Source organism: Castanea sativa, chromosome 4, assembly GCF_040712315.1.
Source record: "Castanea sativa cultivar Marrone di Chiusa Pesio chromosome 4, ASM4071231v1".
Classification (NCBI taxonomy): domain Eukaryota; kingdom Viridiplantae; phylum Streptophyta; class Magnoliopsida; order Fagales; family Fagaceae; genus Castanea; species Castanea sativa.
Window position 1 is genome coordinate 44,283,750 of NC_134016.1, and position 144,179 is coordinate 44,427,928.

The 144,179-nt window shown below is 34.4% G+C and overlaps 8 protein-coding genes and 1 long non-coding RNA gene across 13 annotated transcripts; 2 read left to right on the forward strand and 7 right to left on the reverse strand.

The window, feature by feature from the left end:
* The first annotated feature begins 6,169 nt into the window (after window positions 1-6,169).
* LOC142630760 (uncharacterized) lies at window positions 6,170-8,130 on the forward strand. Its single transcript, XM_075804801.1, has 3 exons — window positions 6,170-6,708; window positions 6,819-6,948; window positions 7,074-8,130. The coding sequence occupies exons 1-3, from the start codon at window positions 6,576-6,578 to the stop codon at window positions 7,927-7,929; spliced, it is 1,119 nt and encodes a 372-aa protein (XP_075660916.1). The 5' UTR covers window positions 6,170-6,575; the 3' UTR covers window positions 7,930-8,130.
* Window positions 8,131-17,694: 9,564 nt separating this feature from the next.
* Window positions 17,695-19,978, reverse strand: LOC142630202 (uncharacterized). The gene has a single exon (XM_075804163.1). The coding sequence runs from the start codon at window positions 19,833-19,835 to the stop codon at window positions 17,934-17,936; it is 1,902 nt and encodes a 633-aa protein (XP_075660278.1). The 5' UTR covers window positions 19,836-19,978; the 3' UTR covers window positions 17,695-17,933.
* A 2,788-nt stretch (window positions 19,979-22,766) lies between these two features.
* LOC142630624 (amine oxidase [copper-containing] zeta, peroxisomal-like) lies at window positions 22,767-73,145 on the reverse strand. Of its 5 annotated transcripts, XR_012843359.1 has the most exons (13): window positions 72,577-73,144; window positions 71,720-71,829; window positions 71,324-71,629; window positions 70,327-70,439; window positions 69,888-70,218; window positions 69,580-69,795; window positions 69,255-69,491; window positions 68,758-68,943; window positions 67,890-68,030; window positions 67,385-67,504; window positions 66,673-66,941; window positions 66,117-66,198; window positions 65,250-65,672 (listed from the first exon to the last, which is right to left on the reverse strand). XR_012843359.1 is itself a non-coding variant. In XM_075804649.1 (12 exons), exons 1-12 carry the CDS (start codon window positions 40,480-40,482, stop codon window positions 23,097-23,099), a joined length of 2,361 nt encoding a protein of 786 aa, XP_075660764.1. In that variant the 3' UTR covers window positions 22,767-23,096. The 5 variants fall into 5 exon arrangements, 2 of the variants coding, with proteins under 2 accessions (XP_075660764.1, XP_075660763.1); XM_075804649.1 differs by lacking the exons at window positions 65,250-65,672; window positions 66,117-66,198; window positions 66,673-66,941; ... (8 more) ...; window positions 71,720-71,829; window positions 72,577-73,144 and adding exons at window positions 22,767-23,231; window positions 23,689-23,770; window positions 24,198-24,466; ... (7 more) ...; window positions 36,698-36,807; window positions 40,248-40,482; XM_075804648.1 differs by lacking the exon at window positions 67,385-67,504 and having other exon boundaries at window positions 72,577-73,145.
* On the reverse strand, window positions 59,845-61,684 carry LOC142630727 (uncharacterized). Its single transcript, XR_012843427.1, has 2 exons — window positions 61,518-61,684; window positions 59,845-60,329 (listed from the first exon to the last, which is right to left on the reverse strand). It is a non-coding gene; the product is annotated as an uncharacterized LOC142630727 (long non-coding RNA).
* A 23,899-nt stretch (window positions 73,146-97,044) lies between the features above and the next one.
* On the reverse strand, window positions 97,045-97,751 carry LOC142631105 (large ribosomal subunit protein uL15x-like). Its single transcript, XM_075805185.1, has one exon. It carries the CDS (start codon window positions 97,645-97,647, stop codon window positions 97,207-97,209), a length of 441 nt encoding a protein of 146 aa, XP_075661300.1. The 5' UTR covers window positions 97,648-97,751; the 3' UTR covers window positions 97,045-97,206.
* Window positions 97,752-105,478: 7,727 nt separating this feature from the next.
* On the reverse strand, window positions 105,479-110,192 carry LOC142631426 (DEAD-box ATP-dependent RNA helicase 30). Its single transcript, XM_075805591.1, has 10 exons — window positions 109,957-110,192; window positions 109,137-109,828; window positions 108,856-109,035; window positions 108,599-108,760; window positions 108,349-108,503; window positions 107,825-107,917; window positions 107,591-107,676; window positions 107,283-107,509; window positions 105,937-106,170; window positions 105,479-105,844 (listed from the first exon to the last, which is right to left on the reverse strand). The coding sequence occupies exons 1-10, from the start codon at window positions 110,010-110,012 to the stop codon at window positions 105,744-105,746; spliced, it is 1,986 nt and encodes a 661-aa protein (XP_075661706.1). The 5' UTR covers window positions 110,013-110,192; the 3' UTR covers window positions 105,479-105,743.
* A 1,175-nt stretch (window positions 110,193-111,367) lies between these two features.
* LOC142631427 (U-box domain-containing protein 33-like) lies at window positions 111,368-113,874 on the reverse strand. The gene is made up of 4 exons (XM_075805592.1): window positions 113,324-113,874; window positions 112,384-112,502; window positions 112,168-112,286; window positions 111,368-111,889 (listed from the first exon to the last, which is right to left on the reverse strand). Exons 1-4 carry the CDS (start codon window positions 113,595-113,597, stop codon window positions 111,670-111,672), a joined length of 732 nt encoding a protein of 243 aa, XP_075661707.1. The 5' UTR covers window positions 113,598-113,874; the 3' UTR covers window positions 111,368-111,669.
* A 10,086-nt stretch (window positions 113,875-123,960) lies between these two features.
* On the forward strand, window positions 123,961-127,411 carry LOC142630509 (ferric reduction oxidase 8, mitochondrial). Its single transcript, XM_075804504.1, has 8 exons — window positions 123,961-124,216; window positions 124,395-124,488; window positions 124,570-124,764; window positions 124,848-125,085; window positions 125,231-125,558; window positions 125,649-125,907; window positions 126,024-126,700; window positions 126,905-127,411. The coding sequence occupies exons 1-8, from the start codon at window positions 124,060-124,062 to the stop codon at window positions 127,072-127,074; spliced, it is 2,118 nt and encodes a 705-aa protein (XP_075660619.1). The 5' UTR covers window positions 123,961-124,059; the 3' UTR covers window positions 127,075-127,411.
* Window positions 127,412-129,405: 1,994 nt separating this feature from the next.
* Window positions 129,406-131,962, reverse strand: LOC142630477 (L-type lectin-domain containing receptor kinase S.1). Its single transcript, XM_075804478.1, has one exon. It carries the CDS (start codon window positions 131,600-131,602, stop codon window positions 129,611-129,613), a length of 1,992 nt encoding a protein of 663 aa, XP_075660593.1. The 5' UTR covers window positions 131,603-131,962; the 3' UTR covers window positions 129,406-129,610.
* Between the last annotated feature and the right edge of the window lie 12,217 nt (window positions 131,963-144,179).

Consider the following 144,179-nt stretch of genomic DNA (forward strand, 5'->3'; position numbering starts at 1 on the left):
AATACTGAAAGTTATTTTCGTAGTTTCTCCAAACGAAATTTGGAAGAAACTGGTGCTGAATTACTATCAAATTGAATGATTATGCTTGGTCATTTTCTACCTTTTTGACTTATTTGTTTGTGACTATAACTTCTTCCCTAGTGCTTTAAATACAGAAATTACATAGCTATAGCTATAAACGTATGAAGAAAAATCCAACTCATCACCATCTTTAGAAATATCACTATCTAAGTTTTTTTTTTTTTTTTTTTTCTTGAAAATGTGTTCATCCTAATATACATCATATCGATCTCACTATTCCATAGGTATGGCAAAAGTGGTACATGATAATTAATTAGAAATTAGTACAAAATTATTAAACAATATAGAAAAAGAATGAGAAATGTATCAAACAAAGGGCTAAACAAGTCAAATGCTACCCTTAGTCTTAATTTGTAAGCACCCCTTGTTGATAGCATATTGCTTTCATAGTGAGTACTAGCAGACAATTTGAAATCTAACAAATCAGAGAGAAAACTTCTACATCACAATCAATTGCCAAAAAGGCCAAAAAAATTGAATGGAATAATATTGTGACACACATGTATCTTCTTGAAACAAATTAAGATTGTGAATGAGAACAAGAGAAAAAAAAGTAAAATGATACATCATACATACACACTCATCATATTCTAGAATACAACTTTGAAAAAAATGACGAACTTTTGGACAAGGAAAAGTCAAATCCGAACTATATCTTCATGTCTTAAATGTTACAAAAAAAATAATGTCATTCGGAAAGTTCATTAGAGAAAATTAAATCCCATGTGCTTTTTTTAAACATAAACTATGGTGTTTGATTAGACTAATTTACATACTTATTTAACAGATCAAGTAGCTTAATTATTTGGCTTTTGATACTTTTCCTTCAATCATATACGAATTTTTTAATTTATGATTAAACAACATGATGTTTCTAGACTTGATAATTATTTTATTTTTTTAAGCCAACGCCGACGATATGATGTTTTCTTTCACATCCCGACAAGTTATTTTTTCACGTGCGATCCAAGATCTCCATGGCCCAATAGACCAAATATTATTACTCTAATTTTGTGTAAATAAATATAATCCTTATTAGGTCCATTGCTTCTTAATATTCTAAAAAATAAACAATCTTAGGCCCTGTTTGATACAATAGTTTAACAACATGTTTTCAGTTTTTAAACAACATTACACGCATTTTTACACATTTTTTTTTCACACATATTTCAAAAAAATACAAATAACGTTACCAAATGGCCCCCCCTAACTGTGTTATATAGTCCAACTCAATTATTCTGTAATCTTTGCCAAAATGGTAGACTTTTTGTTTTTTAAGATTGTTTTTAATTTATAGCGTCCGATCTTAATAATTGTTCTTTGCTAATAAACCAAGATATCAATTAGTGCTCTTTATCATCAGATCATGACCGTGCAAACAGGAATCGAACCTTTAATATTTTATTATCAGACTAAGACATCAATTAATGCTTTTTATCATTAAACCACGACTATGTAAGTAGGAATTAAAACCTAGATCTCTTATTCGAAAATAAAATATTTTACTAGTTGAGCTAATTAAAACTCACTATAAGCATTATATATTGATTAAGAGCAAATAAATTGAGTAAAATTAAGATGAATGATGCAGAAGATCCATAAAAGTTTGGTGGTGTAGCGAAACATGTTATCATCTTGTAATTATATATAAATAAAATATAATAAAATAAATGAACAACGACAGACAAAAATTGTAGGCCAAGAACACTGTAACGATTGGTCGTATTGTGGGTCTATTCAAAGCTGGCTATGTATTTTTTTCCTAAAGATTTTTAATTGCAATTATATCGGCTTACGTGTATTTGTCGGTCATGGTTACGTCCGTCAAAAGCTCCAATCATTGAGAGTTCATTTAAAAGTATAGCCTGGATTATTAATTTTTCTTGATCAAAATTGAGTAATCTGTGACTTTTTGGTGCTACCTGGCAGTTGATTTAATGGGCAAAATTGTTTGATGTAATTTTATAAATTTGGGAGACAAAGGATTAATTTTGTGCGTTGTTTTGTCCAATCGTTTGGCCAAAAAAGAAACCTAATTTTGATAAATTGTGATAAATATGTTAAGTAATATGAATATAAAGAAGTTGATACTTGATAGAGATATTAGCCTTGGTTGATGATTAATAGAGAGGCTTTGTGCTTCATTTGAGACTTAAGATTTTTTTTTGGTAAATTAAATTTTGAACCCTTAAACTCTTATATTTTCCAAATTAATCAAACACTTAAAAAAAACATTTCAATTCAAATTATATACCCAATTATTTAAATTAATATCGTTAGTGAAAAGTGTTTTAAAAAAAATAATGTTATTTGAATATTTCAACATGTATGTTGAATCATCAAAATAATATATTTAAATAAATATTGTATTATTTGATTATTTCCTCATCGTTATAACCATCGAATTATAAAAGATAAATAATAAAATATGTTTATATTATACATGGACATTATTTTACTAAAAGCCATATAGGGTTGTTTTTTTAAAAGCATTTTTCATTAATGGCTTCATACATAATGAGTTTAAGGTTTGGATTAAAATGTTATTGAAATTATAAGGCTTAATTTAAAAATTCTAAAACTATGTAATTTAATTTGAAAACATCCTTAAATTATGTGTTAATTTTAAAATAATAATAATATTATTACTATTATTGTTATTTGTTTAGTATATAAACTAAAGGGCAGTGAATGGGACATTGGGACCATACCATTATGTTTGGCTGCATGCACTTTGGAACAAAAAAAAAAGAAAAGAAAAGGAAAGACAAGAGAATAGAAAAACAAAATTCAAAAGTTTCCTACACTTTTCTGCCGTATTGGACGGGAAAGCAAAAAGGTAGCAAGTAAAAACATGTGAGTTCATTTTCTTCTTTTGCCTCCTTTCCTTCCTCTTTGCTTCTTTTCTTTCTTCCTTTAACTGAAGGAAAGACTTCATTTTCTTTTATTGCTTTACTTTTTCTACCCCTTCATTTTAAATAAAAAATCCTATTAATGGGTTCTCTTAATATATTTATTAGTTGATCATTTTAAGAAATTTTTGATACAATTTTTATGAGAAATATAAAAAATTGTCAAAAATAATCAATTACTTTTTTTCACATAAAAAGTTTTTATAAATATTTATTGAACAAATACTTTTAGAGTATCTGTTAAATTTTTCTTTAAACAAAGGGCAGCTAGAGTATTTACCGTTGATAAAAAGGATCTGGATTAGCACAGTGCTCTTGGTTAACCTAGTCTCAATGTGGATCCGGTTTATCAGTCTAATTATATTAATAAGGGCAAGAGGTCAAAAAAGTAAAAGGAAGATCAACCATTACTTATGAATTATTATGATTAATACGTATCAACTTTTCACTTATACAAAAGTTAAAAATGTGTTATTCAATATAATAAGCAAGAGTAGTGTTGTCTCATCAATAAGGAAATTGGGGCAAAAAAATGAATAGAAAAGATATAAAGTTGACATCTAGTTTGTTATACACGATTAACCTTCACATTATGAGTCTTATCACATAATTGAAAAGAGGAAGTTTTAGGTGTTCTATTTAATTAATCCACAAGTCAGTTATATTCATAAGACTTTTATCCTTTGATTTGATTTTAGATTAATGATTGAAAAATCAAAGTAAACTAATTAATTTGGAATAAGAAGATTTTTCAAATAGTCCAATTTGATTTTTGGTATCAATTAACCTTCGCAATGCTCAAATGCCAAGATTTACAAAGAACTTGACAAATAAATGTAAAATTATGGGGATAAGTTTCTTTAAAGATGAATTATACCGAGGATTTTAACTGAGCAAATTGATAAGTGGATTGAAGTTCACCAAATCTAAACCCTTAAAAATGAAACAACCTACTTTCTTGACTTTTGATCAAGGATTGTTCCCTCAACACCTTTGGCAAAACCCTTTTACCTAAATATTCTGGATCAAGGTAGGGTTGACATCCGAAGCATGTTGATCTAAAAGACGAGGTAGGGCTACCACATAGGTGTGCCTTTTAGACCTAACAAGTGATAGTAAGGCTGTTCAAGAATCGATTCGGACTAATGAATTGAATCAAAGCCATGTCGATTGAACTACAAATAAGGCTATCAATGGTGAGTGGGGCAAAGTTCAAAGGCATTTTTGGGGTTCCAATGTTGGTTGGTACAATTGTCTGCAACGCATTTCAACAATATCAAATCGACCCGTGTGTGTGTGTATATATATTCCTCTCTCATTTTGGTCAGATCTCTCTCTCTCTCTCTCAGGGTACCTACTTGGATGTCGATTCACCGATTTTCACCAATACTTCTACCATTTAGGATTAGGTAATGTCACTATCACCCTTTGTCTTTTTGTCTTTGCTCGAATTGACTGAACCAAGCCCATAAGGACTGACTGCATACGGCTTGAACTCCCACCATTCATGGCACGACTCGGTCTTGGTGTTGAGAAGCCGATCCTTATAGTTAGGCTCAAACCCCCCCCCCCCCCCAACCCTAATCGGACCAACCGATGTACAACCCTAGGTGTGAACTTGGGCCTCAAGGACTTTTTACCCTATAAAAAATATTGCCTATGTAAGCCAATATTCATTTTTTGTTAAAAAAAAAAAAAAAAAATTTGATCTCACATTCGAGAATGCAAGATGCTCTTTTTTGGAACACTAGGAAATCCTTGGCAAGATACATTTTTTACTTCAAAAATGCACTTTATTCTTCTACTTCTTAATTCCCATTTAGTGTTTTAGTTTACTTATAAGTACAACAACGGAAGAACCTATGTTCAATGCAGCGGCAATAACCTATGTACGTAGTGAAATGTTATGGGCAGAACTATGCAGAGAAAGGTTCTATGCAATTCATCCTTAGTGAAAAGCTAAAGAACAAAACTCTGTTTTACTCAATACAAAGAAATGTACGTATTCGGAATAATGTAATCCTATCTTTTTGTATTACCTATTGATAAATTATATATACTTCAATCCATAAATCTCATCTACCTAACTGTACCAGTTTGTAAATTGTGTTTGCAGATTAAGTATGATCATTGCCCATCATTATATGACATATTGAGCTTGTTACTTGTTATAGTAATTAAAACTTAGTTAGCTATAATAGAATTCCGTTACAATACAAAGCTTATTATGGTAAACCCAAAAGGAAAGGTACTAAAAACAGAAAACAATGACTATTAAAACTTTTCAGTCCTCCTAACCAAAATTAAAAATAAAAAAAAAACTTTCCGGTCCTCTTTATTTATTTATTTATTTTTGGAAAGTTTTTTTTTTAAATTTTTTTTTATTGGTTCATACTATTTTGTATCTTTCGATACAACCTCGACGCAGCCCTTACCTTACAAGAGTCAAACATTTGCATGGAGCCCACGCATACTAGCGCACAGTGTCGGTCGACGTTGAAATACTCATTACAGGGAAATCTGTAGCACAAAAATTTTACATGTCCTCGAACTCAAATTATTATTGATTTTTACATTAATCCATCACTTACAACACTTCGATATATTATCATAATTTACCGGTTCAATAATTGTGAAAAATGTTGTTTACAAATTACGAGTATTGATTAGTGCAATGTGAAAATAGTTTTTTTCCTAAACTTAAAGTCAATCAGAATGCATTGCATTGCAGCATGGAAGGTTGCTTCCAAGAAGGGTAACTTTAAAGCATGAAAACACATATACTAAAAGGCCATAGGGAACATGAGGGAAATTATAAAAATGTCATTCAAGCTCTGATTTTTGTTATAAAAATTGAAGACATTGACCAGAGATTTGTATTTCAGCGTTAATAACATCCCAATTATTTCTCTAATCAAATATATTAGCCCCAAAAATCATATTGAATATTCATGGTGGTTAGGACTCATTTAAGTTGGAGGTTCTAAACAATTAGTAGCATGCACCGCAAATATGATTAAATTAATGTGTTCATATAATTTTTACTCAGTAATAAATGGACACAGAAAGAGAGGAAAAAAAAAAATACTATCTGCTATGAGGTTTAAGCTTTTGGACACAAGGAACTTAGTGTACTTGTTACTGTTATAAATGTAAACATAAACATATTGTATTCTAACTCACAATTACACGTTTATGGAATGGTTCTCGTTGGTATTACTTTTTTTTAATTTTTCTACAGAGAGATATCTTAAAAACCAATCCAGTCCAATGCAAAAGCAGAGCACCGGATTTGCGTAAAACCCACTTGATTGCTTCACCTTCCTCAAGCCTCTCTCTCTCTCTCTCTCTCTCTCTCTCTTCATAACTTGAACTCTAAGTATGATTTATGCCTCTTCCCTTTAAATCATCAGATTTTATTCTTGATTTTTCCACTCTTGCAACATAAACATATATTAATTCCCACACCTCTCAAAACATTTCCCATGTCCAAGAAGTGATCATATATATATATATATACTTGCAAACTGCCTTACATAACATTGTACACAATCCTTGCAATAGTCTTTAGCTGCTAGCAGAATGGGGCGCCATTCTTGCTGCTTGAAACAAAAGTTAAGGAAAGGTTTATGGTCTCCTGAAGAAGATGAGAAACTGTTCAATCACATAACAAGATTTGGTATTGGTTGCTGGAGTTCAGTCCCTAAACAAGCTGGTAATATTTTGATTCTCCATCAACTTTGTAACATCTTTTTCAAATGGTACCTAAATAGCTACTAAGCCTTTTGGTATTCAAACAATCTTAACTGTTTTGGTTTCTTGCAGGATTGCAAAGGTGTGGAAAGAGTTGCAGGTTGCGATGGATAAACTACTTGAGACCTGATTTGAAGAGAGGAATGTTTTCACAGCAAGAGGAGGATCTCATTATGAGTCTACATGAAGTCCTTGGCAACAGGTATATATATACATATATAAGACTATTCTCATTCAAAAAGGCATCAGATTTTTATTCTTTGAGACAAAAATGGAAATGGGTGTTCAATAATTTGAGTTTTAATAAACTATTTTGGTGAATTTCAGGTGGGCTCAAATTGCAGCACAGCTACCTGGACGAACAGACAATGAGATAAAAAACTTCTGGAATTCATGTTTGAAGAAGAAGCTAATGAAGCAAGGGATTGATCCATCCACTCACAAGCCACTAAGCAAAGTTGAACCAAAGGATGAGAAAAAATGTACAGAAACAACATGCTTTCAGTCTCGAGGACTTCCAAGTACTACTGTATCAACTATGGCTTCACAGGGTGGTCCAGCATTTCTAGTTGATGACTCAAATTACTATGATCATAATGGACTAACAGAAGCTTCAAGAGAGCTTTTCATGTACAAGCCTAGCTTTGATCCAATGTCCTGCTTTGAGTTCCAAGCGGGTGTCGATTCAAATGGATATACTTCAACTTTTGTACCTGATCAGAATCATCACACAAATATCAAACCCGACATTGACCAAAGCCAATTTGAAACAAATTCCAACTATGGTTTCACTTCAATGCCAGGTCTGACCAATTCTGATCATGGAAACTTATCCGGCGCAGAGTTTTCTGATAATTCAGGTTCAAAAATGAGCTCCTTTTTCATGAACAATGAGGTGAAAGAAAGCTCTAGCAACAGCTCAAACATGAGCAGCTATGCAGGGTTCCCAGTGAACGATATTATGTTAGAAAATGCAGCCTATTCATCATGGGACTCAGATACCAAGTTGGAGTCTTTGTTTCAGTTTCAGGTCAATGAGATAAAAACTGAGGAATTGAAGGCAGGTTCTTGGCAAGAAGGTCAGCTTCAAGCTCACAATTCAGTAGATTTCGGTAGCTATCCATTAACGTCACTTTCAGAAGATCTAACAGGAGCACATTTTGATGTTTTCCAGCAGATATGAACTGTAAATTCTTTGTTTTATTTTAATTTTTTTTGTCACTTTTTTTTTCCCTACATAAACCACAATACACAAACATGTTGATAGTACAGGGAATTTCAACTTAAAGTTTGAGATGAAGTCTTTGTTTGTTTGTTTTTTTTTTTTTTTTGGTTTCGAAGTAGGTTATAATAATAATCCAGCTGATATTTCTTTGAGCTTTGATTTGTATTTGTTTTCAGCAAGTTGAAATAATGTCCTTGCAGATTATGGTTTTGTGGTCCTAATCTTTCCACCGTCTTAACTAATAATTATCGTTGGTATTTACAGTTATATAGTGCTTTTTCATGCCTTTCATTTTACTACTGTTTAACCTAAACCACTTTTTAGTCCCCGGCAAAACTTATCTGTGCCCACAAACAGAAGCAAAGGCTTGCATTCTTTTATTGTCTCTCTCTTTTGGGTATTTGAATTTGACCCTAAACCCATATGAAGTTAATCATTGTTATTTTGTACAAACATATATTATATGTTGAATGTACATATATAAGATAGGTGGGGTAGGTTCAGATTGTGATATATTGAACCGCTGGCAGAGCTTAAATAATAAGATTATCCGGGCCTATTGTATATAAGTTTATGCTGATTTTCTAGCATATGATCCAACTGCGGGCTCCAGATTCATCCATGCATTAGAGAGTCCTGTCCTTTGTATTATTGGAGAGAGAGCAAAGTGGGGTCTAAAAACAGTAAATATGGAATAGTCCCAATTGGATTAATCATCTTTGGTTTCAATTGTATTTGGATGCTTTTCACACAGGGCTTGCAAAATGGTCCTAAACTCAATATAGAAATAGTCAGCGCCATAACTTCAAAGTCTATATAGCTTTTCCAAAACTTTAATGTCCTTTGTTTCCTTTCGCAAAAAGATATCTAAACAGAAAAGAGGACCAAGACTTCTCAGAACTAAAACGATGTATCACACTTTAGATCACTATTCCCTATTCACTAGTTGTGAATCATTGCGAATATATCACAAAAGGCTGCATCAAATTTGGTCCCAAAAGACAGCACAAAAAAAAAAAAAAAGACCTATCTGATCTAAAGCATAAACTTGAAAAAAACATGTTAAATTGTGACAAATTATCATTTATCCTACAAGTTTAAATTATTAGAAAACATAAATTTAATTATTTAACTATTATTCTAACATTCGGTAGAATATTCGATAGATCCAGATGTTATATACGTACTTGACCTAATCTTCCAATTAATACTCCTAACCATATGCTTAGGAAGGACCAATGATGTGGTTCTAATTCAATATGTATTCCAAAGAGGTCCATATTATGGTCATTATCATCTGATCAATTTAGAGACATATCTAAGGTCATTGTTGGATGCAACATTACAACTTTTTAGTTCTTGTGAACTAATATATAATACCTAACAAAATTAACAATCTTTGATCTCTATTGGTACCACTGCTTCTTATGAAGCTTGCATGTTGTTTTGGAATTATGACGAGTCAGCCAAAAAAGGTTTTCAGGCTTCCCAAGTTGGAATACGATATGATGGACAATAACAAGTAACAACAAACAAATCACACAAACTCAAAAACGTGTTCATGTATTTTGACACCGAATTAATGGTCCTGCACAGCGACTATAATAGACCTCCATTGAAGCAATCAAGAGGTTCACAGTAATTGTGGTGGTACTAGTTTGTTTGATGCTGAAAACACCATGTTTTAAGAACCATTCTAGTCACTTTTTTCTAAAAAAATTTTGGTCTATTTTGCTTACAAGAACATCTTAACGACTGCAAATGATGCTTGCAAGTTGCATATAGTCCAAAACAAATGTGCTTAAATAGAAATTTATAGGAAACTTCTTTTAAGAACTGGAACATCAAAGAAAAATCCGTAGTTGCACTTTATTTGTAACCATTTCTACATATATAAGAAATACAGAACTTGAAGTGTGCCGACATTGCTATAAAGCAAAGGTTGTTTATAATACCATTTGAGGTTTTGAACTTGGAAAAAGGGTGTTGTCTGCCAAATTATACTTCAACTTTAAAAGTGAAAGGTTTTATAAAGAGAACCAGATTGTGGTGCATGATTTACTCCTTGGTCAAATTAATAACGGTGCCCGACAAATGCATGATTTTTCCATGGTTTTCCTAATGATAGCTATTTGAGATTTTTCTTACCATCTTCATCACCGACAGCATGACTGAGTTTTTCTCTTTTTTATTATTATTATTATTTTTTTGTGTGTAAAAGATCCAAAATATTGAGTTCATCCCTCAAATAAGGTTCAAGTTTAGTAAATCTGCACAGAAATGTCTATTACACACACTGCCCGTTAGGCCGTTACACACAAAATTGTGTGTAAATTTTTTTCTAAACTGAAATCATGACTTCAGCTTAATGTTTCATTATCTAAGATAAAGCTAGCATTAATTTTAAAATTATTCCATGAATACACACTTTGTCATCACTTACATATTCGTTAATTTGTGATTGAATTATAATTATTACACATAAACCACCATTAGTACGTGGTGATAATAAATTTGATGGTTTCGCTTTAACATTATAATAAATAAATATCTTCATTGCATTATTTTTGAGGCACCAATTTAAAATTTATCACATCTCTAATATTACTGCCAGAAAAAAACTAAAACAAAATAAAAAGATTAAAAAAAGCAGTGATGATGAGGTGCACCGTACATGTTGACATTCATCTTGATTGGCCCACATTGTTTTTTTTAAAGAAGAATTTGGCCCACATGGTACAAATAATTTCCTTGGCCAACATCTAAGGGCCAATGAACCTGCTTTAAAAATAAAAAAAAAAGGGCCAATGAACCTAGCATACAAAATTTGAGTACAAAATCATTTCAATTCTATTCGTTGATATACCTGCTGTCCAAGTTAGGTCTGTCAGTTATACTTAAAATCTGGCGAAGACACATTCACCATTGACTCTTTGTGCAAAATTTACACAGATCCGAGGGCCAACTCCTTCCAAAGCTTGTGAAAACAAAAGAGAATTCTATCAATTCCCCATTATAGTTGCAAAACACTAACATTGGAATGAACAAAGAGTGTGAATTTAAACTTTAAAACAATGAGATACTAACAAACACCCCTAATGATGAAGCTAACAGGTAATAAATTCTGTGGCATAAAAAGTCAGAAGGAAAAAAAAGTTTTTCCACTCATTTGTTGAACTTAAGATCACATGTGGACCTGATTCTGAGAAATAATAGGCCAAAAAAATAATTGGTACTATAATTGCTTGTAGGACATGAATATATTTGTACAATTGTACCGATATATATTGAGGTTCATATAAACAAAGGGATTGTTACTTATGTCAATTGCTTTTTTTAGTACATTCTGGGCCTGTATAGCATAATGAACCTTGGGAGCTCAGTCAAAGGGAATCAATCATATGGGTCATTAGAAATGAACAAAAATATAACTTTTTACAGAAAACAAAGACTTCAAGAAGAATTATAATCCAAACCTAAGAGTAGTAATAAATTCTATAATGAAAGGAATACAAACATGTTTAAGGTTTTTAATAATGGGTTGTTAGTAATGATTTTGTTCAATACAGTTTTACAATTTCTAACCTATGAAGGATTGCATGGACATACATACATGATTCTTAAGGCCTCTACGAAAGCATTTCTCAACCAGATTTTGCAGTTTGGCAGTGTGGCTTAATAATAATAATGACCCTAAACGTGTAAGGGTGAAAGGGAAGAGAAACTTAAGAGTACATAAAGCTGTTTCTTAATTTGAAAGTTTTTATTATAGCTTCTCATCAAAGATAGATAAGCTACCTACTGACAACTCAAGGAAAGTGTTTTCACATCCCAATTGATTGATTGCCCCATTCGTCAATCGAATAAATATATCTTATTAATTACACGTTTAATGATTGTGTGCTTCCCATTGTGATGAATTAAGACATGGAAATCGGTTTCTGCTCCATTACACATCTAGTTTAATACTTTGGTTTAACTAAGTTAGGTGGAATTGGTATTTCTTAGGTTTTTTTAGTAACTGTGTTCCCACGTCCCAGTCTCTTGCTTATATTTTAGGCATCAAAGCAAGGCAAAACACTGAGAAGAATCCAAATAAGCAAAACAGAAATTAAACTAACAACATCTAGTTGTATTGTATGTATTTCACCGGTTTCTCTAACTTGAATGTTTCCAACAATGGAACATGGTTGGAGATACTAACTGAAAATGGAAAAATGATTAACATTTTGATAGGACTGTGTTTATTGAAAAGTTAAGTAGCAGCCTCAACAGCAAACTTCTTTGGCTCTATGCTGCATCTGGAAAGCAAAGGTCCTTTCTTGTTTTGACTCACTAATGACATAACATCACTACTTTCAGCCACAAAATCCTAGGAAGTACACAAAATGCGAAGTACCAATAGCATAACAAATTGGGCTCAAGGGAAATTTGCCAAGAGTTTTTTTTACTACTTTTAGTCCTCAAACATTTCCCATAGTGGCTGCAATTAGTCTGCGACTCACATCAGCTTTACTTAAAAATAGATTCCAATCTACAACTTGCACCTACAATGCAAGCCTTTGTAACAATAATTGTCAAAACTTGAATCATATCATGAATCTTTTTTTTTTTTTTTTTAATGTATTGTGTATCTTACATTACGCATACACTAATAAAATTTATGAAAAAATTGTAGATACGCATATATAAATGAAATACTTATTATGAATTTGAAACACATACAACTAATGACTAATTTAATTATCACCATCAATATTTTGTAAATCTTCTTCTTGAAGGCATTCAACATCAAAATCATTATCAAGCTGCTCATTTATTTTCTTAACTTTTTCCAAAAGTTTGGAAAATTAATTTTTAATATCATCTGACACTTTCAAGCATGGTTTAACATCCTTCCAAGTTTGTGCTAGGGGGTTCTTCATTCGTGTAACTCAACTCTAATATTTGTTTCACGAATAGTTACATTTAAGTTTTAGCCTACTTGTCTTGTCATCAGTAGTACGGATACAATGATCACAAGTGAGATCCTTTTCCCAACAGATGGCTTAATAATATTGTGCAAGCCTTAGTAACCATAATTGTCAAAACTTGAATCATATCGTGAATCTTTTTTTAATTTATTGTGTATCTTACGTTACGCATACATTAATGAAATTTATGAAAAAATTGTAGATATGCATATATAAATGAAATACTTATTATGAATTTGAAACGCATACAACTAATGACTAATCTAATTATCACCATCAAGATTCTGTAAATCTTCTTCTTGAAGGCATTCAACATCAAAATCATTATCAAGCTGCTCATTTATTTTCTTGACTTTTTCCAATAGTTTGGCAAATTAATTTTTAATATCATCTAACACTTTCAAGCATGGTTTAACATCCTTCCAAATTTGTGCTAGGGGGTTATTCATTCGTGTAACTCAACTCTAATATTTGTTTCACGAATAGTTACATTTAAGTTTTAGCCTACTTGTCTTGTCAGCAATAGTTCAGATACAATGATCACAAGTGAGATCCTTTTCCCAACAGATAGCTTAATAATTTTGTTTAAAAACAAGCAGAACAACTTTTGGGCTCAAGCTAAAGCCCAATTTTTAGTAAAAACCCAATTCAAACCTATATGTTTATATCGTCTCATATATATGATTCTCACGACATAATACTTGAGACTCATTCACTCATTACACTTAAATACGTGAAAATTTTCACTCTCTACAAATACAATTCATATCATAAGATTTATAAGCACTACTAATACAAACTTACAAGACATAATTTTTTGGCTACAATACAAAATTGATCGTGTATCATACTATATTAACAACTACGTTAGTTACCAATTACAAATAGAAGCTAGCTTATCAATCAATTAACATCAGGTTTGGAGTCGGGCCATCATGGATAAAAAACTATAAAATTGAAGTTCAAAATCATTGTAATCTCTCTATCTTCAGTTTACAGAATTTGAGAATCACCAAGGTCTTCAAGAGTATAAAGTGTGTTTCCCTAGTCATAGGCAAATTCACCAAACTATTGCATATGGCATGAACCACATGAATCAACTTGCCCAAAAATAATAATATGAATCAGGGAACTCCAATGTGAACCACATGGAACCCTCTTCATTAGCCATGAATGAAACTGTGTACCCCTCTAATGCAGCAAACTGAACTGCCTATTAAAAATGCATATAACATTTCCGCCACTCATTTTGGTTTTAAGCTTCTGCACACCGCTCACTCTATGCCAAGACAAATGAACTTTAAACTGTTCTTGAGATATTTCAGGAAAAGCCATGACCCAAAGTTTCTCAAATCAGCCTTCCTCAATCTGGTCAGTGCCAGTGAATTTACAAGATCAAGAGAAAGCAACCTTTGATAGATGATTATGAGAGTATTAGAAGTACAGAATGAAAAGATCCAAGACCAAAAAGAGTAGGCTGCAACAGTGCACAAAGTATTATCAAAGCATCGACTTTAGTTATACAATGTTCAACATAGGCAGACCACTAAAGGTGAAAGTAGAAAAATAGCCAGTGGCAAAGGCAACACACTGAGCACTGTAAACAAAGAATCAGCATGCAACATGATCCCTACAAACTGGAGATTGATAGCATACTATTGATAGAATTCTAGTCAGATATGTGGAGGCAAGTTTTGGAAGTGCAAGCATATATGAAATAATATATTGTTCCACATTGAAAATAGGCTGGTTCATTTCTTGGCCAAATTCGAATGACATTGTAGTTACCAGGGAAAAGCATCATTCGCATAGTAAACTAAACCTTTATGACACTAACTACATTAGTAACCACAATTGATACAGGTTGAAGAAATGCAACCAATTGCACATTATATTAATAAGATAAGTAGAGAAATTACCAGAACTATGCCTATCTAAAATATCAAGCTTTGCAGTAGTATCATGCTTAAATGCTTGATGGCATCTGAATAGAACAAAACAGAATACCAACACTTGAGGCCTCAGTCACATGAAATTAACATAAGATAAGCTTCAAAATTCTACATGACCATGACAAACAATCAGCAAGCTTGCATTGAACATTGCTCAAAAGATGCAAGAGAGATTGTTATCTGAGAGCAGCCCATTCAAGTCAGTCTGCAAAGAGCACATAATAGAACCAGATCCATAATAACAAAATTAATCACTTATAACCTCACTTTGAAAAAGTTTCTAGCCACTACATAAGATCATTTTCATTGCCTGAGAACAAACGCATATCAAGGTTTAGAAAACAGTGGAGGAAAAAATGTGGAAATTCTTTAAGAATTCAATAGCTAAATTCGTCAAATTATCCACAAACAATTACATGTACATTCGAAAACATCAACTCATATAATGAAACTCAACCAGTTAACACGGTTAAATGGGGATGATGGTTTAATACCGTGAATCATGAACCACCTCTTACATAGTCAAAATGTCAAATTTTGTTTTTCTTAATTTCACATTGTAATAAAGCATCGTTCATATGTTACAACTTACAACTTACAATGTAGGACACACTTTCATTGAGCAATTGTTCCTGTAGCAAACACACTGACATTCACAGTGAATAAGGCTGCCTATGGGGGATGAGGAGATCCAGGCTGAAAAAGCCTGAGGTGGTTTATTTCCTTCACAATCAATTCCCTCAATCTGGTCAGTGCCAGTGAATTTACAACATCACAAGAAAGTAACTTTTGATTGGTGTTTATGAGATTAGTACAGAGTGAAAAAGAAGATCCCTGGCCAATAAGAGTTGGCTCCGACAGTGCAAAAAGTATGATTAAAGCATCAACTTTAGTTGTACAGTATTCAACCCAAGGTGGTCGATACCGAACCGGTACCGGCAGTGCACCGGTACCAGTACACTTCTATATTGTACCGGAAAAAATATCGGCCGTACCGGCTGCATACCAGCTAATTTCGGGCAATACCGGCTGGTACAGAAAAAAGCTTTTATTTTTTTATTTTTTTTAGTTTTGTAATTTTTGAATTTTTGTAAGGGCATAATGGTAACTTATTTACATTAACTTATTAATATTATTTGTTTTCTTAATATGCATTGAACAACTAAGCTTTCTATTTTTTATAGTGTTTTTTTTTCTTTTAATTGATACTAAAGTCTAAAACTATGAATAATTTGTTCTGAATTGAGCTAATATTTTATGATAAACTTTTATATTTACTATAATATAAGTGAAATATTATATGTTTATAAACATGGTTCTAGAGATTTTGGTGTGTATGTGTGTGTGTGTGTGTGTATATATATATATATATATATATATGTAAAATAGCGGTAAACCCAAAATGGTACACCGGTATTGACCGGTATCCAAAATATATTGTACCGGTGGCCAAACCGGTACAACCTCCGGTACGGTATTGACTTCCTTGGTTCAACATGGGCAGCCCACTAAATATTAGAGTACGTTTGGTACACTGTAATAGACTCTGTAATGTAATAGTTATTCCTATAGTTAGCTATTTGGTACTTTGGTTATGTTTTTATTAAAGGAAATAGGCATTTCTTATGAATAACTATTCTTTAAAATGAGGAATAACTATTCATCTCTAAAAGGGTTGTAATAGTTATTCCTTAGTAAGTGTATTAATTTCTAAAATTAATATATTTCCAAATAAACAAACTTTCCATATACACATAACAATTATGAAAATAAAAAATCATAAAAAATAACTATTCTCTCTTTCAAATTAAAAAAAAAAAAATTAGGATATATAATTATATGAGTAAGATATTTCCTGAAATATATCTTAAGTTTGATTTAAAATATTTTCATTTCATTGTCTTCAAAGCTCTATTATTGTATTGCTACCAAACATATGAATAGTAATAAGTATTACATTACAGTATCTTGTATTTTTTGTAATACCTATTTCTATTTTTATGTAATTATCGTTACAATCTACCAAACGTGTCCTTAATACAAAATTAGCTACCGGCAAAGATGACACAATGAGCATGATAAACAAAGAATTAGCACACAACATGATCCATACAAACCAGAGATATATAGGCATAACACAAGAATAATATTGATAGAATCTCTATCATGAAATACAAAATACTTGGAAGCTATGGAAGTACAAGCACATATGCCAAAAATATTGTAGCTCATTGAAAAACAGCTGGCTCATTTCTTGCCCAACTCCAAATGACATTATAGTGGAACGTCATTTGCATATTAAACCAAGCCATGATGAATCTAACTTCATAAGTAACCACAATTTATACTAGTTGAAGAAATGCAAACAATTGCTCATTATATCAATAAGAGGAGAGGAACAATTATCAGAACTATGCCTAACGAAAATATCAAGCTTGGCAGTAGTACTATGCTTTAAGGATTGATGGCAGCTTAACAGAGCAAAATAGAATAACAACAATTGTTGCCTTGGTCACATGCAATAACATAAGATAAGCTTCAAACTTTCTACATGACCCTGATACAAACAATTCGCAAGCTTGCAATGAACATTGCTCAAAAGATGCAACATAGATTATTATCTGTGATCAGCCCATCCAAGTCAGTCTGCAAAGTGCACAAAATAGAACAAGAACTGTAAAATAAAGGTTCTCTTGTTGAAAAAATTTCCAGCCACTAAATAAAAACCGTTGTTATTGCAAGAGAACAAACACATATCAGGGGTGAAAAAGCAGAGGAGAAGCAAAAGCTGGCAATTCTTTTAGAATTCAATTGCTAGATTCCTTCAATAGCTAATTACATGTACATTAAAAAAATCCATTCACATATGATGCACAGTTACTTGGGGATGATAATTCATATTGTGAACAACCACCTCTTACATAGTCAAATTTTGTTTTTCATATGTTCACATTGTAAAAAACAGTCATTGGTATGTTACAACTTACAATCTAAGACACACATGGGCTCATTGTTCTCACAGGAAACTCTGCTGCATTTACAGTAGATGAGGCTGCATATGGGGATGAGGAACTCCAGGCTGATAAAGAGTGAGATGATCCATGGCTTGAACAATCAAGTCCCTCAAACCAGGATTTTGAGTCACAACAGAACGGGCAGCCCCTTCAAGTGCATTCAATGCCCGCGCTTGTTCAAGAGCCTTACTATTACCAACATTCAATGCAAGATAACACAACAACACAACTGAGTGCATTTGAGCCCAATCATTGGCCTTCAAAAGCTTCATCAGCGGTGGAACCCCATTGAACTCCAAAATCGCCTTGGAATGCTCCAAGCAATTAAAATTCTCGGGACACACAAACTTCCCCAATGCAATAGCAGCCTCTGTCGCCACATCCACATTCTTATTCCCAAGCTGCAAAACCAAAGGACCAATAATCCTCGTCTCCCTAGCCGGAAAAGTCCTCGCCAAACACCCAATAGCTTTGATCGCCGGAATTTGCAATGTCCAACTACCACCTTCTTGAATCACTCTCAACAGTTGATCCAACACCGCCTTAGCAGGCGGAGAACTAGGCTTAAACGCGGAACGCCTAAGTTCAGTATTATTTTCTGCCACAGCAGCTATTTCCATAATTGTCATCAAACAATTCAACTGCAACTCATCCTTCTCAAACTCAATCATTTTCGCCAAACATAACAGCCCTTTTGTCTCCGTGATCTTTCGACTATTCACTAAACTATCTTTGGATAACTTCCATAAAGCCTTGGCACAACTAACTTTGACTTCTTGTTTGACTTCAGGTGTCTCATTATCCCTCTCTTTCCTAATATGATTACTATTATAATGATAATGTGAATTAGTAGTAGAACTACCACCACCACCACTACCACTACCACTACCACTACCACCTCTACTACTTCCATCTGAATTATACGAAAACGACCCCGTGTGATTGGGCTGTGTTGTTTTCCCAGCTAATTGAACTAAAGAGTGAATGGTAGTCTTACCCGACTGGAGAAAATTCGGGTCGTCGAGAATCGTATCCATTGCCAGCGAGGACACGAGGGGTCTGGTAACGTTTTCTCTAGCGAACTCTTGTTGAGCCAAAGGGTCGAGCTCAGCCATTCGAGCTACTAAATTCGCAACTGGGATTTGAACTCTGATTGTCGACTCAGTCAAAACGTGAACAATCGTCGGAATCCCATGCGTGTCCACCACGTGTCGGACACGGTCCCGGTTCGTAGCGATATTGAAAAGCGCAGTGGCGGCGGCAATTTGAGCTTCAACGGAAATCGACGAGTTGGGTTCGTTGCTGTTGCTGTTGCTGAGCAGCTTGAGAAGCGGCGGGACCCCACCTTCGTCGACGATGATCTTCTTGTTCCGATCGTTGTCTTTGGCCAGAGAAGCGAGCTCGAGAGCCGCGTCGGTTCGATCCTTCGGCTGACCCATGTGGACCATAGCAGTGTGGGCCCAAACCCACGACAGAATCGGGTCGTTGCTCGCTATAGGAGGCAGAGAGAGGTTGGTTCCGTTCTCGGAATCGTAGATCGAGAGCAGCCACTTCATGTCGCCAATGGAAGACTCGAGAAGGTTCGAGACCTTGCGAAAGTCGGCCGTGGTGGTAATCGAGAACACCTGTCGAAGCACGCCACTGTGCTTGCATTTTCGAACCAAAGTCAAAGCTCGATCGAGATTCTTCGCCACGTCGGCCACGATTCGACGGATGGGCTGCTCGTACAGAGTTTGATGAGACACTACAACTGTCGAGGGGAGTCGAACTAAGGATCGAAGCATCTGGGAGAGCCGGTCGACTTGCTTTGCCAAGTCGAGACACTCGAGTTTTGAGGACTCGGCTTCTCGAGCTGACTTGCTTACTCGATCAGCTAGTAGGATTGGCAGTGAGAGTACCTCTTGCATACTCTTTTCCTCAGCCATTAGATAAGTGTTTTTGTTTTTTCGACAGATCGAGAAAGCTGAAGTGTTTCAGTGACAGACTTTGCTGGATAAAGAAACCAGGTTTTTTTTTTTTTTGGTGTGGTGTGTGAATAATAAATAGTAAACTAATAAATTAATAGTACTCTGTTTAATTTATGGGGATGTTTGGTGTGGGTTTATTAAAAAATTTGTGAACAATGAGTGACAACTAGTCAATTATTACTAGTTTCCACGAAGTAAAGTGATCTAAAATTCAGGGCGAAGATTCTGGGGTTTCTTAAATTTTACTATTTTTTTTTTGTTTTGGAAAGTATACTTTATATAATGGAACATCCTCGTGAGCTGGAGAGAATGAATAAATAAAATAAATAATTCTACTCCACGTAGTGCTAAACATCATTTTGCACGTTTAATTTTTAGAAAATTGTTAGATATTTTTGGGATACAGTGAAGTTGTGCTGTGATTTATCATATTTATAGTGAGTCCATCATAAATATGAGAAAAGAAAGTATCATTTTCTACACTTTAGAAGTATTTAAGAATTAATTAAATTAGTCGCGGATCTACGCGATGCGTGGGAACATATTATTACTTTGAAATTATGGTACGATGTATAATATGTTTCCTTTAAAAATAAAATAAAAAATTCTAAAATTATTTTTTATTTATCCATCTTAACATATGTATATATATCATTTCAATACTTTAGGTGTGTTTGATTAAAATTATTTCTTTTTGAGGTCGTCTTTGTTTTTCTAAATTATATTATGGTACGTTGTCTTTTCCTTTTTTTTTTTTTCTTAAAACTAAATTCTTTAAGTTTTTTACTCAAAAAAAAATCTTTAAGTTTCAAATATATTATTTAAATTTCTCATTTCTTAAATAAGATATCATGATAATCAAAACTCATCACAACATTACATTTGATATTACTCAAATAGTTGAGACATACACAGCGAGATTGTATTTTAATATAAATTCTAATTTTTACTTTCAAAATAACTAAGTATTATGTCAAACAAAAATCAAACAAAAGCTATGAGAGGGAGAGAGAAGGCTTGTGATGGAGAACTCAAAAACACATCTAAAATTGTATATTAACCCAAAATAGTGTTATAGAAAAAATATAATGATTCATCAACCTAATGTTAAGTTGGAAGAAAAAATAAATAATCGAGAAAGAGAATAATCACATTTTTTCGGAAGAGAACTAAATTAGATAAATTTATAAAAAATAAGATGAGAAGAAGAATAGTCAAAATAAAAGATATAGTCCCACCAAATTATCCAAGTCATGTTATGTAATTGAATAACATTATATTCTTATATTCTATCTTTATAATGCAATATGATAGCAGTTGAAAATAATAATAAAAAAAAGGAAAAAATTACTTGAAAACACAAAACCAAAAAATTTGGAGCATGAAATTCAATTCAATCCTATTTATTTTTTGTAGTGGTATGCATCAACTTAAAGTAGAGTTTTAAAAAACACACAAATTCATCAACCTAAAGTAAAGATATAAAACATTAAAAAAAAATCCACACAAAAAAGAAAAAAATATATATGAGAGAGAGAGAGATAGGGAGAATAATAGTAGCATTCTAAAGAACATGGAAATTCATCAATATAAAGTAAAGATACAAAAAAATATTTTTTTAAAAAAACTACCAAAATAAAAAGAAAAACACAAGAAAGAGAGAGTGTAATAACCTTTTTGTGTGATAAAATATGTATGGAGTGAAAGAGATTAGCTAATTTATAGTAAGAAGATGAGAATAAAAATAGTCAAAATAAAAGGAAGATGAAGGGATAAAGAAAAAGTGATATTAATGTTAATAGTAGTGGAGAGATAAAAAGGTAAAAGGGAAGGGAAAAAGTTGGAGAAAACAATAAATACTACATTTCAGGTTTTTTTTTTTATTTTTTTTGAAAAACACACACACATATATATATAGGAGAAGATGAATAAAATAAGAGAATACACTCATACGCCAACACCAAAACTACATGCGGTAGTTAGTGTTACGGAGTAAGTGATAAACCCCTTCTCAGTATCACACCTTACTGATGTAAGACGACTCAATAACACTAAGTATTTTTTTTTTTTTGTTGAGAAACACACACACACACATATATGCATATAGAGAAAGGAGAATGAGATAAAAGAATACACTCACACGCCAACGCCAAAACTGCATGCAACAGTTAGTATCGCAGAGCAAGTGATAAACTCCTTCTCAATATCACATTTTACCGATGTAGAACGACTCAACAACTGAGTATTTTTTTTTTTTTTTTAAGAAACACACACATATCCTTTAGATATATATAGATTAGCCTTAATTTTTATAATTTTTAATGACACAAGGTGTCAGCATCTATGAACGGTAATCCTTGAAAAGCAAACAGATTAAAAAAAAAAAAAAACTTACGACAAGGATCTAACACGCATAGGAATCTTCGTGTTAAGGAAAATATTATAGAAAAAGAAAGAAGATAATGATTGGCCGAAAGGGCATGACTCATCGAGCATATATATATATTTTTTTAGGTATGTATCTTCCAACTCATAAGAAAGCAAAGGAAATTTCCGCGTCCTTTTTTCCATTATCCTCTTTTTCCTTCACACGCAAATGTGTTGTCAAACTTGTGCACAGATTTAAGCATATTAAATTATCCATTCAAATCTATTTAATTCACCCACCCCAACTATCCAAGTATATTTTTGAGATAACATATTTACCATGTTTCTACATGTCAACGGTCCAAGTCATAAAGTAAGATGATAGATGGAAGTTTTTCAATGGATTGACAAGCGACAATCTAGATTTAAAATAATATTGTTCCTCAAGAAAAAAAAAGGATTTAAATAATATTAATAACGTTTAATAAATTTCATGCATTGCACAGGTTACATGCTAGTCTACATTTAAAACCATAGTCATTAAGTAAGCAAATCAAAATCACATGGCACGAATGACTTTCCAATTTATAAAAGATTGAAGGAGCCTGAAAATTATTTGAAATTCTACATTGAGGGTGGTGGGGATAACCTCATCAGCTTAACTTGAAAGGTAAGACTAGACACAGGAATCGGGAAGAACCATTATGACATCTCTCTATGATATTGAAAGACAAATTGACTTGGAAGTAAAGACTTGCCATCTTTGCCAGCAACACAGGTTGAATTGGCTTTGGCTACCTTATTGTCCTCTCTATTAAATTGGAAGACAAATTTGACTAGGAAGAAAAGATGTTACAACTTTGCCGGCAGCGCAGGCTTAATTGGCTTGACTACCCCATTGTCCTTGACATCATTGTCTTTGGCTTCCAATTCACAGGCATTGGGGGGAACATCTACTGCAGGCGAGCAATTGAAGAACCCATGAGGCTGCATCCACAAACACCATCAGAATCGGTATCAAGTATGAGACCACATAAAGGATGATTCGGGAAGCATGATCAGAAAGAGAATTGAAATAAAATATCCACATTTATGCGTGGAATAAACTAGCTACTACGAACTGAAAAATGATCACCCAGAGAAGAGTGATCTTCTGTGATGATAATTAGTCGCACTTCTAGAAGAAGGTTATAAAGTAGAAAATGTGGCATACTATAATTAACAAAGTGGCATATAGTGATCTGAAATTGTCCCTATATAGGCTTGGATTTCAGATCCCTCTACTGAAAAGAAAATGCCCTATTTACATCAATTCTACATATACAACCATTTTAAATAAATGTGGGCTAGTATCCTTAAAGACCATGCTGTATATATAGGGTGTCACTAAAAAAAAAAAAAAGAAGGAAAATTGAAGGGAAAAGTAAGATTAATAAGTTGGTACCATAAGCATAAAACCAATGCGCTCCACCGGCATTACAGGCCAGTCTTCCAACCGAGGGACATGTGTGACTCCAAATACATACCTGTTAATGAAATTACTTGTTTACTAGTAGAAAAAAATTGTGATCAGGCATGATACTGAATTTGACATAGAAACAAAAAGAAGAATGCAGGGAATATAAAGGAAAAACATATTTAAAGATTACAATTTGTGAACTCTCTCAATCATAATTTAAAGGAAATGTCACTTAAATAGGAACAAGAGGGTAAAGTTTAGAGACAATTCATGCTAGTAATTTTTCTAAAGCAGCAATATGCAAAAATCAACATTAAACAAAATTGGTAGCTTTCTATGATTCTATCTTAGGCAAATTCCTGAAACCAGAAATGGTATGAGATGAGAAAAGTATTCATATGGAATATAATATAGAAGTTCTGGCTTATTCACACAGGAAGAGCTGCTTCTTTGACATTAGTGGCAAGGGCAAAACAAAGAGAGAAAAGACAAACCATAAAACTATATCTGTTTCTTCCAGAGATCGATTCTGCTTAACCCATGTAGCCAATCCTTCATCAACTCGTGGATTTTGATTAGGGAAATCTCCTCCAGGAAACATTTCATCATGAGCATATGGGGTAACCCAAAGATTATGCTTCAAGAAAGAAGCTCTTCTGAGAAACTTAGCTTCCGCACCAGCTAACGGCAAGCAGTTCGAACCAGGCACAAGCTTATAACCCGTTAACTGTCCAGTGCGATTAACAGCTCTTGTGTTCCTTACCTGGAGTGTAAAATTGCACACATTGTCAAACATAGGGACGAAGCAACTTTATGACAAAATTACGCAAGAGTATTTCAGTGAAATTTATGTCAGCCCAGACTTAGAGCAAGTGCAGAAAAAGTTCCAAACCCCATTTAAGCTCAACGAGCTCATTTTTTGCCAGCTGGATCAAATAGCTGGACAAAAACATTTTACAAGCAATTGCTATGACTACTTGTGCTTAATGCCATGCTGTTATCTAGTATTTAGTCAGTAAAATCAATAAAGTAGAGTAAATATTTTACATGCATTTATTATGACAACAATTGCAATCAATACAATTCTGTCATATATTATTACCTAGAATTTAAATGCTAAATAGACCAACATATTTTACAAGAATTTGTAATGTCAATAATTGCCACTGGTAATACACTGTATTGCTATTACCCATGGCAAAAATGAATTACTTTATGTTGGTTGATTGGGCCTTCACCTGGGCTTGCCAGCAAACTATGGTGTGTTAAGCCCAATCAGTCCTCTGGTCTGCACAACATAGCTCATACAATTTGTTTAAGTTACACACAAACTTGTAATGAGACAAGTCATTTCTTAAACCCTACAGATTATATCGTGCTACATAGATGGGGGAAAAAATAACTTTGAATGCAAGGAAACACAACATTGATTTGTCTTTAAGTTTGCTCTATACAAAATAAATCTCACTTCTAAATTGTGAAAAGAGCTGACATAAATGACATTCAACTAAAGGAATTCAAACAAGGAATAATGGACCATAGATGTGTCACATGAATAGAAAGTACTAAAAATACAGCTCTAAAACTAGGATAGGGATGCCTTACAATCCAATGGCGAGCACTCAAAGGACTACAATCACGCATTGCTTCCAACTCAGATTTGAGCAGTCTCTCTTCAGCATAGAATGCATTATTATGGACATTGTTCTCTCCAGGTTCCTCAACTTTGACATCCACCTCTACAACCTACAAATGAATGAAAGAAAATAACTATATGCTATTATGAGGAAAACAACAGAGAAGAAACTAGACATCTCATGTTAACTAAATATTAATCAAGGACTAGGATCCATTAGAGATAATCTCATTTCTAGGAATCAAGTCCTTGTTTCTAAGAGACATCCACTCTACAACCTACAAGGACTATTTCCCATACTAGAGTCTTTATAGATTATGGATTACAAGGCATTATTTCTAAGAATATGAATGGGTAATAACTAATAACCAACAAGCATTGCACATTCAAGGCTTCTGAATTTTTGAGGACCACAGCAACACCATGGAGAACAACTCTTAAAGGGTTGCTGCAAAGGTTCCTTTTATTAAATATGATACAACAACAACAAAGCCTTAGTTTCCAAATTTTTTGCGGTTTCCTCCATTCTATTCGGTCCAAAATCACAATTTTTGTTACTTCCTTAATTGACATGTCTTTTTTAACTACTTCTACTATTGTTATTTTTGGTCCTCATTATTGAAAATTACACACACACAAATAGCACCTTAAATGCTGCCCTCCTAATGCATCCAGGACACCAAACCTTCTGTCTCAGCTACTGATGGTGTAACAGAGAAATAATAGTGGGAAAGATGATCACCTGCTTAATTCTTAAGCATCTTAAGATCCTATACTATTCTTAAGCATCAAAGCAGTGTACCTGATTGAAAGCTTCACCAGGTTTGCAATCAACAGCCATGTCCATACGAGCAACGAAAAAGTGTTGATGAACAGGTGCATATAAACCTGGGGAAATCATTGTACCATACTTTCGAAATTCTCCAGGCAGCAATGCTCCTAAGCTGAGAATTCCTGTGAGTTTAGTTTCAGCTTCAATTTTTCCATCCTGTAACAGCATATAACATACATGTTTTAGAGAGCTGACAGTCAGTTACCAGTATTTTAAAGAAAGTAACGAGATAAACAGATGCTCCTACATAGGTAGCCAAAAAGAAGTTTCAATTTAATGTTGCACGGACACGCCATATTTGGCCAAGTATCCGTGTCCGACACGGGTACTGGTAAGACACGCCTAAAAAGCGTACCCAGAGATTTTTAAAAAAATAAAAAAAAATTCTGGGTACGTCCCGGACACGTTTGCGACTCGCCGGGTACGTTCCGGACACGGGACAGCGTTAAAAAAAATTTTGGATTTTTACGCTGGACCATTACTGACCATTGATCAAGTTGAAAGCCTTCAGCCACTCTCTCACTCTCTCAGCCTCCCTCTTGCGTTTACCTTTCGGTTTGCCTCTCGCGTTGCTCTCTTGAATGAAGCCCCTCCAACGTCACTGAGGCTCCGCCGGTTAGTTTCTCTCTCACCATCTGGCCCTGGGTCTGGCGCTCAACCTGGGTTTTCTCTTCTTTCTTTTCTTTTTTCATTTTGGTTTTCTGCGTTTGGGTTTTCTCTCTTGGTTTTTTTTGCTTTCGTTCTTGTCTAGGATTTGTAGTTGTGAACTGTTTTTTTTTTTTGGTAATTTGTTTGTTTTGTCGTTTAGCTTAGCATTTGCAGTGACTTGAGTTAACGGCACGTTACAACTTACCTACCAATCGTCTGTCCGAAATTTAATCTACCTATTTGTAGTTTGATTTTAACAGTTTATTCACCTATGGTTGTTTCTATTTTTTTTTTTGGTAATCAGGCAATAACATTAAGCAAAACTAACTAAGAGAAACATTAGAGCAAAGACGCTCATACAATGTACCAGCTGCATCAAGACTAGCCAGCAAGGCCACATCAGCTGGAGGAAATTGAAAAACAACAAAATCATGAGGACTAACCGCGCCTCTTCTAGCAAGCGCGTCGGCGCATTTATTAGCTTCCCTAAAGCAATGCTGAATTTTGACCCTTGGAATCCTCTTCAAACCTTCCTTACAGTCAGCCATGATAACTTCATTACCATTCGGACTACTCTCATCTTTCAAAAGCAGATCCACCACCAGTTTAGCATCAAGTTCAAATATGACATTCTCCAAGTTTAAATCAATGCAGAGATTAATCCCATCCCTAAGAGACCATAACTCCGCCGCCACACTTGTAGTACACCCAATTGCTCGAGCATAGCCACTAACCCATTCTCCACAGGAGTTGCGAATGATTCCACTCTCCACCGCCCCTTACTGTGGTTGCCCAATGAAGAACCATCTGAATTTAACTTATACCAACCGTCGTGGGGGAATGCCACCGCACCCGGATGATAGATAAGTTGCGTTGAAGTTTATCATTCAAGCCGAGGAAGGCAAACTCAAAGAGCTTTGGCTATAGTTTCCACCTTTAAAGATTTTTGGGGCCCTGAATCTCTAAAGATGACATTGTTGCGTCGAGCCGAGGCCCCACACTCCAAAAGGAAAGAAGATGCTCCAAGATATACCCGATCTGAAGAGTGATACTTAGTACAATTTAATCGAAGCCAATCTGTTAAACTAGAACCATAAAAGAGGTCGGTGTGGCACGGTGAAAGGAAAAGAATCCCGTAAATCTTTGGCAAGAGGGCAATCACGCAAAATGTGGATTATTGATTCAACGTCCCCGTTACACGTAGGGCAAGAAGTGGGAATAGTCAGCCTCTCGATCCAAGAACTTCTCTAGCGGGAAGACTATTATGAATGCACGCCAAAGGAAACACTTGATCTTGGGCGAGTAATAGATTTCCACACCCAATTCCCCATAAAAGGCTCAAACGAGATGGGGATCATGAACAACACAAGCCAAATTTTGTAAGCCTCCTTTATATCAAACTCCCCATCGGGTGAAGAGCACCAAGAAATGTGATCAACACTGCGTCGACATAGGAATAGGAGTAGCCTTAATTTTCTCGCCTTAGGAATGAGGAAAATTGAATGAAATAACATCCAAGTTCCGTGAACCGTGGTGCACTACATCTCTTAAAAGTAAGGTCTCCTCATTTCCGCAGAGGGCCATTAATAAGGCTTCTAAGCTGTACCATCACTCAACCATTTATCATGCCAAAAAGATAACTTACTATCATAACCCGCTATCCATTTTATACCCCTCGTTAAAAATAGCCTCCCCTCTCATGATTGCCGCCTGATGAACAAGATCTAGAAGTATTAGGAGAACGCCTCCTTCGAATGATATATTTTTGGGAGAGCACTCTAGCCCAAAGGGAGTCTTTTTCTTGATGAAACCGCCAATTAAGCTTGGCAAGCAGAGCTGAGTTCCTTTCCTTGGCTGATTGAAGGCCGAGACCCCCATTAACTTTGGGTTTGGTGATCTTCTTCCAGCTGATCAGGTGAAGTTTCTTTTTGGTTTCCGTCGTGCCCCAAATAAAGTTACGACAAAGTCTATCCACTGTTTGAGTTACCTTAGCAGGGAGGGCAGCACTTTGCATAACATAATAAGGGATAGTGGAAAGAGTAGCTTTGGTCAACACAAGTCTCCCTGCAAAGGAAAGAAGATGAGTTTTCCACCCCGCAAGACGGCCTTGAACACGCTCTATAACAGAACCAAAATCTTGAGGAATTGCCGTATGTTTTATAGGAATGCCAAGGTAATTCCCCAAGGAAGGGGTGGACCGAAACTCTAAAATGTTGCACAACTCCTCTCTATGATGCTGAGGCAGATTTGGAGAGAAAAACACCCGAGATTTATCTGCACTAACCTTTTGACCAGATAACCCGCAAAAGGTGTCTAAAACATCCCTCACAGCTTGACAATTCTTAACATCAGCCTTTGCAAAGAGAACCAGATCGTCCGCAAAAAATAGGTGAGAAAAGGCCAAACCACCTCTGGAAGCCGGAATAGGGTCCCAAAGCTTGTCCTCACATTTTTCTGAAATAAGAGCTCCTAGAACCTCCATACACAAAATGAAAAGGTAAGGAGAGAGAGGGTCGCCTTGCCTTATTCCTCTTGAAGGTTGGAAAGGATCCAAAGCCCCACCATTGAACAAAATTGAGATGGATGAGGAGGAGACACAGCTCATAATGAGAGAAATAAGGTGACTAGGAAACTTGTAGAGAGCTAAGGTGTCTCTAATGAAACTCCACTCAAGGCGGTCATAGGCTTTTTCTAAATCAATTTTTATTGCCATTAAACCATGTCGGCCTTTCTTATTGGACATAGAATGCACCAACTCCCCGGACAATAATAGCATTATCAATACCTTTCCTCTTAGGAACAAAAGCCGATTGAAGAGGAGATATAAGGTTGTCCAATAACGGACGGATGCGACCCACAATCAGCCTTGGTTATGATTTTATACCCGTGTTACACAACCCGATGGGACGATAATTATTTAGAGACTCATGTACTGCATTTGGGAATAAGAGTAATCAAGGTTCTATTAAGATACTCGCACCGTTCCCGTGTTGAACACATTCTTGATTTCATCCTTCACTGAATTACCCACAACCCTCCAAAAGCGCCGGAAAAATCCAGCATGCCCCCATCAGACCGGGAGCTTTATAAGGTTTGAGAGATTGGAGAGCAAATAAAATTTCAGCATCGAGACTTGGAAGTTCCAACCTAGAAATGTCATCGGCTTGAAGTGTACACTTCCAAAAGGGGGCTGCCAAACTTGCCTATGGGCAAAGCATTGAGAGGTAGTAAATAACTCAAGAAAACCTTGTCTAATAAAGTCGGCAATCTCGGGAGCCCCATTCGGCCCAATTACCCATACGATCTTTCAAGCTAGAAATACGATTTCTCTTGCGGCGGATCAGCGTGAGTTGTGAAAGAACGCCGTATTCTGTCTCCATCTATAACCCAAGAGATTCTAGATTTCATACTCCAATAACTGCTTCCAAGGAAGCAACAGAAGATAATTCCTCTAAAAGGGACTTTTCAGTTAATAAGGAAATTGTTAGGATTGCTTCCTAATGCCGATCGCACTCCCTTTAGTCTTGCACAAATTCTACGCTTTCTATGGAAAATATTACCAAAGGTATCCCTATTCCAAACTTTTGGCACGGTAGTAAAAGAGGTGATTGCACCGGGTAAATTGGAAGGCCATTTGCCCAAGCCTCCCTAACCGTCCGGAAAGGAGGAGTTGGGATAACCACATTGGTTGAAACCGGAAAGGCTTGGGAAAGGGGGTCCCTCGGTCATGATGCAAAGAAAGGACAATGGGGCAATGATCGGAATGGGAACGCTCCAAATGACGGACAGCCACGGATAGAGCACATTCCAATCGCATTTTGCAAAAACCCTATCAATTCTTTCTTGGATGAGGTGGGTAAGGGGTTGCCGATTAGACCAAGTGAAGCGAGGACGTGAGAAACCCATATCAAACATCCGGCAATTATTTAGGCAATCTTGAAACTTGATTGCTCTAGAGATGTTAATAGGTCTACCCCCATATTTATCTTCTCTCGGTAAGCACTTCATTGAAATCTCCAAAGAATAATCCAAGGAAGAGAATGAAGCTCGCAACCCGAGACAAATTATCCCACAATAACCGTCTTTCGCGTATCCGGGACTTGCATAAATAGCGAGCAACCTTGAGGAGGATTTGGAGGAGAGGTCTTGAACCATAGCATGTATCTCTTGCTCGATGATGCTAGCTCGGAGATAACCACTTGAGTTGAGTCCCAAAGAACCCATAAACCGCCAAGAAAACCAATGTTATTGGCATGAATCGCCCCATCAAAATTAAGCCGATCGAGTGATATCTTTGGCTCTCCGGCCACTAACCTTAGTTTCCGTTATGATCAAAATAGTGTGGAATGCATCTGAACTAAATTATGAACAAAACTATGAAAGCGAGGGGCTTAAAGCTCCCCGACAATTCCATATTACAATATTCATAACTAAAATAAAGGGAAAGGAGAGAAACACAAGTCGACAGAGAGGTAGGGGAAGTACCTCCATCGTCAACCTGCATAAGGATCGACTCCTCATGTTGACTTGTCATCGGGCAGACATCAGGGATAGCCTCTTGATTTACTAAACCCACATCTTGATCAGTACAAGCTGCGGACTTTCCATTGCCTCCAGCCTTAGAAGGTCTGAGCTTGGGATCAATTTTTCTGAGGACAGTGTTGGTGATCTTCAACGAAGCTGCAGCCACCGGGTCCTCAACAGTCTCCTTTACAATAAGGGGTGCATTAGAGTAGCCGTGTACTGGGTTTTGGACCGGAGCTGAATCAAAATCATCAGAGTTCATGACTTCATCACCCACCATTAATTCCTGATCTTTGCGAGCACTACTTTCCTCATCTACAGGTATGCATAGGTTCGGATTACTGGAGCTACCCGCTGTAAAGACCAAAGCATTAGGAGTTGTGATTTTGAAATCAAAATCTGATTTCGTATCTTTCCTTTCCCATGAATGAGAGGACCGGCTTGCCTTCATCTCCGCTGACGCCTGGGTGCTTTGAGTGGCTCTAGGAGCACGGGGTACTTTATAACCCACCTCTCCACTTGTCGTCACACTAAACTCTTATATGTATGCCAAAATCAAAACTCAAACCTCTTATATGCTAAAATCAAAATACAAAACAAATCAAACACTCCCTCTCCTCAAAAACACTCTCACACTTGTTCACCCAATCAAACCAAGGAAGAAGGAGACCATCGAAGATTTAAGTCCCTATTTATTGCTCACCCTGTTTATTGCCAAGCACATGTGTATCTATCTCTTTAAAATTTTGGCGATACTCTCAATGTTAGAGGTAACTTATCCTGAAGTCGGGCTTGATACCTAAATAATTTAAAATGTCAGATGATGGTTAGACAGGTTCACAATGCATAGCTATGCTGAAGATGATGACCCCAGGAACATAAGCCAACATATATTATCCTAAAGAAATTAAAGATTGGGTAATTTTCAATTTAACCACATGTGGTTTAGCCGAAATTTAAACAAATCATGCAAGGAATGATGATTTCGCCTCTCCCCACAAAGGTGGTGGGGCAGGAATGGGACGAGATTTTAGCCCCGCACCACGAGGCCGGGCAGAGATAGATTTAGACTTTTTAGATCCAATCTACCCCGCCCAACATTGATAAAGCTTAAATTGTAAATTTTTCATACTCTAATACCCTACTATTTAAACAAACATATCATCATCTAATTTTATTCTACCCAACAAGACTTTATGCCTCTCTTTTTTCTCTAACAAAGTTGGAAATAAGGTACCAATTTTAACATTTTCTTTTGTCTTTATTGTAAACAAATTTATATACTATTGAACCATTGATTTTGTATTATGAGATTTTTATTTTTGTTGTGATATTGTTTTGTTAAACACTTTAATAATATTATTCAAGTTTTGCTAAAACTAGTTTGATTTGATAGGATAAATTTATTTGCAATTTAAAGTATATTTTTATTAACGAAATAGGTTTTAGTAAAAATAATTGTAATAGTAGTGGGCAAATTAATAAGAAGTAGAGTTTTACGAGGTGGGGCAGGGCTTTAGGGGGCCTGAAGGGGTGGGGATGAGGTAAGAAAATTTTGTCTACCATGCTAGGCGAGGCGGGAATAAGGTAAGACAAAACAATATAGGACAGTGGTGAAGACCCCATCCTTCAAACTAACCCCACCCCATTACCATCCATGCATGCTCCTTTAATATCAAAACACCTTAGCATTAGCAACTTAGCATCAACATGCTAGTTCAATCAGTAAATCAATTTGGGATTTCTCAAAGCATCCATGTAACTATTTTGGAATCCTCTTCTATCATTGCTCCCTGCAAATTAAGCCTAAACATTAAATTTACAAAGCCCCTTGGACGACTATGCTTGCTAGTCCCTTTGGAAACCAACCAATGCTCAAAAAATAAGTTTTTCAAATATGTACAAAGATGGTCATAATCCAGATCTTTAGATCTTTGCACTGAGAGATGTGTTCAACCATACCCACAACAGACGAATCCTCATCTGAAATACCTAGATGATTCCGACAGACCCACAAAATTGAGAGATTTTGAGCTCACCTTCTTCAATGGTCTCCTTCTTCCTCAGTTTTGAGTGGGTGAAAATGTGAGTGTTTTTGAGGAGAAAGGATATTTAATCTGTTTTGTGTTGTGATTTTGGCATATTAGATGTTAGTCTAAAGACAAGTGAGGAGGTGGGTTACGGAACACTAACAAAAAGGACCACAAATGGATGAAGTGTCAAAAATCAAACCACATATAGGTAAGTTGAATTTTGAGTAAACCACAGGTGGGTAAGTTGTAATTTGCCCTATTTTATTTTATTGTGACTTGCCTGCTAGTTGTAAGTAATTTTTCTATTTAATATTCGTTAAGTTGAAATATCTTTAGGTAAAATAATTTATTCAGTTATGTATTATTGCTGTGATATAATTTTTATTATTATTAAATTGAAACATTGTAGACAAAATAAGTACTGAACAATTAATTGATAAGTTTTTTTAATTTTAAATCTTAAAATAAATATAAATTATGTTCAAAAATATTTAAAATATACCTAAAAATAAATTTTAATTAATTAATTAATAATCGTACCCCAACCCTACCGTACCCTAATTTTTTTCAAAATGTCGTACCCCCATACCCGTATCATGCTCGCACCCTTGACTGTGTCCATGCAACATAACTCAATATATAAAAACCTTGAAACCCTGAGGAAAGTAAAGGCAGAATGCGTTAACTGTTAATGATATGTAGAATCCTACCGTAAATATGATGGGAGCCTATATAATTTTATATGATCTAAAACTTTTTTCCAGGCCAGCAAATTGACAGTTATAGAAATGAATGCGTATTACATGCAAACAAAATGGTCTTCAACTTGCCTGATAAAAGTGCCAGTAAAATCCATACTCATAATTACCCACGGTACATATAAAAGACACTGAAAGTCGTCTAGACCTTCGAACTTCTGCTAATCCTGTTCTCCAGTCTTGATGCTTCCATAATATTCCATGATCCTCTTCGTGCAAACAGACACAATTTTCAATTGTTTCAACACCGCCAGTAAAATTTGTGAAGTGGGCATCAAAGTATTTGATATATCCCAAACAGTCACACCCCTGTGAGTGGTAGTTTTGTTTCACACAAATTAAATTCCATGGTATAGCAAGTAGTCAAAAATCAAATATAATGAATTACAATTCTAAACCTTCTTAAGTGAGTTTGCATTTTTTCCAAGGCCGTCTTCCCCTGCATCAAAGGCATTTTTTCTGTAATGGGGATCATATGGATCTCCATAAGGCACAACCATCTCCACGAAACTCAACCTGTGAGCCACAGGTCTTCGACCTCGACTACCATCAACATATGCAATAGAATATATAACCAAACCCTCTCTAGGAGTGAAACCAATGCGGAAATTCCACTGCCAACCACAACAAAATAGGAAGAATGTTCTGCATAAGTTTCTGAACTTTGATAGAAATTAATAACCTAACTGAAAAAACAAAATATACCTTCTGCCATTCTACAAAGTAGCCATTAACACGGAAGCTCGGACCTTCATGCTGAACAATTTGTAAAGGTTTAACATCACTTCGATCAACACCACCTCTGGTTTCACCAGGAGTGTAATTTCTCAATGGATCAGCTGGGGGTAAGGGCACAAGTTTACGGTCTTCAAACTCAATTACTACCATATTTTGCATATCAACAATTGCATGGATGCCGTCAACTGGGCGTGCGTATGCATTTTCCATTGGGCAGTCACTCTCAGTTCTACAGTATATAAGTGGTCTTATAAGTCTTCGTTTAGGAGCATCAGCTTCACTGTGATAACCAACACTCCTGCATCGGTATATGTAAAGGCAAGGTTAACAGCAGAGCATGCCACAAATTAATTACTTATCTATATAGAACATCAGCTGAAACCACTGGGTTCAGAATTTGGACTACCATGGATCGACCATCACAAGATTCATGTCTTCGATACCCCTCCTCTTCATTGCCTCCCTAAATGGAGGGAAGTCTTTCACAACAGCTTCACATTCAGTATGTTCCATAACATCCTGATTTATTTGAATCAAATAAAATTTAAAAGGTATTCAAAAAACAAATTGAAATAAATGGTAAATCTCTTCCAGAAAACACCAGGATCTAAGATTGGGAACAGCAATTTTTCAGAGTAACAATGAAACTAGGGTGCGCAGTTTAGACTTTAGAGCCAGACCATGTGAAACAAAACCCAACCAAATTGATGTTCTTTTATCCTTTTCTGTGGGTTTGTCAGTTCTATTTGCATTAAGAAAGCTTAAAATTGCAAAATCCAACTCATGCACATTGGTTGACTTCTAATATGAAACTTATCTTACAGGTTCTGAGGTATGATTACTCTATGAAGCAAATTCTGTTTTCAGAGTACAGCAAGTTCAGAAAAGACAAACTGCAAATTTTCTCGTAAGGGATGCTTTTTATGGTTTTATAAGGTTTGTAGTACACATAATAGGCGAATTCAACCATAATACATAAGTAATTTAATACTTAGTACCTTTGTAGGCATCCATGATGCTAACATTACAAAACAGAAAGTAACAATCGCATGCCATTTCCTACCTCTCAAACTTTACTTAAGAATAAAGTGATCAATTATAAATGAGCAAAATAATTTTGATATAATATTTGGCATTTGTGTTGAATACTAGCAACATAGCTCTTCTACATATTACATATTGACCAAAGAAGGAAAAAAAAAAAAAAAAAGCGGGAAAAGAGAAGGTGGCAACAATTGTAATGCTTTTCCTTTCATTCTGCTTGTTCCTCAGTGACAGAAAGTTCAGTTGATTGTAAGTTATCCAATATTTCAAACTCTAATCTTATGTTATTATTTTTAGCCGATATGGCACCAAAACCTGCAAGTATATAGTACAAGATAAAATGTGATTAAAGATAAGCATACCATTGAAGGCTGAACATCTGGAATAACATGTGATAATATTACTTTTCCCCTTTGGTGTCCACCACAGGTTACAGCATCTACTTCTGATAACTCGACAATCCATACACTCGTCTCATTTGACTTTTTGTTGTAGACAACAAGTCTGGCTCGCCTAGGAGGGAGCTTGGTAGGGATTCTGGGTCCACCTCTGGTTTTCGGAACTAAAGATGGTTGAAAAGGGGGAAAGAAATAAGCATCTGCCAAAGCAACAACATGTTTGTTCGGTTCATCCAGAACTGCTTCTATAAAGCGCATGCTATCTCTGACCTGAAACGGGAATATTGATTAGTTCACCACTTCAAAAGCAAAATCAAATGCATTAATATACATAGCAAACACATCTTCCTAAGTAAATATCAAATCATAGTGTGATAAACAACCTCAGGTGTGGCACCAGCTGCCCTGACGGTTGCAATTGCCACACAGATCTCAGTGGCAGATAAAGGATCCAAAGGGTGACTTGTTTGAGTCCTCGGCATTAGTGGGATCGCTGCAGAACCAAATGTAATAAACAAGAGTGATTAAGAAAGCAGAAAATAACAAAGGTTCAGTTTTCACAATTAATAAAACTAGTAGCTAACTCGTGCGATACACAAGAAAAAATACTTAAAAATAAATCTAAAAACATAGCAGTAATATTTTCAAAAGGTTTAATTTTAGTCTTGTGTTTGATGTTTAGTTGGAATTTAATTGTATTGACATTTATTAATTTATTTTCCTGTTTTTTTTTATGAGGAAAAGGTTGAAAAATAGAATCAAGTAGATTCTTTTAGGGTGTTTTATATTTTATTGTTTTTGAAGAAAAGAATACTTAAAATTATAAAAGAAAGCAATTAAGCAGCTCAAGCTTGACTTACACTATAAATTAGTTATAGACTACATGTTACGGCAAGGACATAACATGTATAATTATTTCATTATTTGAAGATGAAGACACCACAAAGTTGATAAAAAGGTCAGCCAAAAGGATTATGTTGAAGGTTGTTATGAGTTTAACTTAACAAAATTTACCCTAGGCTTCGAATTAGACTTTCTCTTTTATCGCATCACAAGTATGTTCTTTTCAATTTCTTTCCTCCAAATTTTGACTGCCATCAACCTGAAATTGGGAATATCAAGACCCTGGAGAGGGCCATATGGGCATCATGAGATCGTGGTTTTGAATCTCGGACCGCTCAAAGAATCAGGCAAGAGAGAGATTCAAGGTTTTTAAGGTCAAATCGATATTGAATCGTGATAATATCATAATTTATTTAATAATTATATCAAATAAAAATAAATATTTTATTTTTAGTAAAGAGTGAAAACTTGACTAAAATAGTCCAAATATATATATATATATATATATCTTGCAAATGTATTTTTCATGTCATAAATTTCATAGGCAAGTATTAAATTCTAAGCAAACTTGAATTATATATATATATATATATATATATATATATATATATATATATATATATATATATATTAAGAGGATTCAAAAAGTTAGTTATGGATTCAAAAAATGTCAAAAATATCCACAATCTAATTAGATAATCCTTATTCTTAAAAAATAAATAATAGGGTTAAAATTGTAATTCAACAAAATTCAAAAACAAAAAAACTACCAGGGAAATTTTTTCATAAAATTTAGCACACTTTCTATTTAAATATATATCATGCACATTTGATACATTTTTTTTTTTGAAAACTATCACACACTAAACCCAACAATTTACTCACTAAATTTTTTTTCCTGTATAATCTCACTAACAATAGATTAATTCAAATTGAAAAATTATGTTAAACTCAAAATAAAAAAAGAGTCTTATCGCACATGCAGAGTACATATAATGAGACTAGTATATATTATTTACATATATATATATATATAATTACTATTTGGTAAAAATCTATATAAATTGTCATGAATTTTTTACAAATCCAAGTGATAAGTTCGTACTTTCTTTTATGTGTAGTTATAATTTCATAGATAATCGAATATCATTTCAACACATTTTATAACTTAAAAAATCAATAAATGAAAACCACATACCAAGAGGAAGTGGGAATGGGGGAAGTAGTTTGTAAAAATTGGCAAAATTTATAAAATAGTACCATTTTAGAAAAAAAAAAAAAATAGTGAATAGCATGTGGCTAAAGTTAATTAGTTAAGAAAACTGTTTTTGGAAATTGAATTTAGGCTAGAACTTGAGTTTCAAGCAGAATGTACCAATACTAATTGGAACTCGAGTTTGCCCAACTCGAATTCCAACCTAAACTCGAATTTAACAAATTCAAATTCCAAAAACAGTATACTTAACTAATTAACTTCGTCCATAAGCTACTTTCCAAAAGAATTTCTAAAAACATGCTATTCCGCAAATTTTGCTATAAAAATAGGTTTTAAATTCGTTATACCTTTCAAAATTCAAATTAACTTAATATCTCCATCTTTTATCTCTCTCCTAAATTTTCTCACCTACGTGTTTTTTCTGTCTTTATCTTCCCAAGGTTTCCTCAAGCCAAAACTTTTTCTTTTATCTTCCCAAGTCACTAAGAGTCTGTTTGGATAGAACTTATTTTGCTGAAATTGAAAACTGAAAACTGAAAACACTGTAGCAAAATAATTTTTAAATGTGTGAATAGTACCGTGAGACCCATTTTTAATGAAAAAGTTGCTGAAAAGTAAAATTTGTGGGACCCATGAACAGTGCATTTATGCACTGTTCATGGCTGAAAAGTCAAACCTTGCGGCTGGGTTAAAAAAAAAAAAAAAAAAAAAAGCAAAACGCGGACGTGGACGCAGAAACTTGGATCCAAACGCCCTCTAAACAAACAGATTTCACTCTCTCTCATAAACGCAGTTTTCATTTCAAACTTCTCAAGTATCTTAACAACATTGCACATATTCCACTCACTCTCTCTCTCCACCACATCGTCCAGTAATTGCGTTGTCAGTCATCACCGTGCTCCTTTCTTTTTCTTTTTCTTTTTTTGTAAAATGCATTCAGTGCCAAACTAATCCGAATGTTGACAACATTTGATAGCATCTCATGGGGGTTGATTCGTTGAAGCTTCAACAATGGCGATTAGCTGGTGTAAGCATAGCGTGTAAATACTTTTTTTTTTTTTTTTAAATTTGCTTTGACTTGAACCGATTCACAGTTTGAGCATAGTTTGTAAATACTTATTTCTTATTTTTTACATAAAATGGTTCTTAAGGTTAAAATTAAGGAACCGTAGTTGTGAGAGGTTCTTAAGTTGCTGTTGGAAATTGAAATCAATGGAGTGGAGCGTCTGAGATACTTTTTTATTATCGTGTTTTATTTTTTCTTTTTAGAAGTATCGGGTTTTGTTTTTGGGAGAGGAAAATGGTACATCACTCATTAGCTTTTACGTTAGAATTGATTATAAGTTTTTGTTAATGAGTGCCCTAAGGTTATAGGTTAAGGTACAATTAATTATACATTTGTCAAAAGTCAAGATGTGTCCAAAATATCATGGAAAATACACAATCACAATGAATTTTTGAGTAACAATAAATTTTTGTAAAAAAAAAAAAAACTATATTGTTCAAGATAAAATCAGAAGCATAAAACACAGACTTTTAAAAAAGAATCGACAACCATGACAATAAGATGAAAGTTACAGTACATAAAACAATAAAAGTTTTTTTTTTCCCAAACATTTTCTTTTATTTATTTATTTATTTATTTTTTATAGGTGTGATATATAGTTCTTTGAAGAAATATAAAAACTTACCAAAAACAATACAGAAATAAAATAAAAATTGCAAAACTGAAATGGATATGTTAGTTTAAGCTCAGGCAATACCTTACCATTTCTCTCTGATCTTTCACTATTCTTATAATATTACAAGAACTCAAAACCTGACAAAAAAAGATACAGAACTCAACAATATATACAGAAAGGAAGAGGGAGGACCTTTGGAGAAGACAGGTGCGGGCTTTTCGTCTCTACCATTGGCGGAGGAGGCCATGGTCCAAACTTGGGTGGCATTGGCGGAGGCAGAAGCTGATACCGGGGCTGCCGCCAGTGGATTGGCCAAGATCAGAGCAGCCTCCGTAGGGTTTCTAGAAATTGAAGAAGAAGAAGATGAAAGATCGTTGTTGATACAGCAAGAAGCAGAGACAGTCATTTTTTTCGCAACTGAGGCCATTGTAAAGGGTTAACTAGCTCTCCAAATCCACCGCAATAGGTCTCAATGCAATCCTCTGAAATACAGCAATCGCAGCTAGCTAGCTCATCCACACTCTCCCCAACTCTCTCTCACAACCACCTCTCTCTCTCTCTATCAAAGTTATTGCTCTTGCTCTCAGGGCTTGTTAGGGCACTGTATATTCAAGAATTTGTAACTCACCGACGAAGAATTATCAAAGAAAATGTGAAAGAGAGAGTGATCTGGACGCAATAGAAATGAAAAAAGAGAGAGGCCGTGGAGGGAAAGAGACATGGGTGGGGGGTTTATTTATATAGAAGGAACACGTGCGTCATTGCTAATTGCTAAAGTGTTTTTTTTTTTGGTATTTTTTTTTTTTTTAACAAACAAGTTTCTAAATGCATACAAACCTCTCATCTCACATGCATTAGGTTATTACAGAAGAAATCTCATTAGAGTTGCCCCAAAATGTCAGCAAAAAGTTTTGAATCTAAGATATCATGAGACCTTTTAGGACAATTCTTTGATGTTTTTATTAGAATATGTTAATGGCCGTTGCACTAGTTAAAAAAGTTTTTTTTTTTTTTTTAGGGAAGATTAAAAATAAATTAAACGGGTCTCATTACATTAGAAACTAGAAAGTAACAAAAAATTAATTAACGCATAAACTTAGATACAATACTTTTATATATGTTGTTAAATTTAACCTATAATATCATTTTCATGATGATCGTTTTTTATCATCAGGTCAAGATATTAATTGATTTTTTTTTGTAGGCTGTGTTCAAATCTCAAATATTTTATTCAACAATAAGAGAATTTACAATATTTTAAGTTTATTAAAGTCTCCAATTGAATTTAAATACTTGATTGTTCTAAATTTATTATTATTATTTTTAAAATAATATTTATAATTGAACTCTAACCCTTGTCTCCTATCCTATAAGAACTTATATTTATGAAATGACCACTACGTCAAGGGTACATGGTGGTTAACTTTTTTTTTTTTTTAATACAAGATAGAAAGTTTACTCTAACTTAATCTAAGTGTATATATGTGTGAAGCTCCCTATTGAATGAGAAGAAGGGTAATGGACATGTATTAGCATCTCCAACAATCTCTTTAAATTTTTTAAATACATATTTCAATATGTTCTTTGTCCCTTTCTCTATAACATTTAAATTTTATTTTTTCATAATTTTTTTATTCTTTCTTTAATCATTCTTTAATTTTTTTTATTCCTTCCCAACAACTATATTTTTCAAACTATATAATTTGAAATTGATAAAATTTATGTTAGTCTTGAAATTTATCAAATCTATGCAATATGGAACGAATTTATTCATTAAATTTTCCTTAAAAAATTTTAAAATTTACCTTTTTGGATTATTATTATTATTATTATTATTATTATTATTATTCATTTCTAATGAATTTTGATTATTATTTTTATTAATTTATCACCAAAGTTTATGATTACCCCTTTATTTATTAACCCATTTATTAAAAGATCTTACCCATTTATTACCATCCATTTACCCTTAATTTTCTTCACCACACAACCAATCAGCCATAACTTATCTTTGTTTTAGTTTACCCTTATTTTATTCACCACACAAACAAGAGCTCTCGTCTAAAACAGAGAGGGAGAGATAGAAAAAGAGGGAGTGTATGTTAGAAATATGTAGTTAAATAATTAAATTTATAATATCCCAATAACTTAAACTTTTGGGACAATTGGTAATTTAAGATGGAATTAGAGCAAGAGATCTTAAGTTCAATCTTTGTTTCTTCCACTTTACTTCTCATTTAAAGTCCTAAATGTCAGGCCTCACCTATTAAAAGGAAGTTTTAGCCCACACATGAGGAGAGTGTTAAAAGTACGTGGTTAAATGATTAAATTTAAAGGGTAAATGGATAATTGGAAATTAACCCAGACGATTGGCAGTGGATCAAGAAGAAATTAACTTCTTTTATGGTATGATTTGTGTAGATCTAGGAATAAATTATATGTTTTTGTTCCTAAAACTTCTCTAAGGTTGAGATTTTTGCCTTCAAATTTCTTCCTGGGATAATAAAATCCTCTGATTTTTTATTTTGATCTCAATTTCCTTTCGCTTTTCTATGGCAGTGGATCAAGAGGAAATTAATTTCCTTTGATTTTTCTTTTTTTCGAGGCTTTGAGAGAGAGAGAGAGAGAGAGCTGCTTTGTTCTCTGATAAGAAGCAATAGAGAGCGACGAAACAAAGGAAAAAGAGAAAGAACTAATATTTTAATCTAGCTAGTATTTTTTAATAGAGAAAAATGATTTGGAGTTGCTATAGTGCTCTCCAGGTCAAGAGAGTCACTGTAGCAACGTTAAAAAAAAATTGGAGTTTAAAGAGGCTATTTAGAGGTTGATTTATATGTGTTTGCTCTTCAAATATGGTTTTAAAGAGCCTATTGGAGATGAAGGGCCATAAAGGAATATTCTATTGATATTAGCATGATAAGGCCGGAGATTCTGGCCTTTTGCCCCTATTGAGCAACATATTTGGCAATATACCCCTGTTTTGAAACTATTTAGATTCGTGTCCCTTTTTTGAAACTCGATTTTAATAAAATCGAGTTTCAATCAAAAACTCGATTGCATGGAACTCGAGTTATGCCAAATGAAACTTTAAAAAAAAAAAAAAAAACTTGCATGGAACTTGAGTTCATGGAGCTCGAGTTCCATAAAAAACGTCATTATAGACTCCCTAAACACAGCTATATGTATGGGGATCAAACTTTTAAAAAAAAAAAAAAAGTTGCATGGAACTCGAGTTCTAGGAGCTTGAGTTCCATAAAAAACGCCACTATAGACTTTCTGAACATAGTTATATGTATGAGACGATTAAACTTTAAAAAAAAAAATGCATGGAACTTGAGTTCAAGGAGCTCGAGTTCCATAAAAAACGCTGCTATAGCACTAAAAAACGCCACTACAGGTATGGAAGTCGAGTTCCATGCATTTTTAAGTTTCATTTGGCATAACTCGATTTTAAGTCAATCGAGTTTCAAAACAGGGATACAAATCTAAATAGTTTCAAAACAGGGGCATATTGCCAAAAAAAAAAATTTAAATAAGGGTAAAATGCTAGAATCTCCTGATAAGGCCAACCAAAGATTTGTGTTATTTTCGTATGAGGACATCCTTTTTGTAACATGTCTTGGCTGGCCCTCACTTTTTTCGTACAGTGGCTAAAGGCCAAAGTTATGAGAATTATTGCATTTGATGTTTACTCTTTTGCTTTTTGGTGTGACAAAATAACAGAGCCTGAGTTAAGGGATCATTCATTCACATTTTGAAAGTTTACTTTGAAGTTGGGGTTCGTATTTAAGGTAGGCACAACCTTAGTAAATTGTGCCAATTATGAGTTTATAAAGAAAAAAAAAATTAAAAGAATATATATAAGCACAAGTACATGATCATAGTCACTGTTATTCACCAAGTAATTCATATGAGTTTAGTTATAGATTAACTTCAATCCATATGCACTAATTTGATTGAATTAAATTATAGTTTCTTTAGCCCAACTTAGGTTCCAATCTATGGGCAGTCTTTCATTATCTTATTTGTTATAAATTCTTATATTTTATGACAATTTAAGGGTTATTAAAGTTTCTAGTGGTCTAAGAGATTTAGGATTCAATCCCTACCTACACCAAAAACCGATTAATGTCTTAGTCTGATAATAAATAACTATCATCAAAAGAAACGTTATAAGTTGAAACTTGACTTTCTCCGCACAAAAAAAAAAAAAGGAAAAAAGAGAGGATATTATGTATTATCTAGATCATCTCTTATTACTATTATTCTTTAAAAAATAGATAGGGCAAGGACAAAGCCATTCTTTGGCTTTGGCTTTGGGGCCATCCCCTCCCCCCCCCCCCCCCCGGGCGCGAAAAATGGAAAAAAAGGAGTGTATATATATATATATAGAGAGAGAGAGTGAGAGAGAGAGTGAGAGAGAGAGAGAGAGAGAGAGAGAGAGAGAGAGAGAGAGAGAGAGAGAGAGAGAGAGAGGTTACAGACTTGAGCAATTTTGCCCATACAAAATTAGGCTCCCCCCCCCCCCCCCCCAACAAAATCTTTTACCCTTTTAAACAAAATGAAAAAGCCCAAGAAACATTTACAAATCTAAAATCCCAAACAAAACAAATTAGTAAACCCAAAAAATTAGCCCAGCAACAAAGACAAATAAAAAGGCTAAAGGAATTTGAGCACAATCAGCCAATTTACCAAAACATTAGCCCAACCCATAAAAATTTTGAAACAAAACCAATCTAATCTCAAATCATTCCATCAAATTTCCCCAACCAAAAAAAAAAAAATCCCTAACCTCGAGAGGGACATTAGTATTGAGATGCGAGGAAGAGGGAGTGAAGACTAAGACCAAAATGCAGCAGTACCGCACAGCACATTGGTACTAAATCTGCTTCTGAGAGAGACCAAATCCCTCTCTCATCTTATTCTCTCTCTGTAACTCTCTTTCTCTCTTTAACTTTATTTTTTGTGATTGCTAAATGAAGTCTCACTATTTCTATTACTTTAACTCTTTTTTACTGTTTGGAGTTTGTACCCATGTAACGGGTGTTTTTTTTTTTTTTTTTTTCTATATATTTTATAAACTACCCATGGGCTGATTGGGTGATTTTGTTTTATATAACATGTATGTGCTAATTGGGTGATTTTGTTTTTATTTTTTATAACATATGCCTGTATGAATAAAGGAGCAACAATATCAATAAATTTTTTTTTAACCATCTATAATTCTAGCTATTTATATGAATTCTTGTTATACAAAACTGTGCCAAATATAAATTTTTTAATTGAGAGTAACAAATGATATAATATAAATAAATAATTAATGGTTGTACTTGTCTTTTAGTGTATTTTTTTAGAGTTGAGATGGTTTGAAGTTTTAATAGTTGTTGATATCTATTAAAGTTGGTTGATTGTAGTGTTGTGCTATGCATAATGTCATTTTTTAAGAATAATTTTATGTCAAGGAACAATTTTATGTATGAATTCAATTATACATGATTTCTAAGATTTAAAAAACATTGAGTCCCCTTTTCATAGATAATTACATTGTTAATACTTAATACTAAATACTAAATGAATGTTATTTGGAGTTTTATAATGTTTTTTTTATACACTTTATCCCTCCTAATTTGAACTCCTAGCTCCTTCCCCGGATAGGGGTTACTAGTTATGGCAACCTTTGATAGGTGTGTGGACCCACCTATTGTAAGAGACTCACTATATGCATGTATTATAGGAGATACCATCTCCTTAAAATGGGCATGATTATATATAGTGGTTTTTATTCACCAGGTAGCCAATTGTATGAAATAACTAGACATGTCCATAAAATGTGTGGATTTAAAATGGGGATATGTAGATACTACTTCAGATGAGTTAAGTCATAACCTATTTTGATTTACAATTCCACCTACAAAATATGGGATCCAAATAGAGGGTCCATAAACACTATTTTAGTTAAGTCATAGCCTAACTTAAACTCTACTTACAAAACGTGAGATTCAAGTGAGAGATCTGTAAATGCTACTTTAGTCGAGTTAAGTCATAGCCTAACTTCAACTCCACCTACAAAATATGGAGGGTTTATAAACATTACTTGTGTTGAGTTAAGTCATAGCGTAACTTCAATTCCACCTAAGTTCCAATAGTTTCAAGTGACATGTGGTCAAACGGTGTTATTAAGCTACAAGCACACTATAGTTTTTTATATTTCATTTGTTATTAAGTCCTTAGCATTATCATTCGTGCAATTAAATTTTTAAATTTGAAAATACAAAGGAAATTAAGGACTTCAAATATGATGATGAAGAGACTGACAACTTATAAGTTATATTATGAAAGGATATTATTTGTTAAAAGTTAAAATTTTCACTACTTCGGTTTTTATATCATCATCATTTCTAGCTATGCATTACCTACAAACCCTATAATTAATACTTTTTCCAAGTTATTGGATTATAACTTATAATTATCTACGTTTTGGGTTTTAAATGATATCTTAATGATAAAGACATTTTATGTGGTGCTTGATGCCTCTGGCTCAAATCTCACATCTCTCTCTCTCCTTTACTTTATAATTATTTAATAAAAAATCAATATCCACGTATTCCACGCTTCATAAGATATTGACTTTTATTAATTAATTTTTTTTATAAATAACTTGACAAGGAAAGCTACTATTTGTATCAAGGAATAAAATCCTCAAGATTTTTCTTTACAACTTGAAGGATCTTAATCCCCGATGATTTTTTTTTATTAATTTTTTAATAGACCCGATGAAATTGTTAATTGATTTGAACCATAATCAATGGCATAATTGTCCCAATATAGATACAAAATACATCTTATATTTGCTGACTGTAACATACCAGAAACATGTGGAACTCACCTCCATTAAAACATTGGTTTTTCGTAACAGAATCGAGACAAACACAAACACTACCCACTGTTAGATCAAAGCAGTAATAGTGTTTCCGCCCAATCAGTTGCCTGTATGTGATTAACAAAAGTCCACGTATTAAGAAAGACAAACTCATCTCACGTGCTTGGACAGCCTAGACAGGCTAGACTTATCTTGTACACGTGTTCTACTTCTTTTTATTTCACATTTTAGAGGAATCTAGAATCTAGTAGCAATCCAATACTTTTACCTAGATAAAGCAAACCTATGCATAAATTATAGGTTGTCCTCAATATTGCAAAAATATTCCACTTTCTTCGTACACTAGATGCTATCTAGAGAGAGAGAATTTGAGCTAAAAATTATCTTATGGGCCGATCTTATGTGGTAGGTGCGCTCCATAAGACAAGCGTATAAAATACTGTCTCTCCTTACAGTTACTTTAGAACAATTCTAATCATGTCAAAAAACTACTTAACATTTGTTTTTTTGAAAGAAAAAAAAAAGAGGATCCCATTGTTTAAGGATTATTTGATTCGAAAATGTAATAAAGACAAAATATTTCTCAAATCATATTTGCCAATATTGACTTAGTTTTTAGTCTTGCTCTTGAAAAGTATGATTCATTTTTCAAATCATGATGTTAAGGAATTGATTAGAGAAGTGTTGTTTAAATATAGTTGGGATGGGGCTTTGGATGAAAGTCCTAAATTCAATAGGCCCGTTTGGTAAGAAATTTTAAGTACCATTGTTTAAGTTTGTAAAAATACGTGTAAGTGCACAATTGCACCTGGACCCAAAGATAGACGTGGGCTCAGGCCCAATGAGCCTTAAACAATAAGATTTGTAGAGTGTGGATTTGAAATCTAGGTTCAGGATGTTGGAAATTCAACTAACAGACTAAAATGTTACAATCCGTGCAAATGATGAGCAAATATGACAAAAAGATCTCCTCGGACGTAAGCCGAGGACGATTCGTATATACATATATGCTCTCTTTCTAGGCCAATGTTTACAATCCTTAACTCCTATTTTTCTTTAGCAGAAAGGTGCCGATCCCTTTCTCCTTCCCCTCTTGCCTACTTATATACTTCTTCTTCGTTCGCTCTTCCACGTGTCCTACAAATCTTCCACTTAGATCCTTGTCCCATCCGCCACCTTCTTGAAGTCTTCAAACAATAGCAGGAAGGCTGAATTCTACTGTTCACGGGTCATCTCCCCATTAATGCGGCCTAGAAGGTAAATGCAGAGTCTTTAATGTGGAGGTAGCAGCCTTTTCCCTAGATATTTATCTCACATCCTTGCATCTTAGAGGGTCCTCAAATTACTCTCTTACCCGTCAGTTTCTTCAAGATTCTGCCTTCAAACCCCTTGACGAATCCCAGGATGTTCGCCGAGCCCATCCGAGGAGATATTCATCCTCGGACAGCTCCTCGGACGTCTGTAGTGTAGGCTGACTCGTGGGCTTAGGGGCCCAAGGACAAAAACAAACTGGTACCAATTGATCAAGCCCACAATCCATTTGTTTATTTAATAACTCTTACCCCCCACAATACGTGTGGGTGAAAAGTGTGTAGAAATACGTGTTACGGTGTTTAAACAACAATTTTCGTTGTTTAAACACCGTTACCAAACGAGGAATTTTTAGAAGATTTTTACAAACAATCCAAATCCAAACCCCGAAAGACAAACTCATCTCATTTGCTTGGATAGCCTAGACTTACTTGTACACGTGATCTACCCTTATTTTTCACATTTTAGGGGAATCTAGAATCTAGTCATGATGAAGCACAAAAATCGTCAATGAGTTGATTGTTCTTGAACACTCCAATGGATACCTGAAGAACAAAAAATGAAGAACCTGTTGAGGGAGAAATTGATGTCTCTAAATAAAATGTTGGGAAGCCAAGCCAAAATTCAACGATGAGCTTTTGAGATGATGCCTAAAGGCTTTCGGTGTGGTGATAAGCCTATCCAAGCAAGAAATAAAGGCTGCACCTTGACAAAATAGTAACAAAAGCCTAGTAAAAAGACTTCACGATAGTTAATTAGTACGTTAGTGGTCTTGTTTTGATAATGCAAGAAAAATAAATTCTCCAACGGTAGGGTGAAATTATACTTAAAGTCTAGCAGTCAATTATTAAATAAATTTAGGAAAGTGTTCACTTCTGGGGTCCTTGTGTGTCTCGGTCAGGGGAATTTATTGTACTTTTAGAAATTCTTACATCAATATGAGGGAAGAATTTCATTGTTACAAATACATTATATCCTTCAATAATAAAATAAAAGGTAAAAATTAAAGGTTCCATGGGAAGAAGAAAGGGGTTAATTGGCATGCTGTGAAGGGAGAGAGAGATTTCAGCTCAATACAACAAATGTTGAACTAAGATTTTGGGGAATATATATTCATAAGGCATGAATGGGGTAGTGTGGGCTATTTTGAGTGAGTGGGTATTTAAACTTCTAGTGGTGTGATGGAGTTAATGCTGAGGTTAAGGCTTTAGTGAGTAAAGGGTTATTTGTGACTGATTATGAAGTATTTATGGGCTGTGAATATATAGAAAATGAAAGGGAATGTCAGAGGCTAAGTGAGTGTGGGCTAAGGGAAATGATTTATAAGCTTGGGGAGAGCTAAACCACAAGCAAAGTGGCAAGAAAATCAGAAATTTCAAAGGGGTTAGTGTGTGTTTTGTGGGCTGGTGTGCTTACCCTTTTATAGTGAAGCTTAGGGAGGTATTAATTAACAAAAGTCCAAAAACGTAGGACGGATCAGGAGGTAGAATATCGGGCTTAATTATCCTAGGATTTGGCCATAAATGGGAGATTTGCTTTTGGAGCTGTCTTGCTTCTTTGGGTAATATGACACATGGTGGGTTTTTGAGGTATTTTTGCATTAAATGTCAAGCTTTCTGAAACGGAGTTTAACCAATAGGATTAAGGCAGGTGTGGGGAGTAAAAGGACCCAAGTGGGCATATGGGCCTTTGGACTGTAACAAGGAAGGCCGACCTGCTCTTGAGCTAAGAATTTGTTAGTACTGTGAATTGGCCCACGCGCCGAGAATCCGAGGACACGTCCGAGGGTAAGTTTCTCCTCGAATAGACCCAGGAGAACTCGGAGCTTCACTATGAAGGTCAAGGCAATATTCCGGAAAGACTGTTGGTTAAAGGAGGGAAACCCTGAACCTTCGAGGTACACCGGTGTTAGAAAAATACCAAAAGCAAAGGCTGCAACCTCCACATTAAAGACTCTACACCTACCTCTCTGGCCGCATTAATGGGGAAGTGACCCCTGAACAGTAGAACTGAAACTTCTGGTCACTATTTAAAGGCACAAAGAAAAGAAATATCTAGGAGGGAGGGGGTTGGAGCAACACGTGGATAAAGTATCAGGAAAAGAAGTATTTAAGGGGGATGAACGTCAAAGAAAGGGGAGCGAACGTCAAAGAAAGGGGAGCAGTTGGTAACTCAGAAAGAAATTAAGAATTGTAACTTTTAAGAAAGAAAGAGAAATAATACAGAAGTAGTCTTCGGCTTATGTCCGAGGAGGCCTATTTTCAATTATCATTTGTTATTTACAAGTGTTGGTAACTCTTAGCCTGTTATCAAGTTCTCAGTACCTCTAACCTAGATTTCGAGCCCACACTCTACAAATTTCATTGTTTAAGGCTTATTGGGCCTGAGCCCGTAGTTGTCTTAGGGTCCAGGTGCAATTGTGCACTTACAGCAGGTATCAAGGAGGAATCCTAGTGCTACAACTGAGATTTGGACCCTAGAAGTAGGATTCAACACCCCAAGTCAGGTGTCAAAGTTTAAGCTCACTTTAAAGGGTTCTGTTGGAAATCCATTTATGCCCTCCAAACCACATGTTCTTGAATTTTTCCCTTTAGGATTTATGGGCTTGGCACATGAACCATGTCTTGAACGTTTTTGAAATTTATAGCATTGATTTTTTTTATTTGGATAACTTGGTTTCAGCTCCCCTTCCGCTAGGGATATAGTCTTGAGGAAAATGATGAAGTTCCATCACCCATTAGACTTTTGCTAATATCATAACCTCTAGGCACTGTTCACATCAGGGAAAGGGTGACAGAAAGTTGATGGGACAGCCCTTAGTCCATTCCCAAAGACTTGGTTCTCTTGTAGAGACCTCCAGTTGGACCTTGGTCAAAGATGAACAAAGCTGATTATCTATTTTTAGTCCTCTGCCTCTTGCTGGAGTTCTTTGGATTGGGCTTGCTCATGTGGGTTGGTCCCTTTGGGCTGGGCTGTATTTATCCCATATTTGAACCTATAAAATGGACATCAACAACACATGTTGCCATGGTTTTCATCCCTCATGGACTTTTATTATTAGTAAATATTTTGGGTTTTCATGGATATTTGTAAAGGGTCTTTGGGCAATGAATTGTAATATTTAAAATAATAGCATAAGCTTCAAAATGCTTTTGTAAATAACATTTACTATTTTTGAAAATAATGAATTCCATATCATAAGTAATGTTTATGATTTCTAAGAATCACATCATAATTTAAATGGTGAGCTTGTGGGATTGAATAGTTACCATGAGCTTTGAAGATAAATATTATGGATATTGGACCCTAGAAGTAGGATTCAACACCCCAAGTCAGGTGTCAAAGTTTAAGCTCACTTTAAAGGGTTCTGTTGGAAATCCATTTATGCCCTTCAAACCACATGTTCCTGAATTTTCCCCTTTAGGATTTATGGGCTTGGCACATGAACCATGTCTTGAACGTTTTTGAAATTTATAGCATTGATTTGTTGATTTGGATAACTTGGTTTCAGCTCCCCTTCCGCTAGGGATATAGTCTTGAGGAAAATGATGAAGTTCCATCACCCATTAGACTTTTGCTAATATCATAACCTCTAGGCACTGTTCACATCAGGGAAAGGGTGACAGAAAGTTGATGGGACAGCCCTTAGTCCATTCCCAAAGACTTGGTTCTCTTGTAGAGACCTCCAGTTGGACCTTGGTCAAAGATGAACAAAGCTGATTATCTATTTTTAGTCATCTGCCTCTTGTTGGAGTTCTTTGGATTGGGCTTGCTCATGTGGGCTGGTCCCTGTGGGCTGGGCTGTATTTATCCCATATTTGAACCTATAAAATGGACATCAACAACACATATTGCCATGGTTTTCATCCCTCATGAACTTTTATTATTAGTAAATATTTTGGGTTTTCATGGATATTTGTAAAGGGTCTTTGGGCAATGAATTGTAATATTTAAAATAATAGCATAAGCTTCAAAATGCTTTTGTAAATAACATTTACTATTTTTGAAAATGATGAATTCCATATCATAAGTAATGTTTATGATTTCTAAGAATCACATCATAATTTAAATGGTGAGCTTGTGGGATTGAATAGTTACCATGAGCTTTGAAGATAAATATTATGGATATTGTGATGTAAATAATGACCATACATTTCATGGGTTAATATGTTATGAGATAAATATCAAAATCTTCAAGATAACTTTCCATGAGCTTTTATAAAATGATTGCCATGGTTTTTGAGATGATTGTCATAGTAATTTTTAAGAAATTAAAACATTGTTCATCATTGGGCTTTTAAGTGAAATAATTATAACATAATATTTTTTGCCAAGCGTTAATAATCTTGGGCTTTTGATAAAATAGTGCCAGCGTAAATTGGGTTTTTGATATTGCTAGTGAGAACTATGTTTCTGATGTTGCTAATGAGAACTGGGCTTTTGATGTTGTCAAACAAGAATTGGGCTTTTGATGTTGCTAGCGAGAATTGGGCTTTTGATGTTGCCAATAAAAATTGGGTTTTAATGTTACTAGTGAGAACTAGGCTTTTGATAAATAATTTACCATGGGCTTTGAATATGATATTTGAATTCCATTGATGAAATAATTTGCCATGGGTTGGAATCATGGGCTTTGATTATGGGGTCGAATCCCTTTTCTTTTTTTTTCTTTGAGAAACACACAAACACACACACACACACACATAAAATAGCATTGCTATGAATTTGAATCATGGGCTTTAATTATGGACTTGAATCCTATTAATAAAATTGTTTTACCATATATTTGAATCATGAGCTTTTTCAAATATTGCTAAACACAAAAATTCTTAGGCTTTAGAAAGAATGAGATTTTAACTTGCTCAATAAATAATTTAGGCTTTACAAAAATATTGGGTCTTATAGTGTTTTACATTTGTATCCCAATTTTGTGATGGAAAGAAGAATGGTTGTGGGCTAGCATAGTAATAGTAACAAATATTTAGGTATGCCTAATAATTTGTTGGTGACGTTTGAAAAATAAATAGGCGTTATTTAGATAATATTGGGTGTAAAAAAAATGTACCCTAACAGAGCCAATAGAGAGCACCGGTGGGGTGTCAACCAAAGACCCTCCAAAGATTAAGTTAGTGGGTGAAAAATCTCTAAGAACTCTATAGTGAGAGAGCCAGGAATTTCCTGCGTACCTTAGGGAAGAAGAGGTCTGATGCTTATATAGTGGTAAAGGGCAAACCAAGGTCCCTTGAATGTAGGAGTCTTTCCTTGTAGAGGAGATTTGGAGCTAAGGCACCAAGATCTTAGGGTTCTCTTTCCATATTAGGGAGATGAACGTGTAGTAGGGTCTTTGGGGGTGGTGCACAAGTTATTTCCATGTAGGGACACACGTGTGGGGAATACCCAAAGGATTGTGGGGCCCAGCATACTCATTCGTCGATATGGTCGTTCATTTGTCGGTATGCAAATGATAAGGTGTGAATCATTTGTCAAGCACATGTGAGAGTTACCCGACAGGCCTTCAAGGAGAGTGGCATACCAATCCATCTAGATTTAATGGGTTCTGACGAGGCTTAAGGTTTAACGGGCCCGTGGTTGGTAGGTTTTAACGGTCTCAACAGAACCCAAAGAACGGATGAAAATTGAAAATCTTGTGGGACGAAAATGCCCTTATCAAGTAGAAATCCAATACTTTTAACTAGATAAGGCAAATCTAAGCATAAAATATAGGTTGTCCTTAGCAATATTGGAAGAATATTTCACTTTCTTTGTACACTAGATGCAATCAAGAGAGAGAGAATCTCAGCTAAAAAATATTTATCGTATACGTGTCTTATGTGATAGGTGCGCTCCATAAAACGGGTGCATAGGATACCTTCTCCTTTGCAGTCAAGAGGCTTTATTCATTTTCTATACACTAACCCTAAATAGGTCAAAAGGCTACTTAACATTTGACTTTTGAAAAAAATGAAGAGGATCTCATTGTTCAAAGATTTTTTGAATTGAAAATGTAATAAAGACAAAATATTTCTCAAATCATATTTGCTAATATTGACTTAGTTTTTAGTCTTCCTCTTGAAATTTTTGATTAATTTTTCAAATCATGATGTTAAGGAATTGATTAGACAAGAGTTGTTTAACTATAGTTGGGATTGGTTTTGGATGAAAGTCCTAAACTCAATAGGCCTAGTAATTAAAATATTTAGAAGATTTGGGAAAACCATCCAAATCCAAACTCGAGTCGTCATCATTCCTAATTAGAGAAAATTGATTGGGCCATATTTAAATTTCTGCACTTAAATAAGTCATCATCATTCCTAATTAGAGCAAGTTGATTGGGCCTTACTTAAATCTCCACTTAATTGATTTATCTTTTGATGGTGATTTCTAATATAATCACCTTGTCAAACAACTTTCATTATTCAACCTTTTTCCCCATATTTTTAATATAAAATGTTATTGCTTTTTTATGCATATTCAAGGATGAACTCAAGATTTAAACTAGTAAGGGCCGGAGTATAAAGAAGAAGAAGAAAAAACTCTAAATAGGTATCTATATAGTATTAAAAAATTATAAACACACAAAATCATTTTTTCTAAATACATTAAGATGCAAATAATCCACCAACAAAGACTAAAACAAAAACAAAATAATGTTTTTTTTTTTTTTAATACTAGGCTGGCTAGGGTTTTTTTTTTTTTTTTTGAAGTTAGAGCATTCATAGTGGTGGTACTAAAAATTTTAGTTTTTAGTACTTCAAAAAGCTACTTTATTTATTTTACCACCTCACTTTACAATACACTCAATATCAAATGTTTTACTTCTTTTATCACTTCATTTAAAATATTATAAATAACTTATTAAAATAATAAATGAAGAAAGAGAATTTGAGTTTTTTTAATTGAAGGAAGAGATATAATCTTAATAAAATATTTTATTTTATTTTTAACAACTTGCTACAGTCATCTAGTATTTATACCAAATTACTGTAGTTGCAAAAAATTTAGCTTTAACTTCTCCAATAACACATGATTTTTTTTTTTTTTTTTTTGTTCTTTGGTGGTAAAATAGTTTTGTTTTTTTTTTTTTTTTTGGTGCTAAATACAATCACCATTGTGAATGTTTTTATTATTTTTGTTAAGTTTAAGGGTTAGATAGTTACTATATAGATTAGGCTAATTAGGTTGATTGGGGAGAAGGGGGTCTAAGGTTTTGGAAAGGGACCCAACTACAAAAATAAAATATATAATAACTATAAATAAAAAAAATTGGACACCACCTGGGTCCGTCCCTATGCATATTGTTGTGTAAAATTCTCTGTCAAGATTTGTTCGATCTTTCTTTACGTTATGGATTGTATACAATAACTAGTTACCATTTTGAAGAAACCTTTAAATTACGATTTCCTAAAAGAGTCCTGATAACTAGTGCTCTTAGAGAGTTTGTTGATGGACAATCTTAGGAAAGTTTTAGGCGTAAATGCACTTTTAGTCCCTACATTTTGGCATTTTTCTATTTTAGTCCCTACATTTTATTTTTACCACTTTTAGTTCCTAAACCAATTAGCGCGTCTCATTTTAGTCATTTCCATCAGCCAACTAGCAAAAAAGGCTGACATGGTTGACGAAGCAAATAAAAAAAAATATATAAAACGCCATGTCAGCATCTAATTCTCTTTTTTAAATAATTTATCAATTTTAACTAAATAAAAAGAAAAAGAAAAAAACAATTAAAAACAATAAATTCATCAATTTAGATCTAATTCATCTGAACAAGAACACATTAAACATCAACACAAGAACTTAAGAACAGAAACTCAGAACCAAACACAAACTCAAATTTAAAAACACAAAGAACACATCAACAAACCTTAACTATTTACTCTCAAAACACTTAAAGCCAACAACATAATTACTTTTTGACCCACAAGAGTTTGCTCTTAAACTTCCTTTCTTGCTTCCGGTCCAAACTCTTCGATGTCCCTCTTTTCTTAAGAAGCTTTGCTCTCTCAAGCGCCGTGTCTGGCACCATCTGATTTGATGTTGATGTGAAGGGTGGGAAATAGATCGAACGATGGTGATGGTAGCGTCTCTGATGGTGTGTAACGGCATCTGTGGCAAGGTGGCAGGGTGGCTGGATTGGTGCAAGCTTTTCTAAGGAGGAGATTCTGATTTTTATTTCTAAAATGTTATAAATAAGTTGTTGTTGTGTATGGTAAGTGGGTTTGGAGGTTTCAAATCGGTGGGTTTGAAGGTTTCGGATCGGTGGTTTGAGTTGAGTTTCAGATCGGTGGGCCGTTGATCGTTGGGTTTCAGATCGTTGAGTTTTGTGTTGGTTTCTCAAAAAGATAAGAGAATCATACTCTTTCTTTTCTTCTATTTTCTTTGGTGCCGGAAATTTTGGGTTTACAGTTTAGTGTTTTTGTGTTTGGGGGTCAACAATTCTGGGTTTGAGTTTTGTGTTTAATGCTTTGGTGGTGTGGAGGTTTGATTTTTTGGATTTTTTCTTGTTTAATTTTGTATTGATGTGGATCCAATGCTAATTTTTTGGGTTTGTCTTCTTGTTCAAATGTTTAATGTGTTCATGTTAATATGATGTGGATTTGATTTTTCTGTATTTGATTTCTAGGTTTGTATGATTTTTTGGATTTGTGCTCTTGTGTGTTCTTGATGGGTTTGAGTATGATTTTCTGGATTTGACTTCTCTATTTGTTTTTTTCATTCTCAGTGTTTTGAGTTTGTGTTTGGTTTTGGGCTTATGTTCTTACGTTCTTGTGTTGATGTTTAATGTATTCTTGTTCAGAATGAATTAAATCTAAATTGATAAATTTATTGCTTTTAATTCTGTTTTTTCTTTTTTTATTTAGTTAAAATTAATAAATTATTTGAAAAATAAAATTAGATGCTGACGTGGCATTTTATATTATTTTTTTTATTCGCTCTGTCAGCCTTTTCCGCTAGTTGGCTAACGGAAATGACTAAAATGAGACGCGTTAATTGGTTTAGGGACTAAAAGTGGTAAAAATAAAATGTAGGGACTAAAATGAAAAAACACCAAAATGTAGGGACTAAAAGTGCATTTACGCCAAAGTTTTAATACCATCTTCATGGAAAAATATAAAAACTGTCAAAAAAGTTAATTACTTTTTTTTTCATAAAAAGTTTTTAAACTAATGCCTTTGGGGCATTTGTTAACTTTCCCCTTCTTAAAATCATCCTTTAGACATCTTCTTGTTGATAAAGATTTATTTGAAAGTGCATTCTATTCCTTTTTTTCCTTCTTTAATTTTTATTTTTCTTGGTGGTTAATTAACAATTGGTCAACATATTTGTGGAATTTATGACTATCTTTTTTGATAACCTGGTATATATGACTATTGGGAGCTGTTATGACTATACTAAATATAGGTTGTTCATCGTATAATCCCAATCTTCCAAATCTTATCAGTTTGAAAATACACTTTCCATCTACACCTTTTTTTTTTAAGAATACTAAATATTTTTAACACACACACAGGGAGAAGGGAGAAGGGAGAAGGTCTTAATGAAACTTACAGTGATGTATATTCAAAAGGGCCCAACTCTTGAATATACAACACAAGCTTTAAACCTCTTTAACTCACACTCATTTTTCAATATGGGATTAACCCACTGTCTAAATAACATATTATTATTATTTTCTGAATGACCCTTGTGACAATCCTACTAATATTAACGTGTTTGCGAGGTCATTGTTTGTGGTGGAGGTAGAAAAGAATAGATATCCACTTTTTTTTTTTGAGAAACAAAATAGACATCCACTTGATTTTGATGCTTTCCTTTAATCAAAGTTTAGTCATGAGTGACCTCCCTTAGCTACCTCCACTAAGCATAATTAGATTAGTTGACTAACTAATTAAATAGCATTAATGTATAATTTTCATTCTTGCTTAACTTTATTTAATTAGATTTTTATAATGCTAACTTTTATAGGTCCAATGCAACAAGAAGAATAATTCTATGCCTACACGAGTGCCAGACCCTAAAGATTCCCTTATTAGAGACATGGGATTGAATCATGTCTCCAAGAGGTTAATCAATTACTATATATTACTGGTATTATCGAAGAGTTATCCTTAAACTGTTATGGAAAAGGGTATAAAGTATTGAAACATGAAAGTAAGAGAGATGTATTTATCCAGTAAATTAGTAGATCTCTTATCATTAATTCATGATTGTCATTAAATTGCAACTGGCAGGATACATTTAATATTCCATTAATTCATGATTTTTTCTTCACAATCTCGTTCTCAATACAACTAATTTAATAATTGTGATCAAGGATTTGACTTCAAATGGAGTAAGAATGGTATAAGTATTGAAACCTGAAAGTGAGAGAGAAATGTATAATGCACTAATCACTTCTCTTATCACTCAATTTAGACTCACCCTATCCAAATAATACATTCCAATTAATGTACTACGATGGACTATAACCGACCATCCTCGTTGTAACTATTTATACCCAAGCTCGCCATTAATTCATGACTGTCATGAACGCGTAACCAATAGGATAAATTTAATATTTCAATCATTCATGATTGTTATGAAGGCATAACCAATGTGATACATTTAATATGCCATAAATTCACGATTGATATGAAAGCGAAACTAGCTCGATACATTTAATATGTCATTAATTCATAACCGTTTTCAATAGTCATGTATCACAGCGACCCTGCTACTGATACAACCAATGTAATAACTCTAATCCGGGTTTGACTTCCAAGAGAGAGAGGTATAAGTATTGAAACTTAAAAGTGAGAGAAATGTATTAAGCACTTAACACTTTTAGTGGATCTCTTATCACTCAATTTAGACTCAAATTATCCAAATATTACATTCCAATTAATGTACTTTGATGGATCATATCCAACAATCCTCTTCGTAACTATCTACACTAGGCTCGTCCACCTAAATTGACAACCATGCAGTTGGCTGAACAAGATAAGGAAAGCATGACCAACATAATACATTTAATATGCTATTAATTCATGACTGTCAAGAAAGCGTAACCAACGTGATACATTTAACATCTCATTAATTCATGATCGTTTCCAATCGTCATGTATCCTAGCAATCCTGCTACCATTGCAACCAACGTGATACATGTTGTCACGCCTCGAACCCCAAAGGGTCCAAAGCATGAGAAAAACAACTCAAAAGTACCTGTAGATTTTTCTTTTTTGACAATACAATCCAAGTAAAACATATCAAGTACTAACATCAAGAATTATCATAATAATTCCATTAAATATACTCCCAAAGTAAGTCAAAGCTCTATGCAATAATTATAAGGACCGTTGACCACAAAAAATAGAGGTCTGAATAAATAATTACATATCATCAACTTGTCTCATTAGTGGAAATAAAGTTACAACCACTATAATGTCCAAACAAAGTGTCAAGTCTATTCTAAGATGTACATTAATATCTTCATCACAAAAGTTCAGCTTGCATCAGTAGTTAGTCTAACTACTGTTAGCCACTAAAAAGCTGTCTCAAAAGATTGTTACCTACTTTGAAAAGTTTATAAAATAATGAAATGAGACAAAATCCAGTAAGTAGCATAATTAATGGGGGTAGGGGAAGTGCAAGTTTCATTTTCAATAATAATAATATAATATGACAAGAATGACTGAATAATGAAACAAAAAGTTTCTCAAAGTAAATACTTTGAAACTATATACTATGATCTGTGAGCACTAACAATATAATTTTCAAAGCCATAATATCTAACATAAGGTAAATTATCACAAATATACTACACTACCACACAGACCGGTTAGGAGATCCACTCATTCACAACTGGCATGATATTGTCCTCTCTGGTATGCTGACTCTTGGCCCTACGAATAGCAGCCTCACCCATACCCTCAAGGTTTTTCTCTCCCCCCATGGGCAGAAGAGAGAGCGCGTCAAATAGGACCTCTCTTGCATGTGATCTCTTAGCCCCATGGGCAGCAGCCTCACCCACACGTAATTAAGGAACATCTTTCCCCCATAGGCAGCAGAGAAGAACACGTCATCCAAAGTAAAAGGGCACTAACCTAGATTTGATTCCATTGTCACAAAGATTACGAAAACCAAATCAGGTGATCACCAAGAAATCACACATGACATTGGGTTAAAACCACATAAAGCTCACAGGTATACATTTTCTTTCAAATACATAGTTTACAACTAGGTAGTTTCAGAAAAATCTTAAATAATCTAACTTCCACAAAGTTTGTAAGGTTTTCAACTTCATTCTTGTCAAAAAGATTTTTATCAATTTCTCAAATAACAAGACAAGATAAGCATATTTAAATTTTCTAATATTCCGAAAAATTCATGATTTCCTTATCAAAGATTAAATAAAAGATGTTCATTTTTCCATATCAACAATTCATGCATTTCTCCAAATGCAATACCAAATATGATACATTTTCATATATAATCATACATATAGATTAAGGTTATGACACAATAGTTTTTACGAAACTATAGTTTCCATAGGTAATTTCTAAAAGCGTGTTTAACCCAAAAATAACATTTATGCAACATAATTATTTTTCAAAAATCCCATTAAAAAAGCTATATACCTCACAACCGCATAAACCTAATTCTCCAAGCTCCAAGGAGATTAGCTAGAACATAAACAATATCAAGTAAACCTATCACAATAAGCATAGAGCTTGAAATTATATCTAGCTACAATTAAGGAATTGCCCAATAAGCACTTAATTAGGCAAACATAGTATTTAACCTCATCAATAATAATATATTTCACTTCCAAAGTTTTTCAACAAATTGATTCACAAGGCATAAACTCCAATTTATAAGGTTAACCCATTTAATATCATCTCCAACATTATGACTAGCTTCCATAAAATTTACACTACTTCATTAAGAGACCCATGAAAGCAAAATCAGAATATCCTCCAAGAAAAGAAACTTAGAACTTCAACTAACTCCAAATAAACCCAATGGCAATGGAAAAAATAGATTTACCAACCATCACATGTTATAACTCAAAACCCCTAAATTTTTCACCATACATAAACCATAAGTAGTCATCATTAGCACAAATTATATACCCACTCATCAAATAATTCCACTAATACAAAACCCATACATAAAAACACATAAATATCACTTTCAATGCTCATAAATCACATGGGTATCTAATTAAAACTTAGATAAAATAATCTCAAGCAAAAGTGTAAAACCCATCAAAAAGATTAGAAATTTTTTACCTCAAAAAAGGATGTGAAGGTGCTTATAGGTTCTTAAGAATTTTCCAGTATCTTGCCGTAAAAATGATGGTGGAAATGTTGGTTTGGAGTGGGTACAGTGGGAGAGGATAAGGGAGTATGAGAGAAATGTTTGTGTTGTGTTGAGAGAAAATGAAAAAAAGAAAAGTAAGGAAGTGAGTGAGCCGGCCAAAGATATAAAGAGATGAGTGAAAATGAGTGGTGGGAAAGGTGTTAGGTGGGGCACATGGGAATTTAAAAAAAATCTGCTCTCTACCTTTTTTTTTTTTTTTTTTTTTTTGGTCTGGTTGATTGGAATGTTACATATGTGATCTAGAATTTGATTTCCAATAGAGAGAGAGATGTATAAGTGCTGAAATTTGTAAGTGAGTGAAATGTATTAAGAACTAAACACTTTTAGTGGATCTCTTATCACTCAATTTAGACTATGATTATCCAAATAATACATTCTAATTAATGTATTCTGATGGACTATACCATCCACATCGTAATTATCTACACCAAGGCTCGTTCCCCTAAATGGACAACCATGCAGTTAGTTGAACCAAATAAGGAAAGCGTGATTGACATACTACATTTACTATGCCATTAATTCATGACTATCAGGAGAACGTTATTGACAGGATATATTTAATATGTCATTAATTCATGATCATTTCCAAACATCATGTATCTTGGTGATCTCACTGCCATTACAATCAATGTGATAAATGTGATCCAGGGTTTGACTTCCAATGGGGAGAGAAATGTATAAGTATTGAAACCTGAAAGTGAGAGAAATGTATTAAGTAAACACTTTTATTGGATCTCTTATTATTCAATTTAGACTCAAATTATCCAAATAATTTCCCATGAATTTCAATCAATGTATTGTGATGGACTATAACCTACAATCCTCATTGTAACTATCTATACACATGTTCATCTACCTGAATGGACGACCATGCAATTTGCTAAACTAGAAAATAAAAATGTAACCGATGAAATACATTTAATATGTCATTAATTTATGTTCGTTTCTAAAAATCATGTATCTCAAAGACATCACAACAATTACAACCAATGTAATAACTGCATTCTAATTATGGTACGAGACATTTATAAAGGCTACGTCACTTAGGTTGCCAATATAAAGACAACACCACCCTATGCAATTGCATAAGTATGAGAAAAACTCCCACTTATTTTATATTTACACCATTTTTACTTAAGTTCAAGAAGTTTATGACTTAAGCATTGAAAACACTTAGGCTAGTACCTCATCGGTGGCCTTTGATAGGATTTTCTTCTTGCAAATTTTCCAAAGCTCTGTATTTGGACAAGTAGCTTACTTAAGATTATGTGTCATCATACTTAACACCCTAGTTATTTCATTTTATTGTACAAGAAGTTAAAAATTCTCGATACAAGTGTGCGTTTAGATGAACTTATTTCTTCTTCTTTTTTATTTGTTTGTTTATGGTTTAGAATTATAAGTGTATCAGTATAACTGTATTTTGAAATTTGAGTTCGTTTCTGTTGTTGTTGCTGAGGAGTTTGAGAAGCGGAGGTACCCCACCTTCATCAACGATGATCTTCTTGTTCCAATCATTGTCTTTGGCCAAAGAAGTGAGCTCATGAGCCAGGTCGGTTCGATCCTTTGGCTTACTCATGTGAACCATAGAGGTGTGGGCCTAAACCCACAATAGAATCGCGTTGTTGCTTGATATCGGAGGTCGAGAAAGTTAGTTCCATTATCTGAATCAAAGATCAAGAGCAGCCACTTCATGTCGAAGTACACCACTGTCTTACATTTTAAAACCAAGGTTAAGGCTCGATCAAGATTCTTCGCCACGTCAACGAAAATTCGATGGATGGCTGCTCATATAGAGTTTGGTGGTGAGACTGAGCAGCTGTTAACGTGAGTTAAACTGTGGATCGAAGCATCTAAGAGAATTGGTCAACTTGTTTTGATAAGTCAAGACACTCGAGTTTTGATGACTAGGCTTCTCGCGATGACTTGCACACTTGATTAGCTAGTAGGATTGGTAGTGAAAGGGAAAAAACTTAGGTGCTCCGCCAGCAATGCTCCCTCCTCTCACATGAGGGTGGACCCGTTTAGTTCATGAATCATCCAACTTATAAGAAAGCAAAGGAAATTTCCATGTCCTTTTTCCCTTTATCCCCTTTTTCCTTCCTTTTTCCTTCACACACAAATGTTTTGTCAAACTTGTGCACATATTTAACCATAACAAGGGCTCGTTTGGTTTAGACATGACTTAGTTTTCATAACTCAATACTTATAACTCATATTTCTAACTCAAGTCTCATAACTCATAACCCAAACCTCCCTATCACTCAAAAACTCCAAAATTGTTGTTTGGTTACAAAACCCAGTCACATATCTTAACTTTTAAGTCCACTTTTTGCCAAAATGGTAGAACCCTCTCTACTGACACTACACAGGGGTTATGGTTGCTACTCGCGTCCATTTTTTCTTCCCCTCTTTCATATTCTCCCATGTCCATCACCACCATCAATGGCAAACTCAGAACTCACTGTCAACACCACCAACAGTCACACAACGAAAAAAAAAAAGTCTCAACCAAAAGAAAATCCAACCATCAGCTACACCCACAACAAGAAAAAAATTTCAATTATCAATACCAACACCAACCACACAAACCCACCTCCATCATAGCCAAGCTTTAAACCACAACTACAAACACAAAACCCAAACACACCAACACAAAATCTTCAGATCGGTGATCCAAAATTGCCAACCTAAACCCACAAACACAAAAAACCCAAACTCAAACCCAAACCCTGAATCCTTAGATCGAAGACCAAAATCACGTAAATGAGGAGTGAGTTTCTATTTCTAGGTATATATTTATGCGTGGATGAACATGGTGAGTGGGTTTGAAGAAGAAAGAAAGAAAGAAAAACAAAACCAAGAAGAAGAGGAGAAAAAAAAAACATGGTGATGGTGGAGTGGGTTTGGTGAAAAAAGAAAGAAAAAGAATGAATGGGGAAGAAGAAAAAAAAAAAAAAAAACTGTTGGTGGTGGAGTGGGTATGAAGAAGAAATAAAGAAGTAGAGAAAAAGCAATAAAAAAAAACAAGGAAGCCGGTGGAACTTTGCACAAGAAAGAAAGAAAGAAAAAGAAAATAAAAAAGTAGTTTGACACTGTTACTTGACAGTGACAAGTTAGAAGAATGGGTCCCACAAATCTGATTATTTTACAATTTTACCACTATAACTCATATTCCATAATCTGAAAACACTAAAATTATGTTTTTAGTTTTCATCACTCAAACTCAAATTTTTGAGTTTTAAGTGATGGAAACATCACTCAAAAAACAAGCCAAACAATTTGTTTTCTGTGGGTCTCACGAGTTTTGGATTATGAGTCATGGAAACTTAATAATATCACTCAGTTTTATGCCAATCCAAACAGCCTCTAAATTATCCATTCAAATCTTTTTAATCCTCCCACTCCCAACTATTGACGTATATTTCTAAGATAACATATTTACCCTGCATCTACATGTTTAACGGTCTGAACCATAGAGGAAGATGATAGATAGCAGTTTTTAAATGGACTGACAAGTGACAATCTAGATTTAAAATAATATTAATAACGTTTAATAAATTCCGTGCATTGCATAGGTTACATGCTAGTCTACCTTTAAGACCACAGTCATTAAGTAAAAAAGGCAAATCGAAATCACATTGCACAAATGGCTTTCTGATTTATAAAAGATTGAAGTAGTCTGTAAATTATTTGAAATTCTACATTGAGGGTGGTGGGGATAAACTCATCAGCTTAACTTGGAATTTAAGATTAGACAGAGGAAGCGGGAAGAACCATTATGACATCTCTCTACGAAATTGAAAGACAAATTGACTTGGAAGTAAAGACTTGACATCTTTGCCACCAACACAGGTTGAATTGGCTTTGGCTACCTTATTGTCCTCTCAATTAAATTGGAAGACAAATTTGACTAGGAAGAAAAGATGTCACAACTTTGCCAGCAGCGCAGGCTGAATTGGCTTGACTACCCCATTGTCCTTGACATCATTGTCTTTGGCTTCCAATTCACAGGCATTGGGAGGAACATCTACCGCAGGTGAGCAATTGAAGAACCCATGAGGCTGCATCCACAAACACCATCAGAATCAGTATAAAGTATGAGACCGCATAAAGGACGATTCGGGAAGCATGAACAGAAAGAGAATTGACATAAAATATCCACATTTATGTGCGGAATAAAGCAGCTACCATGAACTGAAATACGATCACCCAGAGAAGAGTGATCTTCTGTGATGATAATTAGTTGCACTTCTAGAAGAAGGTTATAAAATAGAAAATGTGGCATATTAGAATTAACAAAGTGTCATATAGTGATCTGAAATTGTTCCTTTATAGGTTTGGATTTCAGATTACTCTACTGACAATAAAATGCCATATTTACATCAATTCTGCATATACAACCATTTTAAATAAATGTGGGCTAGTATCCTTAAGATTATGCTGTATATATGAGTGTCACTAAAAAAAGGAAAATTGAAGGGAAAAGTTAGATTAATAAGTTATACCATAAGCATAAAACCAATGCGCTCTGCTGGCATTACAGGCCAGTCTTCCAACCGAGGGACATGTGTGATTCCAAATACATACCTGCATTTAATGAAATTACTTGTTAACTAGTAGAAAAAATTGCAATCAGGTATGATACTGAATTGGACCTAGAAACAGAAAGAAGAATGCAGGGAATAAAAAGGAAAAACATATTTAAAGTTTACAATTGGTGAACTGTCTCAATCATAATTTAAAGGACATGTCACTTATATATGAACAAAGGGGTAAAGTTTAGAGACAATTCATATTAGTACTTTTCCAAAAGCAACAATATGCAAAAATCAACATTAAACAACATTGGTAGCTTTCTATGATTCTATCTTAGGCAAATTCCTGAAACCAGAAATTGTATTAGATGAAAAAAGTATGCGTATGGAATATAATATAGATCTTGTCCAAAAAAAGAAAAAAAAAAGAAGAGAATATAATATAGAAGTTCTGACTTATTCACACAGGAAGAGCTGCTTCTATAACATTAGTGGCAAGGGCAAAACAAAGAGAGAAAAGACCAACCATAGAACTACATCTGTTTCTTCCAGAGATCGATTCTGCTTAACCCACGTAGCCAATCCTTCATCAACACGTGGATTTTGATTAGGGAACTCTCCTCCAGGAAACATTTCATCATGAGCATATGGTGTAACCCAAAGATTATGCTTCAAGAAAGAAGCTCTTCTGAGAAACTTAGCTTCCGCACCAGCTAACGGCAAGCAGTTCGAACCAGGCACAAGCTTATAACCCGTCAACTGTCCAGTGCGATTAACAGTTCTTGTGTTCCTTACCTGGAGTGTAAAATTGCACGCATTGTCAATCATTAAGACTAAGCAACTCTATGAAAAAATTATGCAAGAGTTTTTCAGTGAAATTTATGTCAGCCCAGACTTAGAACAAGTGCAGAAAAAGTTCCAAACCCCATTTAAGCTCAACGAGCTCATTTTGTCAGCTGGATCAAATACCTGGACTAAACATTTTACAAGCAATTGCTATGACTACTTGTGCTTAATGCCATGCTGTTATCTAGTATTTAGTCAGTAAAATCAATAAGGTAAGAGTAAATATTTACATGCATTTATTATGACAACTGCAACTGATACAATTCAGTCATATATTATTACCTAGAATTTAAATGCTAAATGGACCAACATATTTTACAAGAATTTGTAATGTCAATAATTGCACCTGGTAACATACTGTATTGCTATTACCCAAGGCAAAAATGAATTACTTTATTTTGGTTGATTGGGCCTTCACCTGGGCTTGCCAGCAAACTATGGAGTGCTAAGCCCAATCAGTCCTCTGGTCTGCACAACATAGCTCACACAATTTGTTTAAGTAACACATAAACCTGTAATGAGACAAGTCATTTCTTAAACCCTACAGATTATATGATGCTACATAGATGGGGAAAAAATCACTATGAATGCAAGGAAACACAAGATTGATTTGTCTTTAAGTTTGCTCTAGACAAAATAAATCTCACTTCTAAATTGTGTCAAAAAGTGCTGAAATAAATGACATTCAACTAAAGGAACTCAAGGAAACACAAGATTGATTTGTCTTTAAGTTTGCTCTGGACAAAATAAATCTCACTTCTAAATTGTGTCAAAAAGTGCCGATATAAATGACATTCAACTAAAGGAATTCAAACAAGGAATAATGGACCATAGATGCGTCACATGAATAGAAAGTACTAATAATACAGCTCTAAAACTAGGATAGGAATGCCTTACAATCCAATGGCGAGCACTCAAAGGACTACAATCACGCATTGCTTCCAATTCAGATTTGAGCAGTCTCTCTTCAGCATAGAATGCATTATTGTGGACATTGTTCTCTCCAGGCTCCTCAACTTTGACATCCACCTCTACAACCTTCAAATGAAGGAAAGAAAACAACTATATGATATTATGAGGTAAACAACAGAGAAGCAACTAGACATTTCATGTTAACCAAATATTAATCAAGGACAAGAATCCATTAGAGATAATTTCATTTCTAGGAATCAAGTCCTTGTTTCTAAGAGACATCCTCCTCTACAACTTACATGGACTATTTCCCATACTAGAGCCTTTATAGATTATGGATTACAAGGCATTATTTCTAAGAAAATGAATGGGTAATAACCAACAAGCATTGCACATTAAAGGCTTCGGAATTTTTGAGGACCACACCAACACCATGGAGAACAACTCTTAAAGGGTTGCTGCAAAGGTTCCCCTTATTAAATATGATACAACAACAACAAAGCCTTAGTTCCAAATTTTTTGTGGTTGACCATAGATCCTCCACAAATAAGTTAATGTTGGCCACATGTATTCTTTTCCTCCATTCTATTCTATCCAAAATCACAATTTTTGTTACTTCCTTAATTGACAAGTCCTTTTTAACTACTACTATTGTTATTTTTGGTCTTCATTACTGAAAATTACACACACAAATAGCACCTTAAATGCTGCCCTCCTAATGCATCCAGGCCACCAAACCTTCTGTCTCAGCTACTGATGGTGTGACAGAAATAATTGTGGGAAAGATGATCCCCTACTTAATTCTTAAGCATCATAAGATCCTATGCTATTCTTAAGCATCAACGCAGCGTACCTGATTGAAAGCTTCACCAGGTTTGCAATCAACAGCCATGTCCATACGAGCAACGAAAAAGTGTTGATGAACAGGTGCATATAAACCTGGGGCAATCATTGTACCATACTTTCGAAATTCTCCAGGCAGCAATGCTCCTAAGCTGAGAATTCCTGTGAGTTTAACTTCAGCTTCAATTTTTCCATCCTGTAACAGCATATAACATACATGTTAAGAGAACTGACAATCAGTTACCACTATTTTAAAGAAAAAAATGAGATAAACAGATGCTTCTACATAGGAAGCTAAAAGAAGTTTCAATATATGAAAACCTTGAAATTGCCCTGAGGAAAGTACAGGCAGAATGCGTTAACTATTAATGATAGGTAGAATCCTATTATAATTATGATGGGAGCCTATATAATTTTATTATCTAAAACTTTTTCCAGGCCAGCAAGTTGATAGTTATAGAAATGAATGCATGCTATTACATGCAAACAAAATGATCTTCAACTTGCCTGATAAAAGTGCCAGTAAAATCCATACTCATAATTAGCCACAGTACATATAAAGGACACTGATAGTCGTCTAGACCTTCGAACTTCCGCTAAGCCTGTTCTCCAGTCTTGATGCTTCCATAATATTCCATGATCCTCTTCGTGCAAACAGACACAATTTTCAATTGTTTCAACACCGCCAGTAAAATTTGTAAAGTGGGCATCAAAGTATTTGATATATCCCAAACAATCACACCCCTGTGAGCGGTTTGTTTTGTTTCACACATTAAATTCCATGAAATAGCAAGTAGTCAAAAATCTAATATAATGAATTACAATTCTAAACCTTCTTAAGTGAATGTGCATTTTTTCCAAGGCCATCTTCCCCTGCATCAAAGGCGTTTTTTCTGTAATGGGGATCATTTGGATCTCCATAAGGCACAACCATCTCCACGAAACTCAACCTGTGGGCCACAGGTCTTCGACCTCGACTACCATCAACGTATGCAATAGAATATATAACCAAACCCTCTCTAGGAGTGAATCCAATGCGGAAATTCCACTGCCAACCACAACAGAATAAGAAGAATGTTCTGCATAAGTTTCTGAACTTTGATATAAATTAATGACCCAAAATGAAAAAACAAAATCTACCTTCTGCCATTCTACAAAGTAGCCATTAACACGGAAGCTTGGACCTTCATGCTGGACAATTTGTAAAGGTTTTACATCACTTCGATCAACACCACCTCTGGTTTCACCAGCAGTGTAATTTCTCAACGGATCAGCTGGGGGTAAGGGCACAAGTTTACGGTCTTCAAACTCAATTACTATCATATTTTGCATATCAACAAGTACATGGATGCCCTCAACTGGGCGTGCATATCCATTTTCCATTGGGCAGTCACTCTCAGTTCTACAGAATATAAGTGGTTTAGCAAGTCTTCGTTTAGGAGCATCAGCTTCACTGTGATAACCAACACACCTGCATTGGTATATGTGAAGGCAAAGTTAACAACAGAGCATGCCATGAATTAATTATTTATCTATATAGAACATCAGCAGAAACCACTGGATTCAGAATTTGGACTACCATGGATCGACCATCACAAGATCCATGTCTTCAATACCCCTCCTCTTCATTGCCTCCCTAAATGGAGGGAAGTCTTTCACAACAGCTTCACATTCAGCATATTCCACAGCATCCTGATTTATTTGAATCAAATAAAATTTAAAAAGTAAGCATTCAAATAACAAATTTAAATAAATAGTAATTCTCTTCCAGAAAACACCAGGATCTAAGATTGGGAACGGCAATTTTTCAGAGTAACAATGTCACTAGGGTGCGCAGTTTAGACTTTAGAGCCAAACCATGTGAAACAAAACCCAACCAAATCAATGTTCTTTTATCCTTTTTGGTGGGTTTGTCAGTTTGATTTGCATTAAGAAAGCTTAATATTGCAAAATCCAACCCATGCCCATTGGTTGACTTCTAATATGAAACTTATCTTACAGGTTCTGAGGTATGATTACTCTATGAAGCAAAAAATCTGTTTTCAAACTACAGCAAGTTTAGAAAAGATAAACTGCAAATTTTCTCTTAAGGGATGCTTTTTATGGTTTTATAAGGTTTTTAGTACACATATGAGCCGAATTCAACCATAATACGTAAGTAATTTAATACTTAGTACCTTTGTAGCAGTACAAAACATAAAGTAACAATCGCATGCTATTTCCTAGTCTAAATTATACCTCTCAAGCTTTACTTAAGAAGAAAATGATCAATTATAAATGAGCAAAATAATTTTGATCTAATATTTAGCATTTGTGTTGAATACTAGCAACATAGCTCTTCTACATATTACATATTGACCAAAGAAGGGGGGGAAAAAAAAGCGGGAAAAGAGAAGGTGGCAACAATTGTAATGCTTTTCCTTTCATTCTGCATGTTCCTCAGTGACAGAAAGTTCAGTTGATTGTAAGTTATCCAATATTTCAAACTCTAATCTTATGTTATTATTTTTAGCCTATATGGCATCAAAACCTGCAAGTATATAGTACAAGATAAAATGAGATTAAAGAAAGCATACCATTGGAGGCTGAACATCTGGAATAACATGTGATGAAATAACTTTTCCCCTATGGTGTCCACCACGGGTTACAGCATGCACTTCTGATAACTCAACAATCCACACACTCGTCTCATTTGACTTTTTGTTGTAGACAATAAGTCTGGCTCGCCTAGGAGGGAGCTTGGTAGGGATTATGGGTCCGCCTTTGGTTTTTGGAACTAAAGACGGTTGAAAAGGGGGAAAGAAATACGCATCTGCCAAAGCAACAACATGTTTATTTGGTTCAACCAGAACTACTTCTATGAAGCGCATGCTATCTCTGACCTGGAACGGGAATATTGATTATTTCACCACTTTAAAAGCAAAATCAAATACATTAATATACATAACAAACAAATCTTCCTAATCAACAACCTCAGGTGTGGCACCAGCTGCCCTGACGGTTGCAATTGTCACAGAGATCTCAGTGGCAGATAGAGGATCCAAAGGGTGACTTGTTTGAGCCCTCAACATTAGTGGGATCGCTGCAGAACCAAATGTAACAAACTAAAGTCATTAACAAAGAAGAAAAGAACAAAGGCTCAGTTTTCGCAATTAATAAAATTAAGGAGTCCCGTAATGCAGCACGCAATTGAATAACATCCAGGAAAATGGTCCATTACTCATCAGCTTTTTTGTTAGAATTAATTATAGGCTTTTGTTAAAGAATGCCATAAGAGCACAGGTTAAGGTGCATTTAATTATACAAGTTTCACAAAATATCATGAAAAACACACGCAATCACAATGAATTTTTGAGTAGAAACAAACAAATTATTAACGAGCGTATTTTTCTTCAAAATAAGTGTGCATTGCGATTCATTATTGAATATTTAAAATATGCCCTAAAAAAAATTATATTATTCAAAATTAAAATCAGAAGCATAAAACACATTTATAGACTTTTAAAAAGAATCAACCAAGACAATTAGATGAAAGTTATTAATTGTACATAAAACAATCATAGTTTTTTTTTTTTAATCCAAATATTTACATGATATAATTCTTTGCAGAAATATAAAAATAAGTTCCACTAACCAAAAATAAATACAGGAAAAAAATTGCGAAACTGAAATGGATATGTTAGTTTAAGCTCAGGCAATACTTCATCACCAACCTCTTTCTCTCTCTCTCTCTCTCTGATCTTTCACTATAAACGAAGGTCGCTCAATTCAAAACATGAAAAAAAAAACAGTTTCGAAAATCTCATATTTGAAGAAAATAAGAGAGAACCTTTGGAGGAGGCAGGCGCGGGCTTATCGTCTCGGCGATCGGCGGAGGAGGCGACGGTCCAATCTTGGGCGGCATTGGCGGAGGCAGAAGCCGATACCGGAGCCGCCGCCGGTGCATTGGCCAAGATCGGAGAAGCAGAAGCCGCCGTAGGCTCTCTAGAAATTGAAGAAGAAGAGGAGGAAGAAAGATCGTCGTTGATACAGCAGGAAGCAGAGACCGTCGTTTTTTTCGCAACTGAGGCCATTGTAAAGGGTTAACTAGCTCTCCAAATCCACCGCAATAGGTCTCAATGCAATCCTCTGACATACAGCAATCGCAGCTAGCTCCACACTCTCCCCAAAACTCTCTCTCTCTCTCTCTCACAACCACCTCTCTCTCTCTCTCTCTCTCTTTCTCTCTCTATCAGAGTTGTTGCTCTTACTCTTAGGGCTTGTTGGGACACTATGAATATTCAAAGAATTTGTAGCTCACCGACGAAGAATTATCAAAGAAAATGTGAAAGAGAGAGAGTGATCTGGACGCAATAGAAAAGCAAAAAAAAAAAAGAGAGAAAGAGAGAGAGAGAGGCCGTGGAGGGAGAGAGACATGGGTAGGTTTATATATAGAACGTACACGTGCGTCGCTGCTAATTGCTAAAGTTTTTTTTTTTTTTACAAAGTATTTGGGCTTCTTCGAGGGTGTAACTATTTTTTCAAGAATATGCAATTCTTTCATCCTGCATTCCAAGTTATTACAGAGAAATCTTATGGAAGCAGTTAAAAGCTATTGTCGAGAGGTTTTGAACCTGTTATCTTATGAATATTACAAAATTTTAAAAACAACTAACCCAACTTCTTAAAATTTTTATTAGAAGAGCAAGACTTAAGTACAGTATTTAGGTGTTTTTCCTTAGGTTCTTTTTTTAAAATTCTGCCATTTGAATTTTTTCTCATGGAAAAGAAGTGTATTTTTTAGTTAAGTAATTACATGGCTGAATTTTAAGAAGAAAACTTAAGAAACAACACTTAAGGTATTATATCTAAGTTTTATCCTTCTTATAATATATTAACAGGTAGTTGCACCAGTTCAAAATATATTTTTTAGGGAAGATTAAAAAGATATTAAATTGGTCACATTATATTAAAAAGTAACAAAATTTAATTAACACATAAACTTAGATATAATACTTTTATTTTATATATATATATTTTTTTTTAGAAAAGCATATATATATATATATATATATATATATGTGTGTGTGTGTGGGGGGGAGAATTTTAACTTACAACATCCTTTTTGCGATGATTGTTGATTTTTGGTGTAGTTTATGTTCAAATCTTAAATATTCAATGACAATAAACTTTATAATACTTTATTAAATTCTCCAATTGAATTTAAATACCTGATTATTTGGAATTTAATTTTTTTTAAAAGAACATTAATAATTAAATCCCAACTTTTATCACTTACTTCGTAAGAACTTATATTTGTTAAAGCATCACCACGCCATGGGTCAGAATTTAAAGACCTGTTTGGTAACGTTATTCTAATAACATTGTTCTAGTAATATTGTTTATATTTTTTAAAAATACATATAAATAAAAAAATATATAAAAATACATATAATATTATTTAAAAACTAAAAATTATTGTTCAAAATTTCATACTAAACGGCCACTTACTTTTTCTTTAAGCCAACATTCTTCACACTAGTTAATAATGGGACCCATCTTTATTTATTATTTTAAAGAAGTGGACCCATATTCATTTTATAGTAAAGAATAAATGTAAAGCTATGTGAGCTTATCAAGAGAAGGGGGTTGAGGGGCCAATAAGATAAGTACATGGTGGGATTGATAGGGCGACCAGCTAGGGAGGAGAGGGGGGGTAATGGACACGTATTAGGGGCCAAAAAGGAATATTATTTTGATATTAGCATGATAAGGCCAACCAAATATTTATGTTATTTTCGTATAAGGACATCCTTTTTGAAATATGTCTTGGCTGGCCCTCACTTTTTTCGTACAGTAGCTACAGGCCAAAGTTATTAGAATTATTGCATTTGATGTTTACTCTTTTGCTTTTTGGTGTGACCAAAGAACAGAGCCCGAGTCAAGGGATCATTCATTGACACTTTGAAAGTTTACTTTGAAGTTCGGGTTCGTATTTAAGGTAGGCACAACCCCAATAAATTGTGCCAATTATGAGTTTTACCAATGCCAAATTAATAAAAATAATTAAGAGTTAGTAAATAAAAAAAGGGAACTTAAGAGAATATATATGAGCACAAGTACATGATCATAGCCAATTTTATTCACCAAGTAACCAACCTAGAAAGACCTGAGACTGGCTCATAAAATGGGGATCCGTACACATTACCTCAATTGGATTAAATTTTAGCCTAACTTCAATTCTACCTACAAAATATAGGATTCAAATGGAGGGTTCTTCGTTTGGGTTTAGTTATAGAATAACTTCAATCCGTACGCACTAATTTGATTGACTTAAATTATAGTTTATTCAGTCCCTACCTATGCTCCAATCTATAGGTAGTTTTTCATTATCTTATTCGTTATAAGTTCTTATTTTTTATAATATATTTTATGATAATTCAAAGATGGATATTATGTATTATCTAGATCGTCTCTTATTACTATTATTTTTTTTAAAATAGGTAGAGGTTACTAGTTATGACAACCCCTTATAGGTGTGTGGACCTACCTATTGTGAGAAACTCACTCACTATATGCATATGTTATAACCTTATAGGAGATACAATCTCCTTAAATGGACATGATCATATATAGTGGTTTTTATTCACCAAGTAACCAATTTTATGAAATAACTAGACATGGCCATAAAATGTGTGGATTCAAAATAAGGATATGTAGATTTCACATGGGTTAAGTCATAACCTAATTACAACTCCACCTACAAAATGTAGGATCCAAGTAGAGAATCCATAAACACTACTTTAGTTAAGTCATAGCCTAACTTAAACACTACCTACAAAATGTGAGATCCAAGTGGGAGATCTGTAAACATTACTTTGGTTGGGTTAAGTCATAGCCTAACTTCAACTTCTATTAAAAAATGTGGAATATGGAAGGTTCTTAAACATTACTTTAGTTGAGTTAAGTCATAGCCTAATTTCGATTGCACCTAGGTTCCAATAATTTCAAGTGATATGTGGCCAAACAATGTTATTAAGCTATAGGACTCGTATTATAGTTTCTTATATTTTGTTTGTTATTAAGTCCTTAATACATTATCGTTAGTGAAGTGAATATTGAAATTTGAAATCACAAAAGAAAGGACTTCAAATATGACAATGAAGAGACTTACAAGTCATATTATGAAAGGATATTATGTGTTAAAAGTTAAAATTTTCTCTTTTTCATTTATAAGATTTGATACTATCATCCTTTCTAGCTATGCATTACATACAACCCTCCTCCTCGTAAAATTTCTCCCAAGTTACTGGATTATAACTTATACTTATCTACATTTTGGGTTTTAAGAGCATCTCCAGCAGCTTGCCTAAAATTTTATACTGTTTGGATAATAAATAGTGACATTTACCTTTTAGCTATCCACTTTTTCAAATACACCTTTCAACAGATTCTCTATCATTTCTCCATCTCATTTAAATATTATTTCTTCATTCATTCTTTATTCTTTTTTAATCTTTATTTTTTCTTCCTCTATTCATTCTCAACAATTATATTTTTCAACAAAAAGTGTTTTATTCACAATATTTTTTGTAAAACTTTCACAGGAATCATAACAAAATCTTATATGAAAAGTTATTACTAGTTCTAATTTGAACTCACCACTAAAATTATATTTTTACTCACCAATATTAGCTAATAACAATATATTACTAAAGATTTATTGTGAAAATATTGTGGTAGCATTTCTAGATTCTCATTTCTTATTCTTTATATTAATTTTTCCTTTCTTTCATCCATACGTTTCCTTTTTTTTTTTTTCTTTTTTTTTCTCTTGTTTTTTCTTTCCTTTCTTTCATCCATAAGTTTCCCTTTTTTTTTTTTCTTTTTTCTTTTTTTCTCTTGTTTTTTCTCCACCACACACGTATACCCATATATCTCCATCCTCTCCTTTTTATCTACTTTCCACTTGATTCTAGAACCTCCCTCTCTCTTTTTTTCTCCAGCTCTCTCTTTTTCTACTTTTTTTTTTTTTTCTTTTTTTACTTGATTCCAGAACATTCTCTAGCTTTGTCTGTGATAAGAAATGGAGAATGAGGTAGAGAGAGAAAGAATAGATGGGTTAGATGGCTTGGCTCCGCCGCGCCTTCCGCTTCATCACTGCCGCTCATCTTCCTCCCCAATGCAGCCTAGATGGGTTAGATGGCTTGTGTCTTTTTTTTTCTTTTTCTTTTTTTGTTATGATTTGATTAATTTTAAGATTATGTTTTTGAGTTTGTATTTTGATTATGCTTGAGTTTAGAGATATTTGAGAGAAAGGATTGTTGTGTTTGTAGCCGTTGTAATGTTTGTAGCCATGGTGAGAGGAGAGAGAAAGAATTGTTTTTTATTGAGTTGTATGATTTTTTTTAAGTAGAAAATTCATATGGAGTTGCTACAATCTTCTCTAGATAAAGAGAACGACGGTAGCAACTTCAAAAAAAATTTGGAAAAATTTTGCTTTTAGAGAAGTTGTTGGAGTGATTTTTGGTGTGTTTGTTCTCCAAAATTAGTTTTAGAGAACCTATTGGAGATGCTCAAAGTGATATCTCAATGGTAAAAACATTCTATGTGGTGCTCGATGTTTATGACTCAAATTTCCCGTCTCTCTCTCCCTTACTTTATAACTATCTAATAAAAAAATCAATATCCACATTTTCAACCTGAATAAGATATTGACTTTTATTAATTAACTTTTTTTATAAGTAAATAACTTGACAAGGAAAGCTACTTTTTTTGTATCAAGGAATAAAATCCTCGAGATTTTTCTTTACAACTTGGAGGATCTTAATCCCTGATGGTTTTTTTTTTTTTTATAAATTTTTTTGATAAACCTGATGGAATTGTTAATTGAATCTTAAATAATGGCATAATTGTCCCAATATAGATACAAAATACATCTTATATTTGCTGACTGTATCATGCCAGAAACATGTGGAACTCACTCCATTAAAACATTGGTTTTTCGTAACAGAATCGAGACAAGCACAAACAGTACCCACTGTTGGATCAAAGCACTTATAATGTTTCCACCCAATTAGTTGCGTGTATGTGATTAACAAATGTCCACGTCTTAAGAAAGACAAACTCATCTCACGTGCTTGGACAGCCTTGACTTATCTTGTACACATGTGTTCTACTCCTTTTTATTTCACACTTTAGGGGAATCTAGAATCTAGTAGCAATCCAATACTTTTACCTAGATAAAGCAAATCTATGCATAAATTATAAGTTGTCTTTAACATATTGCAAGAATATTCTACTTTCTTTGTACACTTGATGCTATCTAGAGAGAGAGAATTTGAGCTAAAAATTATCTTATGGGCTCGTCTTATGTGGTAGGTGCGCTCCATAAGACAGGCATATAAAATATCATCTCTCCTTGCAATTACTTTACGACAATCCTAATCATGTAAAAAAACTACTTAACATTTGTTTTTTTGAAAACGAAACATGAAGAGGATCCCATTGTTCAAGGATTATTTAATTCTAAAATGTAATAAAGACAAAATATTTCTCAAATCATATCTGCTAATAATATTGACTTAGTTTTTAGTCTTCCTCTTGAAAAGTATGATTCATTTTTCAAATCATGATGTTAAGGAATTGATTAGAGAAGAGTTGTTTAAATATAGTTGGGATGGGTTTTGGATGAAAGTCCTAAATTCAATAGGCCCTAAGCCCGTTTGGTCAGAGATTTCTAGTACCGTTGTTTAAGTTTTGTGAAAATACGTGCGGGTGAAAAAGTGTAGAAATACGTGTTGTAGTGTTTAAACAACAGTTTTCGTTGTTTAAACATCGTTATCAGACCAGGATTATTTAGAAGATTTTTGCAAACCGTCCAAATCCAAACCTGAGTCATCATCATTCCTGATTAGAGAAAATTGATTGTGCCTTAATTTTATTTCTGCACTTAAATGAGTCATCATCATTCCTAATTAGAGCAAATTGATTGGGCCTTACTTAAATCTCAGCACTTAAATGATTTTTCTTTTGATGGTGATTTCTAATATAATCACCTTGTCAAACAACTTTCATTATTCAACTTTTTTTTTCCCATATTTTTAATATAAAATTTTATTTCTTCTTTATGCATATTGTTGTGTAAAATTCTCCGTCAGGAGTTGTTTGATCTTCTTTATGCTGTGGATCTTCTATAGATGTATTCAATAACTAATTAGCATTTTGAAGAAAGTTTTGAATTAAAATTTCTTAAAAAGGCCCTGTTAACCAATGCTTTAAAATAATTTGTTGATGGATAATTTTAAGAAAGTTTTAATATCATTTTTATTGGGAAATATTAAAACTGTCAAAAAAGTTAGTTACTTTTTTTTTTAATAAATTTTTTTTAAACCAATACCTTTAGAGTATCCATTAACTTTTATCTTCGTAAATTCATCCTTTAGACATATTCTTGTTTATAAAGATCTATTTAAAAGTATTTCTTTTTTCCTTCTTTAATTTTTATTTTTCATGGTGGTTAATTAACAATTGGTCAACATATTCGTGGAATTTATGACAATCTTTTTTGATAACTTGGTATTTATCACTATTGGGAGCCACTATGACTATACTAAATATAGGCTGTTCACCATATAATCTCAATCTTCCAAATGTTATCAATTTGAAAATACATTTTTCTTCTACACCTTTTGGTTCATGAAAGTGAAGCAGAACTTCAAATATATTTATTTATTTAGTCTTCCATAGTCTAAATAACATATTATTATTGTTTTTCTTAATGACCCTTGTGACAATCCTACTAATACCAACGTGTTTGCGAGGTCATTGTTTGTGGTGGTGGTGGAAAAGAAATTAAAGAATAGATATCCACTTGATTTTGATGCTTTCCTTTAATCAAAGTTGAGTCATGAGTGACCTTCCTTATACCTACCTCCACTAAGCATAATTAGATTAGTTAACTAACTAATTATATAGCATTAATCTATAATTTTCATTCTTGCTGTCCCGACAATTTTTGCTTAACTTTATTTAATTAGATTTTTATAATGCTAACTTTTTTTTAGCTAGGTCCAATGCAACAAGAATAATGCTAGTCCGCACAAGTGCCAGACCCTAAAGATGCCCTTAATAGAGACATGGGATTGAATCATGTCTCCAAGAGGTTAATCAATTACTATATATCACTAGCATTATCGAAGAGTTATCCTTAAACTGTGATCTAGCGTTTGACTTATTATGGAGAAAGGTATAAAGAATGGAAACCTGAAAGTAAGAGAAATGTATTTATGCAGTAAACTAGTAGATCTCTTATCACTAATTCATGACCATCATGAAATTTTAACTAGCAGGATACATTTAATATCCCATTAATTCATGACTGTTTCTTCGCGATCCTGTTCTAGTACAACTAATATTATAATTGTGATCAAGGATTTGACTTCAAATGGAGAGAGAATGGTATACGCATTGAAACCTGTAATTGAGAGAGAAATGTATAATACACTAATTGTAGACGACTAAATTTCTTAGTTCGAAATAAATCAAACAAGTAAAATAGTTTCACAAATACGAATTTGTATTGATAGATGTGTGGTACAATTCTCTGTAATTACAAAGGAGTGATCCTCTGATTCGATCTCCTTGAAAGATTTATTGATTGGAATTGTGGTAATGTGATTTTGATTTGAACATAAGATATTCTTCAATTTGGCTGAGGAATGGATCGAAGATCTTTGAAGCGGAATTACAATGAATCTCTGGCTATGAGCTTGTTAGAAATTCTTTGTTCTTCGTGTTCTTCGCGTTCTTCGTATGTTCTTCGTGTTCTTCGTGTTTGAAGGTTTGTGGTGGAAGTTCTTCGGTGCTTTAGAGGCTTGATTCCGTAGAGCTTCGTTGATTTATGGTTTGTTGAGGTTTCTGGAGGCTTTTGAGCTTGATTCCAGTGGACTTTGAGATCTGGACGAGTAGTTTGGATGATTTTGCTTCGAATGTTGTCTGTATTCGAGGCTGAAGTTCTTGAAGTTCTTGGAGGCTTCGGGGTTTGATTCCGGCAGAGCTTCTGGATTTCTGAACTCAAGATCTCCTCTTCCTTCTCTCTGTCTTGTCTGTGTCGTCCTCTGTCGTCTGTCCTCCCCTAAATGTCTTAGGAAGGCTTCTATTTATAGGAGTTTAGGAGTAGGTGAGCGACACGTGGCGGAGTTTGATTGGTGACACTTGTCACAGCTTGATTGGTCCGCTTATGTCATCGCTTACACGTGCTGATTGCTTGTGTCATTGCTTACACGTGCGAAGCTGCTTGTGTCATTGCTTACACGTGCGGAGCTGCTTGTGTCATTGCTTACACCTGCTGATGCAGTTTCATGCCTTTATTTCAATGACACTTGGCAAATTTCTATTGGTTTCTGAATAGTGATGGCAAAACCTAGCAGCAGTACATGGTGCCTTGTAATTGGCTGTATTTTGTGAACTTGGTAGTATGATGTGTCAGCTTGTGATAGGTCGGGAATTTTCCCTCTCTACACTAATCACTTCTCTTATCACTCAATTTAGACTCAACTTATCGAAATAATACATTCAAATTAATGTACTATGATGGACTATAACCAACCATCCTCGTTTTAACTATTTACACCCAAGCAAGCTTGTCATTAATTCATGATTGTCATGAAAGCGTAACCAGTGGGATACATTTAATATTTTATTAATTCATGGTTTTTATGAAAGTGTAACCGGCGTGATACATTTAATATTTCATTAATTCGTGATTGTTATGAAAGTGTAACCATCGTGATACATTTAATATGCCATTAATTCACGATTAATATGAAAATAAAACCGGCGAGATACATTTAATATGCCATTAATTCCTGACCATTTTCAATAGTCATGCATCTCGGCGATCCCGCTACTAATACAACCAATTTAATAACTTTGATTTGGGTTTGACTTCCAATAAAGAGAGAAAAAGGTATAAGTATTGAAACTTAAAAGTGACAAAAATGTATTAAGCCCTTAACACTTTTAATGGATCTCTTCTCACTCAATTTAGACTTAAATTATCCAAATAATACATTCCAATTAATGTACTTTGATGGATTATATCCAACAATCCTCATCGAAACTGTTGGGAAATTTAGACCCCGGTTGATAAAATTAACAAGTTTTAAATCCAAGTTGTTAATTAGATTTATTATGCATAAACTTGTTAAAACAAACAAAATCAATATCATATCAAAACTAAGTGCAGCGGAAAAATAAATAAGACAAGATATAATGACCTAGGAAAACCAATGAAACCAACCAGTTTCACAGTAAAAAACCTGGGGAGGAACCTTCTCGAAAAGCAATTCACTATAGTAAAGAAAAGTTTTAGATTTAGTACAAAACCTTTGTCCCTAGACTCTACAATTCCCATAGATGAACTCACAGCAGAAACCTTCTATCGCTTCAGAACCTCTGAACTCTTCAATATATGAACGCCGCCCTTTAATGCACGGATCCCAGTACATGACTCACTCTTTTGCACGAATTCCAATACGTGACTCACTCACCAACTTGAGGAAGAAGAAAGTTGGCTGCAAAGTTTTTCACTTAATCAACAATGAAGATCAAGAAGCACTTGGTTACAAAACCCTAAGGCGCAAAGACGCAGTAGCTTCTTCTTAAGAGAATAAGGCTTCGGTCACCTTTTGCATATGTTTTCCTTGTATTCTCTTATGTGACGGTCTCTAAAATAAGCCTTATATATGCCTAGGGTTGTGAGAAAAGAAACCCTAAACAAATACAAAAGCCTGGCCTAAAAATCAGATCTGGAAATTTGAATTCCTGTAACCTCGATAGATACCTCGATAGATAGCATCTGTCGAGCCTCATTAAACCTCGATAGATAGCTATCTGTCGAGTAGCTGTCTCCAAGTGTTCAGCTTTAGTAAACACATTTTCTTCACTTGTTTCTTGGTCCAATCTTCATGACTTTAATACTAAACTTTAACAACATGTTCTTTGAAGTATTAAACACATCCTAGATCTACCAAAATACAAGTAAAGTGTGTTTTGTCATAGGATTTGCCAACTACATAAAATATGTCCTTAACAGGAACTATCTACACTAGGCTTGTCCACCTAAATGGAAAACCAAGCAGCTAGCTGAACAAGATAAGGAAAGTGTGCCAACATGATACATTTAATATGCCATTAATTCATGACTATCAAGAAAGCGTAACCGACGTGATACATTTAACATGCCATTAATTCATGATCGTTTCCAATTGTCATGTATCCTAGCAATGCCACTACTATTGCAACCAACGTGATATATGTGATCTAGAGTTTGACTTACAATAGAGAGAGAGAGAGAGAGAGAGAGAGAGAGAGAGAGAGAGAGAGATGTATAAGTATTGAAATTTGGAAGTGAGAGAAATGTATTAAGAACTAAACACTTTTAGTGGATCTCTTATCACTCAATTTAGACTCAGATTATCCAAATAATTCATTCTATTTAATGTATTTTGATGGACTATAACCAACCATCCACATTGTAATTATCTACACCTATGCTTGTTTACCTAATAGGACAACCATGCAATTAGCTGAACCAAATAAGGAAACCGTGATTAACATACTACATTTACTATGCCATTAATTCATGACTATTCGGATAGTGTAATTGACGGGATATATTTAATTTGTCATTAATTCATGATCATTTCCAAATGTCATGTATCCTGGTGATCTCACTATCATTACAACCAATGTGATAACTGTGATCCAGGGTTTAACTTCCAATAGATAGAGAAGTATACAAGTATTGAAACTTAAAAGTGAGAGAAATGTAGTAAGAACTAAACACTTTTATTGGATTTCTTATCACTCAATTTAGACTCAAATTATCCAAATAATTCCCCATGAATTTCAATCAATGTATTGTGATAGACTATAACCTACAATCTGTTGGATAATTAGGTGTTTGTATCGCATACAAAACATACGCAGCGGAAATTTAACGGATCTATTTTATACACAATCGATAACATGTACTATGTAAGTTTTAGAATTTAAGAACAAGAGAGTATACCTTAGAGCGGTGAATTTCAAAACCGAAGATCAAAAGCACTTGGGAACACTTTCAATCTTCACTCTAATTCCAGTAACGCCCAAGATGTGTGGTCTCTCAATCAGTTCCAAAGGGAGAATGTCAAAGTGTCTAACACTTTTTACACCACTTCGCAATAGTGTTTTTTCAATTCTCTACAGAAAATTCTGTATGTTTCTCTTTTTGTATCTAACTGATTATCTAATTGGGCTGGCCTTTTGAGCATTTCCAATTGGGCTTAAGTGTGTGACTTGGAGTGGGACCAAAAGGGACCAATAAGACACTAGCTCCAATGGGTCTTGAACTTTTCTGTCAACTCTTGATAAGTCCAAAATTACCATTAACTATATTTAATACCACTATATAAATATAGTTATACTCTAGGCCTTATTTATAAATTATATCCCAAGACTTTATTGTACATGCAACCCCTTCATAAAATATTCCTATTAATACAAAGTCATGAAAGAAGACTACCACTTTGTATATTACTACATCTTAATTCCTTGAGTACCCGGTTTAATCCTTTAAAGTTATTCATCATATATTTATGAAATTCAATTCCATAAATATATACTTTAGTAACTCCTTACTAAAATGATTAAGCCTAACTCTCTGAATAACTGAACTCATTAAACTTATCTCAAGGGAATATTTTATATCTCTGTTAAGAGACTATGAATTTCATCTTGAGAATATATGTTCCATCAACACTAAATGTAGTTGCCTAACATACTGAAATTTTGACCGTTACTCTAGATCTCACACCTAATATATCAAAGCAACCTACACCTCATGATCAAGTCCATTATTCTCTCAGAATTAAGAGTTCATACAAATATAAGTCATGAGTTTATTATTCATTTGACAGTCATTCGAAGAATAATAAATCTCACACATATACTTTAACTCTTAAAACATATCAACATACCAACTAGAAATCTCCATTTCCATGATTAAGACAAATCATCTTAGTTGATAGGTTATAGTCTTCGCAGATGAAATGTCCAATTTCATCACCAACTACGAACTACATTTTGAGTTTACAAGGAACTTGTGATTTACATCTTCTGTGACTAAATCACATAAATCACATACAATGCATCTCATGGACTATATGATAATGTCTCAATATTCATGTTACCATTATTTTAGATAATAATAAAACAACTTTATTAAACACAACATTAAGTCATACATAATAACATACATAGCATTATACAATAGGATTTAAGAACACACATCCTAACACAATCTTCATTGTAACTATCTGCACACATGCTCATCCACCTAAATGGACAACCATTTTATTAGCTAAACTAGAAAATAAAAATGTAATCAACGGAATACAATTAATATGTCATTAATTTATGTTTGTTTCTAATAATCATATATCTCAATGACATCACAACAGCTACAACTAGTGTAATAACTGCATTCCAATTATGAAATTAGACATTTATAAAGGCAACCGTCACATAGTTTGCCAATATAAAGACAACACCGCCCTAAAAAATTGCGTAGGTATGAGAAAAACTCCCACTTATTCTATATTCACACCCTTTTTACTTAAGTTCGAGAAGTTTATGACTTAAACATTGAAAACACATAGGCCAGTACCTCATCAGTGGCCTTTGATAAGATTTTCTTCTTGCAGGTCTTCCAACGTTCCGTATTTGGACAAGTAGCTTACTTAAGATTTTGCAATACTTAACACTCTAGTTACCCCCTCCAAAATAAGAAGAGACTAGTCATTTCATATTATTGTACAAGAAGTTAAAGACTTTGATAAAAAGTGTGCATTCAGATGAACTTATTTCTTTGTATTTGTTTGTTTACGGTGTAGAAGTATAAGTGTATAAATGTATTTTGAAATTTCATATTATTGTACAAGAAGTTAAAGACTTTGATAAAAAGTGTGCATTTAGATGAACTTATTTCTTTTTTTATTTGTTTGTTTATGGTGTAGAAGTATAAGTGTATACATGTATTTTGAAAATTTTGATACCTGGAAAAATTTTATGTTATTTTAATAGGATTTAATTAAATATAATTAATGAATACAGCGTGTTAAAAATTGAACTTGTCCAAGTTAACAAGCTACTTACCATTAAAATAATTTGAAAAAAGACACAAAGAAGTAGTCAAGTAGATACAAAAAAAAAAAAAAAAATAATTTTGAAATTGGGTCTACTCAGTTTTCCACCATGGAGTGTGGTTTGCTTCCACCAAGCCAAGTTGCTAGTGTTTTGAATAAGGGTTTATACAATTGGAATTCATCTATTTTTCCAATTATGAATAACTCCAAATGACCTTTACCACTATCCCATGTAATTAATTGATTCGCATGCTGTCCACAAATATAAAAATCAATATATTAAATGCTTAATGGAAATTAAACATCCAACTCATTTATATGGTGGAACCTACCACTTGTCACTAGGGCAAAGTACATGGGTAGCAATCATAGTATATTTCACAAGAAAGTGGTGTGTAATAAGAAAAGGCATTGCAAATATTAAGAATATATAACAAAGTTTAGGCAGTGGCACATTGATTTATTAATTATACTATTAATCTGTGAAGAATAAGACATGGGGGAATCAACATCAATAGCAAGAAAAGCAGAATAATATAGGAGCTGCACAGAGAGATCACTGGGGAGACGTCAGTCCTGAGGGATAGTGAAAACAATAATTTAAAAAGCTTCACAATGTTTTTCAAAAATTGCTGAAAGGACATGTTGTAGTCGCTGTTAACACAGGTGATATTGATAATTGATTTATATGAAAATCATGTTAATCCGTTCATTATTTGTGAGCGTACTGCTTTTTTGTGTTTGTGTTTGCGGTTTTCGTCCCATACACTCTTTACAGGACTCGCAAGTACATAATTTGAAAATTTCTACTTTAAAACTCGGTCTCACGGCACTATTCATAAGTTTAAAAATTATTTTATTACAGTGTTTTCAGTCATACCTTTTTAATTTTTCAGCAATAAATAATATCTCTAACATTACTTGTACAGGAAAAAGGCTGCTAATGTGTGTGATATGAAGCCACATGCAACTCCTTCACTCGCATGATGTGATACATCGAAAGTTTGATGAACCAAAAAGATATACATAGAAAGTTTGAAGATTATTTTAAACTAGTTAATGGAGTTATATGACTCATTACTGGTGCTACTTTAGTGGAGTCTTCGCTTGGATATGCTTTCGTATCTTTTCAAAAAGTAAGTCAACACTCAAATCCGACATTGGTGCTTTGCAATCATGCTTTTACTATTTTATTTTGAACAAAGTCACATAAAAAATTATTTTTCTTGAATGCAATCAAACCGTGGGTTCTTATGTAATAAATCAAATTAAAAACTTGGTAAATTCCTTTTTTTATTTATATAAAAAATTTGATAATTGAGAGGAAAGATTTAAATCTTGAAAGTTTCTATTGAAAACATTATAAAGTATTATTGTATTAGTTAAGTTATAAGACTCTTAGTTACATAAATTTCATTTTTAACCTTAGAGTTTCGGATAGGTTTCATTAAAATCTCAAAGTTTTCAAAAAATAACTATTTAAACCTTATTTCGATCACTATTCCTCTAACATCGTTTTTAGCACACGTGGTACAAAACTATAAATTTAATTTGGCATGTTGAAATGAATTTATTTGAAACTATAAGGTTTTAATGAAACCATAACGCCAAAATTATGAGGTTTAAATAAAACTTACGTGATGGGTCAAAACTAGTTTACTATGTCATACTACAACCGTTGTAGGGGTCAAAACTTTGCCACATAGGAGTCGCTCCTTTTTTATTTTTTTGGTAGAAAGAAAAAGTGTAAGAAGGGAGGGTGGCAACCTTTACGTGCCTAGGACAACACAAAAGAAAATGGATACTAACACGCTTACTAGTGAGAATAAGAGCGACTGGAACCCAAGACTAAAGGCCTGACCACTAGACCCCCTGCAGCGTTGGTGGAGTCACTCCTTGTTGCAGGTAGTGCATGTAGCGAGTAGTTGATTCCCTTTGGCAGAAAACCATTGATTGGGTCAGTGGATAGAGGCAAGGTGTTGAGCTCCGTTTGAGCTCACTTTTTCTCAAGTTTCAAGCATTTTAGTGAAGCCCAACAATTTGGCTATTATTTTTTCCATTTCCATTTGGTATATATGTTCGGTTTTTTTTTTTTTTTTTAAATTTTTTTTATGGTCTCCTCATTTTTTTTTTGGGGTTATATTTATGGTAAAGTTATTGTTCAATATTTTTTTTTGAGAAAGAAGTTATTGTTCAATATGGAATGAGGTTTTAGCAAAAATGACAAAGTTTCTATCATATTTGATTATGCTACTATCTATCCAAAATGTTTTTTTTTTTAAATTATAAATAAACTATATAAAAAAAAAAAAAGATTATCATGTGATATGGTACTATCATCGGAATTGACATTGACACTATTTTATTTGTCCTACTATATAGTTATTACTTAATGTGACATGAGTTACTGATATATGTTACCAATATATGTATATGGATTCTAGTTAGTTCAACTGATAAAATTTTTTGTTATCAAATAAAAAAATGTGGAATTCGATTCTTGTCTGCATCATAAAACCAATTGGTGTTCATAGGTTGAAACCATTTCTCAAAAAAAATACTTTACCAATATGTGTAACCCTATTTTTCCCACCTTTTTAATTATTACGTATGTCTAGTGTGTGACACTAGTCATAAATGTCAAATTTTTTGATAGCCGACCTTAATAAAAAAAAAAAATGATGGCATATTGTTTGTCAAAAAAACTGATGGCATATCTACCTAGGCTGCGTATAGTACATCTAAAACCTTTGGCCGAAGATTAGTCCCACAATGGGTGCTGTCACCTGTCGCAAAGTGGAACCCAATAGCAAGTGGCAGAGCATACATAGTTTTCTACATTTATTGTTTCATTTTCACCCCCCTCATTATTGTTTTTATGAGTACAATGAAGGGGATCACATAAAGATGGCAGCTATTTCTGATGGTGAAGTTGCAGAAATCTTATTTTCTGTTGGCACTATATTTAGTGGCTTTTACAATTGCAAGATTATGAGCAATTTGAGTAAAAATGGGATTAACTAGCAGCTGAGTTTGAAATGAGGACAACAATTATGTTAATTCTATCATTAAAGGGTTGAAGAATGTAACTTGATTTGATTCTATGGCATGAATGGTGCCCCAGAACTTGGAGTAAACTCTGCCAATAATAATGTTTTAGATTTGCAATTTTCAGGTCATTGTAAACAAATTAGGTCGTGACTATATATATAAAGTGCCTCCCTGCCTTTCATGCAAATAAGGCACCAATTATGGGATTGAGACATATTTTGGTCCCCAATAGTCTTCGTTTGTACCTATCAAAAAAGTAACTGTGGCACTCTTTTCTCTTCTATAACCTTTTAAAAGTACTGTTGCATTTGACTAAGAAGTAAGAAGTAAGAACCATTCCAAAATTCAGACCCAACCCATCTATAATTGACTATGTGTCTTGTTAACTGGTTCTAGTCCTCCCTGGCCAGGACAATGAAAGTTGCACCCTAGTGGTTGAAAAGTCACCTCAGGGATAAACCTATCTTTTTGTAGTTTTGTTTGGTACCAGTTTATGGTCATCATCATCATCATCATGACATTATTATCATTGTTATGGGGAATTTGTTTAATGTTTTCCTATAAGCAGTTAAATAGCTACAAAATAGAGTTTGAATATGACCATCATTTCAGATTAAAATGTTAACTACTATGATTATGTGGTGAGTCCCATTCAAGACAGATATATACAGCAACCTTTTGAGGGGGTTGATGGTTACTACTACCTCATGGACTTTCTGCTCATTTTGAAAATTTAACAATATCAAACATTTTCCATGGTCTAATCAACTTGACTTATCAAATCGCAGGACTAAAATTTTTATCAGGGGAAATAAGATGGTTATCATACGACCCTGGGTGTGTAATTCTAGTATTGGAGGACTATGATATCTCACATGTGAATAACGACGTTTCTGTTTTGTTTTGTGTTGTTTTTTTTCATTATTTATGTTCAAATAAGGCAAGTTTGTTTGGTTTTGTTTGCTTGTTTGATTCTTTGTTTTTTTTAATTATTATTTAAATTTGAGGTTAGTGAGATTTGAATACTAGCTATTTCAGTTGAAAACACTAAAAGATGTCAATTGATAGTTACAAGAATCATGATAATATATATTTGTTATGTCTATGCCCATTTTATAATTGACACTACTTAAATTCATTAATTTATTTTATTTATTAAATAAATTCTATAGAAAAATTAAAAAATTTTAAAAAAATGTATATAAATTGGTTTATAAAATAAACTACTTGAATTAGCGGTTTAGCTTATTTAGTTATATACAGTTTTTTAAAACTTTCACTTTTCTACTTTCAACAATCAACAAATATATTGCAAATAGCAATCATTGTATGGTTTCCCTAGTCCTTACAATGTAATTGACAAAAACAAAACAACAACAATGTGATGGGAATTGGCAAGTCATCTCACAAGGGAAAAGCATTTGCATTATGCAAACCAATCTTATATGCTTTCTGGCCATGGCAGCAGCTTCTATTTCCTAGCTTGGAGTCACTTTTGTCTCTGCCACCACATCATGTAGTATATACACTCTTGGTTTTTACACACTTGAGAAGAGTTTTGATATAGTTTTGTTTTGTGATTATTATTATTATTTTTTTTTTTGGCTGGAAAGAGTTTTGATATAACTTAATACTCCAAGTAGCAGATAAAAGGAGAACAACCGGATTAGAACAAAGTCTCCATCCCTCATATAGGTTGTCCAATATGTAAGGAGTTATTCTCACAAAGTCTTATAGGCCCTGGCCCAATTATGCTTTCTTGACACATCACATCCGCTTAAATCCTTAGAGGAATCTTTTTTGTGGCCTTGTCATGCGTCAAACATTGATGGGCTTGGCTTTTCTGATGAAAGGCGGAGAAGTGAGGAGGTGGGAGATATTTTAATTTTTTTTATTTGTGTTTGGTTAATGAGAAAAATTATTAAGTACTCTCGAAATATTATAAATGCGTAATCTTTCTCTCACATGAATGGTAAGTCCCACTATGAATTTAATTAGTGAAATCTATAAGTCATGTGAGAGGAGAGAGTACACATTTATGGTACTCTGAGAGTACACAATAATTTTCCAGTTGATGGTGAAAAAGTGAAGAAATGAAAAAAATAAGTTTGTACTAATTTATTCGTCTACCCTTGTTAAAAAATGATGCCCAATTAAAAATTTTTTTTAAAATGTGGCAAAAAAAAAAAGAAAAGGAAATCACCTAAATTTATTATTAAAAAAAAAAAAAGAGAAAAACCTATATCACACTTAGGAAAGAGAAAAAAAAAGATATAAAAAAAAAAGAAAAAAGAAGAGCAACCAGTAGATCCATGTCCAGGAAAGGAAAAAAGAAAGTGAAAAACTAGCCAGCATTCACGCTTATAAAAAGTGGAAGGATAGAAGAGATTTTAGTTATTTTCATTTGTGTTTGGTTGGGAGTGAAAAAATGGATGGCTGAGAGAAGTAAATTTGTATAAATTTACTCATATGTCATTGTTAAAAAATGATGCCCAATTAAAATTAAAAAATTGGCAAGCAAGAAGAAAAAGGCAATCACGTAAATTTAATTAAAAAAAATCATTATTAGAAAAAGAAAAGTTAAAAAAAAAAACAGAAGAAAAAAAGAAGAGAAAAACCAAAATCACGCTTAGGAAAGAGGAAAAAAAAAAGAAAAGAAAAAAAGAAGAGCGACCAGTAGATCTATACCCAAGAAAGTGAAAAACCAGACAGCATCCACGCTTAGGAAAGCAAAAAAAAAAAAAAAGGGGTAGTTCAGTCATTAATTGCAACTATTCCGCTCCCCTCTAATTTCTCTCCAAATTAGAGAGATAAAATTTTGGTAGGCCATGAGATAAAACACCTAGACTTCACCAATTTGCCATCCTCCTCTTCTCTCCAACTAAATGCCCAGAAAATTAGTTTTCTCAAGAAGGGAGAGTGGATGTTCTGATATTCAAGCAAATATAACCATATGTGATTTTGAATCATGAAAGTGGGTAAATTTAGATTGATGTGATCAGAGAGAAAGAGGACTCTCCACCTGTGCTTTTAAATGCAGAGTAAACTTATTTTGGTATCTGCTGAATATATTGGACAGAAACTTTGTGCATAGGAATTAGAAAAAAAAAATTGGATTTTGAAATCAACATCAAATGGTCATGATTCTATATTTGTGAAATACCCACCTAGAATCTTGAGCAATGAGATTTCATTTATAAAATTAATATATATATATATATTAATATATATATATATATATATATATATATATATTAATATATATATAGGGGTAATTACACATAACCCACCTGTAGTTTGGGCGAAAATCACTTTGCGTACTCGTGATTTGAATACTCGTGATTTAAAAAGTGTCACTTAACCCACCTGAGGTATGTTCCGTTTGTTTTTCGTAGCCCACCTCTATTAAAATCAAGGGTAAATAAGTATTTTTGCTCAAATTTAATGTCTCTCTCCTCCCAAAACAAAAAATAGAGCAAAAATGCAGAAGAAACAAGATCAAAAAGTGGTATTTGTCTCTCTCTCCGTTCACACAAATTTTGAACATGAGGAACGTGAAGAACATACCCAAAAAAAAAAAAAAAAACTCTTCGATTCAATCTCTTCCGGCCATTTAGACATTCGAATCAATCAATCAATGCCTTTCTCACCAACCCGTTTGACTAATTCATTTGATCCTTCACAAAGATCAAGAGACAAAATCCCAAAAACCTAAGATTCAGACACATTCATCCTTGATTCCTCAATAGCTGCTAATGCCATGTACACGCAAATTTGATATCTTTTGGACCAAACCCATTTGAACAATTTCTCTAAAATCCTCAAAAACAAAAATCCAAGTACCACAACCACCTAGATTCAAGAAATTAGAACTTTTTCCCAAACCCATTTTTATGGTTCCCAAATCTCACAAGATTCTGAATCGGTCTAAAGAACAAAAAGAAATCAACCATTTGGGAAGAAACAAGATCAAAAGGGAGGGTTTTGGGAAAATTAATATCTGATAACATAAAAATGTTAGCCCCCATTTCTAAAAATAATTCCTAAACGAAAAACCCAAAAGAGAAAGAATGGCTAGCAATTCCATTCCAAAATCTAAAGTCAGTGCATTATATCTCAAAAACCTTCAACAAAAAAAAAAGAGTTACAATTATCCACCAATGCATTGAACAATGAACTCTCACCAATCACATCCTAGACTTTCGACGAAGGTGCTTCTTAAGCTTCTTGTACTTATGCTTGTTCATCTTCTTCTTCCTCTTCTTCTTCACACTGTTAGCCCAAACTGTCATTGAATCATCAAACTCGACCTCACCAGCCTCTCCCTCAGCAAATCTCTCAAACCCAGTTGAGAAAACAGGGTTTAAGCAATACCCAAATGGGAAACTTGGGAAGAATCGCAATGGCTGAGTGGGTTTCACCTCCGCTTGTGGGACCCGAAAAAGGAATTGGGTTGTTTGCATAGTCTTCTAGTTTTTGAGTTTTTGCGATATGGGTTTGGTGGGGAATGATAAAAATTTTGGGTTAGGAGATAGTTGGGTGTTGAGGGTTGTGATGGTTCTTATGGAGGATCTGTTTTTGGTGAGCTTGTGTAAAAAGCTTTCCATTATTATTAGTTAGAGAAAGGCTTTGGATTATTAGTTAGAGAAAAGCTCGCCATTATCATTAAGTCAGTGATCTTGTGTAGGTTGATCTGGGCTTTATATTTTTGGATATGTTCTTCATGTTTAAAATTTGTATGAATGGAGAGAGAGACAAATACCACTTTTTGATCTTGTTTCTCTTGCATTTTTGCTCTATTTTTTGTTTTAGGAGGAGAGAGACATAAAATTTGAGCAAAAATACCTATTTACCCCTAATTTTAACAGAGGTGGGCTGTAAAAAACAAACGGAACATACCTTAGGTGGGTTAAGTGACACTTTTCAAACCACGAGTAGGCAAAGTAATTTTCGCCCAAACTACAGGTGAGTTATGTGTAATTACCCCATATATGTGTGTGTGTTTTGGTTTTATGCCATTTCACAATTTCAGGCAATTTGGTTGACTCAATTTTACTTGGTTTCTTCCCTAAAGGGAAATGCAGCTCCCAAGACCAGCTAAATTTTCTGGATTTTGAAAATCAACATCAAATGGTGATGATTCTAGGATTTGCAAAGCATTTTTTTTGGGGTAAAATGATTTGCAAAGCATTTGATGTTGTTGGGTATGTGAAATTAGTTAACATATACAAAAAAGTTCTACAGTGTGTTTAGCTTTATGCAGAGTGAGCAAATACAAAAACCATTCTTCTCATTAAACCCAAGATAGAAGAACAAAAATCCTCTTTTACCCTCCAATCCACAACTCCCAAATTTTCCTTTGAAGAGTACACATAGACTTGATTCATGCATTTGGGCTTTATCCATTTTTTGAAAGGACACAGGTTAGTGCACTGGATCTAGTTTAACCCCTTTTGAAAAACTATTTTGACAGGCTTTTATACCCCTTTTTGAAAAACTATTTTGATAGGCTTATAGAGTTGTGAAAAAATTGATCAACCCCTTTTTGAAAAAAAGTATTTTCATAGGCTTATAGTTATAAAAAAAAGGGTGCCAGAGTTCTTTGATGCGCAAGGTTTTTATTTCAGAGTATTTTAGGCATGCTGGCACATTCGTGTCATTAGAGTATAACCTGCAGTAACACTTATTGAATAAAACATTTTTACAGGTAATAATATATTACACACCACCACCACCTCTCCCATGCATTTCAGGAAAGACGATTATCCACAACCCACAAAAACTAATGGAATGAATATCATATTAATCATCCTTAATCCTAACTCAGAAGAAAATCATATATTCAGTCTCACATATATACCAACTTGTCTTTATTAAACATATCAGCCAAACCTACAGTCAAAGTTGCGGGAAGATAACCATAGATAAGAGAGTCGGAATAAAAACTCATTCAAACATGGATTCTAGTGTAACTTTCTTGTCAGCTGTTATATTTGTCCCTATTTTGCTCATATGAGTCGCATAATATCCATGAATTTGCTCGTATCAGTCAGAGAAACATCCTCCAATCTATTTTGTGCAAATTCAAATGAGCATAAACATATATGAAATAACTTACATGACCATTGAACTGGTCATGTGATTACCAAAGGCAACAACACTCAATTTTAGTCCAAACCAATTTTAAGGATTTTTTTTTTTTAAGAAAAGCAATAGTAAGAGAAGGTATGTCATGTCAAAATAACTGAATTGGCCTGTTTCAAGTTGGTTATGGAATCTCTCACTCTACTCTCCCTCTAAAGTCTCGAACCCCAAATATAACAATTATAAAAATAAAAAAAGAGAAGGTAGCACCAGCTCTAATACTTTACACTAATAGAGTTGCATCTTCTATAGTAGGTTAATTGGTTCTTTGATCAAACTAACACATGCTTAACTCATATCAATTGTTTGACAAAAAAGTTCCAACTGAATGTTTAGCCAACTCCACTAACATTGTTTGTACCCATAAAAACTACTTCCACAAATTTGATTCCAAATGTCCGGCTTCTCATTTCTTTAAATTGCCTGAAATCTTTGTATGAGAGATGAGACCCTAGGTCATTGCCTCACAATTGAGTTTATGATGATAGAAACTGAGACACAAACATGCAAAAACCTACTTATTCAGTCATATATATTCTGACTTCCCCAAATCACCAGTAGGACAAGCTTTCAGGACAAAATAGCATTTCATCAAAGTAGCCTGCACATCATTAATTAATGATGTATTTACAACGCAAAACCACCACTTAAATTGTGCAATCAGCAGATTGCAATCAAATATGCACAACCTCAACAATGCTTATATAAGCATGACCTAAAGACTTATGACAATCAATATCAAAGAATAATTATTCCCTTCTTCTGACCACAACATGGATCAGAAGTGAGAGATTCATGCTAGGTTACTGAAGGACTAACAAATTCTAATGTCTAACAAGTCAACAAACCTCAAAATACCTATTATGCCTCACAGAAGCATAACTAATGAAAAAATTCATAGGAGGATGACACATCCAGCCTCAAATTAAATGATACAACATAATCACTTTAGAAAAGCTCAAGTGGTATCAGTTCAGTAGAGAAGCGCACACAACTAAATAAGGTGCAGAGAGACCTCCAAATTGCTATGCATTTCAGTGTTCACACTATGCAAGCAAACACTATCAAAGACACTGAGATATATAATAACCAGTGCTTAAAAATCATCTCCCACAATATTTTGACTAGAGTAGTGCCTACTTCATCATACCAAAATCCAACCAACCAGACACCTACATCTGAATAATAAATACTATATAAAATGAAAGAGTCACACAACGATTAATTCCAAAACTAACCAGCCAAGAAGCACTCAACATAGAGCATTAATTGAATTATTTCATACTTAGACCTTAATTGAAACCGCGGCACAGTAATTACAATCTAGAACAATTAAGACAACCTCCTAAGTAATTTCACCACGCATAAGATATACTGTGAATTCATTCAGAGCGCTGAATTTGCTAGAAATTAGTACACACTCAATCTATATTCATAAGTGACAAGCCAATGACATTGACAACCCAAGAAATCAATTTCTCTTAATACACTTTTTTTCATTCCTTCTCCGCTCGGGAATTATACACACACCAGTAGGGGTCAAACCCTAAACCCTCTGCCTTCCTCTTACAAGGGGAGATAGTGCTAATTAAACTAGAACTCATTAGCTCACTCCTGAACCAAATATTCATAAAAGACTAATTTTTTAAACAACATTTTGTTCAAACTATCAAATTCAAACAATAAATCATAAACCTTGGAAGTCATTTCTAGACCCATCACTCAATCTTGTGATAACAACAACAACAACAACAATGCCTAGTTTTTAACTCACATAAAACACAACACAAACTATTAAAAACAACATGATTCTCACACATCACAATGCAACCTCCTTATTCAAAAATCCCATCTTTAAAACATTTCCTACCTAAAAAATTCACAAACAACAATCCAACACAACCAAATCAACAACAACAACAACAAAAAAATTACGTAATATTGAAACTTATAACATTTCTCATAAAATAGATATCCAAAATATCAGATCCAACAGTAACTAAACAACGTTCAAATCAACAAAAATCTAAAACCCAACAAGACAAAAAAAAAAAAACATGAAAAAAATTCCAAAAACCCATTTGATAAAAAACCTAAGCAGTGAGAACAACAGCCCCACCAGCCTCCTTAATCTTCTTCTCAGCAATCTTAGACACAAGCTTAGCTTTCACAACAACAGGCTGGTTCTCAGGCAAAACACCTTTACCGAGAACCTTAAAGTAGCCGAACTGGGTCACATCGATCAAAGGAGCGCTATCCTTGGAGGCCTTGTCTCTAGCCTCTTGAGGCACGAGGGACCAGAGCTTGTCGAGATTAACAATGGGGCAGTGGAACTTGTTGCGGAGCCTGTGGAAATACCTCATACCCACCTTGCCGAAGAAGCCGGGATGGTACTTGTCGAAGAGGATACGGTGGTGGTGCATGCCTCCGGCGTTTCCGCGACCTCCCGGATGCTTCCTGTGCTTCCCGATACGGCCGTGTCCGGCGCTCACGTGTCCTCTCTTCTTGCGGTTCTTCTTGAAGCGGGTTGTCATGGTGGGTGCGTGGCTGTGTGGTTTCTTAGAACTCGAGAGAACTATTGATGTTTTGTGTGCGGCGGAGGTGAGGAAATGAGTTTGTGAAGGGTTTTATAGATGCTAGGGTGAGATTTTATGAGGTGTGTTTTTTTACATATTTGACCTTTCTGCCAATTCTATTACACCGAGGTCCATCTCTTTTTTCTTTTCTTTTTTTAGGAAATAAAATTTTAAATATGTATTTTAGCATATAGTTTAGGAGTATATAAGTAAACAACGTGATATTAGGGTTTCTTTTTTTATTTTTATCAAATTTTAGGGTTTAATTTGTTATGTCTTTTAGGTTTAAAATGTAATTTTACTTTATTTCAATAGTATACATTACGTTTTTGTGAAGAGAGAGAGAGAAGTACAGATGGCGGCAATCCAACCGATCTTTTCTAAATATTTTAGCATATAGTTTAGGAGTATGTAAGCTAAACGGCGTGATATTAGGGTTTCTTTTTCTTTTCTTTTCTTTTTTATGTAAAATTTTAGGGTTTAATTTGTTATGTTTATTAGGTTTAAAATGTAATTTTACCTCCATTTAATGGTATACATTACATTTATGTGAAGAGAGAGAGAGAAGTACACAGTAATGTAGTTAAGGATCAAAAAAGAAAGTTTGTGTAATGTAAAATGGTTTTTTTTTTTTGTTCCAAAGATCGTATATATACATATCATGTGAATATTAAAGTTAGCATTCATATAAATTATGGGTGCAAATTGCAAAATGCTAAATTTGTTATAGTCCAACGTGATTGCAAACTGTCATATTTTGTAATTCAAAGAGCAAATGCTCCCCCAACTAAAATATTTTATCTCTATTTCATTCAAAGAATGAGTGTTCATCTCTTGGAAAAAAATCAAAAAATGCTTAAGAGGGAATAAAATAGAATGAAGTTTCCCTCATAATACTCATTCTATTCATACCTACTAAACTTCTAAACAAGAAGGAAATTAATGTAATAGTCTTTTAAAATAAATCCCTTTGAATCCATTCCATTTCTTTTTCTTTTCTTTTCCCTCACAAATAGATTGTAAGGATTCAAACTTAGGACTTAATGCCAAGCAAAACATATAGCATAGGAATACACTTTGGCCACTAGAACACACACCTCAACAATAATTAGTTATATCAATAATATAAAATAAAGTGTTGGTCATTTATTTATTTACTTTTCAAATCTCTTCTTTCTAAAGAGTAGAGTGTAAACCTATAATTTTGCATTTTTTTGTTCAAATTGATTCAACATAAAAATGGGTGAAACCTAATGGGGTTTGTCAAATGATCATTTTTGGCCCTGAAGACAAATGCCTAGTTCCATTATTCAGTGCTCACATGAACCCATTAAATACGGTAGCCCTCTTTTTTTTGGTAAATAGGAGAGAATTCATTGACTAAAAGAAACAAACATTAGAGCGAACACGCTCATACAAAGTCCCAGCAGCATCGAAGCTGGCTGATCAACAATGCAACATCTGTTGGGGGAGAGGTAAAAACAAGAAAATCTTGAGACAAAAGAGCGCCTCTCCTAGCAAGTGCACCAGCGCACTTGTTGGCCTCCCTAAAACAATGCTGAATGTTAACTCTATGAATTCTTTTAATCCATTCCTTACAATTTGATAAAATAACATCATTCCCAGTATAGTTTCCCACATCCTTTTGCAAAAGCTCCACTACAAGCTTTGCATCTCATTCTATTTCCACAATAGCAAGTCTCATTTCAATGCACATGTTAATTCGATCATGCAGCACCCACAACTCAGCTGTTACCCTAGTCGTGCACCCAACAGATCTGGCATACCTGCAGACCCAATCACCATGGGAGTTCCTAATGATGCCACCTCCACCAGCACACCCCAGGTTTCCTAGGGAAGATCCGTATGTGTTCAATTTAAACCAATTTTTAGGCAGTGGAATCCATCTAACATGGATAGGGGTCCGAGTGATTCTTGTCTTTCCATTTGCGCCCAGGAAAGCAAATTCCATAGCTTTATTCACAATTTCGGACTGTATAGACTTCTGGGGAGCACCATCTCTGAATATATCCCTGTTTCAATTCAGCCAGAGGCTCTAAATGCCAAAAGAGAAGATAATGCTCCAAAGGACACTAGAGGTAGAAAGATCTACGCTTTAGAATTAAGTTGCAACCAGCTTGATAGACTTGAGGTATAGGATAAGTTTGTAGAAAAAGGAGGAGATAAAGAGTTCCAAAACCTTCGAGCTATGGAGCAATCTTGTAAGATATGCAAAATGGTCTCTGAAGCATTATTGCAGAAAGGGCACGAAGAGGCAAAGTGTAAACCTCTCGCAACAAGGGTGGCTCGAGCTGGGATACTATAGTGCCAACACTGCCAAATGAAGCACTTAATTTTTAAAGGAGCAGTGATTTTCCAAATCCAATTACCCATAAAATGATTTTGATAGGAAGCACCATCTACCAAACAGGCCAAATTATAGGCCTCTTTAAGCTCAAAATCTCCATTAGAAGATGAACACCAAGAGATTCGGTCCACATCAACAATAGTAAAGGGAATTGGGGTGGCTTTGATTTTCTAAGAAATATTACCTGGGAAGGCAAAGGCCAAGGTTTCCAAATTCCATCGATTATCATTAACCACATCCATGAGGAGGAGACCCTCCTCCCTTCTGTTTAGAGGTCCAGCAATCAGATTTCTCAACAACCCCTCATTCAACCATTTATCATACCAAAATGACAGCATGCTGTTTGTACCTGCAACCCATTTTGTACCTTTTTGAAATATGTGTTCTCCTTTATTGTGGCCAGTCCAGGTGGGAGAGCAAGACCTACGATTGGAGGAGGGTTGTTTGCTATGCCGAACATACTTTTTTGACAGTACCAGTCCACAAAGAGTCTTTTTCCTGATGAAACTGCCAATTTAACTTTGCAAGCAAGGCTATGTTCTTCTCTTTTGCTACTTGAAGACCGAGACCCCTATCTTTTTGGTGATTTTTTTCCAGCTTATGAGGTAAAGCTTTTTCTTGTTATCTACAGAACCCCAAAGAAAGTTTCTGCACAACTTATCCACACAACGAGTCACTTTGGCCAGTAAGGCAACACACTGCATAGAGTAATTAGCAATGGCGGAAATGGTAGGTTGGGTGAGGACAAGTTTGCCAGCGAAGGATAGTAAATTGGTTTTCCAACTCGCTAAGTGATTTTGCATTTGCTCAATAATGGTTCCAAAGTCTTAAGGCCTCGAAGAGTGTTTGATTGGATAGCCAAGATATTTTCCCAATGAAGGGGTAGACTGAAACTCCAAAACATTGCAAAGATCTTCTCTAGTCCTTAGCAGGGTATTCGGAGAGAAGAAGACTCGGGATTTTTTGGCACTCACCTTTTGACTTGATAAGTAGCAAAAGGTATTTAGAACATCCCGTACTGCCCTACAATTTTTCTAATTTGCCTTAGCAAATAAAACGAGGTCATCTGCAAAGAATAAATGGGAGAATGCAATACCACCTCTAGAAGCTCTAACCAGATCCCATAGCTTTTCTTCACATTTTTCCATAATGAAAGCACTCAACACTTCCATACATAGAATGAAGAGATAAGGGAAGAGAGGGCCTCCTTGTCTTATGCCTTATGAAGGTTGAAAAGGATCGAGGCCACCACCATTAAATAGAACAATAATGTTTGTAGATGAAACATAGCTCATAATAAATGCTATAAGATGCCTTGGGAACTTATAGAGCAATAGTGTATCCCTAATGAAACTCCATTCCAGCCGGTCATACATTTTTTCAAGATCAATTTTGATGGCCATAACGCTAGAGTTACCCTTCTTTTTTGACATGGAGTGGATTAATTCTTGCACGATGATCGCATTATCTATTCCTTTGCGGCCAGGAACAAAAGCAACTTGGAAAGGGGAGACAAGGCTTGGCAGGAGAGGTCGAATATGAGCAACAGTAATTTTTGTCACTATCTTGTAGACCGAATTGCAAAGGCCGATTGGCCGATAATTATTGAGAGATTCTGGGTTGTTGCACTTGGGAATGAGGGTAATCAAAGTATTATTAAGATAATCTGAAATTCACCCTGTGCGAAATTTTTTTTTAACTTCCTCCTTCATTGAATTGCCTACAACGAGCCAAAAATGTTGAAAGAACCCTGTATGGAGTCCATCCAGCCCAAGAACTTTATACAGCTTGAGGGATTTGAGAGCATCAAATATTTCTCCGTCATTGACCGGCATATCAAGTTGAGTACTATCCTCTTTAGTAAGTCAACATTGCCAAAAAGGTGGTTGCCATTCATTAAGCAGAACACTGCATTGAGAAGAAGTAAATAGCTCAAGAAACCCCTGCCTTTTAAAAGTAGCAATTTCATGTTCTCCATTCAGCCAATTTCCCATGCAGTCCTTCATACTAATAATGCGATTCTTTCTTCTTTTAATAAGGGCTAAGGTATGAAAGTACACGGTATTTCTATCTCCCTCAACGACCCAGGAAATACAGCTTTTCATACTCCAAAACTCATCTTCCAAATTAGACACTGTTTCTAGCTCTACTAAGGGAGACTTCTCAAGATTAATGAGAAAGGAGTTCGGGTTATTTGCAAGAGCAGTTTAGGTTCCCTTCAGCCTAGCACAAATCCTTTTTTTCCTGTGGAAGATGTTTTCAAAATGTTCCATGTTCCATATCCTAGCTTTATTAGTAAAAGAAGATATAGCATTGGGTAAAGCAAAAGTGCTTGACCAAGCATCTCTAACAACTTCAGGGAAGGTGGTTTGCGATAACCACATTGGTTGGAACCTAAAAGGTTAGGAAAAAATTACCCCATTCTCAAGCTTCAAAGAAAACACAATGGGACTGTGATCAGAGTAGGACCTTTCAAGATGTTTAACACGAGCTTCTGGGTAAAGAAAATTTCAACTAGCATTGGCGAAAACCCTATCAATTCTCTCCTGAACAAGCAAAGCTAGAGGGCGACAGTTTGACCAAGTAAACCTGGGGCCTGAGAAACCCAAATCAATCATGCCACAGTTATTCAAACACTCATGAAAATTTAGAGCCCTGTTGACATTCACTGGTCGCCTACCATACTTATCATCCCTGAGGAGAACTTCATTAAAGTCCCCCGCTATAACCCATGGAAGGGAGTGTAGCCTAGCTATAGTGGATAAATTTTCCCATAGAGTCTTCTCTCTGCATATTTGGGGTTGGCATAGATTGCAAACAAGAGTCAGGAGGCATTGGAGGACAAATCCTTCACCATTGAATGGATTTCTTTGCTCTATAGAGGACAATTCAGTTACTTCAACCTAGTTAGAATCCTAGAGGACCCATAAACCACCCGTGAAGCCAATATTATCTGCGTGGACAGCTCCATAAAATTGGAGTCTATCTATAATTTCCTTAGCTTGAATACCACTAGACTTTGTTTCAGAGATAATCATAATGGCAGGGGAATAAGCACAAACCATATCATTTACAATATTATGAAAAGAGGGGTTGAGAGCACCGTGACAATTCCAAATTAAAACATTCATTATTAATTAAAAATAAAAGGAAACAGAGAGAGGAACTCATGTAGAGGCAGATGGCTCGCCTTGCTCCTCGCATTGCATCCCCACTGCATTCCCATCATCAAACTCCGGAGGGGCATCACTCAAGATGAGCTCTTGACTCACGGTTTGGCCAGTCAAATTAGAAACAGAGCTAGACTTTTCCTCACACCCTTTATTGTTAAATCAAAGATTGGGGTTAATACCCTTCAAATAGCGTTGGTGACATTGTGGCAGGGTGAAAGGATTCGGTCCTCCATGATTTTCTTAGTAATGAGATCTTGCTAAGCCATTTCGCGCAAATGGTTCTAAACCGATGAGTGGCTTGCATCATCACCTGAGAGATTTAAGTATTTTTGAGTTTTCCTCACCTTCGAAAGGTGGTGGTTGGGGTGGAGAAGTTGACATCTCTAAATTGGCCCACACAAAATTTCTTGTACTGAAGATTCATAGTCTAACCGAGGTAGCCTTTAGGAGCGACAGAGCTAACTGCTTTGGTAGTGAGGAGCTATCACACTTTCATTTGGGGTCGAGCAAAGCTTTTGCCTCTCATTGGGATTCCGTGGTTTGCCTCCTCTATGACCAAAGGGATCTCGAGCCTACTGCCTACCTTTTGACCCTCGTGCTTGATGTTTGACAACTGGGGAGCTAATGCGATTTGTAGTAGGCGCACTACCGTGAGAGAACCCAGAAGAAAAGCTCCTCCAATCTTTTTCATCAAAGTTCGAAGGAGCAAGGCCTAGTATCAGAAGTATTCGTATCTTGGTCTATGGGCCACTCCTTTGTAATAGTGTCAAGCCCAGGAGGGGAAGGTTGGGGCAGGTCTTTCTTGGTCCGCTGAAAACTTTGCCTCTTGCGTGAAACAAGTACCCATGGACCATATGATTCCTCACTAGGGGTATGACTGTCTTTTTGCCTCGTATTGTCTTCAATAGCTTGTTTCCCTCTCTCTTCCTCCAGTGCCCTAGTCGTGCATGGACATCCATCAACCTTATGACCGACACGGCCACAAGAAAAGCACATGGAATTAATCCCCTCATATTGGACTATCTGCTCAATGCCACCAATCTTTAGAAGCATAATGAGAGGCTTGTCCAGACTGATTTGCACACAAATTCTGGCGAAGCTCTCCCTAGTTTTTAGTAGCTATGTGTGTGTCAACCCTGAGGACCGGCCCTATGGCCTTGCCAATGTCCCTGAGAACAGATATGTCATAATGTTTGATAGGTAATTCTGGTAAGCGAACCCAAACGGCAACAAACGAAACATTTGCCGTGGAGGGTCTAACGTTTGCTTCCCAATTCCTTATGGATAGATAGTGACACCCCACAAACCCAGGTTGTCTTTCAACACCCTTCCATAATTGCTTTAAAGAGAAAAATGAATAAGAAAGAAATCTTTGCCGAGGTTGACGCAATCTAATCGGCCACTCGGTTTCCATAGACTCGTAAGCTGAGTTATGAGGAAGTGATACCCTACTGTCTTGCCAAAAACCTTCACTATAAGAGCATTTGCCCATGGAGCTTGAATTCTAGCTTTCATCTTGCCTGAGAGATTCACAGCTGCCACTCCAGCTGCAATGTCTGCACTTTCATCATCAGACTCAACTTCTGTCTCCATGTCATTGCTGAAGTGAAAAACTTGTTCATAGGCACTTGGTACTTCACCAATGAGCATTTCCCTGTACGAGGTTCTCTCCCCATTTGTTGTCGGAGAGCCACGGTCAGACGAGGAATCCCTACAATGGCTTTCCTTCACTTTCTTAGTGTGGCGTTGCAGCTCGTCAGCTCGTCATCTTTCTCTCTGGACCTCACAACCCCTACAATGGCTTTCCTTCACTTTCTTAGTGCTGCGTTGCAGCTCATCATCGTCCTCTCTGGACCTCACAACCGCCTCCTGAGACATTTTTAGAGCCTTAATTTTTGATCGATCACGTCTACAAAAGCCCTCTATTCCATGTAAATTGATCATATTACAGCAACAGCTCCTACAGTTAACCTAGTCAGAGCCTTCCTGTCTTCCCATAATTTTTCTTATGCATCGTTAGCCATATATATATGATTTATTAAGCTTCCTTCCTCAGCTCCTTGTCAGTATGTTACAAAATGTGAGTCACAAATTGGCAATATTGCAAACCATTAAAAAATTGCTAGTAGCAATCCATCCTTCACACTTTGACTATTTCTCAACAAAAAACCAAAAAAACAAAACAAAACACAGCTTAAAAGCAACGATTCATATATAGACTAAACTAAGCAACATATATAGCATCAGCTGGAAGTCAAATAATGTAACACTTCATTTTGGCTGAATTTCACTTGTAGAATTTATAACATCAATAAATTTTGCTCAAGAATTTTAAAATACAACATGATTAATTTTGTTTTGCCTTTCGCATGAATTAGTTGAAGACGCCAAAAGTGAAAGTGAGCAAGCTGCTACCCTGACATAAATCATTCTCTACAGACTATCCTAAGTTTATATCAAATACATTATGGCTATCAGCAGCAGCAGCAGTAACAACACTAATGCTAAACAAACTACCAAGGTCTCCTTCCACCAAGGGGAATAGTATTAGAGCCTGAAATCTGAGACCGATTGCCAAACCCTCGTCCTCTGGAGCGAAAGTTTCCCCCAGATCCTGCACCCAAAAATAAATAAAATGTTTAGCTTTCCAATTTACACCTCAGATTTACACAGCACTGATACTATCCAAAAATTTCTACAAGTTACCTCCTAGACCAGAACCAGCTGAACGAGCCAGGCTAGAGAGTGCAGGACTCACAACCTGCCCAGCTTCTTGCAAGATCTTGATAAGTTCCCTAGCAAACTTTGCATTTGAATGGGTGAAAAAGGTGTGTGCAGTCCCCTTTGCTCCTGCCCGACCAGTTCGGCCGATCCTGTGGACATAATCTTCAAGGCTTGACGGAAAATCATAATTGATCACACATTTGATGTCCTTCACATCTGCATCCGATGAAGTAAGAGTTTAGTTAAAAATGAAACGAATAGCAAGGTATTAAACATGGAGAATACTGCAAATATCCTTATCCCCGCTCCCCTAAGATCTGAGAGATCAAATTTAAGATAACACATTCATCATATAAATGTGCCCACCTTAACCTTGCAGGGATAAGGAGCAGCTTCACCACCACCACTTCCATATCCAATCAATGCATAAGCATGTGTGAGTCAACCGGACTGCGACAACAACCAGCTCCATAACTGTGGATGGGCAGCGATAACCTTGACTATGTTAATTAGACACTTGATAATAGGAGCAACACTTCTAGCAAAAAGTCAGTAGCCAACCACATAAAAGCCAGCTCTACTTCCTAATGAATTTAAAAAGGGGTGGAGGTGGGAGGGATTTTCCGGTCCTATGACAAAAATATTGTTTTTGTTGCCAGAGTTTGCATGAATTTTGATTTTCCCTGAAAACATTACACTTTTTGTCCTAAAACTATTGAAAAAAAAGTTTTTTTTTCATCCCTATTTTCACTCCCTCAACCATCGAAAAAATTTCTTTAAAAGTTTGACAAAAAAAAAACTTTTTAAAGTTTAGGAATGAAAAACGAACTTCATGCAAACTTTAGGGACGTAAACAACATTTTAATCAATATAAAATATCTATCTCGCTTGAATAATATAAATGGCAAATCTCCCCCAAAATTTTTGATAATTCAAAAATTGGGGGAGAGGGATTTGAACCCCAGAACCAATTGAGCTACAAGGCTCTAGACAAACCTCCCCCATAAATTTTAACATCTGTTATTCCAGCAATAACAGTGAAACTATGCTCCTATTGTCTGTGTAAGATTAGCCGTATGATTAAGACGAGAAACCTTGCCCCTTCATCCAACTCATGAATAATAAATCCCTTAACGCAGTAGAAAGATAATGCGTGTGAATGAAAAATGAGCAGTCCCAGTCATGACAAATCATGGCTCCTCCCTTCGCACCCAAACCACAAATTATATTCTCAGGATACTGGACAGCAGCCGGCCGACTCGCCTATCTTTGGAATTTTTAAGACCTAGATGAAAAAACCTAAGACCCCTAACATGCAGTGATCCTACCAAGACCCCGTGCAGCAACATCAGTGGCAGTCATTATAGGACTTCTGCCACTTTTAAACTCAGCAAGGACCCAGTCCCTTTCCGCCTGGTTTTTATCACCATGGATGGATAGAGCTGGCCATCCATCCATTCTCAATTGCCTTGTAACTTGGTCACATCCTTTTTTTGTCTCCATAAATATCAAAATTCGGCTCCCATCCATCGTTTCTTTAAGGAGTTTGATCAGCCTGCATAAACATAACATTCTAAGTGTCAGATCAGTATAACAAAACATCAATCTTTTACTGACACCAGTTATGATAACCTACCTATTATATTTCTCCATATCTGTCAAAATTTCAACAATTTGAATTATAGATTGGTTTGCTTTCAGATCTGATGATCCAATAATAACCTGAAAGGTCATAACAATTAAAAGTACACTTAGTAAGCATAAATTTGTCAGCCAAAATGCACAATAGAGGATAAGCAATTAAGCATCAGTTTACAATAATATGTGCATGTGTATGTGTGTATGAACACATCCATTTTAGGAGATAAACCTTATATGGATTGCGTAAAAACTGCCTTGCTAGGGTTTCAACCTCCCTTGGCCATGTGGCACTCCAATACAATGTCTGTCTATCTGGTCGGATCTGTAATGACAAAACTATTTTAGTAATGTGCAGCAACTTTTAAAGCAGAATATATAAACTAAGGTGAAATGAACTTCATCATGGATCAAACTCTTGCTCAAGTACATTAATTATGGTTCTAACAGAATGTTTCAACAAAGGCCAAGTAAAACTTCTCACCACAGGAGAAGATTGTTATTTGCTAATATTTTTATTCCTCTCACCACACTCATGCTACCAATTCAGCTCAATCAATAAGCTCATGATTCTACACTAGGAATAAATCGATTGAATAAAACAACCTAATGATACCTTATGTAAAGAACACATCCAAAATACTGCTAAAGTGCTATTGTCCTAACAGGGCCTGTGTTTAAGCCTGTCCTTCAATCCATAGTGGCTTGCACAAAATAACTCCAAGGAAAAGAAATTACAATGTGAAAGTATCATACCTGGGATACAATTTTCCTTATCTGAGGCTCAAATCCCATGTCCAACATTCGATCAGCCTCATCTAACACAAGATAAGTCACTCTTCGCAAGTTTGTGTGTTGAGCTTCCAACATATCTATCAGTCGGCCAGGTGTAGCAATGACAATCTCGACACCTGCCATATAGCAAAATAATATTGTTACCTTCATCAGCCAAATCCACATATTCATTAACAGCCAAACAAAGCACACAGAAAATCAACACAAGTACCTCTTTTAAGGTCACGAATTTGAGGCCCTTTAGGAGCACCACCATATATGCAAGTAATTCTAATATTAGCACGTGACCCAAATTTTAGAGCTTCTTCTTGAATTTGGACGGCTAACTCTCTAGTAGGTGCTAATACCAATACAATGGGACCTTCACCTTGTACTGAATGAATGTAACAAAAAGATTACTGAACATAAGCATAAACTGCACTATAAAGAGTGGCAACCTAAACTTCATAGAAGGCAAACAATACCAACCCAATCGAGGCTGCGCGCTGACATGGACCAAAGCCGGAAGCAGATATGCCAAAGTCTTACCAGAACCAGTCTCAGCAATTCCAATTAAATCCCTACCCTTCAGAGCCATTGGCCATCCTTGAGCCTGAATTGGTGTTGGCTCAACAAAACCCAGTTTTGCAATCGCATCAAGACAGTAATCTAACATGTCAAATTACATCAATAAGCTCAGAATCAACATACAAACTCAATACCAAAAGCAATAACCAATACTAAATTACACTTAATGTAAAAATATATACCAGGAAAATTAGCTTCGTGAAACATCCTAATTGGCTTCGGAACATCATGCCCTTCCACCGTGATATCCCGCTTCACCCTATAAACCACAGCTTCATGCTCACTCATTGCCCGCACGGAAGGAGTCTCAACATAAAAATTCTTCTCAAAAGGGACCAAACTCCCAAAATCCTGCTTAGGCAAAGAAATGTTGTCCAAGTCCCCTCTCGACCCTCCACCATGCCTACCTCCTCTTCCACCACCACGCCCATCGAATCCCCTCCCACCGCCACCAAAACTCGTACTCCCACCACGACCACCACCATAACCCCTACCCCCAATTCGGCCATCCCTATCTCCTCCACCGCGACTTATACCACCTCTACCGCCACCACTCCCCGAATCAAACCCTCTTCCACCACCACCCCCACGCCCTACACTACCAATTCTTCTATCCCCAACATTCCCATTCCCAATTCTACTACTACCACCACCACCACCACCACCTCGGCCAATATCAAATCGGCCAGCAGGCGGCTGAAAAGGCGGGTACCCATTAAAACTACCCGACCCACCACTTCCTCCTCCTCCTCCTCTACCATAAACCTGAGGAGGTGGAGCGCCACCGTATGGCACGGGTCCACCACGGCCATAGCTCGAAGCGGCAACGCCAATAACTGGCGGAGCCGCCGGTGCTGGAGGACCAATTAAATCACTGCAAATATAGAGAGAAAAAAAAAACTAAAATTACCCTCATAAACATTAAAAAAAAAAACACAAACTTTTTGATCCAATTGCAACCAAACGTTAAAAAAAAAAAGGGATCTGTGTGAAAAAGCTTACCTTCGACGCTCGCGATAGGAACTCGGATCGGCGTAGCGGTGGTCGTATAGGTTCATGTTTGGTAGTACGGTTTCTTTTGGTGCTATGTGGGTGACGGAAAAAAGAAGAAGAGGGAACTAGGGTTTGGAAACAAAAAAACGAAGAAGAAAAAGTTGAAAGTAGAAATTAAAAATTAGGGTTTACCCTCTTCTCAGCTTTTGCGTGAGAGAAGATAATTGAGAATTTTAGGTGAAGGAATTGAGTTGAGTTGAGAGAGAGAGAGAGAGATTGTTGATTTTGTTGGGAGGGAAAATATCTAACTATCGGTGGATCTGATTCGGAGCCTGTGACAATACCAATTAGCAGTGAAGTGAATTGGACTAATCTACGGGCTTTTTTCAATTTTCTCACGAGTGAGGCCCATTAGTTTTTTTTTTTTTTTTAAGAGTTTCAACCCATCCTAACTCAGATCTTTTATACAACCATTAAAAACTTTTCCAATTGAGCTGACTGAAACCCATTTTGTTAATCAATTTTGATAACACAAATACTACTATTCAAAGCGCCTCAAATTCTAATACCATAATGTTTTGTTATAACTGTCTGTATGGCAAATTATGAGTAGTGGAAAAAATGGTAGGTTCATGAGAAAGTGATAAGTAATCAGTTATAGTTTACCACATAGGATGGTTATAGAAAAAGTTGTGATATTTTATGTAGTTCTAGAATTATTCTTGAAGCTCGGGCCTCAAAAATGTTTGTGGTTCTTTGAACAAGAGGTTTGATAAAACTTGAGTATAACAGCATTGTAAACTTGTTAGTTATAGTGGATTATTCGGAGCTGGACTCTTAAATATATGCTTAACACCTAACTAGTTACTACATAATCTTGTTTGTTTGATAAAACTTGTGTTTGTTTTTAATTTTTAATTTTTAAAAGTAACTTTGTGTTTGCAGCTTTACACTTGTTTGACAATATTGATTGAGAGTTTGCTCTAACCAAGAAATGGGTAGTCTTCCAAATTTTTAGCATTACAGGTTACCTAAAGCCAATCAATGGCCGGTGATTTTCTTGAGTTTGTGATGTTGATCGCCTTTTATCGTTCAGTCTATGAAGGAACCCCCATAGTTCAAGTTCAAGCACGGGCTATTAATTGCTTAGGCAATAAATATGTTGTTGCAAACTTACAATTGTATCATAAATATATCACTCTTTTTGTAGGTGAGAGAAATTTGATCTAGTTAATTTGAAAAATTAGTTTGCTCTATATATTATATAATCTTCGTCGTGACATCCTGTCAAGACTCGAGTAAACTCATCAAAACTCTTGTAGAAGTGTTTTCAATTGAAACATCTAGAATACAAATCCCCCTTGCCCAACGCTTGAATTATCTAAAAAAAAGACTCTAAGTAAACTCTTGCGCCCTGGCCTTGTGCACAAGTGTAGTGCTTTTATTGTTAGTGTTTCACAGGATGTCATCTGTTTCAACTGTTGCTCATGTAGTAATTTGGTGCCATCATTTAATTGCTAGTATATCTCATATGTGGAGTTACCTGTATTTCATCCACCCACAGATGCATAAATGGCTTCAAGTCTCTTGCGTATAATGTGTATATCCAGTGTGTGTATCTGTGTGGAGAGTATTTTTTATTCTATTAAACTATTCTGAAAAATGTACCTTCTGCAAATACCACCATATTCGTTTTCAAGCTAACATATCAGTTTCAAGCTTTCAATTGAACTTGCCCGAAAAGCACACACACTCAAAGAAGTTCCTCTGGGATTGGCGTGCAATTTCTGGTTCGGGACTGGATGCCAAAGATGAATGTACCAGCTCTTTTACCTGTTGATTATCAACTACCTTCTTCCCATCATGAACAATGGTCACCTCACAAAATTCAGGTGCATTCTTCTTGATAAATTTTCCTCTTGCCATTTTTTTCCCTAGTCTCCTGAAGATTAATGAGCACAACCCGTTAAATCGCAAACTCATCAGTTTAGAGTCACCTGTCACTCTATCAGTAGATTTAGATATCAGCTTTGTGAAAAGCTAGAGTTTCAACTCAGTTTTTGCATAGATATGCATGAAAGTTTATCCGGATGAAAGCAAGATTCCCAAGGCTAGCAGCAAAGAACACAATTATGTGTATTGTCTTATCATGCTTTTCTAAATTAAATCAATCACAATGAATCTACAAAACCAGAGTTGTCAAAGAAACAGGCATAGTACCTTGAGCAAGGTGTTCGTTTGGTTCCCACGACGAGGTTAGTAATGTTAAGAACAGTAATAAGTTCAAGGATTGCTTTGGTTGTCATATTGCTCTCTAGGAGCACTGTGTCCACAGTTACCTGTCAGATTGGGAAAAAAAAAAGTTCTCATCATCAATTCTCTGGTGTGTGGTGTGTGATTAACTGTCATTTGGCTACAGAGTGCAGAATTCTGCACCTTGGCTTCATTACACAAGCGGATATATTTCTGCAAGAGATTCCTCCTCCTGTTATGCTCTTCATTTATGTAAACTCTCGCTTGTTCTTTGCTCAATCGGCTCTTTGATAATTTTCCAACTATCAACAAAAGGTTCAGAAAGATAACAATTGTTAATCATAGAGACGACAGATCTCTTTTAATGATTCATCAAGAGAATGGGAAAGTTAGAACCAATCATTGAGGAAAGTGCACTGAGCACACATTGGACTAAATGATAGAACCGCATCTTTTGAAATCCAATAGTAGTAAGAGAGCATAGATTGTATACATGCTACAAGTTTTAGTTGTGATTGGTGTGAAAAATGATAGGAATCAAATCTTTTTAAATCCAAGTGTAGTAAGAAAGCATAGATTATGTACACATTGCTAGAAGTTTAAGTTGGGCTACCTAATATTATTTGTCGCACATCAGCATCCACCACAAAAGTTCAGTTGGGCTACCTAAAGTCGGCACACTTATTCTGACCCCTCATCTTTCTCTTTGCATTTCTAATATTATTGACTCACTGCGCCCTCTTAAGGATGCTGATGTCAATGGTAATATATTATAGCATATAACCTGTCTATCACAATATAGTTCCCTCTTCTTCTTTTTTTCACAATTTTTTAAAGGTCCTTTGTACAATTTCACTAGTACATACTATTTAGAAAGCAATTATAAATAATTTAGTTTGGCTTTTAAATAAATAAAAAAATTACTTTCAAAGTGCAGCTAGAAGGACTAAGCTCATGCTATACTACAAAGCACAATCATGTTACTGGAGAAGAAAAAGTTTTTTGGATGCTTCAAGTGTTTGATCAGAACCAAACTACAGTCAACATGATATAGACTACAGAGAAACCTCAGCTCAAAAACCAAATATAGAAAAAGAACAAAGACAATAAACATTGGTGTTACCAGGTGTAGGGATGTAGGTGATAGGTGGGAAAACATGGACAAGAAAAACCCGAGCACCCGGGGCAACAGCATGATCAAGAGCCCATTTCAGCACATCCAAATCATCTTTTCCGACAGCTACATAAACGTCGTTAGCACTGACTTCTGATCGGCTAGTTGTAACACTGTTGTTATCCTCTACTATCTCCACAATTTCTGGTGACATAATTCTTGAACTACAATGCTGAATTTCCATCCCTTCTGATGTTGCATTCTTTTCTTCTTCTTCTTCCATTTTGATCACTCTCTTTTCTCTGGCTCCAAGTCCCTCTCACACATACATAAAGAACAAAGAACTATAAGGTTAAGAGCGAAAATAACAAGATTAGGTGTTAGTGGCTTGGCAGTTTTATAAGGGACAGAGTCGTTGCTCTCAAAGCCACAAAACAAAAGAGAATGAAAAAAATAAAGAGAGAGAGATTCTCTTTTGTCAAGGTTTGCAGGCTTATTGGATATGTCACATACCACCCTTCTCTTTTCTTTTCCTTACGTGCCTTTAAGAAAAAAAAAAAAAGGCAACTTTTTTGCTTTCATCTCCACTATTAGCCTTGTTTTAGTTCAATGGGATTGACCTTACAGATTGAATGGAGAATCTTTTTGTATCATCCTCATATTTTAAAACAAGGGTCTTTGATGGCCCTATGTATAGATAGGTAGATAACCACTTGTGTTGTATTGTTGAAATAGCACAAAATGGACCTTACAAAGTGTATAGTAGGTGTAAAAGTAATCGTACTGTCTTTGCTTAAAAATGAAAATTAAAAAAACCAAAAAATGGGCCTTACAATGTGGTAGGATTTAGTTTACTCACATTTAATTGATTACTATGTTTTCCCAACCCTTTGCTGGGATGTTTGACTTTTTACAATCTGAATGGCAAGTCCTATGTCCCAATTAGGGTTCTAATCTGTGGACCAAATGAGAAAAGTATTTCCTTCTTTTGACCAAATGATCTTTTTGTTTTTGATCTTATGTCCCAATTAGACTAAATTTAAGTAAAGAAAAAGAAGTTTTCTGAGTACTTTTTTTTTCAAATAATTACAATATGTTGCAAATTCAGTTTCAAAATGTGTAATCATAATGCAAATGAACAAATTCTATTTAATTCTAAAGGGTAAAATACAATTAACACTCTTGAGATTTGGTTTAATACCAAAAAAGTTCAAGACCTTTCAAAATTGACCTTAGGAGTGTTAACTGTATTTTACTCCATTCTAAATTTTGGCCATAAAAGGATAAAAGTAAAACTAGTTATTCAGTGTTGTGAATTGGTCTAGACACATTTGTGAGTAAGTTTTGCCCATAACAAAGTTACTTCAAATAGATATCCATAGTATTGTATAAATGCAAAGAAGTATGTCTATATATATATATATATATATATATATGTCCTTCAACATGCACAGCGAGCATACCATGCCTTAGCTGCGTGCTCGTGCTGGGCTGCCATGACCTAGGAAGCTTGCCCACGGAGCTGCCAACGCCTTGGCAATCGACCAATCAGCAAGTGTAAAGGGAGGCTGGGAATTAACTAAATAAGTAACTTAGTTAAATTTGGGTTTTAATGTATGGTTCTCACCAGAAGTTGACTATATGATAATGTTTCAAAATTACAAAATTCATGCATATTTATAGGGTAGGAAAAAAATTGTTGGGTGGGTATTGAAACTTGGACAAAGACGTTAGTTGATTTGTTAATCTCCCATATAGGATGATGCCCATTTTTCTCCTTAAAGCATTTTGTCGAAAGGGATAGTTTTTTTATTATTTTTTATTGTAAAGAAGGGTCTCCAAAAGATTGCAAAACGTGGAGATAGCTATCACCTCACTATGTTATATTTCTCAATCTTCCTGTGATTTTTTTTTTCTTCCATTGGTTATCATTTCTTATGGTGGTTGGTTGATAGTTGATGAGGACTATAGCTTCCTTTCAATTCGGCCCCAAAGGAAATAAGTCGTTGAAAATTGAAATATTTGGCCCATAAAACAAACAAGGTCTTAAGCCCATAGATTCAGAACTCCTCCATTGGGCCTGTATTTCCCTCATGGTAAAAAGGTTAATGCAAGAGGAAGAAAAGCCCGAGCCTTTTCACATGCAAAGAGACATACACAAAGGAAGAAAGGCCTGGCTTTACAAGACAGCCAAGCAAGTGTTCAATCATATTACTCAAAGTAGAGGGACACAAATATGTACATTTATGTCTTTACTTAGTTTAATGGCTTTTGAGTGGAATTTGTGATGTGCCTTTGTGTTAGAATTACATTAGTAAACAATGGGTGGAAGACTCTTCGCCCAAATTAGAGAGACCATGTTAAGAGGTGGTCTACTTCTAACCTGAACCCAAGTGATACTTGAACACCCTTACAAACTATTTATTCATGCATAAATGAATGGTTGAAATGCATGACATTCTACTACCTGCCTAACACGCGAGATGGTACTAGCTTTGGGGTTGCATGGAGAGAGGGGGGGGGGGGTTCGATTCCTTAGAGGGGTTTTGATTCTAGCTCTAAGGAAAGCATATTTACACTTTGTTTATTTAAACAATGATATTTTTTGGAAAAATGAGTCATTTTTCAAGAAGCAGTTTCTATAAAATTCTCTTATTTTATAATGTTAGGTAACAACTTTAAATAAGTTGAAAAAAAATTTCTTAACTTCCCTTATTTAATTTATTGTAAGATAGAGTTGTTTTCTAAAACAATTTAGTGGAAAAAAATCTCTAAAAATAAATCATACTTTTTATGTTGACCAAAGATAGTTTTCTTTTAACTCATTTTTTTTATATTACCAAACACTGAAAAACACAAAAAATTATCTTTACACAAGATTTTCTATCGAAATAGACGAAGCGTTAGTATTAAATAATTAATATTTCTAACCAATTTTTAAAAGATATTATACTTAGTGTACAAAACTGGCAGTGGCTATAAAATATAATGATAGGCATCCTTACCGAACCTACCAATGAAGTTTCTAACTAACCTAAAAGTAATAATAACGCATGGCGTTATGCATGTGAGGTCTAGACTCTAGATATGGATTATATATGGGAAAAGCTGGTCAGCCCCCAAAAGGCTATCACTTAGAAAAGGCAAAGCAAGTCATAATTAAACAAGTAAAGAAGCCTATTAAAAAGGGAGGAGCAAAAGGCCCACCATAAACTTAAGGAGCTATTATTTATATTTATTGAAGATCGAGGTGCTGGGTATAGATGAAGGAAGAAAGAGGCAGAAGCATTAGAAAGAGGACGTTGCCATGGCGGAGAGAGCAAGCATAGCAGAGTGGCGACCAACAACAATGAACCTCATTCGTAGGAATTTTTGAGGACTTGAAACCCTCTAATTGAATTTTGAATAAAATAAATTAATTGTTATCTTAACCTAATCTCTCTCTCTCTCTCTCTCTCTCTATATATATATATATATAGGTAAAACTTAGAGAAAATCTAATTAGATTTTAATTAGATTTTTCATTTTGTGCCACGTGTCTCATTCTAATTAGATTCTGAATTGAATTTCAATTGAAGTACAATTTTCTGCCATGTGTCCATCTAAATTTTTATTTTTGTGGCAAGTGAATTATTAGAGGCAAAAACTGAAAAGTCTAAAATCAATTAAATTTTAAATCATATATATATATATATATAATGAGAAACTATTACATATTTTAAAAATGTATGGTTTAAAAAAAATGTAAGCTAATACCATGTATAATTTAAACCTTTTCTAAAAAAAAAGTATAATTTGAACCATATAATTGTAATTGTTTTTAATTGTCAACGTTTACATGCATGGAATTACACAATAGTTGTAAATAATAGTTATGAAACAAATGTCCTTGATTCTTACATATAACTACATAGTGATTAATATTAATTGTGAGAAATAATTTTTTGATATATTCAAAATACTATAATAACCTCAACAATTCCTAATTAATGCATCGAAAAGTATTCAATAATTCCTGATACTACCACTATGGGGAGAGGGGTGAACTTGATTCCAAGTCGAGGCCCAGAGGCCTAGAAGGTCAAACTTTAAGAGATGGGCCAGGCCCAAAAATGTGGATTGGAGTAAGAACGCCCGAGGAATAAAGGGAAATTCCCCAGAACATCTCCCGTGAAGATCCAAGTTAGCCACCATTACTAAAACTCTTATCCAAGGAAACAAGTGTGACTTGTCCTTCAGCGGATATGCAGGGGACTATAGGCAACTGATTCCTTCTTGATTTGAGATTCCACCACCATCGGGTCCTCCTCGGGGAAACACTTTGAAATGATAAGAATCACAGAGCTAGTCACCTCCGCATTAATGAGAGGTTATTTACCTAATCTCTTCCACATTAAATGTATATATATTAGCTTGAACAGTACAAACACCCCAAAAAGTCTTATTTCATGATGAAAATGAGGTAAAACAGAGGAATGATGTGACAAGTATCCCATAAATTTATTTGGAAACAAGCCAATTAGGGATATAAGGAAAAAAAATGTCTATAAAAGGGGAGGAGGGTGCAATAGAGAAGGGTTAGGAGATATTGAGGGGAAACCTAAGGAAGAACAAGAGAGAAAAAATTACACAAACTGAGTATAGCCAAGTTTTATTTCTGCTTTTTTGCTTACTCCCTGTACCTCGGGAAAACAATTTGTGTCTCTTAGAATAATTTATCATCTCTCCTATCTTCTTAATCAATTGTTTAGGTCTTCCATTGTGGAACTTCTACCTTATATTTATTATAAATAAATTGTGCAAGTCAATTACTTAGGGAATGTTTGGATTTGCTGTTTCCATAACTCAAACTCTGTTTCCATCACTCATAACTCAAAAATGGTGGGACTCATGCTTGAGAAGTTTGTTTGGTTTTTGTTTCTATCACTCAATTCTCTGATTTTTGAGTGATGAGTTATGGAAACTGAAAACATATTTTAGGTGTTTTCAATTTCCATAACTCTGTTTTCAATGGCATTTTCATAATTAAAACTTTATACTGGGTCCCACGGTCAAACTTTTGATCTCTCCAACACACTTTATCCTCTCTTTTTTTCTTTTCTTTTTTTTGTCTTTCACGGGTCTTAGACACACCTTTCTCTTTTTTCCTTTTTTTTCTTCTTTTCACGTTGGTTTCTAGGTTTGGTTGCATTTTTTTTTCTTTTTCTTTTTTCCCATTCCTTTTCAATGGATTTCTGGGCTTGGGTTCTCTCTTCTTTTTCTTTTTCTTTTTTTTTTTTTTCACAGGGTCTCCATTCCTTTTTTTTTCTTCTCGAGTTCGTCGAGGTTGTCGCTGCTGTTGATGTTGATGTTGCTATAGTGGCTGTGGGGGGTTGTAGCAGAGCCTGCGGTGGTGACCCCCCATCGCCACGATCAGAGGTGAATCTTATTTATTCCACTTCAAGTGTCATGATTTCTTGGGTTCTCCATTGCTGTGATTGGGGTTTTGTATTGGGTTTAAGATGGTGTGTGTAAGCAACTAAATTTCTTGAGCTTGTTGTGGAATTTCTTTGTATTTTTGAGTTTCAGCTTTGTGAATTGTAGGTGGGTTTGTATTATGTAATTATTGAGTTGTTGTGGATGAGTCAATATGGGAATGTATGCACTATGAGGTTGTCGCCGTTGTTGATGTTGATGTTGTTGTTGTGGTTGTGGTGGGTTGTAGCGGCAGTTGCGGCGGGTTGTAGCGGCGGCTACAACGGTGATTGTTGTGACGGTTTGTCACTGTGGGTTGTAGTGGCGCCTGTGACAGTGGTTTTTTTTTTGGGGGGGGTTTTTGGAAAAGAAAAATACTAGGTTTGATTAAAATATGTGTTAACATGGATGAAGAGAAAAGCAGAGAAAAACAGGGGAAAACGAAGAGAAAAGCTGAGAAAAATGAAGGGGAGAGCCAGGGGAAAAAGGAAAAAAAAAAATAAAGGAGAGAGAAAAGTCATCTGACATTGGGTCAGTGTATGGGTCCTAGTTTTTTTAGTTTTTTTGTTGTTGAAAACATAACTGAGTGATGGTGCCAAACGGGTGTGGTATAGAAAATTGTGGTATTTTAAGTGATGAGTGATGAATGATGAATGACAAAAATTGAATGAGGGATGACGAGTGATGACAAAAAAATATCCAAACAGGCCCTTAGTCATTATAGCTTGTTACAGTGTTTGAGTTTTGGACCTCCACATCCAGACAGATTCTGTAGATGAAAATGATAAAAGTATTCAATAATACTACTCCAAGGCCGACGCCAAAACAAAATGACTTATATTTTAGAGAATTGATATCAAACTGTGAAAAGCTTCAATCATTTTGATTTAGAAGAGTTTTCACTCCAATAAATCCCAATACTGCCACCACCAAGATAGATATTGTAAATGTAATGATAAAAGTATTTAATAATATAATAAAGTTTAGATTCAAAATTGGTTGTATCTTTAGGCTACAATCTTACTCAATAAAATAAACATTACTACATATTTTGAAAATCTAACCGTTAAATTATATGTTTTTTGCGTTTTTAAAACATATGTCAAATTTTGTGTCAATCGGATATTATTTATTATATGATCTATAAAATTATATTTTATACATAATTTTAAATTACAAAAACTTGCAATTTAAACAATTTATTGATCATATAGCTATTGATCTTTAATTTTCTAAAAATTTTATAAGTATGAAGAATATAAGAAGAAGATATAATCCAATAATGGATTTGTCAAAATTCACCTCCAATAAAAAAATATTAAATAAGATTATAACCTAAGACTACAATAAATTTTATAGCTAAACTTTATACTTAATAATACCACTCCAAATCAAAAACAGAATGACTTATATTTTGAAGAACTGATATCAAACAGTGAAAACTTTCAATAATTTCGATTAGAAGAGATAAGATTGACACTGCTCCTTACTTATATATACATTAATATATGTACAAATTCAAAGATAGCTATCCAAATCCTAGTGATTCATAGATTAATGGGATCTCATCCACTGCAATTGAACCTCTTTCCAATTAGACTACTAGTACTAGTACTAGTAGTAGGGTTTAGAATAATGATGAAGGAATGGTTCCCATTTTAGATTGTGGGCATTGTAACATTGTGTTGTGCTCAATAATAATTGTTGTCTTGACAAACACCACAATTTCATTTTGTGCTTTCTTTTCAGGCATGCTCTAAATATTATTGTCACGTGCATGTATACGCGTATGCACACATTACAAATGAAAGAAAGTGTAACTATTGATACTATATATAATGGAACTTACCTATAAAAATGATTAAAAGCCAGCACCTTTAAATAATGTCATGGGATGACCAAATCATAGAGGCCCTACAGAGTTTTTTAAATGGCAAATTGATATTAGTATTTTAGAGAACTAGATGGATATACTATAGAGTCTTCAAACTTTTCATTCCGCTCCTAATAAATTAGGGAAAAAGTTAACGAATGTCGTAAAAGTATTACTTTAGGAAACATTTTAAAGATTTTTTATGAAAAAAGAAAAAAAAATTGATTTTTGCAATAGTTTTTTATATTTTTCATAAAATCAGTATAAATACTTTTCTAAAATGATCAATTTTAACATCTATTTTAAGAGTAACTGTTAGCAAGACTCATAAATTATTTAGAAATAATACCAATGTACAAGTACCACTTTTAAGTTTTTAGGACACATTGTCTACCATAGCATTTGTGTTATGGGCCTTATGGCACCATAGCTTTTATTTATGTTATCATTTATAAATGGGTAAAATGTAAAAATGGCCCTTTAAATTTATTCAGATTTCATTTTAATCTTTTAACTTTATTTTTGTTCATTTCAGTCCTCTATCTTTCAAGTTTATTCAATTAAGGCTTTTCCATCAACTTTTGTTATATGTTGTGGTTAATTTTTCATTTTTATAAATTTTTCTTCAAATTTTTTTAATTAAAAAGAATTCAATTAATAATTGAAAAATATTTTCCACATTTTTTTTTTCAAAAAATTTTAACAAAAATTAACAAAAATGCCTTAATTGAAAAAATTTGAAACTTAAAGAACTGAAATGAACATAAGTAAAGTTAAAAAACTGAAATGAAACCTGAAAAAAGTTAGAAAGTCAATTTTGCATTTTAGCATTTATAAATCAAGTTCTTGAAACTTGAAAGTAACATGATGGCTAAAAATAGGTTTGAAAGTATGGTCACTACTTTTGATTTTTTTTTTTCTTTTATTATCTTCTATTAATACAATTCCAAAATTCCCTTTTATCTATTTGATCTCTCAAAGTGGGTGATCCCTAAAAATAATCACAAAAATATGGATTTTGTAGTGATATGAATTATGGAGTATGGACAAACGAGGAGTCAAAAGGTATAATAATAATAATGGAATCATCTACAGAATAATCGAAAAAACATCGTGGGGTGTTTCAAATCTACCCCTTTGGACCAAAGAACACTCAAAGGGCATAGGAGATAGAATTTCAGGACAATAATGCTGATTATGTCCAATGATGACACATTTCATTTCACATATTGAGCATCTTTATTTCTGTTTTCCATTTGCTGCTAAATGCCAAGTTTGCTTATTTTTGTTCCTTGAAATTATAATTGAGAATCTGAGACCACTCTGCTTTCATTTTAAGGACATGATCCATGCTAATTGTTGGTAATCTCTGTTCCTTTACTTGGTGTATGTCATTCAACCGAAAAATTAATGGTATATGTTTATGGCTTTATGCTGTGAACTTTTCTATTCCTTCCTCATACAGTTTAGGTATAATGTGGATGTGCAGACATGGTAAACGGGCGGGTTGGCTCAGGTTGGGTTTAGGTTAGGTCAAAATTGGTTCAAGTCAAATAAGTCATTTTAATAATGAAGCTCAAAAACCGTATAATCTAAATAAAGTTTATTGGCATCAAATAAGAAACTTGAGTTTAAATCTTGTTTACATTTAAAAAAAAAATGTCATAGGTTCAAATCTTATCATGACTACCAAAAAGAAAGAAAAAAAATTAGTTAATTCATCCATAGATATAAAACCTGTCTTTCGATGATTATCTCTTCTATTTTTTATTATTATATTTTTTTTTGATAAGATCTCTTCTATTATTATATTATACAAACATTGGTTTTTTTTTTTTTTTTTTTGGGATGGAAAACATTGGTTCTTGAATTGCTTTATCAAGTCATATTTAAAGAATTGACTATGTGGATTCTAGTTTAATTCCCGTCTACATCAAAAGTTAACTGTTATCTTAGTTTGATAATAAAAAGCCCTCATCAGAAGCTGACGCCATAAGTTAAAACTCTCTTCCTCTTAAAAAAGAAAAAAAAAAAAGAAAAAAGAAAAAAAAGAGAGAATCGACTGCCACTATACAAACATTGGCCTGCGGTCCACAAGGGTACCAGCAAATTAAGTCTTAAAACAACATATGCCAAACACACTTAGCTGTGAATCTATCATTGAGTGCCGACATTACATACATTCTAAAAGATCATTTTATGACTCTAAAATAATTCAATCTTATTGAGAGTTCCTCCATTCATTTCGGGTGAACTTGCTTTCTACATCTGCAACCAAAGGAAATGAGATATAGCATAGAGTGAAGAGTTGAAAAAGGAAAGCTCGAGTGGCGGACCAGAGCCCACTATCTAATAGCTGGACCAAACTGATAAGTGATAATCATAGCCTGAACCTTCCAATACAAAAATTGACATCTTTCAACTATCTGAGACTCGAATAGAATCTGCTGTACAGGTCCTGTCTATGACAATAAGCACTATGTATATTGGCATTTCCATTAATCATGACAGTTTGTTAGGAACCTTTAATACTTTCACGAGTAATGTCAAGGATACCATAAATTTTATAATATAAGCATTACAAACTGGGGTGTCACAAATTATTGAAAATTAACTCAAACATTTATTTTAATTATGTTGTTGAAATACACTAATCACATTCATTGTTATGGTGCCGCATCAATTTACAACCTTTGTCATGGAAAAAAGTGGTAGCTTTAACATTTTCTTACTTTCATCTATGATCTCCAAAAATGTGATTTCTAAAGATCTTAATGGTCGGAAAAGTAATGATATATTCGTTTAGTCTGACAATCTGATTAGGAATTTGATAAAATTTTAACCGACTATATTACTGTGTTTGATATATCCTTAAAAATCTCCTAATAATAATTTGTTTCTCTCAAAAAATGATCTGGTACAGTTTGATTTTGACATAAAGAAATTTACAAGAATAATATGTTCACTCGTGTGTTCTAAAATACAAAAACACTGAAAAGGACAAAAAAGCTAAGCTTTTTCTGAATGAATTTTCCGCCCATCTTTTTTTTAGTTGGACTGGGAAGGTATTGACTCTTTGTGGCATTCAAACCATGACAAAGTTTAATTCCATCTAAACCACATTTCCAACTTCTTAATATAAATTGCAAAATAATGATATGATGGAAATGAAGAATGTGATATGATTCGCATATCAATTTCAACGTTGCAGTCGCACTGCAGAGATTTCCGTATATCATTTGCCAACCATAAGAAAGTGCCAATGTAAGTGTTAGGCACTCCTTCAAAGTGGTGGGGCTGTGTTGAATCTTGTTTTCACCTTGTGGTTTCAATCATACTTCAAACTCCTTTATATAGAATTCACTTACATAGTCCATACTAAATCTCAAGCTGCAAACTGTAAGCAATCAAGACAAACATGGCAAAGTCCTTTCTTCTTGCTATTCTCAAAGCATTGATGATTCTAATATTCGCTGGTTGGATTGCTCTTTGGCTTCTAAAGCCAACAGACCTGTGGACAAGGAAATGGAAAGGAGCTGAGGAGAGTGCTAGGACTACTGTGTTTGGATATTATGGTACAAACTTTTAGACTTCATCAAAATAAATTTTACCTATTGCCAAGAGCCTCACTTTTCAAACTTATTAACTTACAAAACTCCTCCCATTAGATTGGTTTATACTATTCCTTGATTATTACATAATAATGATTGTGAATTATGTAATGAACACTTAATCATAGTGGAGATGCTACAGGTCTTGATTTTGCTGTGTATACGTTCCCTCTAATTGCTGTGGCTATAATTGGACTAGTTTACTTGGATTTGAAAGGCAGGGAACCAAGTAGCAGGTAGTATTATCTGTTATGTACTATTATAACATAACAGACATTAATCTTCTCTTATTGATTTTATTTTCTCCTACTTAACAGGAATGATAGACAAGCAAAGATTTCACCTGGGGCTTTCTCAAATCCGCTAGTTGTGAGCAGTTTTATTGGAGTTTTATCTGCCATTGAAATTCTGGCAGTGTTTCTATTTATCGTCTTCTTAGCATGGACTTTCTATTGCCATATCTCTAATGATTTCAAGAAGTTGATGCCAATAAAAGCACTGAAGTTAGAAATGTGAGTACCATGTTAGATATGTTGGGACACTCAGAACCAAAAATTTCATGATTGTTAATACTCTTCATCTGCATTAATTTCAGATGGCAACTCAAGTACTTTAGAGTGGCAGTCCGGTTTGGTTTACTATCAGAAGCCTGCCTGGCTTTGCTTCTCCTGCCTATTTTGAGGGGTCTGGCCGTATTTCGCTTATTTGGCATCCAGTTTGAAGCTTCAGTAAGATACCATATCTGGATTGGCACAGCTATGCTAACTTTTGCCACTCTTCATGGTGCAAGCACCTTGTTCATCTGGGGTGTTGGCCACCACATTCAGGATGAGGTAATACCTATTCTTTGTATTCACCCTTTGGGATACAAAATTCCTAGTTCATAATTCGTATCAATCATACAGTTTAAAGAGAAATTTCAACCAATACTGTTTGGTATTGCAGTTTAACTAGTTTCCTGTTTTCCTTGGCTTGTAGATATGGAAATGGCAGAAAACAGGTAGGATATACCTTGCTGGGGAGATTGGTCTTGTTACAGGACTAGTAATCTGGATTACAGCACTCCCTCAAATAAGAAGAAAATATTTCGAAATATTTTACTATACACATCATCTGTATGTTGTCTTCCTATTATTCTACCTCTTTCATGCCGGAGATAGGCACTTCTATATGGTTTTCCCCGGGATATTTCTCTTTGGCCTTGACAAGATACTCCGACTCTTGCAATCAAAACCAGAAACCTGCATTCTTTCAGCTCGAATCTTCCCTTCCAAGGCTATGGAGCTTATTCTGCCTAAGGATACAAGTAACTTTTGTAGCCCCTTTTAGTTTTCAGAAAAGCACAAAGTGAAGGATTGAATGTTTTACATGAAGCAATTTTTCTTACTCATTTCAGGTTTGAAGTATAACCCAACTAGTGTGATATTTATAAAGGTACCTAGTATATCCAAATTACAGTGGCACTCCTTCAGTATAACCTCCAGCTCTAGCGTTGATGACAACACAATGTCTGTCATGGTTAAATGTGACGGATCGTGGACGAGTTCTCTCTATGACTTGGTACAAGCTGAGCTAGATTCAAAGGCTGATGCTACGAAGTGCATACCATTAGCAATTGAAGGCCCTTATGGACCTGACTCAATGAACTTCTTAAGGTGTTACAAATTACCATATCACAGTATAACAAAACTTTTTGTTTGAGATGCTTATCCATTCACTATTGCCTAGAAATCATGTTTATGTGATGCACTAACTAAAAATCCTTTTGCAGATATGACAGCGTAGTTCTAGTCGCCGGTGGAATTGGGATAACCCCATTTCTGAGCATTTTGCAGGAAATTGCTTCAGCCCAAAGCAGCAGCAGATATAGATTTCCCACTAGAATGCAACTGATATTTGTTATTAAGAAGTCTCGTGATATATATCTGTTGAACTCAATCTCATCTCTGCTCCAGAACCAGTCAACTGAAAGATGGCATCTGAAAGTTAAAGTTTATGTGACCCAAGAAGTGCAAGATGGACTAACATTAAGAGAAGTACTAACAGATTCATCTCAAGTTCAAACAGTACACTTCAGCACAAAGTGTTCCAATTATGCAACATATGGGCTTGAAAGTTCACTTTGTATTGCTGCCCTGGCTGGATTTGCCTCCATTGTGTTCCTTGTTTTCCTTATTTGTTTCAATCTTATCTTTATACCCTCCCAAAAGAAGACCTCTAAGCCCTCCAAAGACAATACTCCATCTTGGGTTGCTGATCTACTTCTCATATCTTCTTTCATCATGGCTTTAATATGCAGCGCTGTCGTGGCAATTATTTTGAGATGGAGAAGGTTAAAGAGTGAGAGTCCACTAGTTCCCCCAAAACAAGGCAAAGCCATGGACATAGAAACAAGTAGTGCTCTTGAGGAACATGAAATCCACTTTGGAGGAAGGCCTGACTTTCAAGGTAATTGAACAAAACCAAAATTATTTTTCTCTGCATTCAAGAACAGTATAGATTAAAACTGTTAGAATAATGGTTAAATGATTAATTTCTTCATTTCCCTAACCACTTATACTTTTGGGATAAGTGGTAATTAATCACATGCTAGTGAACTGAAGAGATATATGTGCTAAGTTATAATTAATCACTAACTAGTGAACTGAACAGATTTATTTGCCAAGTTTCCAAATGAAATGGCTGGATCTGAGATTGGAGTCATGGTGTGTGGACCTGAAGCAATGAAAGAGTCCGTGGCATTAATATGCAAGCAGAACTCTCAAGGAGTTCAGAAAAAGAAACCACACTTCAGATTCCACTCCCTCAACTTCGCACTCTAGTTTCTAGTCTCTACAGTCTACACCAATTTCAAGTTTAAATTACAAGGACGACTGCAAAAGATTGTGTCGTCTCCATATGTAAGCATACCTCCACTAGAGATCATGATAGAGGTTTGTCTACCTAGATGTTTGCTTATATAATTTCTCTCTTTAGGACATAAAATAATGAATTTCAGCATGTACATGTTTTAATTCAATACTATTCTGTACTTGGAAGTTGGAATGTAAAGGACTCGGAACTCTTCTACTTCTCTTCTAGCACATAATCCATTTTAGGTGCAATTCTTATCATGTTAGCACTCATGACAAAACAGACAGCCAGTCAATTCTGTTATCATGGTTCCTGTTTTATTATGCGTTTCTTACCCTATGATGTAACATGATAGTATTAATCTCAATTTCAACTTTTGGAGTACAAAGAGCCTATAGCAAAGTATTAGCATAAACCTTTTCTGTCCACAAGGAAATCATTGAGGATGCCATTTTGAAATTTTAAATGATATAACAGCATGTAGTACGCACACTTGATAGATTTATAATATTTATTCTGAATTATTGAATGGATTCATTTGAAATAGAGAATGATTGTATTCCTTATAAGTTGTTATCATACAATCCCATGGTTTAGATGGTTAAGGTAATTTGGTTTATGAATATATGTTCACTTTATATCTTTTCTGAAATCTGCCTTTTCTTTGGCACCTAACGGCCAATTTGCCCCTTCAATCTCGATATGAAATGTAATCATTCAATTAGTATAGGAGGCTAGATAACTAAAAAAATTCTCTTTCATGGTCAATAATCATCTTGTGAATAATAATAATAATCGTCACATTAAGACACTTCAAAGGCACATAAAGTCAACTTGCCACCAACCAGAAATGAAATATCATTAGTGAAGATTGGTCTGGTTTGGAAGCAAGGGCTTTTCCTTATTCTTGACTTTTATTGGCAGCCGGGTGATGGTATTAATCACTGTAAGCCTTATCACTAGTTCCACAATGGAAAGGGCCTCAAATATACTAATTAAATATATATATATATATATATATATATATATATATATAGAGAGAGAGAGAGAGAGAGAGAGAGAGAGAGAGAGAGAGAGAGGATTTTGCTAATGTGTGCCCTTGAAAGTAGTTATTATTGAAAATAGATAACAATGCTTACAGTAGTAATAGTTACAGGATCGCAAGGGTTCAACAGTATAAAGCTTGAAATTAGTTCTAGTTACAAGATTTGTAGGGAAATAGTGTAGTAGTGAGAATTCTGAAGAGAAAATCTAAAGGAAGAAGAGTTTTCCTAAAGAGAGCTCTAGAGAATTCTTACTTCAACATAAGAGACATCCCACCTTAAATAAGCAAAAACGTAGTAAACAGTAAAAATACAGTGAACAGTAGTGAACAATAACTTTTCTTTTACAGATCAGAATTGGCAAAAACACTTCAACTATTGCCCTTTTGGCGTTTTATGCTGAAAGAGATCAGGTAGCATCGTGCGGACCCATATATATATATATATATATATATATGTATATATACGTATATGAATATGTGTATATATGCCTATCCATAGTGCCTCGACAGTCAAGAAGCGTGTTCGACCTAACTGTACCCAGAAGTCTAGAGTTCGATTCCTAACTAAGGCATTTCGCGACTTCCTTGATACTTGCTAAGTGGGGGTGTGAAACCTTATTGGCTTGCTCTTAAGTTTTAATAGTCCACGCCCACGATAATGGACCTTATTAATTATTATCTTGAAAACCTGTAAAAGAGTGTAAGACCAAAATGTTTGTCACGTGTATTGACATTACACATTTACACCTTGTTTTTTATAGTTCCTCTAATATTTTTGTGTGGATAGGCAACATTAAGAAAATCTTAGTTTGAAACCCAAGAATTGACTGACAATTTGTACTTCTGTCAATTAATAATTAGAATCATGAGTAAAAAATGTTTGCGGGCTCTCCCATCTCTCTGTCTCTCTCAGAATAGATTAATGCAATATAATACTGCTTACTTGGTTGACTAGCACTATAGCAGAGAAAATTGCATCCCAAATTCATTAACAATGTTAGATTTATATTCCATTGATCAATAAATTCAATGAGTAGTCAGCTAAAAAATAAACAAAAACCAATAATATTAACAAGTTCATAAATATATTTTGTCAAAAAGGAATCATGATTTATTTAATACGAATGTGCCTTCCTGTCTCGGTGTCTCTCATCTTTGCTGGCTTCATCAGGCAACCTCCCCCACATTAATTCAATAGGACATTCTTTTGTTAATACAAAAAACAGATGAACTAAATATATAAGGATCATAAAAATTAAAATTTAAGAGAATTTTTTGAGATAAATAGTCTAATGAAGATAATTTAGCTCAACTGGTAAAGTTTAAAGAGTCTAAAGATATCTGGTGTCTTGGTTTGATGATAAAGAACCATCATCAGGAACTAATGCCATAAGTTGAAACTCTCTCACAAAAATATTCACAACAATATTTAAAAAATAATAATAATAACAAAATAGCATTCACACCGGAGGTTGTAGCTGCTCCACCTCTTGTGCCTCACCACTACCACTACCACCACCAATGTTACTATCACCGCGTGCCAACTCCAACAACAAATCCGCAGGCACAGCAGCCGCCTTCTCGGCCATCAACACCGCCACCATTTCCTTCATAGTAGGCCTCCTTTGAGGATCAGGATGACAACAAGCCAATCCAAGCTTCAAGACCATTTCCATCTCCTCCACTTCATACTCACCCCTTATCCTTTGATCCGCAGCCTCACAAATCTTCCCTTTCGAGTACAAATCCCTCACCCAATCAATCAACACTGCCTCATCTTCCTCCACAGCCATCTCGATTGGTCTCCTTCCACATGCCACTTCGAGTATCACAACCCCAAAGCTATACACATCGCTAGCTGATGTGGGTGCAGTGACTTTTGCTAGCTCAGGTGCTAAGTAACCCAATGTGCCCACCACACGTGTCGTGTTAGGAACTTCACCATGTTCATATAACTTAGCCAATCCAAAATCTCCTAGTCTGCCACGCATTTCTGAGTCTAACAATATGTTGCTCGATTTTATGTCTCGATGAATCACAACTTGGTCCCAACCATGATGCAAATAATTTAGGCCTTCAGCAACATCGGCTAAAACTCTTCGACGCTGTTCCCAACCTAGTAATTTTGTAGGCTTGTCGAACACCCATTTGTTAAGGCTACCATTTGGCATGTACTCATAAACAAGCATGAGTTCGTTACCTTTTCGACACCAACCTCGCATTTGTACTAGATTCTTGTGTTGGAGCCTGCCCATGCTCGAGATCTCTGCCATGAATTCTCTTAGCCCTTGTTTGGAATCATGGTTCACGCATTTCACAGCCACTTCCGTGTTGTTTGGTAGCGTTCCTTTGTAGACTTTACCAAACCCACCCGACCCCAAAAGGTCATCATTCGAGAACCCATTGGTGGCAAGGTTGAGCTCCTCGAAAGAAAATCTGTGTGGCCAATATTCGAGCTCCCAATCTTCGATCTCATCCTCTTCTTGCTCCTTCCTCTTGCTATTTCGCCAAAACAAGTAAAACCCAGATGCACAAATGATCAAAAAAGCAACACAACCAATAACAATCCCGGCAATTTCACCGCCTGACAAAGAATTAGACGTCGATTTAGCCTCGAAAACTGGCAAATTCGTAGTGTTTATCTCTCGAGCTGTTCCAATGTCACTCAAGCTCCAAGCTAACACTCTCTGTGCCTCAACCCACTCAGTCTTCGAAGCTGAAAACCCAACAAACATCTCAGCCGAAACATAGTTACCTATCTTCGGATCCTTATAACTAAGCGTAGGAACACTCGGTCGAGACACACCAATTGGAGCTACAGTAACATTGATTTCGAAACTCGTACCATTAAAATCGATCCAAGCGTGTATATTCTCACCAGTCCTCATTCGAACAGGGACAAAACCCCCACTCGAATCATAGTACCCAGCTGTCTGAAACTTCTCAGATATGACACTATTCAAATCAATACCGATGTGATTGTCATCTGGGTCATTGAACTCAGGGTTTCGCCCAGTGTCGAATTCGACAACCAAAAGTGGTGACAAAGAAGGAACAGTAGCGTTGGTGAAGAGCCCGAAGTACTGGCTAGCAAGAGCTCCAGGTGGGGATGTCGAATTGGAGAGCACAAAGGCTAGGCCGAAGCCTGGACTCGACGCAATCTCGGGGAGTACCGAGAACACAAAGGAGGTCGAGAAGGAAGAGATAGAACTGGAATTTGATCTTATCATGGTGAGCTTGGTGGGGTAGAAAGCTCGACCGAATGAGAACGGGTTCGAATCATTTGTGAGTCGAATGACAGGGGAGTCGAGCTTAGCGTCGTTGATGAGAGTGAGATTGGTCGAGTTGATGATTCCATTGAAGGAATTGTAGATGAAATCGAGAGCTGAAGTGGGAGACAGAAAACGTTGGAACAGTAGTAGAATGAGGAGGAAAGGTACGAAGAGTCGCATGATCCGTACAGGTTTTTTTTGTGTACGAAGTGAAGGAGTCGTTTGTTGTTGTTGTTTTTGGCTACGGCGGTGGTTAGTGAGAGATTTGGTGAAGGTGGAGTGGGTGTGGAAGATTGGTCAAAGACATTTTGGTTTGTGCGTGTGTTTGTGTGTGGAAGCTGTGAACTGTGAGGAAAAACTTGATGACGGTTTTGTTTTGATTTGTAATAGTCAAACAGCCATGCTTGGTTAGAGGTTTATGTTGAATACTTGTAACGACTATTAGTTAAAGGTTTATGTTCAACGTATAGCGTCGGCAAACTAATGATAGCTATTTATTAGTTTTTGGGTGTATAGGTGAAAATTGAAACACAAATTTCTAATTTTAGAACCCACAAATATCATATGACTATTCTGTACTAATACTGTTTGTTGTCAAATTGTCATTAATACTAAGTTTTAAAGCTTCTGCTGTTGCATTTATGAGGTAGTACTGTCATTGGCCTGCTTATTTTGAACAAGACTATTTCAATAAGTACGATTATTTAGGTTTTTGGTACGATGATACCTTTATAAGTATAGGGTTTGTAAGGATGGAATAAGAGTTAGGGTTTAAGTTTTTAAAAGGCAGCTTCACATATATATATATATATACATATTTAAATTAAATTAGAGTAAAAATTTTATCTTGTATAAATTTTTTTTTTAAATTAAAAAAGTATTGTATGATTTAATAAAGATCGAGACCCACTCAGTATCACTCATAACTATATTGCAATGAATGTATAATATATATATATATATATATATATATATATATATATTGGTTTTTTATAGAAGAGATGTATAATGAGTTAAGTATGAGTGGATTATCCCGTACGAAAGTGATTTTATCCTATCAATAAGTTAACAATTTACAAATATGTCAAATTGGGTGTCCTTCACCTTGTTGAGACCTTTTTTTTTTCTTTTTTCTTTTTTTTTTTTCTTTTTTTCGTTGTATTATCGTTATTAAAGAATACTTAAAATTTTATGTATTGGTCTAAGGGGCTAACTGTGTAATAAACTTATGGACACCACTCTCTCTCTCTCCCTCAAACTAGAGAAATTATACTGTTTTTATAGTGGACTACGTTACTTTTATTTAATAGTTCATCATTTTCGTAAAAAACTCATACTTATTTAAAATTACTAAATCGTTTATTTATTTTTAAATAAAAAAAAAATCCCAATATTATCGCATTTCACAATAGAGAAGCTGTAAGGCTGTAATTGCTATAAGAGCTCATCATTTTTCTGAATTTGAAAACTATGGTTTTCTTTTCAATAGTTTGAGCATTCTCATCAGATGTTTCAAAAAAAATGCAATTTTGACACACTAAACACCTACTTTATCATTTTACCACATCATTTTACAATATCTCATTTATCAGATGTTTTATCCTTCAATTCTATGCATCAAAATAATATTTACTACACATTAAAATAATATATTTACTCCTCCTGATTATCATCATCATCATCAACAACAACAACAACAACGGCACAACCACCACTGCTGCAACAACGGCCACTAACAACCACTACCGCAACAACAGCCACAACCACCACTGGCACAAACCCACATCCACTAATGCCACCTCAAAAAAAAAAAAAACACACACACACACACACAACTAGAGAGATCAGCACAAACCCACATTCACCAAACCAAACAAACCCACATCCACCTCCGGCACAAACCTACATTCCAAATCCACCAAATCAATTATAAAATTAATTACAATTTACACTAAAATCATAAATTGAATCGGACATACACTTCCAGCCACCATCTCCTTCACACTGGAGTTCCTCTTCGTCGCAAAGCGGGGTCAGTGGTCAGTGGTGAGCCTAGGCGGTCTCTGTCTCTTGGCGTGGCGAGATCGGTATGGCGAGACAGCGATGAGAAAAAACGAGATCAGCGTGGCCAGAGAGAGAGAGCGAGAGAGAGAATTAAATAAGCCAAACATTGTTTGGCATATATGTCCGTATCATCTCATATTTGAGACGGTACTGTAGATATATGTCAAAATTTTTGGCATTTGAAACATCTCATGAGCTCATATTTTGGAGTTTGGTGTGCCAAATGTGCCATATTTTGACATTTGGTACACCTGATGAGAGTGCTCTTATGTGCGTGGAATTACTTGAGGCGAAATTGGATTTTATTTGCTAATTTGAAAGGTTGACTAAAAGTTGAAACTTGGAAAGGCTTTTATGAAAATTCGTAGTCTCTATCTCCACAAAATCTGTTTGTTTCTACAGAAAATAATTCAATAGAAAGTCTTCAATTTTCCGAAAATGTTTTGCTTTTGAATCAAGCTCGTCACTTTTCAATTCAATTCCTTTTAAAGGTTTCATTTTTATTATCGTTTTTTTCCTTCTTAATTTTCAGTGTTCAGATATGAGAAAACGTTTTTTCTGTGAAGCCATGGCTGTGGCATGTCTCGATTCTATATATGTCTTTTTCTGTTTATTTTGTGTGTTCCCCGAATTGTGTGTGTGGTATACATGTGTGTGGTTGCCTAGAAAACTGTTTGGGAAAAGAAAATTTTTGTTTTTTAATCTGAAAGCACTAGACTTTTATTAAATCTGACTAATTATGACCTCATTACATTAGCCTTGTTAGTCAGCAATTACTATAAAATCGGTCACAAATCTGATTGCTTTGCATATTCGGATGCTTGTTTGATGTGAATTTTGAAGTTCTTAACATTGCTGAATCAGTTGATGTAAAAAAATAAAATAAAAAATTAAACAGAACTTTTTTGTTTAAAGCAATTGTTTTCTTTTTGATTAGACACAAACTGACTTAGCGATTTTAGATAGATGTGATTTTTTTAGTAGAATGGTGGATTACTAGGTAAAATTGACATAATCCATCGTGGGAATGATATAATTTCTCCTCAAACTAAACAGATACGAACCTTAATTTGAAATAATAAATAATGGGCATTATCAATTTATTCTTCTATTAAAAGTTAGAATAATATACTAAATAGTTTAAACACTAGACAGAATTTTCAGCTTTTTTTTTTTTTTTTGATAATTTGACAATTAAGATGGAGGAATTCATACCCCCTAAATATTACCATTGCAAATAGCAAAACATGCCAACTAGTTATTTTTCAGCTTTACATAGGAACAAAAATTGTTTATTAAATCACTAATTTGTAAAATAAATGCTAAGAGTATTGTGATTAATTAGTTTTAATCCGTCTTTTTCATCCCAAGAACTTAAATATAGATCAAGAGTTAACACGTGCCAAGAGCCTTGTAGTTTAGTTTGTACCTCTTCATACATAAAATATTTAAGGTCTAGAGGAAGTGATTCAAATGGTAAGATTAACAACATATTATAATTATATAAAAAGAAGCCAGTGTCCGAGAGGGGAATCAAAACTAACATTTGAGAACTTATAAGCAAAGTCCTATTTAAAGTTTTTTAGGGCTATCTAGTGCGCAATGCCAGATCGGCCCAAGGTCGTTCGCACATGAAGTGCTAATAGGATGGTCTTACACTTTGCGAGACGATTTTTGGTGTCATATTCGCCTTTTACTTTTAGGTGGGATGAAATAAATCTTAAATTATATATATATAAAAAAAAAAAAAAGGGAACATGACACATTGATTTGGCAACAAGCATGGTTGATTGTGATTGGGAAAGAATCTCCACAAACTATTCATTAATAATTTTAATTATAAAAGTGTACAAACAACACTTAAAATAATCACTTTATACAAATATTTATTATTTTTAGATAGATAATTTAATTTTAGGTTGGGGTGTCCGTTCAATTACCAAGATATCAATAAGTTTTTTGTCTAAATAATGTTTAAACAACATTTTTCTAGTTTGATAACATGAGACTACTATACACATTCTCTCTCTCATTTATTCACAATTTCACATACATATTCTCATTTTTCTTGTTTGTTCTTGGGTTTCTTGCTTGAACACAACGAAGCATAGCTAGGCTGCCATATGAGGCCCATTTCAAAAAGCCCATAACTACTACAATGCTTATTGTAGACTTGTAGTGCCAATATCTCGATGAATAAATACTCACTGATCTGTATTGTCCTTGTGAATCTCTTGAATTAGCAACGTGCAAATTCATGTTTAAGTTTAGGCAACTTTACACGCACAGACACACACATGGGGGCATCCACCATGTGCAAGTAGCCATGGGTGGCTCACTTGACGTTCACATGCCATTTGGAATGCACGACTTTATTATCATCGATGGTGACGTTGCAAAATATTCTTTCTCAATAAAAGATGAATTGGATACCTTTCATGAATCTCAGTTCTTTAGCATATAGACCACGTCACTTCGCCATTGAATAGTTAAGAGATTCCCAAACGTAGCCTAGGTGTGTTTTATGATCTAAGGTCTTCATATATGCTCCCAATGTACTCTCTGAGTGAACTTGATAATGAATGTGATTGATGTCACATTAACAAATTATGAAAATTGTTGCAAGTTGTAATCTTCTTGAACTCAAAAAATATTTCTCTAGTTGTAAGTTTAATTGGGTTAGGAGAAAGCTAAATTTTACAGCCCACGCTACTGCCAAGCCTGCTGTTGGACTTAAAAGCTATTTTTTGTTTTAATTAAAGCATGAAACCCCTAAAGTCATCTTGAATGTTGGTAAGGCTGATCGCATTATTGTAGGTACCTCTGTTTGATTTTATGAAGTTTGTAGGTTATAAAAAATAAAAATAAAAATAAAAAGATGCAAGTTGCACGTCAATTTGTAAGGCTCATGTAAATTTTGTAATATTTATAATATTGCAAATTATACTCCTATAAATTTTGTTAAATACATTAAATGAGTTTTTTATATAAAAAAAGGGAAATTGAGTTTTAAAAATTGGTAAAGAAAAAGGTTGTTTAGAATTCTCCAATAAGAGATTGCGATTTGTTATAATATTGTAGTCAACTATATATATATATTTTAAACTAAGTCATATATTTAGATGGTTCATACGGTCCGAAAAGGTTGGTAATATTAGTCATTATTTACAATTCAATACGATGCACATTTGATTAGAAAATGAAGTTTGATCTTTGATTTATTATTTGGCATGAGCGAAATCTAATTAGATTCCTGAAGAATCTAATCAGAAGAATTTGATAACACCTAGACTTCTATCAATACCGATTCATCGAATTGATTCTGGAGATCTCAAGCATCTTAGCAGTTTGACTTTCTCAAAAAGATTGAGCTTTAATTTTGGTCAAGAAAAGGCTTTTGGAATTTTTCCCAGGCCAATTTTTCAAAGTTCTCTGTATCATATTCATATGTGGTCCCTTACTCTTAGCATTGTGTTTTGTGAAAAAGCAAAAAAAACAAAAATTCTCTTGAGCCATTTCTATCATCCATATAATATACCCAACCTTGTTCATTTTAGCGGCCCAACATCTCTAGGCCCAATGGCAACTGCAGCTTCCAACAAGTGGTGAGCTCAAGATTGAAGTAATGGCTCCCTATATAGAGATGGACTTGACTTTTCCTTTTAAAAAGAAAAAAGAAAAAAAGAAAATTATTCAAATTATATATTTATATCAATTTGTCCTTCCTAATTTATGTAGAAAGTACCAATGAACTTTATAGTCTTAAATTAAATGACTTTTTATTTATTTATTTATTTTTGTATTTTCAGCTGAGACGGGTTCAAATCTCCCCTTCTACTTATAATGTGTGTGTAGGTATATTAGCACTCACATGTTAACTATCTTTGTCTCTTTCACTATTTCTAAAAATATATATCATCTTACTATAACACACATATATTTAGCAGGCAATGATACTCATGCACTTATTTTTATACTACCAAAAAAAAAAAATCTATTTTAATATTAACATGTGAACATTTTTATATCAATTATAGATATTTATGTAAAATAGTAAACGTAAATGAGTGAAAATTGATATTGTTCTATACTTAGCATACATCCATCTGATGCACTTTTTCCTTTTTTAAGTCAAATTTTCTCTTACTCTATTATCTTATTACACATAAGATTTTACTCTTTCCAAACTTTTGATAAGATGCTTCGTGAATCAAGTTTCTAGCTTGTCTGACTTGAATGAGTTCCTATAGACTAGTACTAATCCACATAATAAGTCTTAAAGATTATGATTATAAAAAAATATAAAATGTTTTAAGAGAGTGATAACTTCTTGTAATACCTCACACTCGTTAAAGGCTACATGGCCAATTCTAGTTTGTTGCTGAATGTTTCACAACTTGTCATTGAATGACTTATGCTTCATGAATCAAGTTTCTAGCTTGTTTGACTTGAATGAGTTCCTATAGACTAGCCCTAATCCACATAATAAGTTTTAAAGATTATGATTCATAAAAAATAAATATTGTTTTAAGAGAGTGATAACTTCTTGTAATACCTTAGAGTTATTAAAGGCTACATGGCCAATTTTAGTTTGTTGTTGACTGTTTCACAATTTGTCATTGAATCATTTATGGTGTGTTGTTGAAAGTTTTAAGGTTTGTTTAAATTGAGAGGAGGGAAGAAAAGTAGAGTTGGCCAGAAATTAACTTATTTTTTACTGATTCTACTGTACTCTCCACTATGTACTCTCTTTTCTTCCCCTCTCAATTCAAACAAGTTCTTCTAGCCACTGCTGAATGTTTTATGGTGACACCACCAAATGCTTCATATATATTAAATACCTCAGGGCAGCATTACTAAATGCCTTCCACCATGGCTAAATACCTCAACAAGTTATTGTTGAATTAATGCTTTCCACCACCATTAATTATTTCACACATGCAATGTAATTTCTACCAAAAGTCACGTGGTTCGTTCAATACCACTTGCCAATATTATCATTGTTGGATATGCTTCATATGGCTAACTATCTCCCCGTTAATTCCTTTACTCCATGCTTGATATAGGTCACTAATGAAAAACAACACAAACGATTGGAACCTAGAAGATAAGTCTTGCACATTATTATTTCAGCTATTTTTTGTTTGATATAACATTATTATTCCTTGCTTATTTATCATTATAAAGGAAAAGGTCATTCCACATCATTCATTATTCTATTTTAAGTACTCATTAATCTAGTTCATTGTCTATGAAAATTACAACCATAGCAGTTAACAGGTGACCCATTTACAGAAGTTTCACACTCACCCTCCCAATAACCCTAATCCTAAGATGTATCATAACACAACATACATTTCAGTCACAAAATGACCCCAAAAAAAAAAAAAAAAAAACTTATTCTGACCACATTCACAAATTTTGGGTCATCTTTATCCATAACCTGCAAACAATGACATAGGCAACAAGCCGACGTCTTCAGATAAAGGGGAAACCATATTCTGCTGATTAATATTGAAAGAACGCACTAATAAATAATGGAGGAGGTTATGACTTTGTTGGTTTGAGCGATTTGTAGATAGTTCCAGAGCAGTGTTCCGAGCTTAGACCCCACATATGAGTCCCACCATAGAGTCCACATTCTTCATGAAAGTTCAAAACACTGTTCCGGAACTAACTAAGAAACAAAGCTACAACCACCTCCATTATTTGTTGATGCATTCTTTTACCATATTAATCAGCAGAATATGGTTTTCCCCTTTATCTGAAGATGTCGGCTTTGTTGCCCATGTCATTGTCTGCAGGTTATGGATAAAGAAGTCCCAAAATTTTGTGAATGTGGCCAGAATAAGCCTACACTTAAAGGATGCTGTAAGCTCCACATGCAACGCAACTATATAACACTGCTTTGAGGATAACATGAATGGTGCCACTGAGCCACAATATAAGTCCACGTGTCCGCCTACTACATGGAATATAGATATATATTACTTATAATTTTATAAGCCAGTGGACTGTCAGAATAGCATCTTTCTTTTTGTTCTTTGAATGAGATCAACTTTGCATTCAGAAACCAATCAAAATTAGAGGTTGGATGAGAGATGGAGAACAATCAGAGGATTCAGACCTCCGCTTACAAATCACCGAAATAAAAAATAAATAAAAAGCTAAAACACAGTATTAAACATATAAAACAAAAATACCAATGGGAATCTTCCAAATATTAATAAATTTCTTGAACAAAAGAATGCCCTTAACATTTGATTTCTGTTTTTTGTAATATATGACAGACAAGATTAATTAAAGTTTATAAAATCACTTTAAGTTTGTAATATTTAATGTAAATATAAGTTATATAACATAAAGATTTTTGAAATTGAGAAGATGTTAATCAACGTATAAGGAGAAATTATTCCACACTTTCTATGTGTTGGGGAGATAAACACTTTAGGAAATTTTCTTAAATAATTAATATAACATATAGAGATATACTTTAACTTAAAAGACTTAAGTCTAATAGATATGTGTTCAATCATGTTAAATTAACTATTTATTATTCTCATCATTCTTTAATGTGAAGCTTCACTCTCGCGTGTAATCTAATATGATGAGAGGGGGAGATTTTTTTTCACTAAGAGTGAATAATTTCACGGTAGTCAATCAAAATAGAATTTGTCTCCCTTCTTTTCTGGTTTTTCATGAGCTTTTTGTTTTGACTAGACAATAACATTTTCTCAATTTACTAGTCATTTTCGCATATTAGTGTTTTCATATTAGTATTACTCAGGCCAAACAGCGCACCCTACAAATTTTCACCATTGCAACTTTTAAAAAAGAACATAATATGTTCTCATGGACTTTTTGAAAGTCCTACGTAAGTGTTCATTCTTTCATGCTCACACCGCAAATTTCAGCACTTAATTTGTAGATGCACAAAAGAGAGAACAAAATCTTGCTTTATTGGTTCATCTCCTCCTTTGTTTATGATAAAAGTTCATCCCCTCCTAAAGATGTACAAAAAAGGTAGGCACAGCATAATTGAAAGGAATGATGATGCATGACAAATTGTGATATATGCTAACCATTATGGTATCTCAACGCTATTTAGTTTAAGGAACCAAGTATCCAACAAGCAATATTTATGCTGATAGCTATATTTGCCCTTTTTCGATTCCTAAAATTCCATTTCTGTTCAGACAGCAATGAAGAACGCATGTCGGTATTACACTATTACTTTAGTTGTGGTAAATGGTAATTTACGTGTGATAAATAGAGGAAGTTGCATCTTTTGTGGCCCAATTTGTATTTGATTGTTCAACTGAAGTCTCTTAGGGAATGTTAAATGTTAGTCAACCCCTCCATTATATTCCTCTAAAATATCTACAAGGAAAAGCCAATATTTAAAAGGAATAAATAATAATTAAATATTCATCTTTCTCTAATTTTGACGTTTGAAAAATAAAAAGGAATAGGTTAGAAAGTAACTGTGGGTACTTCGGATTTTCACCTCGGACCAAGGGCTGGCCTTGTAGTCATGCTGGCTTGACACCTTTAGTATCCCACATCGAAGAGAACTTCCCCCACTTTCTGCCTTGTAAGCTCTGAAGCGAAGGAGTAGTGTACCATCAGCTACTTCCCCCACTTAAGTAGCTGATGGTACACTACTCCTTCGCTTCAAAGCTTATAAGGCAAAAAGTGGGGGAAGTTCTCTTCGATGCGGGACACAAAAGTGTCAAGCCAGCATGACTACAAGGCCAGCCCTTGGTCCGAGGTGAAAATCCGAAGTACCCACAGTAACATAGTTTGAGAGTTGAATATAATAAAATAAAATAAATTTTTTTTATAATCACATTATTGGGGGGTGAGGGTTGGTCATGATAAGACTAAAGAAGATGTACCAAGTTAGTTACGAAGCTCAACCAACATTTTCTCAAGTCGACAATAGGTCGACTAAAATCTTCTTAGGTCGTTCATGTAGGTCAAGTGACATCTTCTTTGGTCAGCCAAGAATGTCGAGTGACATATCCTTAAGTTGATCACATAGGTTGGTCAACTTTTACTTAGGTTAACCAAGTAATACAATAATCTTCAAAAGAAGTGTCCATTGATTTTTTTCACATTAACATTTATTTTGTTCTAACAACCCACCATTGCATTTAATACTACTAAGCAACATTCCTTAAGCTAATTTGACATAACAAACAACCAATTAGCAAATCTATTGAATTGTTATCTTGACACACATTCCTTCAGCTAACCTGTGACATGACAGACAATTAATTGGCAAAATTTATGCATTGTAGTTTTCTGACTTAACCATCGGAACCTCCTTGGGAACTCTCCATTGATTGGTCTTAGTTTATCTAAGGTCTCTTCTTCTTTAGTTGGTGATTGGTTCAATTAAGAGGAGATCGGTTCAGTCTAAAGTTCCATCAGAGTTTTGTCGGGGTCGAAGTCCTCACTGCAATTCCATCATGTCTCCGAAATTCCACCTCCCATAATTACTATTATGTCATTTCTTTAATAAAAATAAGATATAAACATTTATAAATTAATAATTTCTATATAAAAAAAGGTATTATTAGGGGTTTCAAATAAAACTTCATTAACATATATTTTATTCCTTCCCATCGTGGAAGGATTAAATAATAGGCTTGATAAGAAAATGAATGAGATATTCTTTAGAAATTCTCTCAAGCTCCGTTTAGGAGTTCATAGGAAATGGAATGAAATGATCATAAGGGAATGGAAATGAATAGAATTAAGTAAAGAAAAGGAATGAAAAAGAATGGAATGGAATAGAATTAAGTAACCTTGTGATTGGATATTTTATAATAAAGGAATGGAGAGGAATGAAAATGAATGGAATGTAAGTAACCTTATTTGGGAGCAACATGAAGAGAATGGAATGGAATGGAATGAAATCATTTTATGACAATATTACTATTATACCCCTATTTTAAAATAAATGGTTGAATGAAAATTTGAGGTTTTAAGAAAATAGAGAGGAATGAGTGTTCCCTTTTACCCATTCCATTCCCTCCCACTTAAACTCCCAAACAAGGGAATGGACTTTCCATTCCCTCTATTAAAACTCTCAAACAAGAGAAAGAAAGAATATTCTAAAATTATTCTTTTCATTCTTTTTCATTCCATTCCCTCCTCCCAAACGAGGCCTTAGACTCCTTTCTATTCCATTTACTCCTTTATATTTTGAAACCTGTTCTTTTTTTCTTTTTTTTTCTTTCCATTTTATTCCCTGTCCTTTACTCTAGCAAACAAACAGCAAAAAGCAATATAACAAGACTAAGTATAAAGGTCACAAATTTGCAATTGTTTCTTCTTTCTTGTTAAACAACCAAATTAAAGATGTTTTTAAGTTTTTGCTCAAAAACAAGATGTTTTTAAGTTTTAAGTACGAAAAAGATCAAATCCAATCCAACGACATAGGACTATAATTATGGTTGTTAATTTGTTATCACTACTTTGCTTCAAGAATACAGTATGTGCTTCAAGATATGGGATCCTCTATGAGTTGTTTGAGTACCAAACTGGCCTACCCCTCTCATCATTGTAATTTATCAACTTCACGAAGGAGTTAGAATTAAGGCAATTAGATCACATGGTTTCGAATTTCATTATGTGAAAAAAGATAAAAACTGCAACTGAACTAAGAACCTGTTTTGCCATGACTTGGCAACAACAAATACTCGATCAAAACATTTTTTGTTGGTTAATCAATTTGCGTTCAGTGCAATTTGAAGCTGAACTTACAATGAAATGAAAACTAGAAAAGAAAAGAAAAAGTGCTAACATGGGATCTCTGGTCCATTAAAATTTAGCCAAACACAAACAGCCAGTACTTACTCTTTAAAAATAAAATAAAAAGAGTGGAAAATACAATTTTTGGATTATTGTTAATTTGATTCAAACATTTTGATAGTAATCAATTTAGTCAATATAATTTTCAACTTAAATAGAAATTAAATTAACTGCTACCAAAATATAATGAACAAATCTCTCTCTCTCTCTCTCTCTCTCTCTCTCTCTCTCTCTCTCTCTATATATATATATATATATATATACAATTATAGGTGAAGCTGAGAGAAACTCAAATTAGAATTTCAATTTTGCCCCATGTGTTCTAAATTATTTATTCTTAAAGAGTTTTATTTCTTAATTTTAGAATCAAATGTGAGACCACATCAAAAATATTCATCCGAGTGGGTTATTAAGTACAAAAACCAAAGAGTCTAAAATAAATGAATCCTTAAAAAAAAAAAAAAGTGCTTCACGATAAATTTTTTTTTAAAAGGACAATTTACATTTTATATCTAATAATATCCTTACAAAATTTTTTAAAGAGTTAAAAAAAATATAAAAATGACTATCAATAGTATTTAAATTATATATATATATATATGAATTATATTATGCATCTTATTATATATTTTTAAGTGTATCCATGCATATACTTGGTGTTACAAGCTAGTTAATAATAACCCTAAAATATAAGGATCAAAATAAATTTTTTTTTCCCAAAAAAATAAAGGAAGAAGGAAAGAAAACAACAGTGCTAAGTTGGGATCTCCATTCCATTAAAAAAGCTAAGTTGTAACCATATTAAATAAAATGGTAAATTATTTATAAAAAAAAAAAGAAGTCTACAAATATGACCTTTGAATCATAGCTT

Excerpts from the sequence above, each read along its gene's own strand:
- LOC142630760 (XM_075804801.1), top strand. The coding sequence starts at position 6,576 with ATGGGGCGCCATTCTTGCTGCTTGAAACAAAAGTTAAGGAAAGGTTTA. Across the intron at positions 6,709-6,818 it reads TTCAGTCCCTAAACAAGCTG|GATTGCAAAGGTGTGGAAAG; the intron begins GTAATATTTTGA and ends GGTTTCTTGCAG. Across the intron at positions 6,949-7,073 it reads CATGAAGTCCTTGGCAACAG|GTGGGCTCAAATTGCAGCAC; the intron begins GTATATATATAC and ends GGTGAATTTCAG.
- LOC142630202 (XM_075804163.1), bottom strand. The coding sequence starts at position 19,835 with ATGGCTGAGGAAAAGAGTATGCAAGAGGTACTCTCACTGCCAATCCTA.
- LOC142630624 (XM_075804648.1), bottom strand. The coding sequence starts at position 72,820 with ATGGCCTCAGTTGCGAAAAAAACGACGGTCTCTGCTTCCTGCTGTATC. Across the intron at positions 70,219-70,326 it reads CTTGTGATGGTCGATCCATG|GTGTGTTGGTTATCACAGTG; the intron begins GTAGTCCAAATT and ends ATACCAATGCAG. Across the intron at positions 69,796-69,887 it reads ACTTTGTAGAATGGCAGAAG|TGGAATTTCCGCATTGGATT; the intron begins GTAGATTTTGTT and ends TGTGGTTGGCAG.
- LOC142631105 (XM_075805185.1), bottom strand. The coding sequence starts at position 97,647 with ATGACAACCCGCTTCAAGAAGAACCGCAAGAAGAGAGGACACGTGAGC.
- LOC142631426 (XM_075805591.1), bottom strand. The coding sequence starts at position 110,012 with ATGAACCTATACGACCACCGCTACGCCGATCCGAGTTCCTATCGCGAG. Across the intron at positions 106,171-107,282 it reads TGTTGCTGCACGGGGTCTTG|ATGTGAAGGACATCAAATGT; the intron begins GTAGGATCACTG and ends CATCGGATGCAG. Across the intron at positions 105,845-105,936 it reads AGCTGGTTCTGGTCTAGGAG|GATCTGGGGGAAACTTTCGC; the intron begins GTAACTTGTAGA and ends TTTTGGGTGCAG.
- LOC142631427 (XM_075805592.1), bottom strand. The coding sequence starts at position 113,597 with ATGGAAGAAGAAGAAGAAAAGAATGCAACATCAGAAGGGATGGAAATT. Across the intron at positions 112,503-113,323 it reads CACCTACATCCCTACACCTG|TTGGAAAATTATCAAAGAGC; the intron begins GTAACACCAATG and ends TTTTGTTGATAG. Across the intron at positions 112,287-112,383 it reads GCTTGTGTAATGAAGCCAAG|GTAACTGTGGACACAGTGCT; the intron begins GTGCAGAATTCT and ends CCAATCTGACAG.
- LOC142630509 (XM_075804504.1), top strand. The coding sequence starts at position 124,060 with ATGGCAAAGTCCTTTCTTCTTGCTATTCTCAAAGCATTGATGATTCTA. Across the intron at positions 124,489-124,569 it reads GGCAGGGAACCAAGTAGCAG|GAATGATAGACAAGCAAAGA; the intron begins GTAGTATTATCT and ends CCTACTTAACAG. Across the intron at positions 125,908-126,023 it reads GACTCAATGAACTTCTTAAG|ATATGACAGCGTAGTTCTAG; the intron begins GTGTTACAAATT and ends ATCCTTTTGCAG.
- LOC142630477 (XM_075804478.1), bottom strand. The coding sequence starts at position 131,602 with ATGCGACTCTTCGTACCTTTCCTCCTCATTCTACTACTGTTCCAACGT.